Genomic DNA, 128,785 nt, shown 5'->3' with positions numbered 1-128,785 from the left:
ATGAATTGTTTAGGACTAGTTTAAACTATTTGTTGTCACATTAAAAAATATTGCTAGCATAACATTTCTCACTCAGATAAGTAAGTTAGAAGCACGAGCTATCATATTATTGCATAGATAATAGAGTAATAAAATAATTTAGAAGTCTTCCAGTCATCCTATAAGAGGGTTATATGTATTGTGTGATATCTTTTTTGATAAGATACATTGTTATATGTAGATTATTATTAGGAGATAAACTAGTTAACTTGCTAATGAATAAGTATGAATGGATTGTTAATAATGGTGACTGAGGCGCCCTGGTTATGTATGTCAGGTCGACATCCACATGGTATCCCCTGGAAACTATCCTGGTTGATTCCTGAATTCGCCAGGATGGGCCAACTGGTCTGAGTTCCAACTATATTATATGACACATACTTCAGCGTTGGTAGTTTTTGATTCTTAGTTTAATATGGATTGGTATATCCACTATTACATACTAGCTGACCCTCGCGACTTTGTCTGCGTCACATTTATCATTATATTTCGCCTAATTTATATATCTTTTAAAATTATAGTCTGTGTATTATTCTGGTGTATAGGCTGTATTGCTGTGTAGTTTAATTAAAATCCGTTCCGCAGTTTTGTCGTGAAAGAGTAACAAATATTCATTACTATTTACAAACTTTTACGATTTTATTATTAAAATTAAGATTTTTAATAAAATGAAGGTTCGAAATTATTTTTGATATGTCCTTACATACATCTAATGAAATAAAAAAATAATTTATTCATGTAGGAGATTTTAACCGCTTTTGAATGTAACATTTTTGTTTGTGTTATATATTTTTTTTCCTACCGTTTCCTATATATATATATATAAATAATAATAATAATACATATATAAACTGTATTTTATAGACCACAAACATAATTTATTATCTACTAGCTATTCACCCCGGCTTCGCACGGGTATGCATGTATTATACATATACATTCATCCCTTCGTCTTGAATCACTCTATCTATTAAAAGAAAACAGCTTCAAAATCGGTTGCTTAGTTTTAAAGATTTAAGCATAAATAGGCACGGACAGACAGCGACAGTGACTTTGTTTTATACTATGTAATGATACTATTGACGTATGAATTCCATATTTGGTGTTGATAAATAATTTTAATGTAATAATTCTTTATATCGAATTATTACAATAAAAATTATTGTGTTTCAACAAGTACAAACATTGTTTAGATTGGATCCAATATTGGAGCCAATATAGGCTTCTGAACAAGTAGCGACTCTGTATCAGTCTGTTGCTTTCTAATACACCATTGTTACTCTGTACTCATGTTTTTTTTGAGGGTTGATAATGAAATTGTACCATGAGGGTTGATAACAGGAATAAGAATATAATACTATGTTAATAAATATATAAATATAAACTGCATAAAGATTTCGTTACTGCTATTATATGAGGTATGTAATTATGTCATGAAATGGTTATAACTCGCTGATAACATTTAAAAAACAAGCTAAAAATAATTATGATGTATTTTAATAAGTAAATACTATTGAAAAACAATTTTAAAATCTAAAATGAAACGTTATACGTTGTTTTGTACGGACGTTGCTTCACGAAAATATGTGCTACGATTCGATTCCTGGTCGAATAATAAAAATTGTCGTTATTTGAGCCTTGTTAAGAAATATAACTCTGTTATGGTAAGAATTAATATTAATAATAGTAAATAACATGTTACGATAGATAGTTACGTTTTAAATAGATGTACGGTGTCAGTAAATAAAAAAAAACGATAAATCTAGATGTCATACAAAAAAATAAATATATTCTGCTTAAAAGAGCTTTAAACTTTTATTAACAAAAAAATAACTGAAGTAATCTCTAACCGCAAAAATAAAATAGACCCACAAAAAAAATCCGTGTAAATTTAAACCATAAAACTTTTATGTTAAAACTTAAAACTATTATTAAATAAAAATAATATATTACAATCGAAATAATTGTTGTATAGGAACTTCCCATTGCTATACTATATTTTTTTTATTTGTAATGCTATGTACGTGTGAATATACATACATATAATCAGAGAAAATTAATATATTTATAACAAATAAAAATAGGATTTTCAAATTTCCCCTTAATCCCATAAATAGATGCTCAATAAAATGTACTCATCTGTTGTTTGATACACACGATCAGTCGCCTGTCTTGTGATTTTAAATTACACCTTTTAATGAAATATTTAATTGTACATTATACTTGAAAATCATGTTTTAGTTCCTTTAATTTAAAATTAAAGGAACTAAAACAATTAAAATTAAAGGAACTAAAATTAAAATTTTTCGTTATTTGAGTTTTGTCTTTTTTTATAATTACTATTCTTCTGTGACCCACTCACCACCTCCTGTGTGGCGAGGGTCACAAGTGCTGCATATAATAATTATAAAAAAAGACAAAAGTCAAATAACGAATTAATAACCTTTTAATGAAAAATTTAATATATGACGAGGTATGTAATATTAATATTATACAGAATGAAAATAACAAATAACAATTAAGTGTAACAACTTCCCAAATTAATAATTAGTAAGCGAATAAATTTGACGTTTTGACAATATACTTTTCAGTTAATGTATTTGTTATATGGAGGCTGTGATTGTAAGGTTAGTATATATATTACTCCCCCTTGTGCATTAAAGTTAAATAAATAAAAGTTAATAAAATTGTGATTTTAAGTTGAAGCTAAAATTATGCGTTTCCCGAAACAAGGTTTTATCTCTCACTCTATCTATTGCTAAAAACAGATTAAAATCTATTGCATAGTTTTAAACGACTTCATTTTACAATATATTAAGAAAAGATAATGTAAAAAATATCGAAGTATGATTTTGATACAAGTTCAATTAAGATATACAGCAAATTTATGTACAGCATATAAAATGGATGGCAACAAGTCCGCTAAATGTACTGTACTATATTTTATATTGTGTGCGTTGAAGTTAAATATATAAATATAAATATGTGTATAATACTCCTAAATAGTGTCTATATACACCTATAACGTCTAATTGACTGTGTAGTTATGTTTAGATATAAAAGTATTGTAAATTCTTTATATACACAATCACTGTATATAAATGATTACATGATGTACAATATAAAATACGTTTGTGTATATATACTTTACTAAATTAAATAAAAGTGTGTTTGTCGTCGAATCTAGTAATTAATCAACGGCGATTGTCCGTATTTGACTATATAATAATTGAGACTAATTTTTTCCCACCTTGATGCCCTATTTGTAGTAGATAAATTGTTTATATGTTTAAATATATTGACTTATTTTTAATATCGCTTATATAAAATATATATATGTGTATAGTGATGCTATGATGATGTTAATTACAACTATAGAAATGTTCATTCGACAAACATATTATGGTAAATACGAATCGTATGGTAAATATGTATTACCACAGGTAAATTGATTAATATAACTGGTGTTGATAAGGTATGATAATAAATAGAGAATCTGTTTTTCGTTATAATGCATTCGGAAAAATTAATTTAGATACTTCAACTGGCGACTTTGCAAGTCCTATTGATATGTCTATAGTGACTGCTACAGAGCAATGTATATATATTACAATAATAAAGACAAAGGAATTCTATATTACAATATTAAATTATTGAAAAAAAAAATCTATAACATATGGAACAGTTATAAAAAAAATTTGGGTATGAAATATTTCAATAATTTAATATTGTAACATAGAATTCCTTTTTTCCATGATTAATAGTTTACACTGTACCGATTGATCACATTAAAATTCAAACGGGGATCGAAATTACGGTCTGAGCCAAGGTTCGGTACCCCTAGCGGTGGCCCAGATAAAAATTCGTATGCGTCAAGCAGGAGTTGGCCTTCAGCAGCTGCATAAGATGGCACTGCAAGATGGCGGCCCTCCGCCACTCTCTCCCTCTCCCTCTCGCATCTACACTTGTTCGCTTTTGTAAAAGCTAGTTGCGGACATGAGAATAGAAAAAACTCCAAAGTTTATCATGATTCATGCACCAACGGAGTTTTACGTAGACAAATAAGCAATGTAATAACTGTTTTTAGTTAATATTAGTTTAGTAATTAAAAATAGTCATTTTACAAATATTACGATTTTTAATTACTAAACTAATACTACGGTGAAAATACTAACCTTAAAAATAGTAGCCGGTATGAAAGTTCCTTCACTGGATGTTAAAACAGCGTTTTATTCAAATGAATACCTTGTTTAAATTTTTTTATAGACGCGCATTTATATTATAAATATTCGATATATTACGAGATGATGCAATTCTTAATTGTAGTGGTCACACGCGTTACGCTTATGATAGCTCTACTGAGACTGTTGAAACACTCCACAGAACGTCGGTTTAACGCACTATATCACAATGTCGAATTTGTCAAAACAAAAATCAGTAGCGCTTCTAATCATTACACTTATTACATTACAAGTCATTTCCTAACATAAGAAAAATCTTAAGGCATTTATTTGAATAGAAAAGTTACGAAAATTTAATTATATATTACAGAAATAAACTGATGTATTCCACTGTAATTATATAATACAGTGGAATACATCCGTTTATTTCGTATCAGCAGATTTTCATACAGAATAGAGCCTGCAACATAACCGTAAAATAAAATGTAAAAAATCTGAAATTTTCATAACTTTTCTATTCAAACAAATGCCTTAAGATTTTTCTTATGTTAGGAAATGACTTGTAATGTAATAGGTGTAATGATTTGAAGCGCTACAGATTTTTGTTTATTATCGAATGTTTGGAATTAATCATAAATATTATTCTGATATGATTATACTGATTACTCTGATATTATACTGCAAATATAAATTATTTTATTAAAGTATACGGAGATAATTAGAAATATAAATTTAATAGTTAAATTACTAAGTTTTTTAAGTCTTATAAAACATAGAAGTTTACTTCGTTTCCACGTTTTATATCAAGACATCAATATTGTAAGTTGCCAAAAATTTCATTACCGATTTTCGCTGGCTATACAAATAGTTGGTTTTAATTTTAGGTGTATTTAACATAACTGTTTGTCAATGGAGATTGTACTATAGTATAACAATGGGAACTTATTATTTAGTTGGTGTGTAAAAATATTAAACTTGACAAATAAAATAAAGTATTACTTTCACATATTTTTTGTTTTTTTACCTTCTCATATCCCTGTCCTGCCTTATAAACAACAAAAAGAACAGCTGTGTAGTAAGGATTATATAATATAAATATAATATTCTAGTAAACAAACTATTCTAAGCTAAGCTATTGTCAACGTAGGTGATAATTCTGTCTTGTCTTCGTTTGATAGACAGGGAGGCAGTGAAAAATACAAAGTAAAATAATTGGTCTCATTTTGAAAGCTTCTTGAAACTCAGAAATAGGAGTACCTATATGTGGGACCGTTAGCAAAATATACAAATAAATAATGATAATAATAACGTGACGAGATATTTTTATAACACTGTGGAATGTCTCTGTCTCGTGTGAGAAGAGGTAATGATGTAAGATGATTATTATACACTTAAAATATACATATCAACTATCACACAAGTTGTTCATATAACGTTATCAACAAGCTTTACTATAGATCTGTTATGCCCGAGCCCAGTACAAAGAAAATGCTGAACCTTGAATAATTCGGATTTACATCGTTATATAAAAACAGTTTAGATAGTTTTTTGTCCGCGTCGATAACTCATTGCACTTGCACCTACATAGTTTGGGATAAGTTTGTTAATATAATAACTTGTGAAACCACATTTTCGAAATAAACTATCTGAAATCGTGACAAATTGTGTTTTTAAAAAGGTTTTTTTTAAAAAACCAAACGGGGTCAGCCGCCTAACAGATCGTTGCGAGTTCGATTCCTCGCACGGTGCAAACTTATTAATGATTAAGTTTGTATCGGTTTGGCAGTTTTCTAAGTATATTATTTATGCATTTACAAAAAATGGTTAAAGCATATATATGAGTTGTCTAGTACCTACCTTATAACATAGGATCTGCTTTTCTTGGGACTAGGTGGCGCTGTGTGAATTATCCTGGAGTATAATAAATATATATATTTAATGGATGATAATGGAATTGTGTGTCCGTCAGTAATGATTGCCGTTGGCGTGGCACCAATGGAGGATGATGTCAGGTCAGTTAGCCAGCAAATTATAAGTTGTAATTCACACAGACAAATTTACCACAATTTATCCTGATGGTTTTTAGGGGAAACTGCGTGGTGGTGAACTTGACATTACATTGCTAGATATGTTGACAGTCGACATTACTAACAATCTCTTACCCCAATCAAAATATTACAGTGTGACATGTTACCCTACAATCGTGGTAATAGCAGTATCAGATTATTGTAGAAATATTTAGTAAAATTATTTATAAAGGGATAAACATTTTAATGCGATAAAAATGCATCCTAGCTACAAAAACGCTAAATCTTTTAAATTGATTTATTTCCTATATTTTTTTATAACATAGGGGACAAACGAGCTTACGGCTCACCTGATGGTAAGTGATTACCGCCGCCCATGAGCACCCGCAACACCAGGGGAATTGCCATTGCGTTGTCGGCCTTTTAAAAAGGAATATGCTCTTTTCTTGAAGGTTTCAATATCGTATCGGTTCGAAAATTGCTGGTGATTCCACAATGTGGTTGTGCGTGGCAAAAAGTTTCTAGAAAACCGCACTGTGGAGGACTGCCATTCATCCAGATGAGTAGGTGATATTTTAGTTTCAGGTGGTACGGTGATGAAACTCAGCAGCTGGTATTAATCCGAGCAATTGTAATATAGTCCGATAGTAAGATATTTGTAGAAAAAACATAAAATTCATAGCGCTGATATTATCTGAGTCACTATCCGTCACTAGGAATGAGTGCATAGCGGTTTCTATGTACATATATAATATATATTTCAGTTCACTGACTCTTCCATTACCATTAAAATATTTATCCCTTTATAAATAAATAAATAATCCATATGCATAAATATATGAATTGAATGAATAAAATTGTAATTTACTAACATAGTTTATAAGTTCTTTACTAATATATATAATATGGATAGGTACATATATGAAATAATAAATATAAATAAATAGTTTCACTATATATTTCTACAATACAGATTCGCGTTAGACAATAAGTAAGTATAAATAATTTGGTGGACTTAATAATAAATATATATAAACACTAGCTGACCCAGTAAATGTTTTGCCATATAAATTAAAAACATTAAAAAATAGGAGTTGGTGATAGAAGGGTGGCAATTCAGAGTTGTCTATAAAAATGTATTCGACTGAAGGACTTGTATCCATGGTTATGAAAAAAGCATTATTAAAAAAAATGTACTTTTAATGTCACATCATTACATAGTATAAAACTTTAGGCAACTTAATATCATTATATTGTATATTACATAGTATAAAACAAAGTCGCTTTCGCTGTCTCTCAATCCCTAAGTATGCTTAAATCTTTAAAACTACGCAACGGATTTTGAAGAGGTTTTTTTTAATAGATAGAGTGATTCAAGAGGAAGTTTTATATATATAATACATGTAAATCATATTTACATAGGTTTTTATGAAAATAAAATGGTTAAGTTTCATTTAAATAAAAAATCTAATTCGTAATGGTAAAGTAATATAAAACCCTATATGTATAGGTGCATATGTACTTATAAAAATAAAATGGTAAATTTCATTTAGGTACATAAGCAGTCGTAAGCGTCGCCCAAGTACATTGGAGGCCATCTTAATTTTAATTGCCGCGCATTATCTGCCTTTACATGTATGCAGTAATCAATAATTACGCGGGAAACAGCGTGCATGTAATAAATAAATGGCCGAAACAGTTTCACCTGACCATAGAGCCGTGTGCAAATGGCAATGGTAAATTTCATTTACATAAAAACCTAATTCTGAATGGTAAGCGTCACGCATGTATATTGGACGCCATCTTAATTTTAATTGTTGCGCAATATTTGCCTTTACTTGAATCGGTACTTAAGTGTGAAACAGCGTACACGAAATGGCAGACGCAATGTAATTCTTTTTTGGCGCAAATGCCTATACAGTTTCGCTGGGCGGTAGAGCCGTGTGCAAATGGCAATCCAATCCGCGAAAGGACTTATGTAGCTGCTGAAGGAACTCCTGCCTTACAGATACGATTTAAGACTGAGATTACCGCATTTTTTTTATTATTTATTTAAAATCTGTATATATATATAAAATTCTCGTGACACAATGTTAGTTACCATACTTCTCTGAAATGGCTTGATCGATTTTTATGAAATTTTATATGTGCATATTCAGAAGGTCTGAGAATCGGCTACTATCTATTTTTCATACCCCTAAGTGATATGGGCTGTCCACCCCTAACAATATTTTTTTATTTTTTGTGCAAAATTTTTTATTTGTATTTTTTTATTGTGTCATTAAAAATACAGATAACCCTAAATTTTCACCCTTCTATCACCAACCTCTATTTTTTTATAGCGTTATTAATTTATATGGCAAAACAACGTTTCCGGGACAGCTATTTTTTGTATAGACTTGTCGTTTAGATTAGAGGTGTGTAAGTATTTATTGTACAATATGCACAATACTCTGTGTTATTATGAAAATATTTTCTTGGTGAACACCCACTTTCATTTATTTTATTAATAATACTAATGATTATTCTTATCTATACATATAAATAAAATTGGAGTGTCTGTTTGTAATATTGAAAGAACCATTTTTTACTACATGCATATGAATATAAATACGGTACATAGACCAAAATAACAATTTTACAATTTTTGTCTGTCTGTCCGTTTGTTCCGGCTAATCTCTGAAATGGTTGAATTGATTTTGACGGGACTTTTTTTGGCAGGTAGCTGATGTAATAAGAAGTAACTTGGCTACTTTTATTTTAGAAAAACCACCACGCCGCCACATATTTGAACTTTATCGCGAGCATGACTGTTTCAAGTTACTCCATTACGTCATTTATATTATTTACAGCATAAACTATAACAATCACATTTTTCATCCATTACAATATTTAATTTACATTATTTAAATTACAAATGTCACTACTAAATTTATAATAAGTTTTTTAATTACATTGTCTATATCAATGGGAAAATTATATACAAAAGTTAAAATTGTAATTAAGTCCTCGGATTGTAGGCATTCGAGTAGTTGTTTATTTTATAATAAGCTTTAGCACAAAGTGTGTAATTTTTACATGTATCTTAAATTTTCCTTCATTTAAATTCAAACCAATATATCTTCTCCTACCTGAGTAGCACGATGAGTCAAGAGCTATCAGCGTTATCAGTTCTATCGAATGCAGCTATGACATAATCCTGAAAACGTTGAGTGAGCCTAAGAGCCGAAATGTTCGTCTATTTTTAATTCTATTTGTGTAATTTTTGTCATCATTTGATTAGCAATAAATCTCGTTTACTCAAATCAAATCAAATCAAATCTTTTATTCGCAGAATACAGTACTTACAGGTGTATATAATATTAAATATAATGTCCAGTGTATTCAGCCTGCATACAGGCGTGCAAATTTTTATATATTATTTTTATACATTTATTACATTTATTTTTATATATTAAATTTTTATACATTTGTCATTCTGATTAGTCAATAATTAAATTAAAATAAACATGTCATTCGAAATATCTATAATATATAAAGACTAAATGACTAAATTTAATAAATTCTTTGACACTATAAAAACAATGTGCCAATAAGTAAATGAGTGTCCTTATTCGCCAAAAAACTGTAAAACAGTTTGGCGATAATTGTAAAAATAAATTGTACATACATATGTTATACTTATACCTAAATAAAAAAAAAAATAGTCATACATTAGTTTAACTAATTATATATTAAACTAACTTTTGCCCGTTAATTTATCCCCTTAGGGGTGGAATTTATCAAAATCCTTTCTTAGGGGATGTCTACGTCATAGTAGATTTATGCATGCAAAGTCTCAGCCCGATCGGTTTAAAATTGACAAAGTTTCATACAAACTTTAACTATCATCCCCTATTTTATCCCCTTGAGAGTAGAATTAATGAAAATCCTTTCTTAGCGGATGCCTACGTCATAACATCTACCTGCATGCCAAATTTCAGCCCGATCCGTATAGTGGTTTGGGCTGCGCGTTGATAGATCACTATGTCAGTCACCTTTGAGTTATATATATTTATATAGATATTAATTATATATTATATATCTAATAATTCGGCTTATGTAACTCAACGTTTTCTTGACTGGGAAAAGGAGGTCTCGCGAACCGTAATTTCGCCGATGTCCAGGCGTGGTACAGCGCTGCCACTGTGTATGAGGATTTCAGCCCATGACCATAGGATGTAAACCATTAAAGTATCGAAACCATCAAAAATAAGAGATTTTTTATGGATGATAATGGAATGGTACACCCGCCTGCGCTAACGGTTTACGCTGGCGGAGCACCAGTGCTGGATGATAAGATGACCATGAGGTCGGTCAGTTTGCCCATCGTGACAAATTCACTAAGAGTTTATCACGATGGTTTCCAGGGAGAACCGCGTGGAGGTCAACCTGACATGGTGCATTGCTAGTAATAGGTTCATTAGTCCATATTACTAATAATTTCCTTCCCCATCTTGTACAACAAACAGTTGTGAAACATCTCCGTTCAAGGTTAGTTCAAGGTATGTAACAACGTCAAACGGATCAAAATTTGAAAGTCTAAATAATAATCCCCGTTTGAATTGGACGGGTGATTGATCGGTGGAAGAGGAGGGGATTACATATTGTGCCCGGAATTCCGCGTACCCTCTATTTATAATACACACCAACCACATAGACACCATATATATAACACCATCCACATAGAATAATCCACAGGAATTATACCAAAAAGTCTGAACAAACACCTAGACATGTTGCATATCCCCTCCTCTACAATAGACCTATTACAAAAAGCCGTCATACAAAACACATGCCGAATAGTCAGAAAATTTCTATCTCCATCACATAACTCATCCATGCTTGGCTAAGGCCCGCGTGTTTGAATATATTACCCCCGTAAAAGGGAGATATAATAAATATTTATATATATATATATATAATAATAATTTATTTGCTCAAAAAACAAAGTATAAAAGATAGTAATTAAAACTTAGTATCATGTGTTTTGCCATAGTAGTGGCATGCAAAATAGTATTGTTTAAAATTATACATAATTAACTATACAGAGAGAAATAATGATAATAATAGTTAAATAGGATCTCTCTAGTGGATATTTATATATTGTCAAAAAAATTCTTTAAACAAACTGTAAAATTCCTTATAATTTTATATATACTCGTATAATATAATAAAATTCCCATATAAATTGAAGTACTAACATCAATATAAGAAAACTGGGGTTAAACGTAAGAGTGTAAATTTTAACTTGTATGTAGCGTTGCCAGATGTCCCGTATTTTAGGCTCAGTTTAAAATGTCCCGGCGGGACTGACTCTGTCCCGTATTCGAATGGTGATCCGTTTTTTTATTATTAAATCGATCGATCTACGCTATGCAATTTGTCTTTTGATAATTTGTCCCGGGAAAAAAACTAAATTCTGTTTTTTTTTTCCTAGTTAAGCGTTTGCCCCTTATAGGCTGAAAAAAAAAACTGGCAACTCTAGTTGTATGTATTTTTTTAATGCTAAACAAACCGTTTCGGAGCAGCTTGGTAACACCGCGACCAGTGACGTAGCTACGTAGGGCCTAGGCGGGTAGAGCCCCGGAGCCCTCAAGCTCAGGGGGCCCTCGAGCCCTTACCAGAAAATCTCGATAGAACTGAACTTTTTAAAATTACTCATTTTAAAAACAAATATAACCCGACTTTAATCATGGCAACTCAGTTGAGAGAATTCGAAAGTTATACCTTCGGAATTCCCTTAAATTCTTTCTGTGGGTTGGCAGTGTTGTACCACCGTACCACCCGCCAGAAACTGAATTACCATCCTGATCATCTGGATGAATGGCGGTCTTCCACAGTGAGGTTTTCTAGAAACTTTTTGCCACGCACATTGTGGAATCACCTTCCAGCAATGGTATTTCCGAACTAATACGATATTGAAACCTTCAAGAAAAGAGCTTATTCCTTTTTAAAAGGCCGACAACGTACTTGCAATTCCCCTGGTGTTGCGGGTGCTCATGGGCGGCGGTATTCACCTACCATCAGGTGAGCCGCATGCACTTTTGTCCCGTATTATAAAAAAAAATTGGCAGATAGCGATATGTGCGTTTTAATAAAACTATATATATATAATATAATAATATTTAATATATTTTTTGACACCAAGTTCCATTTTTTTATTTGCCCCAGGGCCTTTGGGCCTTACTTTACTACGTTATACTCGTGAACGAGTGCTGCTTGTAGGAACTGGTCTGCTCTCATCACTACGACTGATTTAATCTTATTGTGTTTTTATATTTGAGCCTAAATAAATTAGTGCTGGTTGGTAGTTTGTATTCACACGTTTCGACTTATAAATGTGAACTTACAAGGATTGTTTAAAAGAGCAACACACAAGTTTCTTGCTTATTCTTCTTGTGATGAGACAGCTTTCCGAATAAGCGGTAGATTTAAAAAAATGTTGACTATTCAAAAGTGCTTACATTAAGTTTATTTGAATAAATGATTTTCTATTCTATTCTACTGACCGCGACAAAATAATTGTATATATTACGTTATCGCGATATATATTTAAAACATTTCATATGGATGCTGTCTCTGTTCTTATCTTTGTGTATAATTTGTAAATGTGACAAAGTTAATGTCAATGTCAATGTGTAATTTTGGTTAATCTGTAAATGTAGTTTATTATCTTGTTAAGTATCTGTCATAAGTTTATAAATTTCATAATAAATCTTTACATATAAATAAAACTAGCTGTACCCGCGACTTCGTCCGCGTAAATAATGAAAAAATATTTAACTCAATTAACACAATATAAGTCAAATAAATAAGTTTCATCATTTTAGCTTAAAAAATGATAATAAATAAAAATAAATATTTAATCAATAGGCTAAAAAATAAATTTCAAGATTCTAGCTTTAAACATGACGACACATCTATATGACCTTGGATCTACCCTTTCAATCCTCTTGTAGCCCTTTTTAACATTAAAAAGTAACCTATGTCCTTTCTCAGCATCTAGTCTATCTATGTCTGTTTCAAATTTCAAAAGTACTGAACCGATTTAAATTGAAATTTTATATTATCAGTAAGGCATTTAAAACTAACTCTAAAAAAACAAAGAAAAAGTTTAATCGTTCTAGCTTCCACAACCACACAAACAGCAAATTTCCACAATAACTTTCATTCCCTATTTTATTTTACTAACCCCCCTAAGAGTAAAAATTTTACAAACATTGAATGTCATATTTATTGATATTTAAACAACAGCCTAAAAATGAGTCTCAAACTTCTAGTTTTAAAAAATGACGATTCTTCCATACAGCGTACCATTGCAACCCTCTTACAATCCTTTTCTCACATTCAAAAGTACCCTATATTCTTTATCCGGGTGTAAACTAACTGTGTACCAAATTTCATTAAAATTTTTGTTTTGTTTTGGAGCGTAAGACTGACAGAAACACAGAGTTACTTTCACAGTTATAACATTAGTGGCGTATTTAAAAATCTACCCCAAAAGAACCAATGAAAATGGTTTCGTCGTTCTAGTTTCAAAAATTACGAATTTACATAATAACTATCATCCCCTATTTTATTTTACCCCCTTAAGGGTAATTTTTTTTACAAACAATGAATGTCATATTTATTTATATTTAATCAACAGCCTCAAAAATAAGTTTCAAGCTTCTAGCTTCAAAAATGACGATTTTACATAAAAACTTGCATCCCCTATTTTATTTTGCCCCCTTAAGGGTAATTTTTTTACAAACAATGAATGTCATATTTATTTATATTTAATCAACAGCCTCAAAAATAAGTTTCAAGCTTCTAGCTTCAATAATGACGATTCTTCCATACAATCTTTCATCCCCCCTTTTAACCCCTTACAACCCTTTTTTCGCATTAAAAAGTAGCCTATGTCCGTTCTCAGGGTCAGACAGACAGACAGACAGACAGAGTTACTTTCGCATTTATAATATTAGTAAGGAGTAAGGATTTGAGAGTCTGTTTATATACATATACCAAAATAACATTTTTTATAATTTTTGTCTGTCTGTCTGTCGGTTTGTTTGTTCCGGTTAATCTCTCAAAAGGCTGAACCGATTTTGACGGGACTTTTTTTGGCAGGTAGCTAATGTAATAAGGAGTAACTTAGGCTACTTTTATTTTATTTATAGCAGTAAAAAACGGTTAATTCAATATTACAAGTAGACACTCCAATTTTATTTATATGTAAGTACAGATTCTGTTTTTATAGTGCGCCACCTACCTTTCTCTTTCTCAAAACTTCTATCTCCCAGGTTGTCTGTAAGAGATTGCTTTGAGCGATGAGGCCGCCTTTTGTTAGCAAATTTCTGTATTAAGTTCTTTTTTGTAAATGTTTTAATTATGCACAACAAAGAATAATATTATTATTATTTACCCCGACATCAACTCCGGGGAGTAATACCCCTGGAGAACGGGGCTTGAACCCTTATTTGCAGGTATTATACATCTAAAAGAAGAACAAGGACACGAATAATCATGAAACAATCATGAACAATCAAAACTTTGTTTGTTTTCATATTATCTACAAGCACGTGGTCAGCTGCGATTAGGGTTGACAGGCGTCCGTATAGAGCAGCACATATAGTCTGTGTTTTAATACCGGTAACTAAATTGACTGGTGTAAATGTCAAATTTTAAAATAATGTTACCGCCTATATCGGAGTAGTGGTGTACCTGCGATACCGATTTGTTTAATCGGAAACTTTTATTTTAACATATGAGTTTTAAAGATTTTATTGACGTTTCCATAGAATTTTTAAATTTACGTATTTAATTAACACTAATATATATATATATATTACTGTCGTCGTATCCTACAGCATAAAAATTATTTTTTGTTGTTTCCGTACAAATAGTAATTTTTACCGTATTAAGCTAAAATCCAACATATTTTTCTTTCAAACAGCTAAATATTTTAATTAGGTGTTTGTTTTATAATATATAACACTATAAAAAGGTAATTTGTTTCATAAAAAGGCAGTTAGTCTTTATTTTAGTGAAAAAAAAAATTGATACAAAAACCATATATTTATTAATACCTATACTTTTTTAATTTTTGTTAATGCATTTTAAATAAACATCCACACATCATTTCTAAATAACTTATAAAAATAGGTAATTAATACTAACTTCCGAAAATGTCACAACCCTATTTAAAAAAAAGCAAACCTAGCAACGCTGGAAATGTTAAATTTGTCTCCAGTTAAAGAACAGACTTTAGTTAGGCTTTTTGATTGACTGTCCGACTAAATAAATGAAATTGAAGGATATTCTTAGGAGCGATGGTTTTTATCTCCTCAGGATATAGCGAATACATTCCAAGGCACAGGTATGTATGATTATAGAAATATACCAGTTAAATCTTGTAGATTAAAAGAAAATACGAAAAAAAACAAACAGGATTTAAAAAAAATAAGAAACAAATAGAACAATTATTTAAAAAAATATATAAGGAATGGCAAGATAACATAGAGAAAGTACCGGACAGTTCAACAGATTATTGAACATTCGAAGAATATTATTTTTTTATATCATTATTTAACTATTAAAAATAATTATGTATTACATAATTATTTTTAATAGTTAAATAATATAGTACGTATATAGTTGATGATCCTTCTATTACTACCTCTCCAGATCAGGCCACGGTACGTCATATGTATTAATAATGCGTGACTAATAAGCCATCCAGCCCACTATTGAATAAACTTAATCTACGAAAGATAGTACAATTATTTCACCTGTATACCTTCTTAACACTATTAGCAAATAAATTATGACGCATAATCAGATCGCGCATTATCTTAATATAATATTTGGGAGATTGTCGATTAGAAAACCATTAAGTCATTAAGTAATTTTAATGAAATTATCACATACAATAAACAAAGACATTAATTATTACTTGTTGCTTATGTTATTTTGTTACTTTTTGCACAGACTAATTTACAATTTATAGAACAACTAGCTTCAAAAATTCTAATCAGTGTTCGCGACCTGAACAGACCAGTCCCTACAAGCAGCACCCGTTCACGAGTATGACGGATGAGCCAGCCATCATTGAGAATTAGAGGGAGCAAATCGACCCGGCCTACCACGCCGCCACAAGTAGGAAGGACATAAAAATAAGATAGAGATACGGTAATCTCGTTCATAACCACAAAGCATGTGATACTGGGAATAAAATGACTCGTGCGTGACGCAATGTTTGTTTTAATACAAACATTTGTTTGTCGGTGAGGCGCACCAATACCTAAAATAGAAGGATAGTACTCTGCATACTAAGAGTACTATCCTGTTTATACTTAAGTTTGATCGCTAACCTGCTTGTAATGAGGTTTACCTCGCTGCCGTAATCCAAGAGGGCTCGAGCAGTGTGCCACTGTCCTGTCGTATCTTGATGCTTATGATAGCTGTAGATAACAGTACATGTATGTTACTGTTAGTACTCGAATGAGCTGTGTGAACAACAGGTCTGTTGCGAACGTGGTCATTGTATGTCGGCGTCAGTTGAGGTGTTAAGTTACACTTGAGGGCAGGCACAGTGGGCACGGAGGCCGCGGCGCTGTGATCGTGGGTGTTGCAGATGCAGGTGGTGAAATTGCTACAAGTGCAGGCTTAGATTCTTGTTCAAAATTATTAGATTGAGAAATTAATGAGTTAACTAATATCGGACGGATTTGCCTGTGCAACATAGTACGATGTCGGCCACGACAAGTAATAATAATGATAATAATACACCCCGCAGATAGTACTCGACTCTCCCGGTTGTAGGTTGTATTGGGACAGGACTATAATAACAGACAATACTGTACATCACAACAGACCAGATATAACACTACATGATAAGGAAAATAAAATAGTTTACCTTATAGATATTGCAATACAAATACACATAATCTTCTATCAACACATACAGAAAAATTACTAAGTATACTGATCTAGCAATAGAATTAAAACTGCAATGGCAGGTAGAAACAGTAAAATCTCTCCCAATTATTATATCGTCTACAGGTGTCATCCCAACATCCCTACACTGTAGCCTTAATATATTACAGCTTCCCCCACTTACTTTCATACTTCTCCAAAAAGCTGTAATTCTAAACATCTGTAGAATAGTCCGCAAATTTTTGTCATCATAATAATTTCTTTTATAATTGTCATTGTTTGGTGATATTCACCCGCAATGACAAGTTTAACACCCCATCAAAGGGAGATATATAATATATGTATATATAAAAAAACAATAATAATAATCTCAGGACAATTCACACAGCGCCATCTAGACTCAAGTTAAGCTGGCTAAAGCTTATAGGTACTAGATAACTGATACAAATACATAGATCATTTTGTTCGTAAATACATAAATATATACCTACATAGAAAAGAGCCAGACCGATACAAACAACCATACTCATGAATACAAATGTTTGTGCCGTGCGAGGAATCGAACTCGTGACCATCGGACGTAACGCGGTATGCTAAACCGCTAGACCACCGAGGTCGTCAAAGTAAGACATTTATGTTTTTAATATATATGATTAGACTTGTAAGGCTTTAAACAATTGAAGCAATGAATATTAGTTGACATGGATTTTCATGTTAAACGAACAACTTTTTTTCGACAGAGTGCGAATGGCGTCCAAACCTAAGGAAGGACTTATGGAGCGGCTGAAGGCCAACTCCTGCCTGACGGATACGACTTTAGTCTGAGGGCACCGCTAGGGGTTCGAACCTCGGCTCGGGCCGTCGTAATATCGATCCTAGTTTGAATTGGACGGGGGATCGATCGGATGAGCGACGGCACCCGGGCGCCGAACTGATATCTGTATGCATTATTAATGAGATTTTAAAACTTTATATTGTAGAAGTCCTTAACCTGTTAACTGGGGGATTTTTTTTAATGACGCAGCATATAATAATAATAATAAGTGCCGCTTCCTGGGGGCGATCGCCTGGGCACGTCTGGAGCTGACGCTGGACATCACAGCATGCGAGCCGTCAGCGGCGAAGAGTTGAACAGGCGGGCTCTCATCACACAAACACTACAGCCGAGGAAATACAAACACAAGAACTCAATACACCAACAATGAATGTTACGCATATAACAAATTTTACCAGCGTCCACGGTTTGGAAAACCCCGATTACGCATGAGATGACGAATAACACATTCATAATGCGTACTTATTTTAGTATCACTAATTTAGAAACTGACATGACAACATATCGTAAACAATTCCACGAACTCTTCACGACAATATCCAAAAGGTTCACAATATATATACACAAACGCACAAACACGCGCGCATGCGCATACATGCACACATACACACACACACTGCACTTGGTGTGTGGTTCGTAAAAAAGAAAAAGTAAAAAGCTGTCTCAATCAGAATCATATAACAAATATGGGGACATTGATTCTTTTATTCCCAATAAAAATGGTGATGAATAATATTTTTAGTCGTATAATAATAATCTTAGGACAATTCACAGAGCCATGTAGACCCAGTTCAAAAAAGCTTGTTTGATTAAACATAATAACATAAATATATATTCTTTCGTAAATACATAATCATCATCCACCACCACAAACCATTGATAATATTGTTTAATTTCTTCGTTGTTGGTTTGTTAAACTTATTTTCGTTTAATATATTTATTAACCAACATGTAATTTTATTTTTCGATTTCTGTCATCTGTCCTTTTATTTTGTATTGTCTATCTTCGTTGTCTTGTTTTTTTTGACCTTTTTATATATTTCAAAATAAGTAAATAATCTTATTTTGTTAATATAAATATAAAAGTCACGGTTTTGCGGGCACAGATCTGTGTCAAAACGTTCGAAGGGTTAAAATAACCTGAAGAATATTCGAAGAAAACCTGAAGAAATCTGTTCTCTACTTCGCCCGAGGTCTAGGATTCCTTTCGCGGCAGTTCTGAAGACGCTGCCACCCGGGAGCCAGGTTCCAGCGGTTACTGTCCTTCATCCTGTCGCTTTATGCTACGTTTACATTCAGCCGCTTCCCCTGCCACTCGCGCTGCCGGAAATATTGCCGGGCGACAACTGAGCGAGAGGGCTGAATGTAAAAACACGCTGCCAGTCCTTTGACTCCGCACGAAAAACCGACAATCGAGGCAGCGCGAGTGGCAGCGCCAATGGCATGGGAAGTGTTTCCATTCTCGCGCTGTTCACTTCCCTGCCCACTCGGACTGAGTGTAAATTGGGCATTACACAACTTTGCGGACTGGTAAATCGGTTTTCGCTTACACCTTTGGAGCCCCATCTTCAGAATCCTACCCTGTAGGTACTGCATTGTGGTCTACCGAGCGGACCTTTCACAGCTACGGGGTCCCGAGCCTCGCATCCTCATCATTCCGGACTTCTTTTTTTTCGGACTACTCTAATGCTGTTGGCTGGCCTTTACAGCTTCACCGGACGTTAGGGGGCGAGTGCAGATGGCATTACATTATCCCGCAGAAAAAATGGAGCGGCTGAACAATATATAACGGATACGACTATATAAGGACACCGCTAAATTCGAACCTCCTTTCAATATAATATATCCTAGTTTGAATTGGATTATATTTTTCAAAGGGGCGCTCGATTCTTGTATGATGCCACAAAATCTTCAATTAATATATTGCAGTACCTATATATTAAATAAATTATATACATTATATTATTTATGTATTATTATATACATTATAGGATAGCTTATATCTCAATTTATAGTCGCAATATTATTTTATTCAAGAACTTTAGTGACAACAAGGCGTGGCCGGGTCTGCTAGTAGGTATATGTTTGTTTGATTACAATGTTTCTTTGTACAAATACGTCACATTTGTTAGTAAATACGTCAATAAGAAGCAATCCCGTCGAGGGTTACCAGATAGCCAAAGCTAAAACGAATATCGCATATAACAAATCTTTCCTCAAACGGTTTGGGATTACCTCGGATGACGAATATGCCTACAACGATGATGGATGAATATCCCTGCAAAATATGGAGCATCTCGTTAAGGAGTGCCCAAGGTTTAGTCCCACGATACTCGACCGGGAGACTGCCTGACGTATGGTTCGGGTCTCGGAACCAATCTTCGATCAGTCATCCAAAACACCTTCACAGCGCGCATTAAATACCTCATTCACATACTAAAAATTTTAATTAAACAATAATTATCATCACCATCCTCAAGATCATCATTATCATCAGCACCACCAAGACCATCGATAATATTGTTGAATTTCTTCGTTGTCTGTTTGTTCTTATTTTCGTTTAGTTTTATTATGTTTCGTGTAATTTTATTTTTTATTTATTTCTTGCCTTTTGTTTTGTATTGTCTATCTTCGTTGTCTTGTTTTGATTTGACATCTTTCTATACATTTCACTTGTGTAAATCCACACCAGTTAATATAAATATAAATCATATTCTTCACTAAATTCACCATTCAACCTGAAGCTAAAAAATGCACCAACCAACTTAACTCAAATAAAAAAGCTTCAAGTATAAATTAAACCCCAACATTCATTGTACAAGCAAGCGTATACCGTAAGCGTAGGAAGCATATAATAAGCAGCAGAAATATCTATTTTATTTAAAAAAAAAATCATGGCGGTTCATTGGATAAGATGAGCGGTGAGTTTTTACGTCATATAAAAAATGGTGATCAGTAATAGAGTCACTAGACCCTTGTCCAATGGCGTTGTATACATTGTTCTACATCTCGCTATTAAGATTTATTTTTGAGTAGGTATAAGTATTAATATAATAATACAACAGCCAGTGTGGAAAGATTTTTGTAGTTTCATTCATTAGCTACCGCAATCAAAGATTGAAACTTCTTGTGATGAGACAGCTTTCCGAACGAGTGGTAAATAAAAAACAAATTGTTATGACTATTCAAAAGTGTTTAAATTAAGTTTATTTGCATAAATGATTTTCTATTCTATTCTAAATCATACCCTTGGGGATCTGCGGTTAAGCGTATTCAACAACAATACCACTAAAACCCCGCCACACGTATCTCATCATTGCCTTGCCTTTATCCCATTAATTGTGGTCGGCGCAGTATGTCATTCTCTTCCACTGCTCTCTATCGGTCGTCATATCTGAACATACTCTTCTTTTAATGAATAAAATAATTATATTGAATAAAAGAAGAGTATATTCAGATATGACATTCATATTATACACTTTCCATAAGACATGATCCTCGCTCCTCCACATAACATGCCATACCAGCTCAATCTGTTACCTCGCAACTTTTCTATAACCGGCGCAACTTTCAAACTTCCTCGTATATACACATTCCTTATTCTGTCATTCCTGGTAACCCCACACATCCATCTTAACATTCGCATTTCTGCCACATGCACACGTATCTACACACTACAACTACACTACAGCAAGCACATCGTGATCCAGTGTTATCTGCTTTAAATTAAATTAACAAGGGCATAATTCCATACCAATAGCTTGATATCATTGTTTTTATTTATAGATAACGTTCTATTACCTACTTACGTCAAGGGTGAACGACCCACAATCAACATGCAAGGGGGGAAAGTTGTTTGAAATTGTTAGTAATGTGGACACCATTGCTACCAATGTACCGTGTCAGGTTGACCCCACGCGGTACCACCTGGAAACCATCGTGATAAATTCTTGGAGAATTTGTCATGTTGGGCTAACTGACGTGACCTCATGTTCATCTTATCATCCTCCACTGGTGCCACGCCAGTGTAAACCGTTAGCGCAGGCGGGTGCACCATTCCATTATCATCCATAAAAAAAACAGATCAACAATATATAAGTGTACACTGTACACTATATACCTTGCTTAAAGGGACTCCTTTCAATATAATATATTGTCAGTAACCTATATATTAAATCAATTATATACATTAATATAATATATATGTAATTATGAAAATATGTATAATATATATATATATATATATATATATATATATATATATATATATATTATACATATTTTACATATATATTATATGTATATCCTACAGGGAAAACTTTTGTTAAAAACTGCCGCTATATCAAATCGCAGTGGGAACCTAAGAATTTGTAACTCCTAATGAATACATATACAATGAATCAAATAAAAGACAAAAAAGAATCGTCAATAAAAAAAATTACACTAGAGCAAACATGCTACAAACTAGTGTACATTAAATTAAATGAAAAAGTGTATAAATCCATACCAAATAGCTTGATATAATTGTATCATTTATAGATAGATAGATAGATAGATAGATAGATATGTGGAGTCCCATAAAAGGAGGAAAACGAGAGTTAGTAATGTGGACTAATAACCATAGCAAGCAATGTACCATGTCAGGTTGACCCGACGCGGTACCACCTGGAAACCATCGTGATAGATTCTTGGAGAATCTGTCATGATGGGCTAACTGACGTGACCTCATGTTCATCTTATTATTTTCCACTGGTGCCCCGGCAGTGTGAACCGTTAGCGCAGGCAAGAGTACCATTCCCTTATCATCCACTAAAAAAAAGAACAACCTATCACCCATTAAAAAAACAGTTATATCACCACTAGTTATAGAACGTGGCTTCACTGTTGATTCTAAATACATTTACGAAAATATGTATGCCAGAAGACGCATGCACTATTCCATTATCTAAACAGTTTTTTACTACATGCATATGAATATAAATAAGGTACATACACTAAAATATCATTTTTTACAATTTTTGTATGTTTATTCCGGCTTATCTCTGAAATGGCTGGACCGATTTCGACGGGACTTTTTTTGGCAGGTAGCTGATGAAATAAGGAGTAACTTAAGCTACTTTTATTTTAGATAAATAAAGTGAAATTCCACGCGGACGAAGCCGCGGGTACAGCTAGTCATCCATAAAAAACTAAATGCTACAAACTAGTCTACGTTAAATTAAATTAAAAAGTGTATAAATCCATAACAAATAGCTTGATATAATTGTATCATTTACAGATAAGACCATTTTACCACCTACTTACGTCATGGCCAACGCGACTCGCCATGCAACTTCGGCCATTTTGGAGATGAGTAATCCAATGGCGTGATGCTCACACCATTACCTCTCTCATTCTCCCTCAAATCAAAGGTTTGCTGGATTATTTTAGTATGTATTAGGGTTGCCAACCATACTTTATAATAATATATCCTACTTTATTTTGCATATCTTATACTTTTACATACGAATAAAGTATGCAAAAATACTTTAATTTCATTCAACCTTTACAGTGATCCGTAAAACAAAATACTCATTATGGGTACTTAACGATTTATAATTACTGAAACTGAAAATGTTAGACGTCAATTGTGGGACAGACAATATCACAGAAGACCGAAGAGCTGGCAGCTACCTTGGACAAAGAATTAGTCTAGCCATTCAAAGAGGGAACGCTGACAGTATCTTCGGAACGTTGCCTAAAGGGACCCCTTTTAATAATATATTTTAGTCATTATATTATATTCTTTAAGCTTTTTAATTTTAGGTTCTTAGTTGTACAATTAGGTTATGTAAATAAATTGATAATACATTCTATTTCATTGATAAATAATTTAGTTCATTGTGAATTGTGATATTTGTCACAGGTCTAGTGTTAAATGCACACAAAAATATGTTTTTAAAGCAATAAAAACATGATATTTGAAAAACATTTTTATTTTCTTATCATTTTTTTTCCAATCCAAACCAGTTTATTCACATTTTTTTGTCAAAAAAAGATTGCAACCCTATATGTATCTCACACTACTATATCTCTCTCTCATTCGCTGTACATTATTCTGTTCTAATCACATTGTTGTATTATACAATAATATAATTTAAAAGTAATGAAGGAGACAAAACGGTCTATAACTCAGTGGGGGCAGTGAGTCCACCCTCTCTGCTATTCTGTTATAGCCTTTATCAGTAAATTAATACAATAAGACAACGATAGCACTTTAAGTTCTAAACTATTACTAACAAAGTAATCATTAAAATTAACAATAAGTTAACAAGATTACAAACTAATAAAATTACAAAGTTATATAAATATATATACATTTAAACATTTTGACAGCCTCGGTGGTCCGCTTCACAATCCGATGGTCGTGGGTTCGATTCCTCGCAAACAAACATTTGTATTCATGAGTACGATTGTTTGTATCGGTCTGGGTGTTTTCTATGTATTTAAAAAAAAAATGCATCTATGTATTTATATCAGTTGTCTAGTACCCACAACACAAGCTCTGCTTATCTTGGGACTAGATGGCGCTGTGTATTGTCTAGGGTCATTATTATTATTATATTATTCAGGATTAGTTACAAATGTATGTATGTATGTGTATCTCACATTATTATATCTCTCTCATTGGGAGGAAGGGGATTGTTAGTAATGCGATGTCAGATCGACCTCCACGCGGTTCCCCCTGGAAACCATCGTGATACATTCCTGGTGTATTTGTCACGTTGTGCTAACTGACCTGACCTCATGTTCATCCTATCATCCTCCACTGGTGCCCCGCCAGCGTTAACCATTAGCGCAGGCAGGTGCACCATTCCATTAACATCCTTTAAAAAAAAAAATCTCTCTCATTCTCTCATCATCTGCTTCTTCCTTATCCCATTTATTCGTGGTCGTCGTAATATGTTTTTCGCTTCCATTCATCCCTGTTCCCAGTCATCTCGTTATTTACTTCCTTTCTTGCCATATCATCTTTCACACAGTCCATCCATCTCTTTTTCGGCCTTCCTCTGCCCTTATAACCATCCACATTCATATGTAACACCTTTCTTAAAATATTTTCTCTCTACAATCAAACTGTTTGATGGATTATTGTATGTACTTTGATTATTGTAGTTTGACTTATTACGTTACTAGCTGATCCGTATTTCGTCTGCATCACACTTACTTGACTTTTATCATTATATTTAGCACAATTTATATGTCTTTTAAAACTATAACCTATGTGCCATTCTGATGTAGAAACTTTCATCCACTATTTTATTTTACCCTTAAGGGTAAGAATTTTACAAACTTTGAATGTCATATTTAATCAACAGCCTCAAAAATAAGTTTTTAGCTGCATATTATTCTATTCTTCCATACAATCTTTCATCCCCACTTTCAACCTCTTACAACCCTTTTTTCGCATCCAAGAGCCTATATCCTTTCTCAGGGTCTAAACTATATGTGTACCAAATTTCATTTAAATCTGTTCAGTAGTTTTGACGTGAAAGCGAGACAGACAGACAGTTACTTTCGCATTTATAACAGTAGTAAGGAAGTAAGGATAATAATGTTTTTTCTTTTTTCGTATATGTAGGTATATATTGTTTATGTAGTGACCACATTATCTTGTAACATGTTCTAGGTTGGCTGGAAGAAATCTTTTTGTAGAGATAAGATCGACCTTGTACAGTATATGTATATTTACTTTATTACTGTCATTATGTATATTTTTTCCTATATGTTTGTTCAATAAAGAAAGAATATATATACTTTACGACGGGTTAATTTGAACTTTAATTGGTTTACAATAAGGTTAAAGTCGAAAAAAAGTTTTTTTGTTTAGATTTGATGACCATCTATACATATAAATAAAATTGGAGTGTCTGTTTCTAATACTGATATAATAGTTTTTTACTACATGCATATGAATATAAATACGGTACATATACCAAAATAAGATTTTTTACAATTTTTGTCTGTCTGTCTGCCTGTTTGTTCCGGCTAATCTCTGAAATGTTTAATTGAAAAGTTAAAAAAGTTCTGAAAAGTTATATTCCAGCGGAAGATGTCGCGGGAACAGCTAGTAGCTAATATAAACGTGAAGTTTCTGAAAATGAACGAATGGATGGATGTTTTGTTGAATTGTTGTATGAAACTATTGTATGTATTTTAATATCACTACAATAATATAGCTAATTATAACACATCCTTGATAATCTTATAAATGCGAAAGTAAATATATCTACCTGTCTGTCTGAACTGATTTAAAAACTCGGCAACTTTGTATGCGAAGAAAGGGTTGTAATAGGTTGAAAGGGGAGTTAAACAAGATGGGGCCTGCCCTATAACACCTACAGGGCGGGCCGTCGCCGTCCGAGCTGGGGTCGAAATGCACATGCGACTCCCCTGGCTCTGGCATAGGCGCTCGTAGGTACACCGTGTGGTTTTTCGTGAGTATAAATCTCACACCATCCCGCCCTGCCTTCGGCAGGTGACTGTCTTTTGAAAATTTTCCACACGTTAAAAAAACGTTGAAAGTAGAGACGAAAGGTTGTATCGAAGTATAGTCATTTTTAAAGCTAGAAACTTGAAACTTATTTTTTTCTGTTGAGTAAATATGTCAATCAAAGTTTGGACATTTACCCATGAGGGGGTAAAATAAAATGGGGGAAATAGAATAAACATTTATTGTACATAATAATATATAATATTTCAGAACAATTCACACAGCGCCAAGCTAAGCAGAGCTTGTGTTATGGGTACTATACAACTGATATAAATACATGGATACATTTTTTTTTTGTAAATAAATACATATTATACATAAAAACACCCAGACCGATACAAACAATCATACTCATGAATACAAATGTTTGTACCTTGCGAGGAATCGAACCCACGACCATCGGATAGTAAAGCGGTGTGCTAAACCACTAGACCACCGAGGCTGTCATAACATATGTTATAGTACATAATGTTGTACATGTACATGTGGGATGAAAGTTTGTATGGAAATTGAAACACTGCAAATAGCTCATTCATGCATTTGTACGTTTCGTAATTGTTGTCAAAACTGCTTTGCCCTGTACCGACCTCACCCAAGCAAGCTGCTTGACGTTGCCGACAACGATAATAGATGGCGCTATTCTAGTGGAAGTTCATCAATTGAGCCTCTTTATTGATTCTGCGACATATATTTCAATTTAGTAAAAATAAAAACTCATATAGTACAGTCGTACATGCACATATATATATGTGTATGTGTAGTGCATATACACGGCTGAAGGTCACCTAATTATTATATACATTACTAGCTGTCCTGGCAAACGTTGTTTTGCCTTAAAATAAAAAAAAAATTTAGGGGTGGACTACACCTAACATTTAGGGGGATGAAAAAGAGATGTTGGCCGATTCTCAGACCTACTCAATACGCTCACAAAATTTCATGAGAATCGGTCAAGCCGTTTTGGAGGAGTATGGGAACGAAGACTGACACGAGAATTTTATATATAGGTAAGATAAAAAAGAGTTTAGATGTCCCACGTTATTTACAGTATTACTGATCCGATTATGAAAATACTTCTACTGTTGAATAGTCCCAAATATATCTATGTCCACTATAAGGCTGTATAACATCACGCTATATCAAATCGGCTTCTATCCTATGCAATGAAAAATGTGACGTTGAACGTTGATGTTGCGCGGAAAAAGTTGCTGAGCTGATGCAAATATTGATGGTTAGAAATGTAAATTTTTCTCAACAATTACAAACAATTCGGAGCTAACATTTATATATTTCATTTTTCATAACTTTGACATCGTTTTAGTAATTCCCGTTACACGATTGATTAACTTTGTGACAGAGAAACGAATCTCAAAGAATGGTCTTATAAAACATAGATTTACATTGTATAAGACAACTGGACTGATTTGAAACTCAAAATTTTCAGTATACAATATACTACGTATACACTTTAAAAGAGCAATTCAGATGTACTAAATACAATATTTTGTAATTGTTATATATATACACTGATGGGACATTTAGTATGTTTTATGTAAGTGAAATATGAATCTGGTATTTTTAATTCTATTTTTATTATCTACGTATTAGTGTGATACTTTTATGGTAGAGAAGTAAAATTGCATAAAACCTCAACAAAATTATGACAAACTTAAAAGCAAAATAAATGACTACGTAATTTATATACGTACCTTGTCATCCACGTGCAGCTTCGATTAGTCAAAACAAACATAAATACTCGATGAAAATATGACAAAAGGCGAAAGATTTATTCTATTCTACACTTTGAACTACCACTAAATACTACATATAAACATATTTTGTATTAGATATATCTTTAATGAAATTACTATGCCCCAGGAATTATATGCCCTTTTATATTAGTAGTTACTTCTAATCTAACTACATGCAATAAATATAATTAGGTTATCACTACATATGTAGAAACTACATTACGGTCACTCACATGTATGTATATTAATGTAATTAAACTACACAAAAAAATATAATTTACCATAACAGTACATTAACATAAAGTTTGTGATTGCAGACTGATATATATTTATAAACGACCGATCGTCTGGCGATACAATGCAGTATGCCGTTTTACTTTATGGTAGGTGTTTCCACATGAAATTTTTATTTTCCTTATAAATTTTTGCCTAAAAGTCCCACATTAAGTTTATAATGAATATTAAAATTGTTAAAATGTGTTACTTACTAATATTACAAATATTAGTATCACATTTCATTTAATAATCATGATGTTATTTACAACATAAGGACTTTCCAAAATACTGTATTAGTTGCTGTTTTCTATTTTAGCTTGCATTTCTCTGTTGTGATCGCATTTTTTTAATTTACATACTCATGTCAAAAATTCTTACCTTTTCCCAACGTCAATTGTCATCCAATTAAATCTGTCTATTTATATTTTGTACTGTAATTTTATTCATAACCACAAAATGTTTCCCAATTTTGAAGGAGAACAGAAGTGGCATTCATGAGTGGGAGTGAGAAAACGATAATTCATGACTTGCATATTTCCAGTGTTGCCAATTATTTATATTACAATTTAATATTAATTATTTAGTGACTGACTAATGACTTTTGGTTACATTAGTTGACAGTTTAGAATAAATATATCAGGATATAGCGATATAACGTGGTAATGTAAAAATAAATGATGGTGTCTAGGCGAAAAGGTTTTATTTAGATTGGTAAACTATATTTTGATAAGTAAATTGCTTTATAATGCCATCTCGTATAATTATGATGTACTAATAAGCACAGGCAATCTGTGCTTATTAGTACATCATTTCAAGTACCTGAAACAATTTAGGTTATATTTTGTTGAGCATTTTTTTTTCAATAATACTAACATTTTTTCAGATAACACAAATCTAAACAACTTGATTTTGGAAAATACAATTAAATATTTTGTTTTTAGTATATATAATATATACATATGTATACGTATTACGTACATAGACTAAATAATATATAAAATGGTATTGCTGTATTGTAAGATTGATTTAATTTAAAATATAAATGTGGATTACTGATTCCAATAGATTTTTTTATTTTTATGTTCTATTACATATATATATTTTATGAATAAATATCGCTTTTAAATTAAAGATTTTTAAATGTTAGCAACAGAGCTAACATTTAAAAATCTTAAAAGTAGATATTGTTTCTTTGTCTATATAATATCTATGAAGCGTGCACTGTTCAGAAAGACATATGTCTATGAATATTATATTACTACTTATTATTAGTCTGAAATAACTGTTATTAAAACTCGTGAAATACGATTGAAAAATAATGAAATTATTTCTTAATCTTCTTTATTTCAAGTGTACATCTTAACAATACTTATTTTTAAACTTTCGCGTTTAGTACACATCTATAATATATAATCTATACATTTAAATAAAATTAGAGTGTCTGTTTGTAATATTGAAATAACCGTGTATATAATGAAGCAGACGAAGTTGCAGGAAACAGCTAGTTATTAATATAATTAAACACGAATAATTTTATGGCAAATAAAAGTATTTACATCTCTCTACGTGTCGACTAGCTTGCACTAGCCGTGGTACTGAGCTGACTGGAGTAATAGCGAATGCCAATGTTTAGCTGGCCGGCATGCGGCAGTTTGTTCAAAGTACTCACACTATCCGAACACTTATTGGCCGATGCTACCGACCTTTTTTGAATTTATTAATCACTGTATTCCACGCAGATAATAAGTTTAAACGATCTTCCCGGTTAAAACAGGGCTGTATCTTTATTTATATGGCCTTCCGTACCATTACATTACCGTGGATAATAGTGACGATCAGTAGAGAAAGGACTTCAGGCACATGCAGTTCTATCTAGTGATTAGTTCCCGCATTCAGCAGGTAATCGGCAATTGCAATCTAATGTGGTAGTCGATTTTTGACAGCTGTGATGTGCTCTTTGACCCTTTTAGCTATTGAGTGTTTCGTTTGACAAAGGCAATAAGATGATCTTCAGAAGAGTCTAAAAAAAGATTTAGCATTTTTCGAAGCTTGATAAAGACAAAAAAAATCTCGTCCCGCTGTATCATGTTCAACCATACCAGATGTACCATCTGTTATGTCTGGATGTTTTGTATAGAAATTTTTCGATTTTTTTAGTACATATAGTGAAATGACCTCTTTCCTTTTTAGGTGATACTACTACTATTTGCATTTATGTATTCTATAAATGAAGAAATCCATTTCCCGACGTTAAACAAACTGCTTATCAGGTTTGAACTACGGCTCGTTCTAACAGTGATATTGGCGTATTCAATGCGAAGCGGAATCTAAATTCTGCATCCAGGTTTGGTAAGAGGGTAATTGCGAGACCCAAATTCGACTTCGTCAGCAAAATTGGAGAGCGATTAGCACGACATCCTTCAGGAAGTCGTGCCTTCTGGTCGCTTGTCAAATCTGCTGAAGGTAACTTTAGTCAGTCGTCCTTACGACTATTACGGAAGCCGGATAATAACTTGGCACTCAATGCAAAAGAGAAGGCTGATTTGTTTTGCGCCCTTTTTGCCTCAAATTCGACTCTAGACGCTAGGGACACCTACTACCATCCCATGGTGTGGTAGCTCTATGCCGGAGATATCCGTAACACAACGGAGATTTCAGCGATAGCTACTGTCTCTTGATGTCAACAAGTCGAATGGGCCAGACGGCATACCGGCATTATAGTTAAAGAAGTGTGCTCCTGAGTTGTGTTCTGTATTCACCCGCCTCTTTGCGTTTTCATACTCCTCTGGGCAATTTCCGTCGCCATGAAAGACCACCCTTGTGCATCCTGTGCCAAAAAAGGGCGACTGATCAAACCCATCGAGGCCTATCGCTATCGCATCTCTACTCTCCAAGGTGATGGAGCGTGTAATTAATACACAGCTACTTTGATACCTAGAGGATCACGATTGTCAATATGACTTTCGCCATGATCGCTCATCTGATGATCTTTTAGCGTATTTCACACCGCTGGGATCTTGCCATCGAGTAACAGGATGGCATTGGCAATCAGCGTTGACATAGCGAAGGCATTCGATCGGGTTTGGCATCAAGGTCTTCTATCGAAATTACCTTTATATGGAATACTAGAGGGATTGTCAATGGGCAAAGCAAATGGGTTGTTTTTGTCTGGCAGATGCATCAAGACCGTGGTCGACGGTAGTTGCTTCGATAGCATGGACATTAACACTGGCGTCCCGTAAGGCTCCGTTCTCTCCCGAACACTGTTTATGCTGCATATCAATGATCTGTTAACCACAGTTAACATTCATTGTTATGCGGATGACAGTACTGGGGACGCATTTTACACGGGCTGTGCTAATATTCGTCTTTCCATTGTGGAGGCAAACCGAACAGCTTGTATCTGAAATCGAGAGTACTCTTTCCAGAGTCTCCGATTGGGGGTGCCTGAACTTTCAACGACAATTCAATCCTACTAAGACACAAGCCTTTTGCTGTGGCTCTGCAATTCCAGATCACGTCCGTTACCATTTCTAAGCGTATTGGGATTCTCGGTGTCGACATCTCTAGTACAGTCGAGTTCCGAAGTCACCTGGAAGAAAAGAAGCTGGCGTCCAAAAAACTTGGTATGCTCAATAGAGCGAGGCAGTATTTCACTGCGGACCAGAGACTTCTCTTATATAAGTCACAGGTTCTGCCGCACATGAAGTACTGCTCTCATCTTTGGGTAGGAGCACCTGGATACCAGCTCGGTCCTTTTAACTCGGTTCAGAGACGTGCTATGAGAATTGTCGATGATCCCAATCTCTCTGGCGGTATCGAACTACTTAGCTTCAGGCAAGAGTTCCCTTCGCTTTGTGTATTCAACCGATTATACAACGGACTGTGTTCTGAGGAATTGTTCGACATAAAGTCAGTAATTCGTTTTATGGAAATTGCATAAGGTTTTACAACAAACTCCCAGTCTGTAGTCAATTTGCCAGAAAAAAAATCAAATGTGTCATAAAATATTTTCGTTGTAAAAAAGCTTATTATAAAATTGAAGAATTTATAATGATAATAATGTTTTTGTAGAAAATATCTAACTTAAAATTCATAGCGCTGACAATGTTATCTGATTGAACAGAGATTAAGTGCGTAGCGGTTTCTATGTTGATTGTCGCATGCCTAATCCTTGTTGTTAATTAAATATAAGTAAATCAATATTTATTTAAAAGAGCAACACACAATTTTCATTATTTTTCTTATTATTTTTCTTATTTATTCTTCTTGTGATGAATCTGTATTCCGAATAAGCGGTAGAATAAAAAAACTTGACTATTCAAAAGTGCTTATATTAAGTTTATTTGAATAAAGATTATGTCTATTTCTATTTCTATATCTACATGATGCCTACGGTCACCTTTTGCTATCGCACCGCTCGCTATCGACAGGGAATTAATCCCCACACGCTGGAACCCAAGTAGTCTCGGACAGTGCGGTGTCAGATGAGCTTCCTCCCGCGTACACTTAGATTGTGGAATGAACTTCCTGCCGAGGTTTTCTCACGAGACTACAGCATGGGGTTTTTCAAGAAGGATATATTAAGTGTCGGCAACGCGCATGTGATACCCCTGGTGTTTCAGGCGTCCATAAGCTACGGTAACCATTTACCATCAGATGGGCCATCTGAACATCTGAACAAATCATAACTTAAGAAAAAATATGTAACTACACTTGTAATATTTCTGTCGACACTTGACACCCTTCTATTAATTTACGTCTCCACTCACATAGATTTAAGTCAAGTTTTACACTTGACTTAAATCTACGTCCCGACTTCGTGTCGACTACCAATAAACTTACTAATGTACAATCAATTCGTACAATTATTTTACCGGTATACTCACTACCTAGATACTACAATAAATAATATATTATAGATATAGCGCGACCTCATCACATCATACCTCACAATACTGTGGTGAGGTGATAACAACCGCGCAACAAATATAATGTCACTCTTTACAGTAATATAATGAAAGAATAATAAAAAAATTATAATGATACTTTTTTAAAATAGAACGTACAATAAAAAGCGAAACCTCTTTATTGTACGTTTTATTTTTAAAATATATATATTATCATAAATTCATTTAAACAATTCTACGCAGATTTATCCTGATATCCATAACTTGGGGCTGTAAATAGTTGCGAAGACAAACTTTACCTGGATATATTACTATCATCCAAATGTTTATGCTAATTCATTTAATTTCAAATCATTCATATCGACAAAGCTCTAATTCCATTCAGCCCTGGGCATACATGTATATTTCTATAGTCATTTGAATAATTTTTGTTACAATTTGGGAAACATTGTTGTAGCTGTGAACACTGCGGGGCATTCTAGAATTTATGTTGCCAGAGAACAAAATATGCGCGAAATCGAAAAAGCTTCAATTAAGTAAACAATTGAAATCCTTGCTTAATTTACATTTTAAGTAAACTTTAATAAAATTTATAACAAAGAAATTAGTACCTAATAATGAATAAAGAAATTCTATTTCATATTTCGTTTATTAGCTAATGTGTATAACCTCTAAATACTCTACATCTCTACTCTGACGTCACTGAATTTGCAATACGCAATACTAGATGGCGTTGATGTATGCCACAAAATGGCTGCCAGACATGCTTCTGACATTTGACTATATGGCCGAATTAAGAAGTTACCTAGTTACCTATTTTAATCGGTGGTATTATAATTTACGAAGTGCTATGTATTAATATGGATGTGTCTGTTTAACTTTTCACTCTGTAAATTACTGTAAATTACATTTTTGTTGCAATAAATAGTTATTAAATCTATTTTATAATTAAGTCACTAGATTGTTTAACGAAAGTTCGCGACATTAATTTAAATAATGTATATTAAACACGAAAGTTTAAAATTAACTATTACATTTTTGTTGCAATAAATAGTTATTTTATTGCAATAAATAGTTAATCTATTTTATAATTAAGTCCTGAGTTACATTCAAAACTTAATTTTATTTCTATTTATTTCCTCTATTTCTATACCTGTGTCATCTACCTATAGGCAAAACAGTTATATGTAGCGAGCAAGTAATAACTTCAACAGATTAAGTTGGGTATTAGATATTGATTTGTTTTCCGATAGAATATCTTTAGCGAGGGTCATAACGAGCAGGCAATTCTTTGATTTATAAATATCGAATTTAATGTTACTTATATGCATTTTCTTTTTTTTTAAAAATGTTTGTTTTTTATGGTTTCAGTATGTGTTTTAATTTAGTAGATTGTTATTTTTTGATATATGATTTTATGAGTACTTATGACACATACACGCCTCTCGAGTTAGTACTGTATTTTTTTTATATTACGTTTGTATCCGTGATGGATCCGTGGATGGAGACCGAGACGACGAGCAAAGAAAACGGCACCGTTATAGTTGTAGAATATTTGTGTATGACTTATGTCATATAAAAACAATATATTATTTAAAAAAATATAGACAATAAAAAAGGTATACAAAATAGTTTCCAACACTGTAAGTGGCCGTTCTGATTTATTTATGTTTATAACTATGTTTGCAAATTTCCTTGGTATTCCAAAAAAAAAAAATAACTAGTATACATTTTTTTCCCGGGACAATTAACACAGCGTTATCTAGTACCACGGTAAGCAGAAGTTGTATTATGGGTACTAGACAACTGATATAGGTACTTACTTATAGGTAAGTCCTGACATGACAACTGAAAATATAAAAAGTGATATTGCTATTGTAAAAGTTATAGTTTATATGGTCTGTGACAATATAGTAAAATAAATAATCTGTGACCATTGTCAATACATTCTCTGTGTTATTCGATATGCAAATTGTCTCTGAAATAAATGTAAAATTTAATAAAAGTTACGTGATAATAAAAAGTATTTACAAAACATCAGTAAAATTTTGTGTTACTGTTTTACAGAAGCTCGAATCTATTAATATTTTCGGCATAATCGCACCGACTTTTATTATTTATTATATATTAATATTGACTTTTATTATTTGAATTATTTGTTTATTGTTTTAGACTTGATAACGAGAACTTGGGTGTATATCACAAATTCACACTGTTTAATAAGTTTGTTCTGCTTAGTTTGTACTAGATGGCGTTGTGTGTTCTCTCCATTTTATATTACTAGCTGACCTGGCAAACTTTTGTTTGGCTTATTATTTCTGGATAGATAGGTAGGTATCACCTTTATATCTTGGTGTATTGGTCCTAGAAACTGTCGTAATAAATTCTTGGTGAATTTACCACAATGAGCTAACTGACCTGACATTATACTCATCTTATCATCCTCCACTGGTGCCCCACCAGCGTATACCTTTGCGCAGGAGGGTGCAACATTCCATTATCATCCCTTAAAAAAAATCCTGGTGAGGATAGGCAAGAGTATTGTTAGTAATGTGGACAGATGATTATTGCTAGCAAAGTACCATGTCAGTTTGACCTCAACGCGGTTCCCCAATGGTTTCCATTGTGATAAATTCTTGGCGAATTTGTCACGATGGGCTAACCTGACCTCATGTTCATCTTATCATCCTCCACTCGTGCCCCGTCAGCGCATACCGTTAGAGCAGATGGGTGCATCATTCCAAAAAAAAAGTCCTGGTGAATTTGTTACAATGGGCTAACTAACTTGACCTCAAACACAATCTGCCATCCTCCATTAGTGTCCTGCCAGCGTAAACCGTTAGCATAGGCGGGTAAACCTATAGCGGAGTTGAGTATTGCATGTGCATTTCACCCCAGCTCCGACGGCAACCCCTATTAATTTAACCCTTATTATTATTATTATTAGTGAGTGAACCTAGGCTTTGCTCAGTATGTTTGTATAAAAATATCAGATATATAAAAATATATATCTATGGATATTTTTAACGATGTATATAAAATTCTTGATGTTACTGGCAGGTTGTATACTATTCTTTTTATAAACTTTGTATTTTTTATTTTTTTTAAGTTCCCTGTGTCCCTTTTCAGGGAAAGGCCAAAGGACTCAGCCCATACAGCCAATCTTGTATTTTTGATATATGTTTTTTATATGTCACTTTTGACGTTACTTCTTGGCTGTGAGCCCTTATGGGAAATATATATAAATTTATTAAAATTATTCTAATTTTTAATAAAATAGTAGAGTACCCGCTCCAGTTACACTTGTGTCACAGTGTTTGTAACAAAACAACTCTGAAACTGAAAATTGTGTACATAGATCTGAGAACTGACTGGTTCTAGACTATTCCTATCCTAAGTGATAAGGGTGATCCACCCCAAAAATTTATTTTCTAGACTATTTTTTTATTTTAATTTCTTTATGCTTCAGAATTACATGCAGCAATACATGCAATGCTATTTACCCTTCTACCATCAACCCCTATCTTATAATAGCGGTAATTTATATGGCTGTACACCGTTTGCGAAGTCAGCTAGGCTGTCTTATATAATTTATCTTATAAAATTTAATGCACTCCCATAAACTTTTACAGTATTACGAGCATTACAAGATGAGATTACTCGGTTCTCATTCGTTTCCATTACAGATGCGTACAGTATTATGTATCCACGGTTATTTCACCGCCATATTATTACACTTTCATCCGGAATACAGCTCGTTTGGTGGCAGTAAGGCTGGTAACATACATTCGGTTTTTTAAGTATGATAATGGAATGATGCACCCGTTTACGCTAACGGTATACGCTGACGGGGCACCAGTGGAGGATGATAAGATATTTATGTCGTCAAGTCAGTTAGACCATCGTGGCAAATTCACCAGGAATTTCACATAACCATCATGTGAAATTCCTGGTGAATTCAGGGGTTCCAAACCTAACGGTTTACGCTTGCAATCTCCTGGGGAATGGGATTGTCAGCGTTCAGCGAGCTGCACAGCGAGGATGGGGATTGTTAGTAATTTGAACTGTTGATCCATTGCTGGCAATGTACCATGACAGTATGGCGGTTCCCCTGGAAACCATCATATGAAATTCCTGGTGAATTTGTCACGATAGGCTAACTGACCTGACCTCATGTTCATCTTATCGTCCTCCACCAGTATCTTGCCAGCGTAAACTGTTAACGCAGGCGGGTGCACCATTCCATTATCATCCATAAAAAAACCTATAATCCCAACCAATCAATAATTTAATAAGAATGTTAGCAGTGTACAAATTTGTGTATTTTTTATGGACTATGCACATACCATGGTAAGAACGAAATAAAAAAAATGTAATGTGTTTCAAGTGGACGTCAATTCGCGCGTTTCGTTGCTATTCCCCCGTCTTTTTATACCATGGTAGGGGTTTCTCTGCGTGGTCGAAATGAGGAGATCCGCAGAAGAACCAGAGTGACCGATATAGCCCGAAGAATTGCGACTCTGAAGTGGCAATGGGCAGGGCACATAGCTCGTAGGACAGATGGCCGTTGGGGCAGTAAAGTCCTCGAGTGGCGACCACGGTACGGAAGACGCAGCGTGGGAAGGCCTCCAGCAAGGTGGACCAATGATCTGGTCAAGATCGCTGGAAGGCATTGGATGCGAGCAGCGCAGGACCGATCGTCGTGGAGATCTTTGGGGGAGGCCTATGTACAGCAGTGGACGTCTGCCGGGCTGCGATGATGATGATGATGATGATGGTGGCAAACAGCCCGTCTTATTTAAAGATGAGTGGAGTAGAATGTATGTTACCAGCCTAATAGGGTAAGATTGAGGTATCAACATGAAAAGTTCCATTAAAAATTAACCTTCAAGTATGGTTCCCATTTGAGTATCGGATGGCGAAATGGTTTTCCTATAATAATCAACTACACCGGTTGTTTAGCAGTTTAATACATCGTCTTCGATGGTTGTGGGTTCGATTCGGTTTTTGTATTGGTACGTATTTTATATATATTATGTATAGTTTGGAATAGATGGCGTGTGTGAATTGCCATGTGTTATCTATATATATATATATATGTAAAAAAAGTGAATGAAATTTCCACACTTATAGTTTAGAAACAAGTAGTGCAAAAAACTAATGTTTTTTAAAAAAATATGTAATTTGGTGTACATATTATTAATTGTAATTGTTAATAGTAATTGTTATTTTCTTTCCGTGATAGAAACAATCAAGAGTTTTTCATTACATTTAATTAAATAAAAAGAAAGTATTACATACACTACCATATATTTACGCTTTTGTTTATTGTTAAACTCTGTAGTCCAATTAAGGATGGATTAATATTCTTTATCTATAATCTTACTGAATATTAAATTAATTACGGTCGAATTTCGACCACTAGTCGACTTAAAATTACGTCATTATTGATCAATAGCATATTTCCTGTTTCTTTTAACAAAGCGATACACTTATGATTCATCGACTGCGAAAATGAAAATATTATTAAATGGCGGAACGGTGCACTGCCAGAGCCCGAACACAGCTGCGAATGCCCCCCGCACTTCTGCCACCCCCAATCTAAGCTCGCAACTCTCTTCACACCACTGCCTTTTGATTCCACACAAACCCGCTTCCTCGCTCAGTCGCGTTTTGATAGTGCTACATCGTCTACGTTACATTTCATCTTCCACATTTTAACTTGGTAAGTATATTTATATTATTTAATTTATTGTAATAAATCTATAAAATTGTCTCTGAACGTTCTAAATTGGAAATACAAAATGTCGGCGGACATTATCGAACGGTTTTCGCTTCCCGTTCGCTCCCACAGGAACCGGCGATCGAATGCACTTGTCACAGGGGTAAAGGACGCCAGTTGGTTTAATATTCTCATCAAATAAATGTACGCAGAATTCCAATTGGAGATTCATTTTAACGGAACTCGACAGTCGTTATTGGGAACGATGCGCTGGCATGACTTCACGCTAAGATTTTTCTTGAGCCGGCGTTTTCATTGTTTTAATAAACAAGCACACATATACATTAACCCGCCCCAGTTGTCACGGATGCAATTACCGTAGAGTAATTAGTGTATCTTTATTTCTTTTTAATTCAGCTCATGAGCTGACGAGCATAGGCCACCTGTAATTTAAAAAATACAACAGTTATTGGTAATGTTGTTGTCTATAGGTGAAAGAATTATTAAAATCGTTTAAGTACTTTATTAGTTAGTATATTATAAATAAAAATTTAAAATATTTCCTCTATATACAGAGTATGAATAAAACTACTCGTAAGTTTTTAGTATTTCCCATTTTTGTACACGTGTTTTTAATTGTAGTCCTATATATTTCACACCATCATCGATCGTCCATATAGTAACACTCGATACATATGAACTATAAAACTAACTTCAAAATGGCTACAGCTGAGTTTATTGCGTATTTTTCTCAGCAGAATATTAATTACGAATGAGGAGGTAGAATGACAATTAAAAGACCAGGTAATAAAGTTTATTTAAACAAAGAAGTTCTTAAATCTCATTTCTACATTTTTGGTATTGTTTTAATGTATTTAACTATTATTTCTGCCGTCGTCGCGGAAGCAGAAGTCTCAGGTCATACAGATATAAAAATTTCTGTAATTGATGTTAAAGAAATTCATAAATAAGGTTTCTACATTTTCTTATGATTACATACAGAAAGAATGTTTTTTTTCTTTAATACAGGTACATGTATGTTTCTTTGTTCTCAATTTCTTTTGTCTGTTAACATGGTTTCATTAAATTACTATCTATTACTTTTTTTTATTGCGAATTGATCTAATTCTGTTTGCATATTAAATAAAAAAACAAATAACATTCAAACCCACAGATCAAGTAATGTCTGTATAATTTGAGAAGACGTCATCTTTGGTTATTTTAGGGTGGGTGACTTAAAATGGAGGTCGTAATGACAAATAATTGCTTATCTTCTTTTTATTGTGCTTCCGATGTCATTGTGTTTACACAGAGATATTGAAAAGAAGGATTGGCTTAATTACACCTTTAATCAGTTATTTCCTTTACAAATCAAATAGGTCGATTATAGGCACATATTATTACACTGTATACAGACTAACTTTTGTATCCAGAGCCGTAAAACATATTTATAATAAATAAAATAAAAGTTAATACGCGTTTTACGATGCGATTCCAAATTCAAATTATAAAATCTGCCACAGGACGTATTTTAACCAGAAATAAAATCGAATAAAAGAAAATTAAATGTATTTTATCGCAATGCGCGTTGATATTTTAATTATGTTTTTTATTCAAAATATTCACAATTTGCTTTGATTGTGAAATACTATTTTTAAAGTATATTAACTTAATTGCTAAAATTGTACAAAACGTCAAATAGTTTTAAGGTAAATCTTACCATATTTATGATTAATTTATTATATACGGTTTTATAAAATATAAATGTAAGTTTTCGCTATAGATTTAGAGAATGTTATGTCCCCAATGTCACTTAAACAAATTTAAGGGTGGGTTGATTCGAGGGGGAGATATGATGACTCAGTGAAACGACGTTCTAATTGACGTAGTATCTGTTCGCAGCTTTGAATCTGTTACATAGAATTAAATAGGATTTATTTAATTAACCATGAATCATAGATGCAACGTTTAAATGGAGGAATTTCAAAATTTTCACGAAACGGTAATATAAAAAACGAATTAACCGTTTGGCTATGGCTCGTTTGGCGTCACGCGATATATTATGTTAATAAATACAATTAGGTGCTGCGTTGCTCACGGTCCAGTGTCGTTCAACTTGAAATGAGCTTTACGAATCTCGGCGTCTTGCGAGTACGATTTTGAGTGGGTGCACACTCGCAGCCGAAATAATTATTAAAAAGAAAAAAAAAAAAAAAAAAAAAAAAAAGAAAGAAAAAATAAATGAAGTAAAACAATCTTATGTGTTTTTATGTATGTATATTTGTATATATGTATGTGTGTATTTATATTTAGTTGTATATTAATAGTTTATTTCAGTGTAGATTACTATTTAAACCTATTCCGGTGTACACCTGTACACTTAATTTTAAGTTATTTACATAAGTGTAAATAATTGTTTTTAATTTTATTTTATTATCTTATTTCCACTCATCAGAATTTTGATTAATTCTACCCCCAAAGGGATAAAATAGGGGATGAAAGTTTGTATGAAACTTTGTCAATTTTAAACCGATCGGTCTGAGACTTTGCATGCATAAAGCTACTATGACGTAGGCATCCCATAAGAAAGGATTTTGGTAATTCCCACCCCTAAGGGGATAAATTAACGCGAGCGAAGCCGCGGGCAAAAGCTAGTCTATACATATAAATAAAATTGGAGTGTCTGTTTGTAATATCGAAATAACCGTTCTTTACTACGTGCACATGAATATAAATACGGTACCTATATACACCAAAAACCACTTTTACCAATTTTTGTCTGTCTGTCTGACGGTCTGTTTGTTCCGGCTAATCTCTGAAATGGCTGGACCGATTTTGACGGGACCTTTTTTGGCAGGTAGCTGATATAATAAGGAGTAACTTAGGCTACTTTTATTTCAGTAAAATAAAGTTAAATTTCAGGCGCATAATCGCTGGAAGAGCTAGTTATAAACAAAATTATAAAAATCTTTTCTTTCGCATTGTGCTTAGAGGACTTCGTTCCCACATTAACAAAGCTGAAGTTTACTTGGGCGACTATAAATAGAAGCCTGACTAACACATGGGTGACACAGCCAATAACAGTTCGTTGTTATTTTGAATTATAAACACTCTACATTGGGGCGTATGTTATAAATTAAGCACGGATTTACATTGTTTTATGTATTTTTATGTATTTATGTTTTATTTTATGTATGTTTATTGTATTTATTTTTGACGACCTCGGTGGTCTAGCGGTCAAGCACACCGCTTTACGGCCGATGGTCGCGGGTTCGATTCCTCGCACGGCACAAACATTTGTATTCATGAGTATGATTGTTTGTATCGGTCTGGGTGTTTTCTATGTATAATATGTATGTATTTACAAAAAAAAATATATCTATGTATATGTATCAGTTATCTAGTACCCATAACACAAGCTCTAGATAGCTTAACTTGGGTATAGATGGCTCTGTGTGAATTGTCCTGAGATTATTATTATTATTACATATATATATATATATATATATATATTTATTATATCTCCCTTTTTACGGGGGTAATATATTCAAACACGCGGGCCTTAGTCAAGCTTGGATGAGTTATGTGATGAAGATAGAAATTTTCTGACTATTCGGCATGTGTTTAGTATGACGGCTTTTTGTAATAGGTCTATTGTAGAGGAGGGGATGTGCAACGTGTCTAGGTGTTTGTTCAGACTTTTTGGTATAACTCCTGTGGATGACAAAACTATGGGTACTATGTGGATGGTGTGTGCTTTCCATTGTTTTTTATTATTATTTAATATAATTTATGTACGTGTCGTAGATTTTAGTCGATGATAACGTAAGAATTATAGTCGTAACTGATATTAACGCGAAAGATTGTGAGAATGGATGGACGGATACTCTTTCACGCAAAAATTATTGAACGGTTATTGAAACTTTACAGTAATATAGCTTACTAGCTGCCCACCCCGACTTTGCACGGGTGTACATGTATTATATATATAAACCTTCCTCTTGAATCACTCTATCTACTAAAAAAACCGCTTCAAAATCCGTTACGTAGTTTTAAAGATTTAAGCATACATAGGGACGGACAGCGACAGCGACTTTGTTTTATACTATGTAATGGTACATCAGAATTACTGATTTTATTACTATTTGTAGCTCCTTACGTAGGTCGAATCACAAAATGAACAATAATTTATTAAATTAAAGACAGACAGAATTATTGCCGTTTCCGAGTTGCAAACATAAATGCAAGCAGAACGTGTACCTATTACCGTAGTGTAGGACTTAGGAGAATATCTGTACGAGAAGACTAATAAAATAATAATAATAATCTCAGGACAATTCACACAGCGCCATCTAGACCCAAGTTAAGCTAGCTGAAGCTTGTGTTATGGATACTAGATAACTGATACAAATAGATATGTTTTTTTTTTCGTAAAAACATACATATTATATATAGAAAACACCCAGACCGATACAAACGATCATACTCATGAATACAAATGTTTGTGCCGTGCGAGGATTCGAACCCGAGACCATCGGATGTAAAGCGGTGTGCTAGACCGCTAGACCATCGAGGTCGTAGTCTTACTAATATTATAAACGCAAAAGTTTGTGAGAGTATGGATGGATGTTTGTTACTCTTTCACGCAAAAACTACTGAACGGATTTTAATGAAACTTTACAGTAATATAGCTTATACATCAGAATAACACCTAGGCTATAATTTAAAAAGATATTATGTAAATTGGTCGAAATATAATGATAAATGTCAAGTAAATGTAATGCAAACGAATTTAGCTAGTATAAGTTGAAGTTATCACTAAGAGTTAAATTTATTATTTTTCCATCAACTGTATGATTCAACATCATCAGGTGATAACTGATAATGTATAGCGCGATAAGTAGTGAAATATTACAAAATTAAACTTATTACTCGTAATAAATTTATTTATTTATTTTTTATTTGCATTGTTTATGACTTATTATCAAATATTTACGTATTTAATACACGTATTTATGGAAATTTAAAATTCTACATCTTGTAAGTAATAATCATACAAAATTCAGATTTTTTTTCATCTATATATCTGTACATATAATTAAAATTGGAGTGTCTGTTTGTAATATTGAAATAACCGTTTTTTACTACATGCATATGAATATAAATACGGTACATATACGAAAATATTTTTTTTTACGATTTCTGTCTATCTGTTTGTTCCGGATAATTTCTGAAATGACTGGACAGATTTTGACGGGATTTTTTTTGGCTGGTAACTAATGTAATAAGGAGTAACTTAGGCTAATTTTAAATTAGAAAATATCTATTATTTTAGAATTATAAAGTTATATTCCACGCGAGCGAAGCCGCGGGCAAAATCTAGTCTAGGATAAAAGTCTATAGTAGTACTGGATTTTTCTGGTTACAATGAGGATCGTCAGTTATTGTGACATCGTGCACACGCATAAATCTTTAAGGAATTACAAAAGAGTTACATATAAACCGGTTCATCCGACTTTCGCCACTTTCGCGGCCGATTGTAATGGCCATACACGAAATCTATAATTAGATTTACGAGAATAGACTTCAATTACAGTTTTTCTAGTCTCAGTTTTTATGGTGATGGATTGGTGATCCGTCTGTGTTAACGGTATACGCTGACGGGGCATTTTTTTTATATTATGATGTTGGGAAACAAACATAAGGCCGGCTGATGGTAAATAACGGTAGCCTATTAATATACCCTTGAAAAACCCCATGCTGTAGTCTGGAATGAAGCCAGTTTAGTTAATCTATACTTACATATAAATAAAATTGGAGTGTCTGTTTGTAATATTGAAATAACCGTTTTTTACTACATGCATATGGGATACAAATATGGTGCATACACCAAAATATATGATCAATGACTCCAACTTGTTCTTTAACTTGCTTGATATAGCTGTGTCTTGGTCTTCTGCTTCTTCTCTTTCCATCTATTTTTCCTTCAATAATGTTGTTAATTAGTTCGTCGTGTCGTATCAAGTGCCCCAACATTTTCCCGTCTATTCACAATAATATCTATGATCTGTATATTTCTTTAACCATTCTCTTAAACGCAAGTTTCTTGCTCATTCTTCCTTCAATGAGACAGCTTTCCGAATGAGCGGTAGATTAAAAAAATGTAATGACTATTCAAAAGTGCTTCAATGTAAGTTTATTTGAATAAATTATTTTCTATTCTATTCTTTCAAGAACTTCATCATCATAAATATGTGGATTAAATCATATGACCACAATAAAATATGTTTATATGTGCATAAAATTTTCCTGATGGATGAATTGAAATTTATATGTAGTTCAGTGGTTTGAACAGGAAAAATTATTATTGTTTATTATTATTTATAATAGATGTTAAGGAACTAGGTACGCAAAACTACGTCGCTACCCGTGGAATTAAACGTTATTTTTCTAAAATAAAAGTAACCTAAATTACTCCTTATTACATCAGTTACCTGCCAATAAAAGTCTCGTCAAATTCGGTCCAGTAATTTTAGAGATTAACCGGAACAAACAGACAGACAGACGAAAATTGTAAAAAAATATATTTCAATGTATGTACCGAATTTATTTTCATATGCATACGGTAGATTAAAAAAATGTAATGACTATTCAAAAGTGCTTCAATGTAAGTTTATTTGAATAAATGATTTTCTATTCTATTCTATGTATGTAGTAAAAACGGTTATTTAAATATTAGAAACAGTCACTGTAATTTTATTTATACGTATGGATATATTCGTCCGTATTCAAATATAACAAGTGAAAATATTATCTTCAGCAGACATATAAATTCGATGTGCCTACAGGACACAATGAAATCTGCTAGACAGACAGATCGTAGCAGTGTTGGTGTGTCGGAGAGAGACGGTACCAACCCAGACGCACTTGTTAGAAAGAGATACGTATTATGTACTTGCCAAATACTCCAATCGATTGCGAGAGCAGCCCACCCCTGATACCTAACCGTTAGGGCTACCTGAGGACTGAGGATATCAAAAGCCAAGTTAACAAACGAATGTAAGTTTGTTAATTAGCTAACGAGTCTCTGGAAATTCCCAATAGATCGGATGAACGTTTCACAAGTAGATAAATATAAACATTATACCTTACTAGCTGTGCCCGCGATTTTACCCGTGAAATTTATAACCTATAAGTTATTCTGATGTCTAAACTATACTACTGTAAAGTTTCATGAAAATCCGTTCCGTAGTTTTTGCGTGAAAGAGTAACAAACACTCATACTCACAAACTTTCGGTTTACAATATTAAATAATAAAAATATAGTAGAAATAGAAATAATCTTTATTCAAATAAACTCATTACAAGCACTTTTGAATAGTCATATTTTGATTCTACCACTCATTCGGAATGCAGATTCATCACAAGAAGAATGAGCAAGAAACTTGTGTGTTGCTCTTTTTAATAGATGTTTTTTTATATAAATAATTACAGTATAATAAGTAAGAGGCATGTGACAATCAACATAGAAATCGCTAGTCTATATGTAGTAGTCTATATGTTATTCTGATATATAAGCTATATTAGTGTAAAGTTTCATCAAAAACCGTTGTGTAGTTTTTGCGTGAAAGTGTGACAAACATCCATACTTACAAACTTACGCGTTTATAATATTAAGATGGGATTGCAATTTCTAGATGTAGTGTGACAATGAAGTAGTATATTTCTTTAGACATTTTCTATTAAAACAATTGAAAGATATTATATCTTCTTGTACTATAACTTGGAAGTTTTATTACTATCTAATAATATTAATAATTCACACATAATAATCTTAATAAAAACGCGAAAGTTTGCTAATACGGATGTTCGTTACTCTTTCACGCAAAAACTACTTAACGGATTTTGATGAAACTTTACACTAATATAGCTTATGCATCACAATAATATATAGACTATATTTTACATTGAAATTTAATGCGAGTGAAACCGCGAGCACAGGTATTATTATATATATGTATTTAGCTGGTCCCGCGACTTCGTTCGCGTGGAATTTAAGTTTATATTTCTAAAATTAAAGTAGCCTAAGTTACTCCTTATAACATCAGCCACCTGCCAATAAAAGTCCCTTCAAAATCGGTCTAGCCATTTCAGAGATTAGCCGGAACAAACAGACTGACAGACAGACAGACAGACAGACAAAAATTGTGAAGTGTTATTTTGGTGTATGTACCGTATTTATATTCATATATATGCATGTAGTAAAAAACTGTTATTTCAGCATTACAAACAGACACTCCAATTTTATTTATATGTACATTTTATTTGCTTTTTTTTCGTTTGTTGTTTATATTGTATTTTTTACATTGCACTGAATAAAATATTTTTCTTTCTATCTTTCTTCTTTCTATATGTATAGATTATAGTTTTAGCTGATAAACTGAGATCATAGTTAATATATAGTTCTAAAATTGTATCTGCAATTAGGTTCGGTATAAGCACTAGGATCCGTGTGCGGTGAATTTTAGTAGATCGATAAATGGAGACAAGGGGAGACGCATCCCAACAAGTGCCACTGTGTACTCGCACGTAATAATGTTAAAAATGGCCGATCTGGATTTTGCCCTGTTTGGTAGCTATTCACACAACATTTTTAATGTTTTAAAACTTACGTTTGGGAAAACATCAGCTGAGTTTCTTGTACATTCCTGTCGGCTAAATCTAAATTATTGATTTGTTGTATAACTTACGTTTGAGAAAAACATCAGCTGAGTTTCTTGTATATTAAACTCGGCTACATTTAAATTATTGATTTGTTGTATAACTTACGTTTGAGAAAAACATCAGCTGAGTTTCTTGTATATTAAACTCGGCTACATTTAAATGATTGATTTGTTGTATAACTTACGTTTGAGAAAAACATCAGCTGAGTTTCTTGTATATTAAACTCGGCTACATTTAAATTATTGATTTGTTGTATAACTTACGTTTGAGAAAAACATCAGCTGAGTTTCTTGTATATTAAACTCGGCTACATCTAAATTATTGATTTGTTATAAAACAAATCAATAACTTAGATGTAAAATTCATTTCGTAATTAAAATATTTCGGTTTTGTATTACAATTATAATGTATTTGTCATACAACCAGTTTTCGGATATCGTAAAAACGCTGAATTTATATGAACAGATAGGTAGTGTAGGTTGCAATATAAAAATTTTGTTTTTCTTTCTTGTTTGTTTTTTTATTAATGGTAAATAAATATAATAATTATAAGTGCATACAGATATACAGATTATAAACCGGTGTAATATATATTTTTTTTAATTCTGTCCTAGTTAACTTTATTTTCCTGATATAACGCCATCTAGTGGTGTAAAATGATTTTGTCTAACTGAGACATCTTATCGTAGTCCTCACTAATATTATAAATATGAAAGTAGGGATGTTTGTTAGGCTGTCACGCAAAAACTACTGAACCAAACATCATGGAATTTTGTACACATGTTCTTGGAGGTATTAGAAAGAAAATGGGGGACAAATTATTAAAAAAAAAATATGGAACGCTAGCGAAGCCGCGGTTAAGTACAGATGGATGTTTGATACTCTTTCACGCAAAAGCTACTGAACGGATTTTGATGAAACTTTACAGTGATATAGTTTATACATGAGAATAACATATAGGCTATAAATTTCAGGCAGATGAATCCTCTGCCTCTAGTAAATTAATAAAAATTTCAGACTTTATACATATAAAATTTATACGTTCAACGAACTGGCGTTAACATGTATGTAATAATTAATTTAATGCACACGAAATGAATTGCCGCGCATAAACACAAGCTGAGCTAGTCAGCACCCATCCGTGAGACGGCACTTGAATCTTTTTAATTGCCTAAGCCTGACTTGACGCTCCATAAAATTTTGAGTTGCATCTTTATACTTAATAATTTACGTTCTATCGTCGAAAGGTCATCGACACGGGGCTGTCATGGCGCTACCGTTCCGTTTTACGTTTATTATTGATTCAATGCACAATTAATAAAACAATAAAAGCTAGTGATCGATCAATGGTCGAAATTCGACCATAATTACAAATTGTCAATATGACATGTCAATATAAATAAAAGTTTCCAAGTTTATCTTGGACATAATGAATATGTGATTGTTGATATGTAAAAAAAAAAATTGTAAAACATCTATGTTAATGAAATAAATTATTATTATTATTATCTTGGACATTATTAAGGTAAAAGATTAAAAAAGTCCAAAAGATATAATTAAAAAATAAACAATTTTTTTTGGAAATTGTCTGTTACTCTTTCACGCAAAAACTACTGTACGGATTTTTATTAATCTTTATGGCTATGGCTCATACATCAGAAGAATCCATTGGCTATAATTTAAAAAGACATATAAGTTGAGTGGTATATAACGACAAATGTCAAGTAAGTGTGATACAGACGAAGTAATACGTTTCACTTAGAAGTAAAAATATAATTTTCACCTGAACGGCGCGGTTATTTTGACCGAAGGGAATTTGATTTAATTATTTTAATTAATTGATGATAGCTTACCGTTATATATCTCATACATATCAGTATAACATAACTATAAATTTCCCGGGTGAAACGCGGGCACAGCTACTACAATAATATATCGTTTAATGCAACGTTATTTTCACTTAAGTACACCTGTTTTGAAAACTCGTACACCTTGGAACGCGGGGAGTGTTATCGTAACTCATACAATACATTCTGACTCACACTGTATTGAATGCGATCAGTTAGAATGTGGACGGGACGCATTCTTGTCAGGTGATCATGTTTTATGTTCACAATACACTTATTGAGTAGTGAAATGGACTTCCGAGTAATAACACTTGTTCAAAATCTACCCTGTATCATCGTAAGCACAGATATTATATTATATTAGAGTCCGTTAGTTTTCTGTTCCCGCGCGTTCCCTTCCCCTCCCTAACTAGTAACAAACGGACTGTACAGCGGCCTTGAACTGTGAAACTGGAAAGCTAGCGAAGATATCTTCGAGACCCTGAAGCAAAAGAAATCCGCAGAACCATACAGGTATGTGACAGACATAGTAAATTCCCTAACATTTTGGTAGCAGAGAGTAGTTTCCCAAACACTTATCAATACATCAGAATAATACATAGGCTATAAATTTCAAGCGGTTAAAACCGTAGGCACGACTAGTACAATAATATAGTTAATAAATCGTTGGTACATGGTGAGTGTTATTGTAACTCACTTCTGACTCACTATATTGAATGCAATCAGTCAGAATGCGACGACAGGAAGAATGTGGTGATCATGTTTTATGTTCACAATACAATTATCAATACATCAGAATAGGTTATGAATTTCACACAGGTGAAACTGGCGGACATAGCTACTACAATAATATATCGTAAAATGCAACGTTATTTTTACTTAAGTACACCTGTTTTGAAAACTCGTACACCTTGGAACGCGACGAGTGTTATCGTAACTTCTGACTCATTGTATTTTTTTTTTATGGATGATAATGGAATGTTGCCTCAGCCTGCGCTAACGGTTTACACTGGCGAGGCACCCGTGGAAGATGATAACATGAGAATGAGGTCAGGGTAGTTAGCCCAGGTGAGAAATTCACCAAGAATTTATCACGATGGTTTCCAGGGGGAACCGCGTGGAGGTCAACCTGACATTGCTAGCATCAGTCATCAGTCCACGTTACTAACAAACCCCCTTCCCCCCGCGGCGAGTGTTATCGTAACTCACTTCTGAATACAGTGAGTATTGAATGCAGTCAGTCAGAGTTAGAATGGGACGCATTCTTGTCACTAGCTGTGACCAGGAACTTTGTTGCACTTTAACCCCATCATACACCACTCCTAGATTAGCTTTTAAGGTAATATATAACCTACTAGCTGACCTATGCAACATCTCTGCATTACACTTACTTGACTTTTATCATTATATATTTAGCCCAATATACATAATATCTTTTTAAATTATAGTCTGTGTAACTACTACTACTGTGTGTACTATATTACTGTACCTTAAGTTACATCAAAATCCGTTTAGTACTTTTTGCGTGAATAAGTAACAAACATACATCTATACTCACAAACTTTAGCATTTAAAATATTAGTAAGATCGGCAGGTGAACGAGCATCAGGACAAGGTGACCAATTTCCTTACGGTCCAAAACTTCTTTATTTCACATACATTTTTTTATATAGTAGTAGTAGGTACCTGGAGCTATGGGATAAACCAAACAGCATCACGGATATCACAAAATACATTCTGATTTTATCTCTGATGCCCTACCATTCTTAACAAGTTGAAGACCGCATTTGAAAATTTTATTTACATAGAGACTGTCGTTTTTTTTTTATTAGTTACGTATATTATTTTTTAATTAATTCTCTCGTAATGCAACTGAAATGAGACTGTTGAGGTGGATGTGTGGTGTGACAAGAATGGATAAGATAAAGAATGAATACATTAGAGGAAGTATGAAAGTGGCGCCGGTGTCAGAGAGGTTGAAGAGTAATCGTCTATCATGGTATGGACATGTAATGCATAGGAATGAGGATAATATTTTAAGAAAGGTGTTACATATGAATGTGGATGGTTATAAGGGTAGAGGAAGGCCGAAAAAGAGATGGATGGACTGCGTGAAAGATGATATGGTAAGAAAGGAAGTAAATAACGCGATGACTGCGAACAGGGATGAATGGAAGCGAAAAACATATTACGACGACCACAAATAAATGGGATAAGGAAGAAGCAGATGATGATGATTATTTTTTAAATATGTATTTAGTGTACAATAATTTGAGATAGATATTATTTAACACCTAGATTTATTTATAGCGCCCACGGCTGATCACCAGGTCCTAGCGTGTAAATTTACTTTCGTTACGGAGTGACCCACCGGTGGGCATGCAGTCATTAACGTGAGTCAAGTTATTTCTCAAGACCCACAATTTCACTACCAAATCTTATCTTTCGAAGCAGAACACAGCTTAAGTAAACTGCTGACAGAATTAGTTGAGTACCAATTTAGTTATTTCATTACTAAATTGACACATGATGTGATATCATACTGTTATATGACAGGTGTAAAAGATCGTTTAATCATAAAACAGTCTGGCAAACTTAATCAGACTAAAGGCTATTTAGATTAATTAGAAATAGAAATAATCTTTATTCATATAAACTTGATATACTTTTGAATAGTCATATTTTTTTTATTCTACCACTCATTCGGAACGCAGACTTATCTCTAAAAGAATAAGAGAGAAACTTGCGTGTTGCTCTTTTAAATAAATTACATTTTTAAGAATTTTCTGCGTCACAGTTGACATAAGTAAATAAATAGTTAATTGAGTGACAAAATAAATAAGTCATAATTAACAGAGCAGACCAGTCCCTAGAAGCAGCACCCGTTCACGAGGATAACGGGTGAGGCATCAATCACTTCGCTCAACCACATTTTAGGGACGCCAATGACCCGTCCCACCACGCCACCGCCTGCCTGGATTTAAGTGCACATGAATGACTCATCGACCATGTCAAACCAAATTATACTAATATTAAATACAATCTTATTAATATTAGAATTTAATTTAGAAATGAATCTGTATTACTGTAATCATATACAATATTTGAAGAGAATACGAGCTGAGTTTCTTGTCAGTTCTTCACATTCCGAACTGACGGTAGATTTGACATATCATAAGAGTCTGTAATAGATCTATATGAATAAAGATATTTTGAATTGAATTGATTATATTACCATACTATGTGGAAAATGTGGTAACAATACACATTAACAAAAAGGAGGCATGCGAAAATCAACATAGAAACTATATTTTAGGGATTTCATGCAAGTGGAACTAATATTAATAACCTTCCAAATGTCTAGCCAAATTCCAGGCAAAATGCGTCTAGATTGAAAATAGATTTTAACTGGAACAAATCCAAATTTAATATGCCCTGTACCGATTCAGTCAGTTCTGAAATTATGAGCACATATGCAACAGTTCGACCTATTCAATATTGTATATAGATATTAAACAAAATGTTAAGGTTGCGAACACAGATTAGATTTTTTGTTTTTTGCAATAGCATATGCTGGTGGTCACTCTATTCTCTCAAATTTGAATTTAAATGACTGTGTATTATTGTAAACATTTATTAAAAAAAAAACGAGCTGAGTTTCTTGTCAGTTCTTCTCATCTCGATATCATTAGAACTGGCGGTAGATTTGACATAAGAGTCTGTAATAGATCTACATGAATAAAGATTTTGAATTTGAATTTTAAACACTAAGAACTTCCTGCCGATGTTTTCCCACGTACGACTACAGCATGCTGTTTTTCAAGGGTATATTAAGGTTTCTTAAGGGCCGGCAACACGCATGTGATACCTCTGGTGTTTCAGGCGTTCATAGGCTACGGTAATCATTTACCACCAGATGGGCCGTATGCTTGATATATATATAAAAAAACTAAGGTTTATTGGAGACGATGGGGATGGTTAGTAATGTGGACTAATGAGCTCATTGCTAGCAATGTACCATGTCAGATTAATCACACGGTTTCCCTTGAAACTACTGTGATATACTCCTGGTGAATTTGTCACGAAGGGCTAACTAACCTGACCTCATGTTCATCTTATCATCCTCCACTGGACAAAGTAAACCAGTAGCGCATGTGGGTGCACCATTCCATTATCTTCTACTAAAAAAACTCTGCTTATCAGCGTGTTATTTGTTGATAAAATGCGAGTACATTTTTAAAATTTTAAAACGATTATTTTAGAGTTTCAACTTGAAATATTTTTATTCATGTAGGTCTATTACAGAGTGTGATGTCAAATCTACCATCAGTTCGGAGTGCTGTCGAGCTAATAAGAATTGTCAGGAAACTCAGCTTATTCATTTCAAATGATATGATTACAAAAATAATGATTTTTCTAAATTCAATTAATTCATGAAAATTAGTTATAAATAAAATTGGAGTGTCTGTTTGTGATATTGAAATAACCGTTTTTTACTACATGCATATGAATATAAATACGGTACATACACCAAAATATATTTTTTTACAATTTTCTTCTGTACATTAGAAGATAAATATAGATAGATATATCTATACATATAAATAAAATTTCAGTGTCTGTTTGTAGTATTGAAATAACCGTTTTTTATTACATGGATATGAATATATATACGGTACATATACCAAAATAAGATGTTTATAATTTTTGTCGGTCTGTTTGTTCCGGCTAATCTCTTAAATGGCTGGACCTATTTTGACGGGACTTTTTTTGGAAGGTAGCTAATGTAACAAGGAGTTACTTAGGCTACTTTTATTTTGGAAAAATAAAGATGAATTCAACGCGGACGTAGTCGCGGATACAGCTAGTCATATATTATATATAAAATACTTAAAATTGCATAAAATAAAGATCTATCTTTGGAGTTTAAAACTAACTTTGACATAACAATCGTTCAATCACTGATAACTAAAATGTTGAAATGTATTTGTATGTTTATCTGTATTCATGATTCACTTGAAGCACTCAAGTAAAATAAATGTTTATCTACAATTGGATGAATATGTTATCTTCATAAACTTAGTTTCCAAAGATTCCAAGGTTACGCAGATAATCTGAAAATATTTTATTTTTCATATTGTCTTACTTTAGTATACCTATTTACCTCATATGGTCGCGGGTTCGATTCGCACGGTACAAACATTTGTATTCATGTGTATGATTGTTTGTATCGGTCTGGATGGTTTCTATTTTCTATGTATATTATGCATGCATAAAATATATAATATTCTTATATTATTTAAAAATATATATAATAATATTATTTACAAAAAACTGTATATAAATACATATATCACTTGCCAAGTAACCATAACACAAGCTCTGCTTACCTTGGGACTAGATGGCGCTGTGTGAATTGTTTACTTGTTGTCGTCATTTATACATATAAATAAAATTGCAGTGTGTGTTTGTAATATTGAAATAACCGTTTTTTACTACATGCATATGAATATAAATACACCAAAATAATATTTTTGTCTGTCTGTCTGACTGTTTGTTCCGGCTAATCACTGAAATGGCTGGACCGATTTTGACGGGAGTTTTTTTTGGCAGGTAGCTGATGTAATAAGGAGTAACTTAGGCTACTTTTATTAAAAAAAAAATAGAAAAATAAAGTTAAATTCCACGCGGACGAATTTCAATAGATAGAGTGATTCAACAGTAAGGTTTATATATGTAATATATAAACCCCCGTGCGAAGCCGGGGGAGTAGCTAGTTGAAATATAAGTAAATTACAGACGTAAGTAGTATAAAATAATAATGCAGAGCACATAAATCAGTTTGTGTGCAGAAGAGGCCATTTTTGTTTTTTATTTTCCCGCGCAAACGTAATGCGCCATAGATGCACAATATTGCACGGCGCGCAGCCGCAGTAGGACGACGAGCTGGTTATAGCTATATAGCGATGTTAATACTATAAGTATGTAATATTATATTATCTGTGCTATAAGTATTAACATATAATCTATTTTTTTTTATATGTTAACTGTGGTCACTAGTGCAAAGTATGTTTTATCGCAACGTAACGTACCAGCGACCCTGTTCTCATCTTGAGAACGTCCATATAAGGTACAGATCTATCTGCGTCTACGGCAATGATCTGCCAAGGTCCGGGCCTTAGATAGCGAGTGTCGTATAGCCAGGAACATTCCTTACATTATAAATAAAACAAGGTCAGTTCGCGGTCGTGATCTGATCCAAGTGGATAATTTGATCTGTGAGGGTGGAGATACGTTCATATATGTACATTGTATATAGAATATTATGTATAATATATAATTATTTATTCAAATGAACTTAAATTTAAGCACTTTTGAATAATCATACTTATAGAGATATCTCTCTTCACAATAAAAAAGAGAATGAAACTTACGTGTTGCTCTTTTAAATAATTGTTTTATTTTTTTATATCGCCTGCGCTAACGGTTTACGCTGGCGGGCACTAGTAGAGGTTGATAAGATGAGCATGAGATCATCAGGTCAGTTTGCCCATTATAATAAATTCATCAGGAATTTGTAGTCATGATTTAGAGGAGGAAGGGGTTCCTGACATGGGACACCGCTAGCAATGAGTTCATCAGTCCACATTACTAACAATATTATACGATACATTTTTAAGTTAAAATGTGTGAATATATATGTTATGATAAGTGTGTAAATTGATTATGCAAGGCCGTTAGAGGTTAGGAAAATTGTTTAATCAAAATTTGAGAAGTTTTGTCGCAAATAATATGACAAATATTCGAGAATGTTATTCTGATCGAATAATGAGATATTTGTTCACGTCGTCAGCGAGAATAGACTTGAGAAATTCCTTACAAAGGCAGGAAGGAATATGTTTAATATAATATTTATTTCATAAAAACTTGACAACTTGCCTCACGAAGTGGTCTATTTAATAATTAGATTGAGAATATTTATCTGATCAATATTTGAGAATATTTTTGTTACCGTAATTCGTAAATGCATTAATGTACTTCACGAGGGGGTGCTGAGGATGTTTTAGACAGGGATGTAGAAATTAGCGTATGTGCTTTTAGCATTCTATATATAATTAGTTTGATTGAGAATATTTATCTGACTAAAAATTGAGAATATTTTAGTTACCGAAATTTGTAAATTCGTTAATGTACTTCACGAAGAGGTTTGGAAACAATTTTCAATTTGGTCAACTTTACATCATAAAACATGCAGGTGCTGTCTAAGAGATTTTTATATAAGAATTAGAATATTCTTACAAAAAAATCTCGATAAACGATAATTATGATGTATAAGAGATAGTGAATTTATGTGAGACATGAATTGATGATGATTTTATACAGATGTGGAAATATGTAAGCTTTTAGCATACTATGTATGTTTTAGTTTGATTGAGAATATTTATCTGATCAAAATTTGAGAATATTTTTGTTACCGTAATTCGATAATGCATATCACGAAGGGTTGTGGAAAACAGGATGTTGTAGACAGGGGTGTGGAAATCAGCGTGTGTGCCTAGCATTCTATATACAGGTCTCGCAACCCTTTTTGTGTACACGAAACTTGATTATGTACCTAACAATGTTGAATATATGCTTTATTATTTGAAACAGATTCAAATTAAACACTCGTTATGCATGTATGTTTAAAAATATTACGAATCGTATAATTTTTTTGTTATGGCTAATGCCTGTACAGAATGAGAAGGATCATTACATAGTATAAAACAAAGTCGCTGTCTGTCCGTCCCTATTTATGCTTATATCTTTAAAACTACGCAACGGATTTTGAAGCGGTTTTTTTAATAGATAGAGTGATTCTAGAGCAAGGTGTATATATAATACATGTACACGCGGGCGAAGCCGGGGCAATACAGAATAAGAAGGATACGAAAACTCTTTTATCTGCAACTATCAAATTGTTCAAATATTTATTTTGTTCCTACATAATAAATTCATTGTTCATACATAAATAGAAGAATCAAATGAAACATATAAATAATTATATAATTAAATATTTTGAATTTTAAAATAAAAAAAAAACTGACGTGGTTATTGTACATTTAGCAATTTTTCTAAACACATAACTGTGTACTGGCATTAAATAACCTCTTTTTTTAACTAAAGTAGTTCAACTATAAGCCAACAAGCCCAAACGTCAGTGAGCTCTTGTAACTCGTATAACAATTGCATGTCTAATGAGCAGGCATCATAATTCAGCAAAAACGGTACGCGTCGGGGCCGGTGATCTGCTTACGGTGAAATTTTTAATAAGTTTAAACTTTCTACGGCGCCGGCATCCATGTTGTGAATTGAGTGACTCATTCGGCTCGGTAGGTTCACTGTACGCGGGCCTTTGCCCCGTCTGCTATCGATTATATTAAAAAAAAAACATTTTCCCGCCTTTCGATGTAAGTTGTCAGACGACCATTGTTGACACATAATCAGGTTTTGGGTATTTGTATTGTATAATAATTAAATGTGTTTAAATTATAACAATGTAACTTAATATTCATCTATACATATAAATAAAATTGGAGTGTCTGTTTGTAATATTGAAATAAGCGTTTTTTACTACATGCATATGAATACGGTACATGCATCAAAATAACATTTTTTCTCTGTCGATCTGTTTGTTCCGGCTAATCTGAAATGGTTGGACCGATTTAGACAGAACTTTTTTGGCAGGTAGCTGATGTAACTTAGGCTACTTTTATTTTAGAAAAAATGAAGTTAAATTCCACGTTAACGAAGTCGCGAGTAGCGTAGTCAGCTAAATGTAAATAAAGTCAATATCTAATTAAAGAGTTAAAATTGAATTATCTATCTGTCTAACACATGATTTTGTCTTTCAATCAGTCTTCGAGTGTACTCTCCCTACATGAACTTCAAATACAATCGCTGTGAAGCGTAAAATTATGCTAAAAAAGGTTATGTTTACAAACATAAATGGAGAAAGTCAATTTCCAATATAGATTAATTCACTTATCTCCCATTTGCTTCATTACAAATTTTATTTATGTGTATATATATCAACAGACACAAACGTATATATTATATATACATATTTTTTCTGTATTAATCTATTTAATACTTGTAAAATTGCACCGCTATACTATCTCTGATCAACGCGTCGGTTGACTGGTAGAGAATGCCATCAGGCATTAAGTCCGCCATGTATACAATTTTGTGTGCAAAACAATAAATAAATAAATAAATAAATATATGTAAATATATATAACTCAAAGGTGACTGACATAGTGATCTATCAACGCACAGCCCAAACCACTGGACGGATCGGGCTGAAATATGACATGCAGGTAGATGTTATGACGTAGGCATCCCCTAAGAAAGGATTTTGATCAATTCTACCCCCAAAGAGATAAAATAGGGGTTGAAAGTTTGTATGAAACTTTGTCAATTTTAAACCAATCGGGCTGAGACTTTGCATGCATAAAGCTACTATGACGTAGGCATCCCCTAAGAAAGGATGTTGATAAATTTGACCCCTAAGGGGATAAATTAACGCGGCCGAAGCCGGCAAAAGCTAGTGCAAATATAATACAATATAATAATAATTAAGGAAACATTACTTTGAGTTGTGTTTGGAGTTAATTCGATTTATTAAATCGCTAGATCGTCGCTATTTTTTTTTATAGAATGACTGAATTCAAGATTGTAATTGAACATCATTACATAGTATAAAACAAAGTCGCTGTCGCTGTCTGTCGGTCCGTATGTATGCTTAAATCTTTAAAATTACGTAACGGATTTTGAAGCGGTTTGTTTTAGTAGATAGAGTGATTCAAGAGGAAGGTTTATATGTATAATACATGTACACCCGGGCGAAGCCGGGGCGAGTAGCTAGTATAATATAAATAAATAGAAATAATCTTTATTCAAATAAACTCATTACAAGCACTTTTGAATAGTCATATTTTTATTCTACCACTCATTCGGAACGCAGACTCATCACAAGAAGAACGAGCAAGAAACTTGTGATAAACAAATAAATAAAACACCCAGACCGATACAAACAATCGTACTCAAGAATACAAATGTTTGCACCGTGCGAGAATCAAACCCGCGTACATCGAAAATGGTGTGCTAAACCACTAGACCATCGAGGCCGTCTATCAATATAAATATATATATAATAATAACATTACGAAGTCGTTTTCTTTTAGGGTCAATTTTGACATGACCATATGGCGTTTGTCCCGCGCGCTGGCCCATAACTTTTAAGGCGCTGCGCCGCAAATTAAGAGTCGTTTTATCTACTTACCGTTCTGTTCTTTGCCTTATAAGGTTTTGGAAAGCCACAAGTCCATGACATAATGTGTTATCTATACATATAAATAAAATTGGAGTGTCTGTTTGTAATATTGAAATAACCATTTTTTATTACATGCATATGAATATAAATACGGTACATACACCAAAATAACATTTTTTACTATTTTTGTCTGTCTGCCTGTTTGTTCCGGCTAATCTCAGAAATGGCTAGACCGATTTTGACGAGACTTTTTATTGGCAGGTAGCTCATGAAATAAGGAGTAAATACGGTACATACACCAAAATAACATATTTTACTATTTTTGTCTGTCTGCCTGTTTGTTCCGGCTAATCTCTATAATGGCTTGACCGATTTTCACGGGACTTTTATTGGCAGGTAGCTCATGAAATAATAATTTATTTATTTTCGAAAAGTAAAGTTTAATTTCACGCGGTCGAAGTTGTGTGTACAGCTAGTATATTATATATGTATGTAACTACTATTATACTATACGAACAATGTATAGTTAATTTGGTTTAGAGTCGACAGATGGTCAACGAATGCGTCACGGCTTTTCGTTTTGGATACAGATGACTCTTATGTTATGTTAGTATAATATACAAAAAAATATATGAAAACCTTATATACATATATATCTTATATATAAAATTCTCGTATCACAGTTTTCGTTCCCATACTCCTCCGAAACGGCTTGACCGATTCTCATGAAATTTTGTGAGCGTATTGAATAGGTCTGAGAATCGTCCAACATCTATTTTTCATCCCCTTAAATGTTAGGGGTAGTCCAACCCTAATTTTTTTTTTATTTTAAGGCATAACAACGTTTGCCGTGACAGCTAGTAACATATAAAATGATCGTGTCGCGGTATTTGTTGCCAAACTCCTCCGAAACGGCTTTACCGATTTTTATGAAATTTTGCATATCGGGTAAAATAGAAAATACATCTATTTTACATACCCCTCAATTACCCATCCTTAAACATTTTTTAATTTTTCGTTTATATTTTCGCCTAATAATGGGTAAATCTAGTTTTAATTAATAATGTAACACTATTAGAAAATAGGTACCACTCGATTAATTTACGAAACAAATCGATTCATTTATCGATTGTTTACTTGTGTTGCGATTATATTACAATTATCTTAAAGTTAATAGTTATTTTGACGGACTTTTTTGTGCCAGCGACATCCGATCTCGTAACTTTAAGATTCTAAATCCGAGTAGTCAACCACTAAGCTATGAGTCTACCATTACCTACTTGTAACTATAACTGCATTTATTTTCCTCTTCGTTACTACTAACATATGACTCATTAGTGAACTGATTAATGAACAAACAAACAAGGTAACTTAATGTGTTATTTATCGACAGACTGCATTCCATTGCAGTACATGCGATATGAGTTTCTTTTGTATTGTCTATGATAACGGAGTGCACAGGCTGCGCTGCCAGTGTACAGTTTTTAGATACCACAGGCACATCGTCGGTTAAATAGAAATATGACAGTATTCAAAATGTGCATTTTCAAAATTTAAAATTTTAAAATTTATTTATATTATTTTTTCTTTTAAAGTTTTAAATGTAGACAAAAGTATTATATATCAGTTTAAAAGTGTTTAGATAATGATTAAGATGGCGTGGTTGATTTAATTGACTTATATAAAAGGAGGCGATTCGTGATTCTAATTTTGAAAAATGTAATTTTTCTATTTAATCGACGACATATATATATATTTATTGGCATCGGTGGTCTAGCGGTTTAGCACATAGCTTTACTTCAGATGGTCGCAGGTTCGATTACTCGCACGGTGCAAACATTTGTAGTCATGAGCATTCAAACACCCAAAACAAAACATTGTTTATATTGAATCGTAACCATAATTGAATATTTTTGGAAGGGGCCACTTAGGGTTATAAATAATCTACAAAAACCTATTCTCAGATCTACCGAGTATACATATAATATTTCATCAAAACCTGTTAAGCCGTTTCGGAGAAGTATGTGAATAACAAAACATAAAAAAATATTGATTTCGAGTCGACAAGATATATCCGCAAAATTCGGATTATTGAGCATTTCGATAAATTCTAATGACACTGACAAACAAACCGCAGTCGCCATCTTTTCATTTCACTAGCTAACAACCAATCAACACATCGCGTACGTTCGCGCCAAAAAGGTATCCATCACTAAGAACTGTCTTCAGGAGACTGTGTAAAACGAAACGTCTTGCCGGGACCATTGAGTAAATCGTAACAAAATTAAATACTTTTATTAAGTTGTTGATGTTTTTTATTCCTTGATAACCAATGACTACAGAAATATCTACCCACATTTCACCCGAGCGAAGCCGGGTTTTCATCTAGTAAGATTATAATTACAAACAAACTAATCGACACGCGGTAATTGTAAAACAAAATGAGTTTGTTGAAAAAAAATCTAATTATACGTAATTGTTGGAACGGAAAGTGTTGTGTGAATTCGTTCCGCCATAAAAACTGGCAACATTGGGAAAATATACTCAATTTTCACTACAAGTTCGTTTGTATAACAGTTTTGTGTTCTTTATACAACTACTCGCCCCGATTTCTCACGGGTGTACATAGAAAGAAAGATATAAAATATTTTTTTTAAATTTTTAATTATATACTATTTTATATAAATGTATTATTTTGGAGGACTTACAACTCACTACCTTTGAAATCTATAAATAGGGGTAGTAAATATCTACACCATGACGTTCTCAAATTAAATCATAATAATTATCGTACAACATATCCTGATTCAATAATAATCGTACAGTACTTATTGATCCGCCGTCCGCCATCTTGAATCCCGGCAGCCATTGTTATTGGATCCATCAAACGTTATCCCCATGGAATTAATTTATTGCGTCCCAATTTGAGGAGCATTGCATGGCAAATTGGGGAGTTTTTAATTGAATTTATCCCATATTGATTATGTATATTAAAATAAAATGCTTACAATTTTTTATTCAAATTGGTGATTGGATTATGTATGATTTTGCACGCGATTGTCTTTGGAAACCTTAATAAACCTGAATTTGCCACAATAAGCTAATTGCTGTGTGTAACTTTATATTAAACAAATGTTATGTAAAAAAGCCTATTATAGGATAGATGGATTTATAGATGATAGCAATATATAGCAAGTATAAGTTTATTTGCGGACAACGTTATAATTTATTTTTCATACTGCTTTCTTGATATATGATAGCGTAGCGGCTTTTGTATTGATTGCCGCATGCATCCTCATATAAAGTGCGAATACTGTAACTACCATATAGTAATTTTTGTAGCTGTGACGTGGTCGAGTGGAATGAGTAGTCATGCTCACTAAAATGTCCAGACATGTGGCGGCGTGGTGGGCCGGGTCATTGGGCTCCCTAAAATATGGTCGAGCGCAGTGATGGCTGGCTCATCCGTCATACTCGTGAACGAGTGCTGCTTGTAGGGACTGGTCTGCTCTTATCACTACGACTGATTTAATCTTATTGTGTTTTTATATTTGAGCCTAAATAAATTAGTGCTGGTTAGTAGTTTGTATTCACACGTTTCGACTTGTAAAATGTGAACTTACAAGGATTGTTTAAAAGAGCAACACACAAGTTTCTTGCTTATTCTTCTTGTGATGAGACAGCTTTCCGAATAAGCAGTAGATTTAAAAAAATGTTGACTATTCAAATGTGCTCAAATTAAGTTTATTTGAATAAATGATTTTCTATTCTATTCCTCTAACGGTGCCCCTCCCACTATACCATTACGCAATTCATACACAATTCCATAAACGACGTTATTGATGGGATCTGTCATTGTTTTTAATATTAGATACTGTATAAGATTTCTCTCTCTTTCTCTTCTTTCTCTCTAAGAAGACTCTTTACTACATATTGAGACCGAATCGCTTTCTTGTATATACATATATCAATTGTAAGTACTTCATCAATATATATATAGCTAGCCACCACTGGACTCATCATTTCACTTCCTCATTTCCTGCTGCTTGTACTAAACGAACACTGGATAAGAAATAATAGCGGCTCCATTGTAGTCGCTAAACGCCTAAATATTTTGTTAGTAAACGCCTAAGTTTGTCTATTAAAAACAAATACTTTATGGTGTCAACGTGCAATTTTTTTTTTTATACTATGATTGTGGCAATCAAGCATAGAGCATAGGCCCTGAATGAATCTGAATCTGATGGTAAACGGTTACCATAGCCTATGAACGCCTGAAACACCAGGAGTATCACGTGCGCGTTGCCGACCCTTAAGAAACCTTAATATACCTCTTGAAAACCCCATGCTGTAGTCTCGTGAGAAAACCTCGGCAGGAAGTTCATTCCACAATCTAAGTGTACGCGGCATAACAAGCATTTATTCAGATAAAGCAGTGAAATTATAGGATACATCTTAGTCACGTGGTGAAGGGATTTTTTTTTTTTAAGGATGATAATGGAATGATTATCTCCCCGCCTGCGCTAGCGGTTTACGCTGGCGGGGCACCAGTGGAGGATGATAGGATGAACATGAGGTCAGGTCAGTTAGCCCATCGTGACAAATTCACCAAGAATTTATCACGATGGTTTCCAGGGGGAACCGCGTGGAGGTCAACCTGACATGGTACATTGCTAGCAATGAGATCATAAGTCTACATTACTAACAATCCCCTTTCCACCCTGATGAAGGGGTTTGTTAGTGATGTGGATATCAGTCTGACCTCATCTGGCCTGGAAATCATCGTGATAAATTTCTAGTGAGTCCGCCACGATGGGCTATTTGACTTGACTTGTTTGGCATCTTATGATCCTTCACTGGTGCTCCGCCAGCTTATACCGTTAGCGTAGACGAGTGTACCATTCCATTCAAATTCAAAACCTTTATTAATTGACACATTGCCTTGTATGTATATACTTGATATCTGCACGTTTGTGAAACAACATCCAAACTTGTTTAACACACATGATCAGATAAAAGACTGTCTCAGATCACAGAGAAGAAATAAAATATTGGTACCAAAGAGCAATTTGACGCTTTACCAAAGGAATGTATCATTTATGGCACAAAAATTTTTTAATAAATTACCACCGGTATAACGAATCGGTGGACTGTATGGGTGTCTAAATGATGAAAACACGTAGTTTGGAATAATAATATATTAATATGTACAATTGCGAACTATATGAAAGACAATGATGGAATAATAAAATAAATTGAAGTATATCAAATAACATGACATATAAAAAGAACTCTTCAAAAATATAAATATAAAAACAATAAAAATATCAAAAGAGTTCGGCGGTCGGTCGCCAACATACCGGGCCCCCAGTGGAACACTAACTACCGGTGGTGACCGGCCGCGCTTCTATTGTAATTAAAATTAACCTAGCTATAAGCACCACATCGCCCTCTATTGCAGTCGACGACGTCACTTTGTGTAGTCCTCTTGGGCGAGATATAGGAAAGTATTTGTGCGGCTACCGTGCCCAGAAGTCAGCTAAGTCAGCCAGCCGGGCGCAACAGCCTTGTTTGATCGTGTACCAGCCAGTCGCAACAACCTCCTCTGGTCTCGTACTGAGGTAATGTTGATGTACGGTGATAGCAATAGCATCAACGTAACTGAGTTATACGTGTGTTGCCTTTTGCTGTGATCAAGTTGTAGGGCTAGGTCGCCGGTCTTTGGCTTGATAAACCCGCCTTTCCATCGTCGGCGCTGTATAATTGTGTCACACGTTGACACTGGTTACTGCGTAGACTAAGGGCAGTGCAGTGTGAGTAATGGTGTATTTGTAATAATTTACTTGTGATAGCCCGCTTTCCTCCAGTACTGGTGCGTGTTGCAATGTGACCGTTGCTGGGCACGGGCTGTTTGGCTTTCCGCTCTATAGGGAAGCTGTCTATTTCAGCTTGTTGTGGCAGCGTCTTCTGGGTTTCTGGGCTTCTGTGACGTCTCTTGCACAAAGTCGTGAGGGAAATGTGGTGCCATCTAAAAACAATTTAGAATTTGAGACTATTGGCCGAGACAGTTTAAGCCGAAATAGACCTACACCTTGGAGAACGCGGAGCCATGGAGGATCGGGTAAGGGGACGCAGGAGTGCAACCCCACTAGTTCCGGTTTTAAATCTAGCGCGGTATCCCCTGCGTCGCTGGCGTTTTCAGTCAACCCAAAAAGTGATGGTACTAAAAAGAATAGTGCGCCAGCCAACCATCTATATAACGATGTCCGATCAAAATTTGATTTGGTGGCGTCATCAGCCACGTTGAGAGAAACTGGCCTCTGATTGTACGGAATTATGGGTTCCAGTATCTCTCCCAACTTGTGAGCAACGAAGAGTATACATCCCCGAGTGTCACTCCGGATCCACTTGAGGGCGGTGGTTGAGTCCGCCCAATGAGTGGTTGTGGAGGGGTCGAACTGATGTGCGCGAAGCACGAATTGCGAGGAAGTAAGTGTCGCCTGTAGCTCCAATCGAGGTATGGAGAGCGCTTTCAGTAATGCAATGCATACTTTGCTACAGACAAAACTGTGGTTGTACATAAAGCGCAAATTAGCTACGCGGACGAAAGCTTGCCTAATAAGTAGCTGAGGAATTTTAGCCACAGGTTGATAATTACATAATTCAGGAGAACTTAACTTAGGGGGATTGCGTAGCTTCATGATCTCGTGGGCGGCGAGATTTTCCGGTTGGACGTATGTCTGCTCCAGTGCTCTCATGACGACCCAAGGGTCGCAGGAGGTCCGCAGGAGTGCCGGTACGATCTGGTACGCTGGTCCCCAAATAGCGTTGTTTAAGCATGTTAGGTTCTCTACTGCGGAAAATTTTGAATTAGTCCTCTCAAAACTCTTAAAAATGAATTTGTCTGAAAATGTGACAAGGTCGGCCTTTTTTGTATAGTTTGACCAACTGTTGATAGTATGAGTAAGCTGTGGTTCCTGGTTCGCTAGTGGATGCTCAACTGCCGGAAGTCGCACTAAGGTTGCGCAGTTATCATCTTCAATGATACGTGTAGGTTTCAGTTCGTTTGCATGGTTGACATGTGGTACATGTGACGGGACCGTGTTGGAAAGGATGGCCGGCTGTAGTCGGGTGCCTTGGAAATCATCCAAGGTGACAGTCGGTTCCTTACCAGGTATGTTCACATGCGTTACCATGGTCATGGTTGCATTGTGTTCCGAAACCCATGTCGCGGTACGTTTTTTAGTATCGCGAATAGAAGGACGAGAACTACGATGTGCAGACTTATCTTTGGCATCCAGTGCGGCGAGCTTCGCTTCCAACTCCCTCTGCTCAGCCTCGAACTCCAAACGAGCTAGTTTCTGCTCGCGTTCTGCCTGTAGACGTACGAGTTCACGTTGCCGTGCCACTCTGCATCGCAGGAGTTCTGCTTCAACGGCGAGCTTCTGAGCGCGGACAGTCGCGGACGACCGCGAAGATCGCGATCGCTCGTTTCTGTAACAGCTTTTTGTCTTATGAGAGAGATATATATCGGCATCGACTCGACATGAGCTAGTGGTGTCGCTAGAACGCTTGGTACAGCAAGAAGATGCTTGTACCGAAATGGAGGCGTCCGCCGTATGTGCAACTGTTCTAGCCAATGATGCCGAAACATCCTCAACTGTGGTTGTAAAAGCCGGCCATACGCGGCGCGATTGTTCGGAACGATCGTAATACGGCCGTCCGACTTCTACAGCCATTAGGTTCGCAACTGAATTGGTTTTGCTACGTGTTTCCACCATGTTAAACAATGAAAAATTATAACGGAAAATAGAAATGATAGAAGATAGAATGTAATGCAATATGAAAATGAAAATTTGGAAAATAATTTAGGTCGATAAATTTCAACTTACGGTAGCGAAAACAACCAAAAGTATGAAATTTCAGTATTACGGCGACGAAAGGACCAAAATGTAACGAATCGGTGGACTGTATGGGTGTCTAAATGATGAAAACACGTAGTTTGGAATAATAATATATTAATATGTACAATTGCGAACTATATGAAAGACAATGATGGAATAATAAAATAAATTGAAGTATATCAAATAACATGACATATAAAAAGAACTCTTCAAAAATATAAATATAAAAACAATAAAAATATCAAAAGAGTTCGGCGGTCGGTCGCCAACAACCGGACTTGAGGAAAATGCCCTTAAATAAATTAAAAAATCGATTATATTACTGGTTACTGGACAAGTGTTTTTATGACATCAAAGAATATTTATCTGATGATTGTTGACTTTTTTTTTTATTACTATATAATTAGAATGGTACATAAGACATTAATTTTAAATTATAATATTATAGATTATTCCATTTTAATATACCCAAAATTTGCATGCCCGTAAATTGGGGCAATTAAACAGTTGCCAATAATATTATTACCTGGACATATTACCGAATATCTAACTGAAATATAAAAAATCTATCATAATTGAAATATTTACTTAAAAGTATAAATAGATACAATATATATTATATAACTGTTATATGTTATTTGTAATGTGATGGCTAGCTCATCAGTCATACTCGTGAACGGTTGAATTGGCTTACAATAAATAATAGTTATATAATGTGTTATTTGTAATGTGATGGCTAGCTCATCAGTCATACTCGTGAACGGTTGAATTGGCTTACAATAAATAATACTTATATAATGTGTTATTTGCAATGTGATGGGTAGCTCATCAGTCATACTCGTGAACGGCTGAATTTGCTTACAATAAATAATAGTTATATAATGTGTTATTTGTAATGTGATGGCTAGCTCATCAGTCATACTCGTGAATGGTTGAATTGGCTTACAATAAATAATAGTTAAATAATGTGCTATTTGTAATGTGATGGGTAGCTCATCAGTCATACTCGTGAACGGCTGGTAGCTCATCAGTCATACTCGTGAACGGCTGCTGTTTGTGTTGACTGGTCTGTTCGGATTACGAACACTGATTAGACTATTTGCTTTTGGCAACATTGCAATAGCATATCCAGTACAATATGAAATATAATTTTTATTAGATAAAATAACTTTTTCCAAACTAAACTGTGTGAAGGCACTAGTACTGTGCTTTCATCTGTCGCAGAATCTATTTTACTTGTAATTAACAGTCGTTAAGTGTTTGAGTGGTAATGTAATGTGTGATAGGTGTGGTGGAGTATGTGTCACGCGTATATCGCTCCCTATTGTTTTCCCTTTACAGCTTCACCGGACGTTAGGGGGCGAGTGCAGATGGCACTCCAAACCTAGCAAGGACTTATGGAGCGGCTGAAGGCCAACTCCTGCCTGACAGATACGACGGATAGTCTGAGGGCACCACTAGGGGTGGGAAATAATTAATACAATTCCAGTACATAGGTTGGGACAAAAGTCAAACCTTAGCGCGTTTCAATTTTTCCACTAGTTCCATCTAGTATCATAGATGAGAAACGAACTTAGTAATTTAAACAAGCTGGATGCCAGACGCGACGAGCTGAAAGCCAGACCACCTGCGGCTATCAGAGATAATTATGTGAACGGTGTGTTCTCATGCCCATACATAAGCCACATGCGAGCACATCAACGGCAAAATCGGAATTGAAGACAGTCGCCGTGGACGAAATCGGCCGGGTTTTTTTTTTTCGTGTATGATAATGGAATGGTGCACTCGCCTGCGACAACGGTTTACGCTGGCTGGGCACCAGTGGAAATCGGCCGGGATTACATCATCATAATACCTTCGAGCTGAAGAATTGACGCTCGGTATTTGAACCCAACATACACCTAGTATAATGCTGGTTTAAAGACAATTTTTTTAATTGAAAACTTTAGACTAATAATGTATAATAAATTGCCAAAAGAAGTAACCGATTTACTTATATTAATATTTAGAAGAACTATGAAGTCATTTTTTGGAAATAATCCATTATATAATAATAATAATCTCAGGACAATTAGCACAGCGCCATCTAGACCCAAGTTAAGCTAGCTAAAGCTTGTGTTATGTTCGTAAATACATACATATTATACATAGAAAACACCCAGACCGATACAATCATACTCATGAATATAAATGTTTGTGCCGTGCGAGGAGTCGAACTCGCGACCATCGGACGTGACCATCGGTGTGCCAGACCGCTAGACCACCGAGGTCGTCAAATTTATTTCGTTATTATAAAAGTTCATTGTAATTCCAACTACAAATCAGATAAACATAATAACTCTAATATAAACTCGTTTAAAAAAATCTGACTAATGTGAAACAATGTTGAAATTTGTTACCTTATCCTAAGGAAAAATTTCATCAATTTTTATCAGTTATTGTAGAAATTTTCGTAATAAATAATTCACTTATTCGAAAAAAATAAACAATATTACTTTTCGTTTTTAGCCTTTATGATCGTAGTTTTTTTTTCCATATTCGTCCATCTCCTTTTCAATTATGGAACAGGCAAAGATCCTTACATCGTACAGCCTAGTCTACGTTTAAACTTTTTAATATTTGTATAAGTCTTGAGGCCAAAGGCCAATTCTTTTAAAAAACAAATGCAACTAACATTTATTATTAGTAGTTAATAATAAATGTTAGTTACAATGTTGTTGATTTCTTTATTTAAAAATTCGGTGTAGTAGGTATTAATCATAGATAAGATAGGAGTTTGAGTAAATAACAATACAAATAGAACCGTACTGAATTGAATATTGAGGTTACAATAATATGTCTCATAATAAATTGATGAGCAATTGTACACATAATGGACAGGAAAATAATAGTGTGCTATTTTAATCTATATAAACGCTAACAAACCACTTGAATGTTTATTGGAAATTTGTTACACATATAATTATAGGAATAACGAATACGCGGCTGTATGAGTACGTTGATTCTATTAATGAATTATATACAGGACTAGCTGTGCCCGCGACTTCGTCCGCGTGAAATTTAACTTTTTTTTTTAATAAAAGTAGCCTAAGTAACTCCTTATTACATCAGCTACCTGCCAAAAAAAGTCCCGTCAAAATCGGTACAGCCATTTCAGAGATTAGCCGGAACAAGCAGACAGACCGACAGACAAATATCGTAAAAAAAATATTTTGGTATATGTACCGTATTTATATTCATATGCATGTAGTAAAAACGGTTATTTCAATATTACAAACAGACACTCCAATTTTATTTATATGTATAGATGAAATACAAAGATGTTTGTATCGGTTCTCTTTGCCTACCAGCCTGATATAGAGTGAATAAACAACAGTATGAGTGAACAAGAAATGGATAATAGGTAAGTGTCATCATTAACGTGCCAGGAATAACAATAGACGCGAGTCATACGAGTCATTGTTGTCGGGATACCAAGTACGAACATCCTGCCTCAAAGGAAATACACAAATGAAAATATATTTATTCATGTAAACTTTTTTTTTTATACTAATAAGTAACTTTTGCTTTAGTTTATAATATTAGTCATCTAATGTCTTAGATAATCTAAAAAAAACACACATGACATATTTTTATTATTATTGTTTATACTAATAAGTAACTTGCCTTAGTTTATAATATTAATTATCTAATGTCTGAAATAATTAAAAAAAAAACACATGACAATGTACATGGAAGAGCTGGATTTACCTGACTCAGGCATTTAGGTCATCCCAACACTATGTTATTGTAACCGAATTGTTTTTTAAAGAAAGAAACTTTTTTCATTGTCATGCAGGTCTATTATAGAGCCTTATGATATGTCAATGTCAAATCTGCCGTCGTATGTTCATGTAGGTCTATTATCTATTATAGAGCCTTATGATATGTCAATGTCAAATCTGCCGTCGTAAGTCTATTACTCTTATGATAATCTTATTTTTACTTTCTCTATACACCCAAAGGTAGTCTGGAAGAGATTGCTTAGCGATAAGACGGTTTTTGTATCAGTAAATGCATATATTATTTTTTCATTCAATATTTTTTCTATTTGATTATTTAATTGGATTAGTGCTAATCGGTCGTTTGTATTCACACACTTAAAATTAAATTGTAAAGTAAGAATAAAATTATTTAAAAGAGCAACACACAAGTTTCTTGCTCGATCATCTTGTGATGAGACAGCTTTCCGAATGAGCGGTAGATTAAAAAAAATGTAATGACTATTCAAAAGTGCTTCAATGTAAGTTTATTTGAATAAATGATTTTCTATTCTATTCTTTCATTTATACTTTTTATAGCACCAATTACAGAACAATAATAATAATAATGAAACTCTTTATTGTGTATAAAAGAAACAAATAATTTCAAAAAGAAATAAAAAGAAAAATATGCTAAGAAAAGGCGGCCTCATCGCTCAAAGCAATCTCTTACAGACAACCTGGAAGATAGAAGTTTTGAGAAAGAGAAAGGTAGATGGCGCACTATAAAAAGTTAGGTATTATATGAATATTAAACACATATACGTACAAATACTATTTATATACATATAAATAAAATACACATACATATACATAAATAAAATGTATGTCTAACAAAACAGAACATTACAGAAAGATGTATGTAGGGGGTCAAAAGTGGTTCCAAATGGTTCGTGTAATATACACACGGTGCTGCTCGCCAGTTCTCTTACTTGAAACTCGGCTTGTCGACTTGTCTAGATAATGTTTATCTCTTAGAATAGGTTTATAACTAATTTTTATACCTGTGGTAATGCTGGCTCACCCCAATTTTTTTTTTTAATATTTCGAATTTTCTTATTTTTATTTTTTTTATTATGTGGCATTAAGAAAATACATACAGCTTAAATTTTCGCCCTTCAACAACCCCTATTTGTCTGTTTGTTAATGGACTTCACAGTAACGGTTTGGCTGATTTTTATGAAATTGATGTTATATATTTGATAGATCTTATAATAGGTTAAAAGGCCCTATCCAGAAATAATTTATATGGCAAAACAACGTTTTTCAAAAGTGCTTCAATGAAAGTTTATTTGAATAAATGATTTTCTATTCTATTCTATTCTATTCTTTGCCAGATAGTTACAACAATGTACATACAGATGTTGACTGACTGCCGAGTGAACTAACAAACGCCATTTCGGTCTCGCTAACTAACTGTAATTGTACATCGCCCACATCACTTCTGTCTGTCTGTGTACGGTTAACATGTAAACATAGTCGTTTGTAAGGAGTGTGTTCACACAATGAAATTACGATGTATGGGGAAAGTAATGTGGACTTTTTTTTATTATTGACTAGCTGTTCCGCGGCTTCGTCCGCGTGAAATTTTTTTTTATTTTTCTAAAATAAAAGTAGCCTAGGTTACTCCTTATTACATCAGCTACCCGCCAATAAAAGTCCCGTTAAAATCGGTTCAGCCATTTCAGAGATTAGCCGGAACAAACAGATCGACCACATTACTAACAATCCCCTACCCTCTAGTAATGAGGACTGATGATCTATAGCTAGCAATGTACCATGTCAGCTATCAATGTGACGTCCACGCGGTTCTAGAAACCATCATGATAAATTACTGATGAATTTGTCACGATGGGCTAACTGGCCTGACCTCATCTTATCATCTTCCACTGGTTCCCTGCCAGCGTAAACCGTTGATGATGAAATGGTGAAACAACAGGCTTATTCTTAGCTAGATTCCCGCCATAATTTAAATTAATTCGTGAACATGTTTTATTTTTAAATAGGTCGTTTTTATACTCTGTGGGCCGTAGGTCATAAAGCCAAAATATGGTACGCGGAATATTTAATATCTAAAACTATTGTTATGCATCCATATAAGCTCACTATATGCTCATCCTATCATCCTACACAGGTGTCTCACCAACATATATCCATTAAGCAATTAATCACTATGTTTTTTATGTATACCATTCGACGGATGTTGATTGCACTACGATGTTTTCATCCAATAAAAAAAAAACTTCTTATGCATTACTTGTTTAAAATTCGAACGTCAGTATCTGAGGGAAGACAAAATGTTCCCAATTAAAACATGAATCGACGCTTTTTTTTTAGGTTAGAAAATTTTATTTTTAAAACCAGTTACCCGCCCCGGCTTCGCGCATAGGTGTACATGTATTATACATATGAATCTTCCTCTTGAATCACTGTATCTATTACCAAAAACTGCACTAAAATCCATTGCGTAATTTAAAAAATATAAGCGAACAGACAACGGAATTTTATTCGAAATTTTATACCATGTAAAAAAGATTATGATCCTACCTACGTATAAAGAAATTAATTTGACTGAAAAGAAAGTAGGGAATCACTGTTTCAAACAACGGATTTGAATTGAATGAATTGTTATGGGGCTTGTTTAGAACGATGGGCGATTAATATGTTTACGGTCGGTTTAGCAGAGTTATGCATTGTGTCGCAGGAAATACATTCACTGTCCGGATGACTCATGCATTTCTTCGGAAATTGTTTATTGGAAAATAAAGGTACCTACGTGATTGAATCCGCAAGGAATAGAGAATACATGTTAATTTGAGTATTCATTGAAAAATCGTGACGTATATTTTAGTCTATGATAAGACTGCTTGTAGGGACTGGTCTGCTCTAATCACTATGACTGATTTCCTCTTATTAATTGTTTAAGCAGTTGGTTATATATTCAATATTTTTTCTATTTGAGTATTTAATTGCATTAGTGCTAATTGGTGGTTTATATTCACACACTTAAACTTAAAAATGTAAAGTAATAGTAAAATTATTTAAAAGAGCAACACGCAAGTAAATGAAATATATAATGTAAAAACTTGACTAAATCCTACATGAATAAATTATTTATGAATTTGAATTATGATTTTGTTCAAAATATTTGCCGCGTCCGGTAGTTCGCAGAATGATTATAGGTACTTTTACTAGTAGTTTAAATATCTAACTAATTATACAATTACTATATCCAGTTGAAAATAAAAGATATATGTAACTGTTTCAAATCTTTTGTTTTACATACAGAACCACTAAGCAAATTTTTTTTTATATTAAAATTTGAGCGCTTTCAACCGCAATCTCACCTGATGTTAAGTGATGATGTGGTCTAAGTTACACGCAAGCTCAAATAATCACTTTGAAAGTTTTTATTTATTTTAATTATTTATTTATATACACACTATCATCACATGCATATGGCCAATACAACAGTGCATTCAATATTACAACACCGATTTGCTGACATAGCATAACAATCCTTGGCATAGCGGTCCTTGTAAATTCACACAGATTACATACAAATAAATCCGTTCCTTTTGCTACTTGATTGAAGTGGCCAGTACTTGCATCAGTAGTACTTCCTTTAATAAATTAGTCGTGCCGCGAGGTACTTATTACCAGCAGCTGGGTCCTTCGTCGGCGTCAGTTACTTTTGTCTAACAACACTACTATCTAGTACACTACTAGTAACACTACTATAAAGTACCTATCTTTAATTCCAGATCTAAAATGGCCTGCTCAGTGAGTGATTCACCCTCCCTGAAAGACCTACCCAAGGTAGCCACAGATCTCAAGAGCCAGCTGGAGGGCTTCAACACCAGCTGCTTGCGCGATGTCGACACAAATGAGAAGATCGTACTTCCCTCTGCTGAAGGTTTGTTTACGACTTTTTTTTTCATTCGTTGAGGACTAAGAAAAGTAATTAACGTAGTTCGAATTATGCTGATACTGGCAGGCAATATTTATTTAAGATGTTCAAATAATTTAAAAAAAAGTAGCACTTTAGCACAGATTAGGAAAAAGATTCTAGAACAATTTAATATTAGAAATATTAAATTGTTCTAGAATCTTTTTTTTTCATTGGCATGTATCTCATTACGCACTTGATTGAAAATTATATAATTATTTATATGCAGAAATTATTCTATGTAATAGTTTAAAAAAAAAACTGGGTTATTTAGGTAAAACTATTCCAACATGAATATATAACAATAAAACATTTCGATTTCACAACAGACTTAGCAAAAGAAAAGCAACATACAGCGCTACTGCAAGGCGTAGAGCAATTTCAAACTTCCTCGTTGCGACGGACGGAAACCGTCGAAAAGATTGTACTCCCTAATGCCCTAGGTATTCTTAGAGGGTGGTGACCATAACGCCTACCTATGGCAAATAGACTACACTGCATCTACGCTCGGCCCTAGAATCGGTGACAATCTAGAAAGATCCCTACGACTCGTCAGATGTAGTCACTATTCGGCAGAGCATTGCCAGTGGATAATATAAAATAAACTTGTATTCAACTGCAATTGTTTTATTACTTTCATAATAGGAATTAAATATTCATATTACGAAGAAAAAACGCGGGAACATTACATTGACACTTAACAGAGAGAGTGACGTTTGACATACTTAAGACAAGACATTGACAGATACATGAGATTGAGGAATAGAGTAGACAATGGCTGTATAGGCTGAGTCCTTTTGCCATTCGCTGAAATGATAAAAACCGAACCAAAATAAAAAAATAATTGAGTAATAGAGCGTGATTACATTATATAGTTAACAGTCACCAATTTTAGGGCTGTATGTATGATATAGCCGTAACGGCCGTGTAGATGCTAAAAACAAACCTCGTATTCAAAACGTGGTCGCTTTCTCATCATGCTGGTATAATATAAGCTGGTCTGGTTTTAATTTAACACTAATTTCACTGATGGGAAATACACTATACTACATGTTGTTTTCGGTTTCGCTAATGGAAATTAATTTACAAGTGTTCCATTTTGGAAATTGATGCTAACTTTTTAAAACAATATGTTAATTAGCTAATTCTAACGAATTATTAACGAGCATGTGTATTTTGAGCAGTTTTTGTTATTTATACCTTTAATAATAATGATTAGTGTATACAATTAACGTAGTGAATTGACTTAAAATTGCTTGTCTATGGTTTTCAGATGTTGCCACAGAGAAAAATCAAAAGTCCTTATTCGACGGCATCGAAAAATTCGATGCTACCAGGCTGAAGCACACGGAAACTCAGGAGAAGAATCCTCTCCCCGACAAAGATGGTAAGTTTAAAGTATAATTTTATGTTTTTTTATAGCACAATTTCTGCACAGCTCACGTGCATATATATAGTTATGTGCTATTTTGCAAACTTGCACGGATTTGCACCCTTGCATGTCATTTATTTATAATAAAGCACAATATTTATATTAATATCATCTAAAAAGTCACAACCAAATGGTAAAAAACTTTAGTATCGTGCTTCATTGTCCTAAAATTGTTATAATTGAATTTAACAGATATTGCACCATCAGTAGTAATAGTAGTATATCTGTACTGTAATTGGAATCCTACTCAGTCCGGATAACTAACAAAGGGACAGGTTCGAGTCCTGTCAAAGAATTACTTCGAAGCCCAAATTATAATGTATATGAAATAAAGGTTACATTTAACACCAGTATTCTGTTATTAATAAAACAACATGTTATTCAACACATTTTTTTTAAAACTGTTAATAAAACTAAACAAAATACGTGGAGTTTTTAGTTATACCGTTTTTAAGGATGAACTAAATGTAAATTTCTTCACAATATATATAATGTATTTTTTCTAAAAATATACTCTTTATTTTGTGCTATAAATTATACAACAGAATTATATATTAATATTAATATGGCAACGAATATGTAGATTGTATCCAGAGTCATAAAACATTAATAAAATAAAAAAGAAGAAACTGATAGTGTAATGAAATATTGTTGCCAGATTTTAAAAAGTTCTATCCTGATTATTTCCCTTACAACTATTCGTAGAATTTTATTTTTAAAGTAATACATAAATTGATTAATGCTTTTGATGTTCAATAGTAGATTTCTAATATGAATGTCTGGTGTTGCATGTTAAAGATTGTTATGTTTTACCCCGTGTTATATAGCAAGCAAACTTTTTTAATTGGTGTTTTTGTTTAAATTTGCTTTGTATTTATTTACCTTTGCTGCACGATTCTGCTTTACGCCAGTTGTAGCAGCCGAGAAGGCACACCAGAACCTCCTTGACGGCGTGGAACATTTTGACAAGACACAGATGAAACATGCGACAACAGAAGAAAAGAATCCCTTGCCGCCAATTGAAGGTTTATTTTTATCGCTTTATTACTCTGCAGTCCTATAGCTAATTTGAATGGTGTTCTATTTTTAAATGTTAGAATATATTAATCTCTATATTTAAAGTAACTTACTCTGTACAACTTTTGTGTTCTCTGTTATTTTTTATTATCTATGATTCTCTCACCTTGACCCACTTCCGGTTTTTTGTTAAGACAATAAAAGATGTCGTCTTTTTGTTAAAATAAATTATTAAACAAGTACATAAGCATCTAATCATTTCATAATTATCAACATTAAACGATGCCACAGATAATAAATATTACTGATACATTTATAAATACGTATATTTTTAAGTAACGTCATAGTCAGCAGGACTCCGTTTCTGTACAAATCAAGAAGATTTAAATTAAAATCTCTAAAATTCATAAGCGTATGTATAAGGTGGAAAATATACATTCCGCGATACACCAAGTAATACCGTTGGTACACACTATGCGGGATGACTGGCTCAGATCATTAACTCTAAAATAAAAATGATATTTCACTTCATTGAAATCCAACGGAGTTCAATGTATTACGGTAAAACACATTTTCATACCTGCGATTAATTAATTTCCTTTTAATATTTTTGATTTTTTCTTACCTAAAATTTACGAATTATAATAATTGGTCAGGTGTTTCAAGACAACTCATTCTTTACTTGACTAAGGCATACATATTTTTAATTCGAATGTTTCTAATACATGTTTCATTCAACAGCTATCGAGGCTGAAAAGGAAAAGAACAAATTCCTGAACGGCATCGAGAACTTCGATCCCAGCAAGCTGAAGCCAACAGAGACATGCGAGAAGAACCCGCTACCCACCAAGGACGTGATCGAGCAGGAGAAGACTGCTTGAACTTCCATATATATTACTCGCAACTATATCTCGCTAATATCGCCGTATTTTAAACTAGATATAAGTTAATGGCCGCGTTTGCGATGCCCACTGGTATACTGTTTAAAGCGTTATTCACACATCCTCGGATTGTTGCTTTGGGGCTGTTCAAGTATCACGTAAGCAGATTTATTACAATTATTTACCCCCCATCCCCCTTGTCAGCAAAAGTAAGCAAAGCTCTTACCCCTCCCCCCATGCTTACGTAAACATTTCTCAATTAATGTATTGTTTTTTTAACAAAGACAATGTGAGGGTTGCCATTCGTGTAAAAAAGTAAATTACGACCGATGACGTAATCATCATACAGACTCCCCCACCCCCATGTCATCCAAAATAAGCAAAGAAAAGACCCCCCGCCCCCTATAGTGCCTACGTAATACTTGAACGGCCCCTTTCGAGCTGTTGGCGGATCAGAATTACCCGTCAGGGAAGTGCCATCTGCCATCCATGTGCATCATGCATTTCAGCGGAAAATTGATTGATACCAATTTTAATAATGACTTTATCGTACAGACGTTGCTCTCTCCGTAAAACATAAACCTAATGAAGAAGACATCAGCGAGGTTGTCTTCTCTCTCACTGTACGCCTTTCTATAAATGTTATGAAAAAGTTAAATAAATAGTTGTTTCGGTGGCATGTAACTTCTGGAGTATCATTAAGATTCAGTAAAACCACGTGACATGTTCAGAATGTATGCGAGTAATTTTTCTCGTTTCTTACCTGACGAATACTGACTGGGTTTGATGTGAAGATGTGTGGATGCCGCTCAATACCCAACTGGCCTACGTCACCTGCAAAGCATCGCAAACTGGTTCTTATCATTAGTATATAGGAACCGAAATTTCTATGTCACTGTAACGTATATATTTTAGTAAGTGTATTTTATGAGCATTTTATAATTTAATTTATATTGAGACGTATAATTAAGTATTAATAAAGTCCAGTACTGATTTGTGTAAGTTATAAACACTCCATTTTGATTATTCAGTTTGTGATTGTTTTATATTTAGTTGAGGTATTTTAAGTGTTTATGCGATTGCAACTGTTGGTATGTATGTGATGCCTCTGGTCAAATAAATTAGGAGTGTAGTTACCAAGACTCATTTGGTTCTAAATTATTATACCACAATTTTTATTTTATTAATTTCTTCTGCAAATGTCGACAGAGATATAAATAAAACTACCATCAAAGTATAATAATACTCGCTCAACTCTGTCAGACATAGCATTCGGCCTGTTTCTAAAGCAATAGTATGTATCGTTTGATAAAATAGTGTGTAAACAATAATATTTTATAATGTCGTATATAAATGAATAATTTTTCAATTTTATAATTACTTATAACGCTAAAGATGCCAATATTTGAACCGTTTTTACCGGAATTTTGTATGTTTTACAGACGGTGCTTTTTTATAAATATAGATTGGAAAATAAAACGCTTTTATTTATTTCATAATAATTCTCTTTGATTTCCTAGCATGGTATACAAGAAATAAAGGAAAATTAACTTTATTTCATAGTAGATAGGTTTGTTTCTGAGCAGCACAAAACCACTGACCATCCTATTTGTATGTCAAATACTGTGCATAATAACATACCAAAACTTGATACGAACAAACAAAATCCACTTTAGTACTTTACGAATATAATGACTGTGACTGGGGTTGGAACACAACTACTATTTTAATTAAAAATCAGGTAAGGTATGTAGGTACAGATGAGGTAAGACCAAGCGCAATCCCATTATTAATAAAAAAAAAGAAGTAATAGTAAAAATGTGTATTTTTCCCAAAAGGCCTCACAGAGAACAAACAATTAGTCAAAAGTAATATTATATTATCTGTGGTCAAAAGTGACATCTAAAAAAAGTTGTCAAAAATATAAAGAATTATTATATATTTATAAAAAGAATGGTAGACAAGCTGCCAGCAACAATGACTATTTCTAATTCCACTGCAAATTTAATTAAAACTCGTTTTTTTTTTAAGAATAGTATTATGTCCTGGATAAACACGAAATAAATAACAATTGTAACTGGAAGTGGTGTGATAAATCTTTACATCAAATTGTACGAATGATGTGTTGATTTTGTGAAGAGTCATCAGAGTGGATACCTCAGTTCCATCTATTTTAATCACCAAGCAGCTTGGTTTGAAAGATCATTTTAAGGGTGTGTAGATAAGGCAGTAAAATTATAGGATATTAGGCATAACATCTTAGTGTCTCTCTCGAATAGTATCATAAGCATCATATGATAGCGTCATGTCGGTAGTGCTGTATGTTCCTGCAGAGCCAACGTCACCCTTACCACTCGCCATCACGTGAGCCGTAAGTTTGATTTTAATTCTATTGACAAAAAATACATATAACAATTGTAAAATAAATAAATATTTTTTTAAGTTAATTAGCGCTGTCTTTACATAGTATAAAATTAAATCGCTTCGCTGTCTGTTCGCTCAGAACATTTAAACCACGCAACGGATTTTAATGTAGTCGATACAGTGATTCAAGATGAAGGTTTATATGTACGTACAATACCCGTGCGAAGCCGGGGTAGGTAGCTAGTATAATTTATAGTAAAACTGTCTAAGGATGTACACAACTTTACTTGAATTATCTACCTACGTACAATATAAGCCATTTCCATATTAACAATAATTATTTGAATGATTTTAATAGATTTAAAATCATAACAAGTTCCTACCCCGTGATTACAAAATTAATCAACAAGTCCAGTATTGCTAAAAATATCGATCGACAAAATACAATGGAACAGACACAAGAGTAAACTATGTCAATAGAATATATAGACAATAAAATACACTTGAAATCACCGAAAATATAATTGACAATAAGTGACCACTGTTCTCAGTAGAACAGAGAAATATTATATAATACTACGCTTGTTAACCTACGGAGAAATGGAGATAATGGTTACTATCACTCAATTATATCATGGACTATAGAACTAACGGTGGACAATTTCAAGAAAACAAAATAGTTTTGCGTTTAATATAATTTATTTTGTGTTGTATAGCTACCTACATTACGTATGTAGTCAATATTAAATGGAAAACTAAAAAATTAAAACTCAAAATCTAAAATGATCAAATCAACTAACTTTTTTGATAAAGCTCGCTAGTTTTGGATGTAATGAAATAAATTGGCAGCACCCTGATGCATTCTCAACCCTTTTTCACACGAGCGACATTTCCCATAAACATTTATGGGCGGTGGTGCATCATATAATAATCGATTTATAACATAAACATACTTGATATGTTTAGGGAGCTGTTACATTATATTAATGCTACATTTCCGATGTATGACGCTATTTCAGGCATATTATGTGAAAAAAGATAAAAAGTATATTAGTTACGTTTTTATTTTTGATCTACTGTTTTAATAATAAATTATTAAAAGATAATAATAATTAACTTCTTTGCATGCTTCATAATATGGTGGCGCCATCTTAGCGATTTACATGCAGCGTACAACATAATCAAAACTTTTTAATCTGTATTCTTTGAACATGGCAACATTCTTTGCAAAATGCTATCTATTTTCTTAAATTCAATTTTCCTTCCCGCCGGCTTGACGGTTTGCATTTGGCACGTGCAATTTTCATATATTTTAGTGAAATACAGCTTCCATTTCTATATACAGTTCATCACTAATGCTGACTGTTGGGATATAATATTTAGGTGAGTGTTTAGTTATTATTTTAATGAAATACATGCAATTTATTATTTGCACGTGTTGTATACCGTAGACAGCAAAACAACCATTTGCATTCGCCAGACGTTGTAGCTACGATATGGTCTTATGGACATTATTATTGCGTTTTATTTTTATGTATGATGAATATTATGAGCGTAGGATATCGATTTTCGTCTATTATGAACATTTATGCAGTAGCGTCATTTGTTTTTGTTTACCTACAGATATTTAGCCGTTGTGTGGACAATGTCTTCGTCTTCGATCCGCTGTCGCGGACCTTGGAAAATACATAAGCGTTGTTCTGAACCGGATAGATGGCTCGATGAGATGGGTTTCTATAGGAAACACACGGCTAGGGACTCCAGCTGCCTGTTTAGGGCCGTTTCCGAGAACATCTATAACACGCAGAAGTATTATCACAAAGTACGAATGGAGTGTGTTAAATTCATGGCCACTAGGAGAGAACTGTTTGAAGGGGTAGGATTAATTTTTGTTTATGGTCAGTAGAATGGTTTAATCTCAGCATATTGTTAATACATAACTTGTATATTTTATTTTGTAGTCATTGGATTGTCCATTTGAAAATTATCTCAAAGAGATGGCAAATCCATCAGAATGGGGTGGACTTGTTGAAATTTCAGCAATGAGTCAATTGTATAGGTAAGGATCATTGCTTAAGTAAGCTTAAATACTAACATTATATGACAAAATCACAATTTTTTTTTTCAAGAATTGTGAAAATACTATATAATTTTACAGAAATACCATTATTACAATATCAGTTAATAATAAATTTATAAAATATAGAATCATTTGTTAGTATATAAAATTGTAATTATGTTTTCTCTCTCGTAACATTTCATCATCACAAAGTATAAAAAAAATTAAATCAGGATACACATTTTGGTTCAAGTTATTTTTTTTTTATTTGTATTAACATCTGTGATATAAAGTATTTGGAATTATATTCCAGCCATGATTTTGTTATATTTGAAGCGAACAAAGGTCCACAAACCAAAATATCAAATGGTTATGAAAAGACTATTTATTTGTTTCGCTCCACTGAGACCAAACACTATGATGCTGTGTACACAAAAGAATTCATAAATGCATCATCATTTTGTCAGTGTAAGTTTATTTTGGGTTATTTAACATGTCATTATAATTATGATAATTAATGAAATGCCATCATTGGGTCATTTAACATGTCAATATAATGAAGTTATGATAATTAATGAAATGCCATCAATAATGAGTGTCATTAATGATAATTATGGCTAATATTAATGTTAAAAAGGAATTTATTCATGTAGCACATTTTAGCCGCTTATGAATATCAAATTTTTTACATTATAATTTTTTCCCTACCATCCAGTTCAGTATATAGATCTAATTGAGAAGAACTGGCAAGAAACTCAATTGAATTACTTTTTTTTAAAAGCCTGTTTATTTACAATGTATTTTTATATAGGTGTCTATGTCTAACATTAAATGAAAATCCCGTGCATGAACAACTATTGCCATGCACATTCGTCATTTAAATAATTGTTTAGTGAGTAATAGGCTTTGCTCATCATAATATTATAAGTTGATATTTGTGGATACATCTTTATTTTTTCATATACATTCTTTTCTATTTTATATTTAAAGTAATTTATCCATTTTTTTTATAGTCTTTTGAGGGTATTTCTAAAATTTAAATTTAATATTTGTCACATCCAATTATAGCTTTGGTATACGAAATTCTTTACGAAGGTGTTTACCAGCTCAAAGAGTTGCCTTATGCCGTTGATAAAATGCTACATGATAAAATAGCTACAAACCATATTGAATACTTCATGGCCGAGAATGTAGAACGGCGTAAGAGACAGAAAGAGAGAGCTAAGATCTTCATAGATGCTCCAAATAGTGATGACAAGGATAGAAACAATAATGCAGTTGCCCTCAAATGTAAACACCACACTGAAGACTTAGAAAGGGCTAGCCTTCTCAAGGAATCTCTCAGTATTTTCGTGTTCAATCGTAGTCTGATACAACTAGAAAATGTATGTATGAATTGCTTGAATGTGAACAGCGCTAAAGATTTAATTGACAACGGTATTACACCGTTCCCATACAAAGTGGCTAAAGCACTAGATCCAGATATATATCGGAATATAGAATTTGATGTGTGGAGCGAACTGCGGAAAGGTAGTCACCAATTGGATTAAATTAATTACATACTTGTCCCTTATTTTTTCACAATGGGTTATGTGGTTTTGCAGAGATGCGTTTCGGGATTAGATACTCGGATGGCACAACTTTGCAAGTAGGAGTCAAATGTTTGTGTAAACTACCCGAACAAACGGTGGCCTATCATTGTCACATACAGGAGATGCGGCCAGACGGGGGCCCCTGTCTGGTCTTTATTGAGGACTTGGGGGAGAAGCGTGTGGTCAATTACGACCAGCTGGAGCCCCTGCCGCAGGAGGAGGTCAGGCCTTGGGCACCTCCGTACAGATACTCTCGAACGAACTCTCAGTTCCTGACGCTTACTCAAATGTTGCAGCAGATAGGTGTGATGTTGTTTTCATTAGTTCTGAGTGCAGGAGTTCAGTGCATTACCTACATATATTAATTTATTATTGGATATACTTATAACGGATTGTTTTGTCTATCTGTTTGAGCTTCTATTAAGCACTTTATCAGGGCTGTCACAAACTTGAAAAAGATTTCTCTACACTTCAATTCTTGAAGTATTTATTCCGTTCTTTGAAGGAAATACACTTTTTTTTTAGTAATAATTATCTCATATTGTTACTTTAATTCTTATTTTTGACGACCTCGGTGGTCTAGTACACCGCTTTACGACCGATGGTCGCTGGTTCGATTCCTCGCACGGCACAAACAGTTGTATTCATGAGTATGATTGTTTGTATCGGTCTGGGTGTTTTCTATGTATAATATGTATGTATTTACAAAAAAAAATATCTATGTATATATGTATCAGTTGTCTAGTATCCATAACACAAGCTTTAGTTAGCTTAACTTGGGTCTAGATGGCGCTGTGTGAATTGTCCTGAGATTATTATTATTATTATATATTTTGATTCCTTTGTTTCCTATTTTATCTATATTACATATTTGAGTATTTAATAAAAGTTAATATAGAAAGAAAAGAAAAAGAAAGAAAAACATTTAATATAATGTAATTATTGTATTAAGAGTAAATATTTGTTCTATATAGTAATAGAAATATCCGAAAGGACATATGACTAAACTATCTATATATATAAAAATGAATTGCTGTTCGTTAGTCTCGCTAAAAGTCGACAACGGCTGAACCGATTTGGCAAATTTTTATCTTGAAATATTCGGGAAGTCCAGGGAAGGATAAAACGTTGATAAAATATTAAGAAATTGCATCTAGTAAGAGGAACTATTATATTTTCCCATACAAACTGCTGATACCTGTCAGACAGGGTGCGTTCAGAAATTTATTGCGTATGTAAACTTCAAGCGACATTTCACATATTTAATTTTAAGGCGGAACGGAGTCCGCAGGGTTAGCTATTTTATAAATATTATATATATATTATGAATTTATTATGTTCTTAAACATTTTTGTTTGTTTAGTAATTTACATACATTATCAGATATACATATAAAATAACATTAACTTCTACAACAAAAGCCAAATTGCATTATATTAAAACACTCAATAATTGTCTGGTTTCTATAAAATAATAGAATACTTTATTCTATTATTGAAAACTTGTGTCTTGTGGCAACCCTAATTGTTTATCCGTACCTACACGACTGGACTTTCAACTGAGTTGCAACTTTTATACACACAATGCACTTAACTCATGCACGTAATTAACGATAAAAAACTCTCACATTTCATTCTAATAACATTCAGGCAGCGTCACTCGAAAACAAGGATTGAAGGTACAAAAAAAGAAGGAAGAGGCAAAAACACTAGAGAAAGCAATAAAACTGGACAATAAAGAGTCGTGGAGAGAGGAGAATGGTTCAGAAGGGCTTCCAATGGCGTTTAAGACTGATGAGATTCACTTCCCAACATATCAACATTTGGATTACGTTAACTTTGAACCAATGCCTGTTAGTTAACTTTTAGTTTAGTAGTATTGTAATGAAGCTTTCATTCCTAAGCTTATTTAGATGGTTTAAAATATGTTATAAGCAATATCTACGACTCAACTGGTATTTAGTAATATTATTTATACGCTATAACGCGAAAGTTTGTGAGTATGGATGGATTTTACTCTTTCACGCAAAAACTACTGAACGGATTTTGATAAAACTTTACAGTAATATAGCTTATACATCAGAATAACATATAGGCTATAATTTTAAAATATATAATGTAAATTGAGTAAGATCCCGACGAAGTCATACTGGTCCGGTAGTAATAATAATAATCTTAGGTCAATTCACGCAGCGCCATCTATACCCAAGTTAAGCTAGCTAAAGATTGTGTTATGGGTACTAGACAACTGTTACAAATACATAGATATTATTTTGTCGTAAATAACTCATGAGACATATAATCATACTGGTGAATACAAATGTTTGTGCTGTGCGAGGAATCGAACCCGCGACCATCGGATGTAAGGCGATGTGCTCAACCGGTAATCCACCGTGGCCGTCAATATAATGACACCGCAGATGGGTTGACTGGCTGATAAGCTAAATCGTGGAACAAAGTAAACAAAAATGTTGTAATTATTAAATAACACTTGAGGGTAGATATTTCTTATACGTATCAAGATGATTTCTGCGAATTTGTTTTTCTAGAATATTCGATAAAACTTAAAAATCTTAATACTCAGCCTGAGCCGAGGTTCGAACCTCTAGCGGTCTAACCCTCAGATTAAATTCGTAACCGTCAGTCGGGAGTTCCTTCAGCCGCTCCATAACTCCTTCCCTGGGTTCGGAGGGCCATCTGCACTCGCCCCCTATCGTCAGGCGGGAGCTGGCCTTCAGCCGCTCCATAAGTCCTTCCGCGGGTTTGGAGTCTGTCCTTTCATCTGCACTCGCCCCCTAACGTCCGGTGAAGCTGTAAAGGCCAGCTGCAACTGCATTAGAGTAGTCTGAAAAAAAAGGTAGAATCCGGTACGGTTTAATACAAGTCGAGCAGAGCTTGTGTTATGGGTACTAGACAACTGATACTACTTAGATACATTTTTTTTATAAATACATCTGTATTAATATTATAAAGAGCTAAAGTTTGTACGTTTGTTTGTTCGGAGTGTTCTCTGGGCTGCTGATACGATTTTAAAAATTCTTTCATTCTTAGAAAGGTATGTTATCTACAATTGCTATAGGATACTTAGATACATTTTTTTTGTAAATACGTCTGTACTAATATTATAAAGAGGTAAAGTTTGTACGTTTGTTCTGAGTGATCTCCGGGCTGCTGATCCGATTTTTAATATTTTTTCACTCTTAGAAAGAGGTATATTGGTATAGGATAGATAACATCACGCTACAACCAATAGGAGCGGGGTAGCAATGAAAAATGTATAAAAAAAAAATTATTTTCGTGCGCTGCGTAAACAGTTAGTTACGCAAAAAATATGTATGACAGAATTGTTCTTCTTTAAAAGTTCTAAAAAATAGTTCGCGACAACGTATGTATAACTTTTTAGGGTTTTTTTTAATTGATGATAATGGTGCTTTCTAAAAAAAAGTCCGCGAACTTTTTAGGGAGTTTTTTTTAATTGATGATAATGGAATGGTAGTTCTACCTGCGCTAACGGTTTACGCTGGCGATCCTATCTGCCCTCATCTGATCTGATTCATCTTATCATCCACATTGGTGCCCACCATTATGGATTATAAGATGAACATGAGTTAGCCCATCGTGACAAATTCATCAGGAATTTATCACGATGGTTTCCAGGGTACCGTGTGAGGTCAACCTGACACGGTGCTTGTGATATGTTATTTGTTACCCCACACTTAGTTTTAAATAAACAAATTCTCAATCTCGAGACCACTCGAGTTGTTTTACCACTTGTAATTTTACTATTAATTGTTTTTTTAACCACTAACATAAAGTAAGGTGATTAGGAACGAGAGGGTGTTGAAATGTACCATATCGTAGCTATATTACCAGTACAGTACTGTAGTTTGGGCCAGGGATGTTAGGGATCTTCGTAACCGAATCCGAAATAAAATTTTCTGATAATATCGGGTAGGGCCGGAGCCTAATTGAGACGCGTTATGTAACCGTTTTATTAGCTGTTTGTATTTTACTTTTGAAATTCCTTAAAAAAATAATATCAGAACTGAAGTTATCGGAAACTGACGGATAATCCGAAATAATTTCATATCCGTATTCGGTATAGTAATCTTTACTATATCCGAAACATATCCGTATCCGAAATTTCATATCCATAACATACCTGGTTTAGCCGTTCCTTTGTTTTAAAAATTATATTGTGCAGTTTTCGTTAATTTACCAAGTAGATATATAATTTAGTATTTTTTTTTATTATGTAACATATTTATAATTGTTTCTTGTCTAAGTACAAATTTAAAATGATTTTTGCTATCTATACATATAAATAAAATTGGAGTGTCTGTCTGATTGAAATAACCGTTTTTTACTACATGCATATATGAATATAAATACGGTACCTACACCAAAATAACCTTTTTTACAATTTTTATCTGTCTGTCTGTTTGTCTGTTTGTTCCGGATAATCTCTGAAATGGCTGGACCAATTTTGACCGGACTTTTTTTTGGCAGGTAGCTGATGTAATAAGGAGTATCTTAGGCTAATTTTATTTTAGAAAAATAAAGTTATATTACAGGCGATCGAAGTCGCGGGACAGCTAATTATGTATATTAAGAATTGTTTTATCAATCTTGCTATTTGGCAGTCTGTATTCACAGACAGTGTTAAATATGTAATCATCATCATCATCAGCCTGTGTATATCCACTGTTGGATATAGGCCTTTCCCAAAGACTTCCACCATGTGCGCTCTTCCGCCATCCGCATCCACCCAAATATGAAATACTGAAAACTTATTTAATAGAGTGACCAGCAAGGAACTTGTGTAGTTTCTTGCTGGTTCTTCTTGTGATGAGTCAGCTTTTCAAATGAGCGATAAAAAATACCATATGACTATTCAAAAGAAAAATATACATATATGTTTTATTGATGATAATGTAATGGTGCACCCGCCTGCGCTAACGGTTTACGCTGGCGGGGCACCAGTGGAGGATGATAAGATGAGCATGAGGTCAGGTCAGATAACCCATCCTGGAAATTGTCAATTTATCACGATGGTTACCAGGGGGAACCGCGTGGAGGTCAGTCTGACATTGTTAGCAATAGGGTTTCATAATGGTTAAATAAAATTTAATTGTAATATGTAATTTATAGTTATTTGTAGTTGCTTTACATAGTTTTTTAGTTTGATAAGCAAGTAGTACTTTTAGTATTAGTGTAGAAGTAACTATGTACATACTGACAGGCATAATTTGAATATATATATATAATAATTTACCTCAATAGTAGTGTAGGACTAGAAAAAAATAATTAAAATTTTTAACCGATTGTTCTTCAATTTTCAAATTCCTATAGATCTAGTTTTGAACTTGCAATTTTGTTATTTTTATTGAATGGTTTTAAAATGATACTAGTTTTTTTATAACTCATTAATTTCCTTAAAATCAAAAGCAGCATTTTTAATCTATACCATTACATAAAATTGGAGTGTTTGTTTGTAATATTGAAATAACCTTTTTTTACTAGATGCATATGAATATAAATACGGTACATACACTAAATTAACATTTTTTACAATTTTTGTCTGTCTGTTTGTTCCGGCTAATCTCTAAAATGGCTGGACCGATTTTGACGGGACTTTTTTTGGCAGGTAGCTGATGTAGTGAGGAGTAACTTAGGCTACATTTATTTTAGAAAATTAAAGTTAAATTCCACGCGGACGAAGTCGCGGGTACAGCTAGTAATTTATATAATTAATGTATGTTATAAAGGTAAACATAATTTGAGCAAAATTAAAAATACATTTGTTTTAATAATTGGGAATCTTGGCAATTACTGAAGCTGTCACGAAATATACATTCAATGTAATTTTAAAATTGTAGTCTAATTGATTATTTATCTCATTAAATGTTGGTGTTAATTCTTAATTGAATATACTTATGTATACTTGTATAAAATTAAAAAAACATCAAACTATATGTACCTGTCAGTTATGTCATTAGTCTAGCTAGTACATCGCTTATAATACTTAAATATACTTAAAAACAGGATCGAATCGAAATTTAATTATAATATACTTTAATATACATATCGTCGATTAATTAGAAAAATTATATTTTTCAAAGATAGAAGCTATTTGCCTCCTTTTATATTAGTCAATTAAATTAACCACGCCGTCTTGATTGATTGATAAAAGGATCCAATTCTAGATTCTAATTTTGAAAATTGTCATTTTTCTAAGTAATCGACGATATAAGTTCTCTAACTTTATGGGACAAAATGTAAAATCAACAAAATGCATTTAAACAGCATTTCAAAGAAAAAAAACTAAATGTCATAGGAAACTAAATAAAATATTTGAATACAGGTACAAGTCATTCAAGAACAAATAACTTGATACATCGAAATTTTTATATATAAAATTATTTGTTCTGATGCTATTGGTAGTTTAGTAGACGGTTGCATTGGTCGTCCATTCGAAGCGGTTTCGATTCGATCCCGAGTGATATTGTATACTGGTGACTAAGCTGAAGGTGTATTGCAGGTTGAAGTACAAGCACTGCCCCTGATGGTGGACTGCCGGCCGGCGGGCGCTGCCGCCCACGAGATCGCCAACGGGGCGCCTTCTGAAGGTCACCACGCGCAGCCAGCGCAGGTACTGTCATTGTTTTTTTTATGGATGATTATTGAATGGTAGATCTGACAAAAACCACTTTTTTTACCATATAAACAGCCTATTAAAAACAGGTGTATTAAAAATGGTATATAACGGATCGGTGGACTGTATGGGTGTCTAAATGATGAAAACACGTAGTTTGCAATAATATAATATATTAATATGTGCAATTGCGAACTATACGAAAGACAATGATAGAATAATAAAATAAATTGAAGTATATCAAATAACATGACATAAAAAAGAACTCTTCAAAAATAATAAAAATATCAAAAGAGTTCAGCGGTCGGTCGCCAACATGGTATGTATTGTATGAATGGTGTTTTTATGGTAAAATCACATTTTTTACCATAAAAATATATCGTATATTAAAAACAATTTGCACAACGCCATCTAGTCCCAAGTTAAATCGTGTGTTATTGTTAACAATGTTTGAAAAGTATACGAGCTGAGTTTCTTGTCAGTTCTTCTCGTCATTCAGAACTGATGGACGGTAAGTCTGTAATAGACTTACCTTCCTAAAGATATTTAGATTTGATATAGGTATTAGATAACTGATATATACGCTTAAATATTATTTTTTTAATCTATACATAGGAATAAAATTGGAGTGTCTGTTTGTAATATTGAAATAACCGTTTTTTACTACATGCATATGAATATAATCACAGTGTATACACCATAATATTTATTACAATTTTTGTCTGTCTGTCTGTTTGTTTCGGCTAATCTCTGAAACGGCTGGACCGATTTTGACGGGACTTTTATTGGCAGGTAGCTGATGAAATAAGGAGTAACTTAGGCTACTTTTTATTTTAGAAAAATAAAGTTAAATTCCACGCGGACGAAGTCGCGGGAACAGCTAGTAAATGGCTAAATACCTACACCGATACAAACATACTCATGAAATACCTAGACCTTGTATCGGTCAATAATACAAATTGCGAAGAGTCGTGGTCAGTTTAAAATGTACTTTTTTTTAACAGTCGTCTACGAGTGGCGAAATGGCTGGCCACGGAGTGACTTCCCAAGCGGCGCGCGCCTCCACCCCAGCTACCACTACCACCACGTTTGCAGGTAACCATAGATAATAAATTAAAAGTAATATGTAGGCAATGGTCTGTAATCACTACGACTGTTTTAATCTTATTGTGTACTTAATATCTGACTCTAATAAATTAGTGCTAGGGGGCCGTTCAAGTATTACGTAAGCACTATAGGGGGGCGGGGGGTCTTTTCTTTGCTTATTTTGGATGACATAGGGGTGGGGGAGTCTGTATGATGATTACGTCATCGGTCGTAATTTAATTTTTTTACCCGAATGGCAACCCTCACATTGTCTTTGCTAAAAAAACAATACATTAATTGAGAAATGTTTACGTAAGCATGGGGGGAGGGGGTAAGAGCTTTGCTTACTTTTGCTGACAAGGGGGATGGGGGGTAAATAATTGTGATAAATCTGCTTACGTAATACTTGAACAGCCCCTAGTTGGTGGTTTGTATTCGTAGGTTTCTAATTGGAATGCAAAGTTACAAGGATTAAAAGAGCAACACGCAAGTTTCTTGCTCGTTTTTCTTGTGGTGAGACAGATTTCCGAACGAGCGGTAGATTTAAAAAAAAATTGTTATGACTATTCAAGAGTGCTTAAATTAAGTTTATTTGAATAAACGATTTTCTATTCTAGTATGAGTCAGCCATCGCTGCGCTCGACTATATTTCAATGTTAGATTACTTCCGGTCCGTACCTAGTCGACGTCCTGCTTCTTATTGAGTACTAGTTACTCGCCCCGGCTTCGCACTGGAGTACATGTATTATCTATACATATAAATAAAATTGCAGTGTCAGTTTGTAATATTGAAATAACCATTTCTTACTACATGGTTATGAATATAAATACGGTATACGAATATATTCCGGCTAATCTCTGAAATGTTTGGACCTATATTGGCAGGTACCTGATGTAATAAGAGGTAATGCAGGTTATTTTTATTTTAGAAAAATAAAATTCAATGCAACGCAGACAAAGTCGCGGGTACAGCTAGTTATATAAATAACCCTTCCTCTAGAATCACTCTATTTAAAAAAACCGGTTCAAAATCCGTTGCGTAGTGTTGCGGGTGAATTATACGATGTTGTTGGTCGAGACGATGTATATTACAGATGATGATAAACTGACAATATGTACATAGAAATAATGATCCTATATACTAAATAACAATAGCAAAATGTTGTGTGTAGAAAAAGGTGGGGTGACACAGTTTAGACACAGCAGTGCTTAGTAGACAATATTGAATTTGTCTTACTAGACATTATTAAATGCAATTATTAATCTGATGTATCTAGGTGACTGTGTCCCATACGTAGTTTTAAAGATTTAAGCATACATAGGGATAAACAGCGGCTGCGAATTATTTTATACTATGTAATGATTAAAAACAGGTAACGCTGGCAACGGTGCGGCGTATGGCCCCGCATGCGGGCCGTACGCGTGCGGCGTCAAGTCCGTGGTGTGGTGCGGGCCGCACTCGCCGCCGCCGCACGCGCACGTGGGCCCCGCGGGCCCCGGGGGCCCCGGCGGGCCGGCCGGGCCCGGCGCCCCGGGGCTGGGCCCGCACGCCCACGCTGCCATGCACGCGCCGCTGCTGGCGCCGCCCGTGCCTCCGCTGCCGCCCCACGTGCCTCCCCCCCCGCCCGGCATCAGCCCCCACGTGCACAAGAGTATACTCGCCAACGGCGCTGACCTGCCCATGAACGGTAAGCGACACGCTCATAATACCTATAACATAGAAACTTAATATAAAATAAGTTTCCCTAATTTAATAGTAACAATTTATTTATTAGGTCACCAACAAGGTACACCAACACAATTACATTATATATAATACATTATTATTAAAATTTATTAGAATGAAATTATTAGATTTTGTATTTCTTGATATAAATAAAATTAATTATCTTGACTAGAACGTATATTTCCTTTTTTACAATAATATTTCTTGGCGAGATATAAAGAATGTTACTTCACTTAAGTCACAGAGAATATGATAAAAAAATTTATGACGGTTGCAATAAAAAAAAATATATAAGAAAATATTACTGAAGACAATGGCTGTATGGGCTGAGTCCTTTTGCCTTTCCCTATAAAGGGAAAAACCGAACCAAAAAAAAAGTAGCTACTGTCTGCTACGAATAATATGAGTATTGCCTTTAACAAACATGCAGGCGTTAACAGTAGTTATTATACTAAGCGCAACCTTAATTATAGGCAACTACGACATTTATATAACAAAATTTGTGCTTACAATTAAGAAAACATATCATACGACTTAGAATAATTACCTTTTAAAAAAAATACAGTAACTAAATACATAAATATTGTAAAACGGAATACTGTATTTTATGTGTACGTTAAAATACTATCTAAAATAATATATATAAACATGTACCTATTAAGGAAGTGGATAAGAGAACTGTATGCCTGCAGACAAACCCCAACAAGAGTTTTGCAGGATAGTATTATAAATAATGTAAAATTTTGAAAAAAATAAAGCTTTATATATATCTATCTATATATATCTATGTCAAATTTACTATATTAACTATACTAATATTATACTAATTGTAGCGGAATTAAACAAAATAGCATAAATCCATTAAGTAGTGAAATGAACTTCAGCAAATTAACACCTAATTCTATTAAATATAAACAAATGTATGTATTAATATCAGTTGTCTAATACTCATAACACAAGTTCTGCTTAGCTCGAGACTAGATGGCGCTGTATTATCCTTTTTTTTACTTTTTTTTTACAGATATAGCAACTCTGCGGTACTATTTCAACCTGGGCGTGGACTGCATGTGGTCGCTGTACGGGCCACCTCCTCCACCGCACATCATGCACCAATACTCACCGCGTGATATTGCACAGGTATTTACAAATAGAAATGTTTATTCAAATACAGTTTCCTCACAAAATCACCGTTCACCACATATTTTCTATCCTTTTCATCATCTGCTTCTTCCTTATTCCATATTATTGCCCTTCCATATTCCATATTATTCCTTGCTCTAATTTTTTTATAAATATGTTTTTTATTATATATATAAGTGGAATAAATCAGAGGAAGTATGAAAGTGGCACCGATGTCAGAGAGGTTAAAGAGTAATCGTCTATCGTGGTATGGGCATGTAATGCGTAGGAATGAAGATCATATCCTAAGGACGGTGTTACATATGAATGTGGATGGTTATAAGGGTAGAGGAAGACCGAAAAAGAGATGGATGGACTGTGTGAAAGATGATATGGTGAGAAAGGGAGTAAATAACGGAATGACTGCGAACAGAGATGAATGGAAGAGAAAAACATATTACGCCGACCCCAAATAAATGGGATAAGGAAGAAGCAGATGATGATATAAGTGGAATAAAGAATATATTATTATTTTCACATAATGAAACTACATTTTCACATAGGGAATGTATCTGGATGTCTTTCATAATGGCCTAGTAAGGACAGCAGTGTCATAATGAGATCATTAGTCCATATTACTGAAAATCTCCAATCCCCCCAGTTATATTCTGATATTGCTATATGCAGGATATGCAGCAGATGTCGTTACACGACCGCGCCAACCATAATGGCAACGAGCATAATCAGAAGCACAAGCCGAATAGCAATGACAAGCCGCAGGTGAACAACCAGGGCAAGGGGAATGGACAACGGCCTCTGCTCGGACCCAGGTATACTTTTATTTTTTATAGCATTACATAGCATAAAAAAGTCGCTGTTGCTGTCTGTCCGTCCCTATTTATGTTTAAATCTTTAAAACTACACAACGGTTTTAATAAATAAATAAAGGTATCCAAGAGGTAGGTATATATATGATACATGTACACCCGGGCGAAGCCGGGGCGAGTAGCTAGTAGGAGCGACGAAACGAGCACATGGTAAGTAATTACTATGACGACCTCGGTGGTCCAGCGGTTTAGCTTTGCTGCAAAGCTGTGTGCTGGATCGATTCCTCGCTCGGTACAAACATTTTGTATTCACGAGTACGATTGTTTGTATCCGTGTGGGTGTTTTCTATGTATATTAAGTTTGTATTAAAAAAAAGTACTTGTCTAGTAACCATAAAATAGCTTAGCTTGGGACTAGATGGCGCTGTGTGAATTGTCCTGTAATATTATTATTACCGCCGCCCCATGAGCACCCGCAACACCAAGAGAATTGCAAGTACGTTATGGGCTTTTTAAGAAGGAATAAACTCTTCTTAAAGGTATCGCTTCGGAAATACTATCGCTGGAAGATGATTCCACTATGTGGTTATATGGCAAAGTTTCTGAACGCACGGTGGAGATGATCAGTACTAAAATACCATCTATTTTAGTTTCTGGCGTGTAGCAGAAAGAACGGATTTCGGATTTCGGATTCGGTACGGAGAAAAGTGTAGTGTGCCCGACAAAAATGTGTGAGAAAAATTGTCAGTCCTTCATTGTCAGGGCCCTGGGCACGGGCCCCGTTTATGGTAGACGGTATTGAGTATAAGCACTGTTGAATAGTCATATTTTTTTTTCTTTCTTCATTCGGAATGTAGACTCATCTCAACAACAATGAGATAGACACTTGCGTGTTGCTCTTTTCAATGAATGTTGTAATAAAGTAAATACACATTAACAAGTTGGAGGCATGCGACAATCAACATCGAAACCGTTACCTAATCTTTGTGCAATCAGACAATATTGACAGCGCTATGAATATCAAGCTATAATTTTACTCTTTGGTTTTCAATTTGTTGTAAAACCATACGCAATTTCCATGAAATAAATTATTAACTTTCGTCAAACAATCCGCAGCCCCGACCTAAGCAAATCTGACCAATCTAAGTCGGGGTGAAGCGGAGTCAGTTGTGGACTAATAACCCCATCGCTAACAATGTACCGTGTCAGGTTGACTTCCACGTGGTTTCCTCTGGAAACCATGGTGATTGGTGGTCGGCATCGTAGAAAACATGGGGAATATGCCATGGGCTCACTGACCTAACCGCATGCTTATCTTATCATCCTCCAATAGTGCACCCGCCTGCGTAATCCGTTAGCGCAGGCGGGTGCACCATTCCATTAATTGACGGCCTCGATGGTCTAGTGGTTAAGTACACCGCTTTATTTTCGAGGGTCGCGAGTTCGATTCCTCGCACGGTACAAAAATTTGTATTCATGGGTATGATTGTTTGTATCGGTCTGGGTGTTTATTATGTATTTATAAATTAAAAAAAATCGATGTATATATATCAGTTGTCTAGTACATAACACAAGCTCTGCTTATCATGGGACTAGATGGCGCTGTGTTAATTGTCCAAGGTTTTAAATTAAAATAAAGAAAAAACAATTCAAGCGAAGTGAAAATATTGCTGTTTTCTTGCACAGATTCAAACGTGGTGGGAACAATCCAGACGGCAGCCAGACCACCAACCACAATCCCAATAAAGGCCACAACAACAATATGGGCAATAAAGGGCCTAACAATCGGTGAGTAAACATTTATACCACACTATTACCACGCACGGCGGTCGTAATGACTGATGCTAGCTGTGCACCGCGACTTTGTCCGCGTGGAATACTGAGCCTGGCCAAATAAAGGGCCTAACAATCGGTGAGTAAACATTTATACTACACTATTACCACGCTCGGCGGTCTTAATGACTGATGCTAGCTGTGCACCGCGACTTTGTCCGTGTGGAATACTGAGCCTGGCCAAATAAAGGGCCTAACAATCGGTGAGTAAACATTTATACTACACTATTACCACGCTCGACGGTCTTAATGACTGATGCTAGCTGTGCACCGCGACTTTGTCCGTGTGGAATACTGAGCTTGACCAAATAAAGAAAATAATTTAAAAATCTGACCCCAAAACCTATAGAAAAAAGTGTAATCGTTCTTACCACAACTGTATTCATGGCGTCGGATTTTTTATACTACGACTAGATGTGCCCGTGACTTAGTCCGCGTGGAATCTTGACCAAATAAAGAAAAAAATTTAATAATGTAACCCAAAAAAGCCAAAGAAAAAAGTTTCATCGAGAAATCATCAAGAAAAAAGTTTGAATACTTTCATTCCCTATATTTTTTTTTATACCTTTAAGGGTATATTTTTAAAAACTTTAAATTAAAAATATTTAAAAACTCTAAAAAAAATTGTATATTGTCATATTTATTTATATTTATTAAATAACTTTATTGTATACTCACTACAACATAAATCACATTGGCTAGATAGATATCCATAGACTACTGTTTCATAAATTACCCACTTTAGTACATAACAAACCTAAACCTAAAAATATAAAATGTATGTAGGTCTAATATTAAATGAAAATCCCATGCTTGAACTATTATTGCCATGCATGTTCGTCGTTTAAGTAGAGGTGTAGTAAGCTTCATCATTACATAGTATAAAACAAAGTCGCTGTCTATCCGTCCCTATGTATGCTTAAATCTTTAAAACTACGCAAACTAATTTTGAAGCAGTTTTTTTAATAGATAGAGTGATTCTAGAGGAAGGTTTATAACTATATAATACATGTACACTGGTGCAAAGCCGGGGCGAGTAGCTAGTGCTCAATAAATATTATTTAACAGACATTTTGATTTTATTTAAAGGCAATTCCAGTATATCTATTGGTATCTTGTTATAAATGTTTATAGCCATTCCCATAAAAAACCCATTGATATTTTCTAAATGCTACTTAGGAACAGCATGTTTGAGTGGTAGTATAAAAAAATATGACTATTCAAAAGTGCTTATATTAAGTTTATTTGAATAAAGATTATTTCTAGTTTTATTTCATGGGTACAAATTAGTTCTTATAATATTCATGAATTATAATTTAACTAGTTCTACCCGTGATTACACCCGCGTGAAATTTATATATGTTTTATTCTAATGTATAAACCATGTTATTGTAAAGTTTCATTAAAATCCGTTCAGTAGTTTTTGCGTGAAAGAGTAACAAAGATCTGTACCAAACTTTGGCATTTATAATTTTAGTAAGATTTTTCGCCACTTATGTTCCTCGAAATTTTTCTTTGAGATAAACTTGTTCTATATTGTCATTCTGATGTATGAGCTATATTATTGTGAAGTTTCATCTACATCCGTTTAGTAGTTTCCGTGAAAGAAGTTTTAAGGAGTAACAAACATCAATCGATGCACATTCAAACTTCCAGGTATATAATGTTAACTAGCGTAAAATACATTCCAATCCTGATATTCCCGCTGAAGGAGACTAATTCCAGGGGGGTAGGGGGGGGGGAGCCTGGGCCTAGATGCAACTATCCCACTCGAGTTCCCGCCCATGGGCGCAGAAGAAAGATCAGGAAATGTCTGTTTAATTGAACAAAACAATTCAAATGAGTCATATACATGAAAATAAGATGGTTATTTGTCTGTCCCCAGGCGTAACTCGCACGTGGACGTCCGCGGCGTGGGCGTGACCGGAGGTGTGGGAGCATACGGCGAGCCCCCTGAGTGCGTTGTGGAGGGCGGCATGGTGTCGCTGCCGTACATCCCCTACCCGCCGCCGATCTACCCCATCCCTTACTACCCCGTCGACTCCGACCCATGTAAGTCTCGATTGCCACTAGAACTAGTTTTTTTTTATGTTAAGAGGTATTTACCATAAAATTCATAATGCCAATAGGCATAGATTAGTGTATCAGTTAGATAAAGAAATACTATATGGCGTGGTGGGCCGGGTCATTGGGCTTTTTTAAAATATGGTCGAGCGCAGTGATGGCTGGCTCATCCGTCATACTCGTGAACGAGTGCTGCTTGTAGGAACTAGTCTGCTCTTATCACTACGACTGATTTAATCTTATTGCATATTTATATTTGACCCAAAAAATTAGTGCTTGTTGGTAGTTTGTATTCACACGTTTCGACTTGTAAATGTAAACTTGCAAGGAATATTTAAAAGAGCAACACACAAGTTTCTTGCTCGTTCTTCTTGTGCTGAGACAGCTTTCCGAACGAGTGGTAGAAATTCAAAAGGACTATTCAAAGGTGCTTAAATTAAGTTTATTTGAATAAATGATTTTCTATTCTATTTGTGTGTTGTGATATTTTTTTTTATCTATCTAGAATGCAATACTTATTTTGAAGTTTTCTTTTACGTCGAGAGAGGTAAATACCTTTATTTACAATAAAATTCGTGTTGAGATCCAATTAACAATATAAATAATGACACTAGCACGTACAGATTACTAAATCAGATAAAAAAATACCTAAAATTGAAAGTAAATACCATAATTTTTCCTAATTGTACGTAAATAAAATCTTTCCACAGCAATGATGGGAATGATGGGCGGCATCGGCTACGTCGGATACGAGGAGGGTATGGAGTACGGTGCTTCACTCCAGTCACTTCAGTACTACGGGCCACCACCGCCTCACTACCCACCGCCGCATCAGCACCACCAGCACCATCAGGAGCACAAGTAAGCTGCCATCTTGAACTCGGGCCCTACAGGTCCCGCCCACGTGCGTGTCCGTGCCGTAATCACAAGTCTTTTCATGGAAACTAATTGAGAAATTATTATTATTAACTATTACTTTTAATTGAAAGACAGTGCGACAGCTTAATTCGATTTTTAATATATTTCTTATGAATAATACAATAGTCAAATGAATATTACGAAATTATGCTCATTTTGTGTAACTAAAGGCTACACGTAAAATAATTATTATCTATATGATTGGATTGAACTTACGGAGATTTGCCAATGCGTCTGTCTGTCTGACGTTAAATACCAGGATATGTGGATTATTTATTGACGTGTAGCTTTTAGCCCAGTTTAACCTTTTGAATGTCCGTCGTGTATCGCAGCGATCAAAAATCAAGAGGTCCGGTCATCCGGTACGCTCGTGCCAGCTGTATTTTTTTAATTGCGTTTCAATCTTATTTTGTTTTAAATAAGGATGAAATTGGTTAGAAAGAAGTCACGGTTTTGCGGGCACAGACGGTTTAAGAGTAAAACATTCGAAGGGTTAATAAAATTTTTCATTATGTGATAGCAAAATTCTTTTATTACAATATGGCACGACACGCATATACCAAGAAGGTTATAAGTAAATGATTAATACAGAATTGATTTTGCCAAACAACAATCTGGAAATTGCCTCATCAGTGATGATGGGAATGAAATCATTTCATTATAAACTTCTTGCTATGGATGTTTACTTGTTTATGTAACTTCGAAGCGTGAATATTTGAGCACATTTCAGTTCCTAAATAATTACATTTTAATACAGTATCTATGTCCATAGACTAAGTATATTCTTTTTAATACGATTACGATTAAAAACTGATCTGAAATATATATTAGAAATTTATTTTATAAAAATTATTTAATATAAAAGAATGTGCCAACTTCATGACTATTTTAAAATTAGACTTTTTCGAGCTGTTATTATATTACCAAAATATAATTATATTAGTGCCAGGTGCGCAAATATTCACAGCTTTTTTTGTAGGAGACTGCAAACTGTTCTACATGAATCAAAATGAATACATAGAAATAGAAGATTCACGTTTAAAATGTGAATAATTATGGTTTGAAACACTATAACACTTACCTATTTATAATAATATTATTTCTGATACAGTACAAATTAAGCGCGAAAACATTGGTACATCGTATTTTTTTTTATAATTAAAGTTGGTATTGTTTAAATACAATATATAGATAGAAATGTAAAGAGAAAATAGCAGTTTTTTTTATTGACAGAACAATGTCACAGTGCCAAAGTTTTCACAAACATTAAACTTGAAAATTAAGTATTATTTGTTCACTTATAGTCTATAAAAATATTTTAATACTCTATGGTAAATGGTCTCGTCAGCAAGATTAGTTTATTTTAATAATTACTGGTGCTAATACATTTTAGGCCCATATTTTCCATAGATAAAACCAATATTCTTTACTGTCCATTCTCTCAAAATTCAGTATGAATTATTATATATTGGTAAGTGTTGTATGAGAAATTGGTTGAGAATGCTTTTGAATTTAAATACAATTACAACCTAAATGTTTTCTAATTAAAAAAGTTGAGAGGAGTCTCATAGACTATTCCATATAAGTTTAAATAAAGGATCTATAATATCTATTTAATACAGTATAAATATTGGAATAACCATTGTAACTAGAAACATGTTAATTCACTGCCTTTTTTGTATTAATAATTTAGTTGTATACATATAACAAAGCAAAATCAAGCAAAGTGGAAAGTCAAGAAAATAACCAAGCAATGAAGTGGTAATTTAGAACTTTCCTACAAAATTGACTTTACAATTTGTACGAAAGTTTAAAAAACTATAGTTTCCATTTCATTTCTTGGGGAAAGAATTTTATTTTCATGAGCATTAACATAAGCTATCGTTTTGGTACACCATTTGCAATCATAAGCACTAGCTTTGGTCTTGTTACACCCTCTTATTCTCATAAATATTTGATTCTCATTCACAAAACATGTATAAAATTTCGCAATAACAAAAGCAATTTTGTAACCAAACAAAGTAAAGTTAGTAGAATGTTATGGAATTGATTCGTTTAATTCAATATCATTCTCGACCAATATTTTAAATGTTTAAACACATGGTGACACGACTATACAATGTTACAACAACGACGGAGCATCGAAAACTGTATACGATTGTAAAAAAATCACACCGAATTAAAACTGGCCCCACTGTTAAATGGGTTATTACAATATCATACATATTATTTTATAACAATTCAATTTTAATATCAGAAAGACATTTTGTATCGTTTAGGAATATTGAATGTTTACTTGTTGTCTATCTACTTATAGTGTATTACACTATCATATTTATGTAATAATGTGATTGAAAATAAAATTTATGATGGAAAACGAAATTGTACCTTCATATCTAAGCTATACAGTATATAGTTAATGTTTATTGATATTGTATGACAATGTAGATGTGATCATATATATTCATATATATATACATACATATATATATATATTATAATGTAATAACCCGTATGATTGCAACCTGTCAAATTTTATATCTTCATTATAATTTATTAAGGGCCGTTCAAGTATTGCGTAAGCACTATTTCTTTGCTTTACTTATTTTGGATGACATGAGGGGTGGGGGAGTCTCGATGTTGATTACATTTTTTACACGAATGGCAATCCTCACATTGTCTTTGCTAAAAAAACAATACATTAATTTAAAAATGTTTACGTAAGCATTAGGGGAGGGGGTAAAAGCTTTGCTTACTTTTGCTGACCAGGGGGATAGGGGGGGGGGGGGGGGGGGGGGGGGTTAATAATTGTAATAAATCTATCTTCTTACGCAATACTTGAACGGCTCCGTTGTAATAAAAACTATTTTATTATATGTCTAAATTCTGTATCATATAATATTAGAAATAGGTAAACTTCAATTGCAGCGGTGTATGGTTGAACTTTAACCTCTGCATATTTTCAGTTTCCTATTTATAGTACAGATACATAATTTTGACATTACTATAGTAGATCTTTGGTGACTATTACTTCGTAATGAAAACCACAGTCTGCAAGATCTCGCGAAGTTAAGACATGTAGCAATGATGGCCTTTTAAATATAATTATAGCATGTGCCTCGTATATGTGACGTTGTACTATCATATAGCATATACTGTGTGTAATATATGTCAATTATTTAGCAATAATTCGTATATATATATTAAAAATATATATGTGAAAACTATAATGTGTAATTGTTTGACAATATCGTATAGTTATATGTATCATTACATATAAACCTCTTGAATAACTTATTGCTAAAAACAGCATTAAAATCCGTCGCGTAGGTTAAAAGATTAAACGGACAAACAGAGAGAGCGACTTCATTTTATACTATGTAAAGATTTAGCAATCATTAAATTGTTTTTTAAATAATTAGACCTATAAAACGTCCACTGGAATTGATATATTGTTTTATATTCATAATTAAAAATGTTCAAAACATTAAATGTATTGTCTATGGTGTACCATAAGAAAAAGTAATGAGGGTCTAATTATATATTTGTTTATTATATATAAGCTAAGCACACAGTATAGGGTACAACTATGAGATGCCTACACTACAACGTCTTTGTATTCGAGGTCACTATTGTTCTTGTAAATTTTAGTTGTAATATGTACTTAAATTGTAGAGAATATCGGTGTAATTCTGTAAGGTTGGAGGGTTTAAACGTAATGTTATACTCAAAGTGACAGCCGAGTCTATGGTCACCTCCATTTGACTAATTCTCGTAAACATATAATTATATTAAACATTAATTCTCAAAATGAGAATTCTACAATTCATAAATGGCAAATTCTCACGACTAATTAATGATTTATGAAAATTTAAATAAAAATAAATATATACTTTTATTTTATACATCCAATTCAGAATAGCATTTATTTACATTTATATTTACAAATTTATTACAAATAAATAATCATTAATTAATTCTTTGAGAATTTGCCATTTACGAAATGTTATAGAATTTTCGAGAATTTGCCATTTACAGAATTAGTCATTTAGAGAATCGGTACCGGATTGGTATTGGACTGTCGTTTTGAGAGATGGGTATTGTGCGTGTGATTTGATTGGAGTGCTAGAATGGTGCACATTCTGTGACTGATATCGACTGAGAAACAGTGCCCCGTAATGAGATACATCAATTCTTTTTCCAAATTTTTAATATTCAAGTGTTCATTGGTGCTCCAAAATTGTCGAGGGTGACAGGGTTTCGAAGTATTTTTGTATGCATTGGTATTATACATACATTTTTAGTAGGTGATAGGCGCTGTATCATTCCTTAATGTTAGGTGGAAATGTAAATTGTAAGCCAGTAATGTAGGTTGTACGTCGCAAATTTAAGTATACATTCGTGTATGGTCCGATTTACAATTGCTACGACCGCTCAGGGGCGTGATTACGGAACGTTGTTGCTAAAAATTGAAACAGAAGACAAGTTCAAAGTAATCAAAAGAAATAACATTAAAATTAAAAAACGATTTATTTTTTGTTTATTGATAAGTTTAATATTGATTTTGATGGTTTTTAAATAAACGTTTTTTTTATATTGTACACATTACATAAACGAGATATTTACCGCAATAATATAATTTCGATTTCCCGATATTCCGATGCTATCTCGACTCGTGATTTACCGAGGCGATGCAGGACTTAGAACAGCGACAAATATGTCTTTCTCAAAATGCCAGCCAAGTCTATAGTCATTTCTAAGTGACAAATTCGCGTAAATAAATTTATTAAAGCTTAATTCTCAAATAGTAAATATCATTTATATAATGTGTGATTATGATTTTGATTGAGTGATTATTACATAAATGATAGTTAATATAATACTTACAAATGTAACTATATATGTCTATACAGTAAGACGCTTAACGCTGTTAATTTAGCGCTCCTTTATTTCAACCCGGGTATTCGGAACATACGGAAACATGGCGAGGAAATAGTTCAAGAAACAGTAGCTAGTCTTGCTAATGAGCGCAGTATTCGGAATATACGGAAACATGGCGAGGAAATAGTTCAAGAAACAGTAGCTAGTCTTGCTAATGAGCGCAGTATTCGGAATATACGGAAACATGGCGAGGAAATAGTTCAAGAAACAGTAGCTAGTCTTGCTAATGAGCGCAGTATTCGGAACATACGGAAACATGGCGAGGAAATAGTTCAAGAAACAGTAGCTAGTCTTGCTAATGAGCGCAAGGAATTAATTGAGCGAGAAGAAATCAAAAATGTTGATGGTAGTAGTTCCGAAGAAACGAAAGAACGCTGTTCCGCTTACCAATGTAATTTATTGGAACTTATTACCCGCTATAAGCAGGATCTTACTATACTGACATACTTTCAGGGGCGGATCTACCTAAGGACTTTTTATACCCGAGGATACAGGGCCCAAGTCCCCACTGAGACGATATTCAGGATATAAAAAATATCTATGATGTTAAAAACTTATAAGGTTGGCAACACTGAGATCAATCAACCCATGCAAGTGCGCGTCTATAGAAAGGAACGGGGAATTTCTGGTCGCTTGTTTTTGGTCGGTGTATTTTTTAGTTGAGTGATTAGGTAGGACCCTAACTAGATTAGTCCAGGGCCCCATATATTTACAATCCGCCCCTGCATACTTTTCAATTTGAGAGTGGTGATATTCATTATTGTAGTATATAGTTACATTTGTAAATAACTATATAGTAATTTGATCCTATTTGGACCGGAAATCAATAGTATATTTCGACCAATTGAGTCCACTTGTGTGGTTTAAGTTAAATAGCCGAGTCCCTGAGTGGTCATCCACAGTTTAGTATTTATTATATTAGTTTTTAAGTGTGTATACACTCAGGCACGCTCCATAAGAGTAGGTTAACTATAAAATCGAGATCTCAACCGTTCAGTTATTATTACCGTATAAAAGAATCTCTCGGTAGTGGCCGGTGGCTGCGTGAAGCACATGCTATGATCTCATTACAGTCGACAATGGTGCTTGGGTAGTTATATGTACTATAAATATTACGATATCGAATTTACACGTTCACAACACTGGGTGTTTATATCGCTAACGAAATGCTAAATTTTCAGTAACATTTTCATGTAACTACGGTCCCGGACATGGATACTAGGATTAACAATATATATATATATATGTTTGAGATATATATACTTACTAGACCCGCCCAGGCGTGGCTGTGGCTAAGGCATAAAATAATATTGCGACTATAAATTGAGATGCAAGCTATCCTATCTTTCAAGTTGGATCAAATTGCACGCAATGTACAAATAAAGATTTGCAATCGATTCAGTAGTTTAGAAGTCCATCGCAGATGAACAACGGGACACGTAATTTTTATATATAAAGATATGCTAGGTTAGTCGTAAGTAGAGTATGAAACTAAACCATGTTTAAAGAGAAATAAAGTGGATATTATTAAAATCAATTTTTGTATTTTGCTTGCTACATAGGTCATGCAAAATTGCAGTCTGTATAGTTTTATAAACTATATTCTAAATCATATATAATATTCAAAGGGTAATAAAGTGGAAATATGTCAGTTAATTTTCAATTTGGCATACATTTAGGTCACGCAAAATGTAGCTTATATGAAGGTTTTAAAGATTATTTTTGAATTTTCGCTTTGTTTCTTTAGGAAGGTTATTGATTTTCGTTTTATCACTCCTTTTACGACTAGCTTCATAAACAAAATAATTTTTTTTTTAATAAAGTAATGATACAATTTACCGTGCGCCAATTGGGCATAAAAATTTATGATAAATTAAAAGTGGCAACTCCACACCTTTTATGTTCTCATGTTTGCCATTGAGTTTACTCACCGTCTGTCCATTGTAACATGTCTGGGACCGCCATAAACTAGTCTATGCATTTACTATATTAAGTACATCGTGGCTGTAAAAAAGACGGGGAACGTTGTAGTCAAATAATTCGAAATTACCGTTAGTCTATGGTCACTTAATTATTTAAAGTAGTTGCTAACAATTCTCGTTTAAATCGCTATATGCGATTTTGTATCGTTAGTGTTACAGGGTAAGGAAATGGTATATATACACCACGGGAGAGTATGGTTTCAGTCGAGGATTGTTAGCAACCGCTTTACATAATTAAGAGTCGGCGTTATGAATAGTTTTGCTTGTCAATCGAGCGCGGCTGATCGTTACAAGTGTAACCGGTAGCTGTGACTAGTGCGGGAGACAATAATGTTTAGGCGTACATATATACTGAAATTACAACTCTATGTGTATTGCGATACATGATAATTTGGTATGTTTTTTAAAAATTATTTGGCTGTGATTCAGTGTAAACTCTGAGAGTTGGACGGATTGTAATGTGGACAGATTACTTTGTAATATAACGTACATATATTAGTGTTTAGGCCGTATTTATATTGGTAAACGTCTTACACCCAAATTCTTCGAACTATTGTATTTTTTTTACATTGTATCGTTGCGATTTCTACTCGTGAACTTTTCGATCCGCCCACGGTTTTATAACCTACTTTAATGTACCTATATATATATATGACATATAAGTATCTATATATTGTAACGTAAGTACTACGTATTCCTTATTGTTTGTACAGACCGTTGTTGAAAAAAAATTAATAAAAAAAAATGTAAAAAAAAAATTAAGTGTACTCTTAATGTAAGTATATGTTGTGTGATTCAATGTGAAGTCATTTTTGATGTTTCAGTATTAGTTTTAAATCATTAGGGGTTAGAATTTATGTTAGTCGTTAATTAATGTTTACGTAATCATAGACTAGTTGTCATAAGTGTCAGTTACTTTTACGGTCCGGGGAGCCGGCAGTTCCGCCGTTTCCCTAGTAGTGTTGTAATGTGCCAATCGTATTTTTTGCCTCGTGTCGGAAGTTGGCAGTAACCATTAGTGATTCTAATCATGTGACTGCCAAAGAAAAAATTGTTGTCATATCATACGTTTAATTACTTACAATAAATGTGTTGTGAATATACTGTACTGTGGTTAAATGTAACGTATAACTGTATGTGTGGGTCGTATTGAGCACAGCTCGACTTTATGTAACGTAACTGTAAAGCCTTTGAGATGATATTTGTATTTTTTTTCCAAATTCCATCAATTAAAGTAAACTGATTTTTCAAATTTGATGTTTTATTTATTTTTCTGTTCTTTGTTAATTTTTTTTTTTATTTATGCTGGACAATTAACACAGTGCCATCTAGTCCCACTGTAAGCAAAGCTTGTGTTATGTTATGTCTATTAGACGACTGATATAAATTTTTTTTTTTTGAAAAACAATATAGATAGAAAGCACTAGGGTTCATTCAGAATTCTCCGAGACAAATCGTTGGGTTTTGTTCCCGGGAAATCAAGCTCGAGAAAAGTCGAGAACTCGACCTATATAGAAATTAAATTTTTGTTGTATTGCGTGGCGGCGCAATAATACAAGATATTAAGGTTTTCTTTCATGTATTTTTTTTTTTTGTTTTACAGAAACTATTTTTGTTTACAAGTTTAATGATTTTTCTAAATAACCAGCCAAAAATAGTGCTGTCATTATAAATATAAGTCTGAATAATATTAGGTCCAACATATGAAAGCGGTGTTTTGTAAGGGAGTAACCTGTTTTTTTTTTTTTTCAAAATATTTTTTATTTATTCAAACTATGTACCATTGTTAATTTTAAACTTTCGTGTTTAATATACTTTATTTAAATTATTAACCGGGTCTTAGTTATATATATAATGACGCGGAATCACTGAGACAGGTACGTGTAAATATAAGATATTTGCTACGTATATATAACAGCCGAAGAACGATATGCACATATATGAAGGAGAATATCCTTACTCAAAAAAAACGCTCATTATTCAAGAACATTCTTTATGATAGTAAATACGTGTTCTATTATCAGATACTGTCAAACGTTGTTTTTCCAACGGCTAATTTACACGTCGAAACGGTTATTCAAGAACACCGTGACATTTATTACAGTCTTTATAGATTTTTATTTTATCAAAATACACAAAAAGATGTTTCTTAAATATTTAATTGGCTAAACATTCTTGGCCATAAAGTCATCCAATTTTGTGAAAAATTCTCACCATTTCATGGACATACTAAAAAGCAAAATATATATTAGATAATGGTGAGTTTTGACGTTGAATGTATTCATGTTCCAGTGAATGATATGGAGGTGAAAATATTAAAACATTTTTTTCTTTATTAGATGCAGGCTATTTTCTGTACCAAGGTGAATACTACCTTCAAATAGATGGCTTTGCAATGGGGAGCCCAGTGGCACCATTAGTAGCTAATATTTGGATGGACACATTCAAAGTGTTTCTCAGTCCATTAGAAATTAGCCTGTGGAAAAGATAATGATGATGTTTTTGCATATTTAAGACACAATGATATTACGTAAAATACCTAAATTCCATACATTCTAAAACCAAATTTACAATGGAATTGGAGAAAGATAGGCCTTGGACATCTGATGGTGAAATGGTTACACACACAGATAATACCTATGGATGCCTGAAATCATCACCCACGACATTTACAATCAGTCGTCACTATCTCACAAACAGAGCGTAAGATCTCTGTGCTTTTGTGGAACAAGAACTATCCTATTCAAGAAGTCGGAAGAGAAACTATCATAGAGAAGGCAAAATAATTGTATAAAAAACCGAAGTGAACAGACAGCCATATATAATAATAATTTACAAAATTCAGCACTAAATAATACTCCATTAAAACTACCGCAGTAACGAATATATAAATAAGCTTAAAAGTGTCTACAAAATTGACTGTAGTTGTGGTAGCTACTGAAACAAAACGATCAATAGAAGAGAGTCAAAGAGCACATTTTAAAAATCGACAACCACACAAATCAGCGATTGCCGATCATCTACGAACGCTGGAACACATCACTGGATTGAACTACATGCGCCTAAGGTCGCTGTTTTACCCACGAATGGTCAGGCGATTGAAATTAAAAAACATCCCAATTTCAACAGAGAGAAAAAATGTAATAGCATTTGATGATTGATATTGACTGTGTGTCATGTTAAACAGTAACGGTAGATGAAGAAAAAACTGCTGAGTTAAATGGATGAAAGTACCACGTGTAATCAAACGTGAGAGAGAAAAACCATAAAATTATTCGTGTTAAGAATTAATTAAATAAGTATATTATTTATGCCCTTTTGCCATCTCGATATGAGGTACAATTAAATACAATACAAATAACGAGAACATTTGGACATATCAATAAAATTCACAAGAATCATCATCATTGCCTTTAATCTGTTGGACATCTAGGAGCAATTGTAAAGTCTTAAAAATCAATCTTTTTTGTTCATGAAGGACCCTCCTTTTAAGCTTTTTCACCCTCCCAATTTGTTACAACTGGATTAATACAGTTTTGTCACTAACACCGCAACCTGAAACTAACTCTGACGTGGATTGCGATGGATCTGCTATCATAATTACCAACCTTGGACGTTGTTTTGCAGGGGAACGAAAACGTGCAGATTGTGTTTTCATTTGCCAAATCCATCATTAATCCTTCGAAGGACTAGTATGGAGCACGTACTGTAAATGACGCGATATTTTAAGTTTTCCATTTTGTAAGCTGAAAAAGAAAAAACGCACATATATTCAAAAACAAATGCATGGGTGAATAGCCGTATAAATTTGAAATTGAAATTTCTAACCAAAGAGGAGATATTTAGATCAAAGTGGCCATTCGACAAAACGCTAATTTCATATGTAAGAACCTAATATATTTCAGATTTAAAAAAAAATGGCTTATTCATAATATGTATAATGTTTTTAAATATACAGTAATCAAAAGTTTTATAATTAATTTTATAGTTAAATTTTATATTTAATATTTAACAAAAATGCATCGTAAATGAAACCACTGAGTTTTTTGACAGAGAAAACGTCAAATGTAAATTTCTCGACAACCCGAGAAGACCCGAGAATGAATCGGCCTTGAGTTGGTATCATGAACTCTGTCAAACAATCATACTCATGAATACAAATATTTGAACCCTGCGAGGAATCGAACCCGCGGCCATCGGATGTAAAACGGTGTTCTTAACCGCCAGACCACCGAGGCCGTCAATTTTTTATTACAAATGTTTAATACCCAGCTATATCGTGTATCGTTAGTTATATATGTAACTCAGGTAGGTACGTGTAATATGGCTAGTTATATATGTACATTATGTACCTATATGAAGGAAATTATTTAAATAATCATTATTCAAGCTCATTCTTTATTATCTAAATAGGTCTTTATTTAGTTACTGTCAGTTGTTTTTAAAGGCTAATTTACACGAAACAGATTGCATTTATTACATAGATTTTTATTTTATCAGATGTTTCTTAAATATTTAATTGCATTTCTTGGTATAAACGCCTCATTATGAGAAAATATATATTATGTAAATGTATGTCATACACTGATAATGAAAATATTAAAACATTTTTTCTTTATTACTAACCAAAATGTAGACTGTCAGGTACACGTCAACCAACGTCGTGCTTCCTCAGCTTTAGCGACCAACCAATGATGATGACCCAAATAATGATATAAAAACAAAAGAATGATATTTTCTATAGTACGTAGGTGGCAAGCATACGGCCCATCTGATGGTAAACGGTTACCGTAACCTATGGATGCCTGAAACACCTCGGGTTATCGGCCCTGTCGGGTCCTTCCGGGCCCTATCGGACCCTATCGGGTCGGATAGACTATCATAGAACTAAAATTGTATAAAGATTGTACTGTATATAATAATAATAATTTATTCAGCATGTAATAAATCACAGTAAAATATAAATCTTAAAAGTTAATATCGCGCTATGAGCTGAAAGGAACCTCCACTCAGCAGCTGCAGTGAATACGCTGCACCGTGTTCACTGCAGCGCTGATTTTCAATGGAGCCGAAAAAATGTAATAGCATTTGCATTTATTAAGTTTATTGTGCAAAAAAAAAAAAAAACAGTTACAAAAATGGACTTAGCTAAGGTTCTATATCTACTATATATACATATAACTTCACTTTTTATACTAATTTAAAATTTTTATGTAGACAAATCGATTGTATATTAAAAAGTATATATAAAAAAAGAAGAAACAGATACAATATTTAAGTCTCAATATAACATTATGTCACTGCTGTCCTTACTAGGTCATTATAATGACCTGTATGAAGGAATTTGATAATGATATTATTGACTTTACATGTATAAAACGAAGAGTTAAATGGATGAATTAGAAGTATGTGTAATCAATGGACGAAAAACATAAGGATAAAATTATTAAATAAGTATATTAATATGATATAACTTAAATACAATACAAATAAAGACTTTCTCTTTACAAGAATCATCATCATTGCTTTTACCACATGCTAAAATCGAGGTGGTCTTAAAAATATCACGTTTTTTTCGGACTACTCTAATGCTGTTGGCCGCAGCTGGCCTATTTCAATATGGCACTCCAAACCAAGGAAGGACTTATGGAGCGGCTGAAGGCCAACTCCAGCCTGAAAATGTGACATATAATATTAGATTGTATAAATTTATTTATAGCGCCATCTAGTGTAGAGTAGATAAACTAGATAGTTTCTAATAATAGCAAGAACAGTAGTGCTATTCTGTAAATGCAAGTTCGATATCTATGCTCACTCAGTTGACAGAACTCACTTGGAAACATGAATCGGCCTTGAGTTGGTATTCTGTAAACAAGTGAAACGCAAGACAAAGTGAAGGGAATTAAAAAATGAACGATCGTCATTAGAGACAGGCACTCTGCGCCATGTTGTTTAGTCATTATATTGACTAATTTATTTACGATTTAAATATTATATTTCTTTTTGCTGCAATCGTACATTAATAAATTGTAAAATGCACTGCGTTCGAATTGTACTTATTGTTGTTTGGTTAGTTCAAGGAACATAATAAAAGAGGTTATGTTTGTTTGTATGATGTTATTGTATGAACATATAGTGTTTGAGTGCTTAAAATTTCGATTAACATTTAGTTCAGTGAACATTTGTGTTTTGTAAAAAGTAGAAGTTAAAATGAAGTGAGTATTGAAATGTATTACGGAGTTTTATCGTAGTTCTAGATGTTACATTTGTAAGTGTGTATTTTTTTTATGAATGACTAGCGGTTCCCGCGACTTCGTCCGCGTGGAAGTTGACTTTATTTTTCTAAAATAAAAGTAACCTAAGTTACTCCTTATTACAACAGCTACCTGTCAAAATCCAGCCATTTCAGAGATTATCCAGAGCAAACAGACAGACAGACAAAACTTGTAAAAAATGTTATTTTGGTGTATGTACCGTATTTATATTCATATGCATGTAGTAAGAAACGATTATTTCAATATTACAAACAGACACTCCAATTTTGTTTATATGTATAGATGTATAATGGACTGAAGCATCCGCCTGCGCTAACGGATTACGCTGGCGGGGCACCGGTGTAATATGATAAGATGAGCATAAAGTCAGATCAGTTAGCCCATCGTGACCTATTCGCCAAGAATTTATCACGATGGTTTCCAGGGGAACTGCGTGGAGGTCAACCTGATATGGTGCATTGCTAGCAATGGGGTCATGAGTCCACATGCTCCTTCCCCGTGTATTCTTTTTAGTTCTACCGAACGAGCTGCACACCCATCTCGGGCGCAAATTGATGCGCTCTTGCTCTTTCTGGAGCAAAACCGCAGTCTGGCTAAAGGATTTCCAAAAGTGCCTAGTGCTCGAGATAAGGCAAGAAAGAAATGGCAGGAAGTGTCACCGAGCTTAAATAACTTAGGAGGAAGTATGAAAACGTGGAAGCAGTGGACTAAGGTTGGTAGTTTGAATTAATATTATCTAACGTATCATTACATAGTATAAAACAAAGTCGCTGTCGCTGTCTGTCCGTCCCTATGTATGCTTAAATCTTTAAAACTACGCAACGGATTTTGAAGCGGTTTATATAATAACTAGCTCGCTCCAGCTTCGCCCGGGTGTACGTATTATACATATAAACCTTCCGCTTAAATCACTCTATCGATTAAAAAAACCGCTTCAAAATCTGTAGTATGCGTAGTTTTAAAGATTTAAGCATACATAGGGACAGACAGACCGCGACAGCGACTTTGTTTTATACTATGTAATGATACTGACTTAAATAATTTATTATATACTAGCTGTGCCCGCGATTTCACCCACGTTAAATTTAAAAAAAATATATATAGACTGCGTTTTTCTGATGCATAAGCTATATTACTGTAAAGTTTCATCGATATCCGTTCAGTAGTTTTTGTTCTCGCAAAAACTACTGAAAGAGTAACAAACATCGATACTCACAAAATTTCGCGTTTATAATATTATTAAGTTAAGATATAAATGTTTTTATCAATCTGCGTGTTTTACACAAATATCCTTTATTTATTAGGAAATTAAACTGACAATTTGTAAACAATAGCAATTTGTTGTAGTATTGGGCCGATAAAAAGAGTGCAGTTAAAAAAAAGGCCATACTGCGCTCTGAGGAGCGGCGCAACTCTGAAGCTGGAACTGAGGAGGTGGTGGAACTTACGGATGTAGAAGAGCGGATTATATCATTAATGGGTGGTGAGAGCTTCACAGAAGGCAACAAACCTAGTGCAAATAACACTTTTGCAGTGAGTAACATCCTGTTAATATTATTTTACATTCATTCATTGTTTGCCTTATTTTTTCACATTGACTATAATTTAAGATTCCTATAGGTTGAACCCGTAGATAACATGGTTTTGTCCAGACGCCTAAGAGGTGGATTTCTCAGAGCTCGTCAAATTAATAGATTTTAACATTTTATCATTTTTTCAACAAAAGATGCAATTTACAATATACAGATATGTATAAAGAAAAAGAATTATTAAAACAACATGATTTGCTGAGTGCTAAGTTATAGAAGTAATTATTTATTTCAGACTCTTGTCACAATATGTTTATAAAATATGTTTTCTCATTAATTTTGCAGAGTTTTGTACCTGCAGCACAACACCGGCAACCCTCTCCAACACAAGATTTCAAAATGGTTATTGATATTACAATGAGTATATGAACAATAAAATGTTAATAATAATAATAATATGTATATTTATGTAGTTTTTAAAATATTTTTAAACATGATTTCAGGAAAACTCTACGAGCGATCCTTTGGATGAAATAACTAGTATGACAAATGCTGACAGTCCCATATCAATGGTTAGATACTATCTTTTTTTATTTGTAAGATCATATACAGAAAATATACTATAAAAAAATATATTAAGTGAGAGACCATGCTTTGTATTGTATGTAAGTAACTTGGAAACTACTACTCTCCCACTATACAATCATGTACCTGACTGCTAGAAATAACTAATTTATTATTTCATTTGAACACAGATGGCTGAAGAATTAGAAAGTAATACTAATGCAGGCTCCCCGCAAGCTCAATGTTACCAAACTGCGTCTCCACATCAGTATAATTCGCCAACTCGCAGCACGCAATCACCTCGTCATAATACAAGTAATTGTCTTTTTTTAATATGTAGAGATAACATTTTTTTTATCAGACATTAATTTTATTTATATTTGCACCGCCAACAAATATTCTCAGCACAATCCATGACTAATAGAGAATACCTCATATTGTTAAGTATGCCTGTAAATGTTGTATTGGGTGCATTGAAGTTAAAAAAATAAATGGAATAACTACCCAAAAGCCAGATATATAGCCTAAAGTATACTCGATGATATTTGATTTGATTTCTGAAACTGAACCGGTTTTGTTAAAATAAATCAAAATATTCATGTAGGTCTATTATAGACTCTTATGATAAATTAAATTTATCCTAAGTTCGGAATGTAGTTTGATAAAAAAGAAAACACAGGAAACACTCTTTCCAAAGGCTATTTTATTATACTTCATTATAATAATCAGGTGTCCAGTACCCACACCCCAAACTCACTTCAGCTTGGGACTAGATGGCGCTGTGTGAATTGTTCATGGTTTATATAAAAATCTACTTTGTTTCTTTAGGAATGTCTATCTGTTAGTACACACATACGCGGGGCAGATATTTGTATCCGTTCCGGGGATTGCCATTTATAAGCGTATTGCCACTTATAAGGTACTAGAACTCGTTCCACCATTGCCGTTTAAAAACGGGGAAGATATTAATAACCGTTTAAAATAAGTGACACAAGGGAAAATACAATACAATATAATTAATTCGAATACAAATGCCTGCCCCGCTCATAATGTGTTAATGATTTTTTTCTTTAAATGTCATATTTGGTATTGTTTATATGATACAATATTTTATTACAGTTCCACACCGCAGGCGAAGGTTATTACCCTTACCTTCACAACGTCGATCACAATTTTTAAACATCACTCATCGCTTCCTGAGGGTGGAGGAGCAGCGGTTGGAGTTGGATCGCAGAATCGTTACAGTGATGGAGGACATGTCGAGTGTGATGAGGGAACTGTTGCAGCGAGACCGTGATAGAAACCATCACATTGGTCAGGGATTGTTGGCTATCGGCGAGGGTTTAAAATTATTAGCAAGAAATTCAAACCAATAAAGTGCTAAAAATAAATATGTTATGTTATTGTTAAATTTTTATGTTCACTTTATTAGTAGAGAACTTAAATGTTTTTATGTCGTCGTTGATTTTTTATTGTATTCATTTACTAATGAAGGCTATAAAAGAATAGCTTTGAGGCTGGACTCATTGCCCCCTCTTGCAGTGATCGAAGGAGAAGGGAAATAAAGAACTCACCCAAATTGCACAAAATTATAGTATATAGATGAACTGCATCGACGACTTGAAGCACTTGAGTTTGAGTTGTAGACCGTTTTGTCTAGATTATTCATTCTAAATTTTATTATAAGCATCGATTGTAATAGTTTAATATTTGAGACAAATAAATATCCTTTACTCTTATAACACTATAAAATCAAAAGATTGTTATACAAAAATGTGAGCAAGGGTGGGCTTATCTCTGAAAGAGATCTCTTCCAGCCAACTATGTAATGCTGTAACATAGGTGGTAGTTAAGTTACTGTCGGACAACGATAGTGCTCAAGTTTGAGTAATTACAATATTATAATGTATATTTTACAAAATTATAAAAACATACAAATAAAGATTATTAATATTATAAATCTTTTTATTTTTATCTCTTTATTTTTTATGTTTATCTTTTATCTCTTTATTTTTTATGATTAAAACCTATATACGAATAGTGTTTTACATTCTCTGTGATATTTTAACACACAGCATATGTTTGTCAATATTAGGATGTTGGATCTCGATCTTCCTTTAAGCTACCAATGGCCTTTTCAATAATATTATAAGTGATAATAGTATGTTGGTGAAATCAATGGTCTGTTTATAAATTTGGCATTATAAAATTGAAGAATTTATAAACGATTGTAGAAAATATCTAACTTAAAATTCATAGACATTGTTAATAAAAAAAATGATGACTATCCAAAAATCTTAAAATAATACATTTAAAAGTTTTCTTTAATAAACGATTTGAATAAAGATTATTTATATTTGATTTATATTTCATTTAAGATATACAGAATACCAATATTGTCCTTTAGATGCAACAAATGTCAAAAAATCACTGGTGACTGTTTTACGTCTATCCCGCTCTGGACCGTGTGGCGCTACAGTCGCTTCCAAAATAGAATCTCACTGCGGAATCCGCTTACGAATTCTTAAGTGATGTTTACAGAATAGCTATATATATATCTTATATATAAAATTCTCGTGTCACAGTTGTCGTTCCCATACTCCTCCGAAACGGCTTGACCGATTCTCAAGAAATTTTGTGAGCATATTGAGTAGGTCTGAGAATCGGCCAACATCTATTTTTCATCACCCTAAATGTTAGGGGTAGTCTACTCCTAATTTTTATTTTTTAGACAAAATTTTTAGTTTCTATTTTTTTATGATACAACATACAAAAATACATACAATCCTAAATTTTCACCCTTCTATCATCAAACCCTATTTTTTTATAGCGTTATTAATTTATATGGGAAAACAACGTTTGCCGGGACAGCTAGTATATATATATAGATATACATTTTGCATCTATTACTATGTTGTAATATGCTTACACTGTCTGTAATCACTTTTTCATTGTCAGATTATTGGTCATGTATTTATATGTGTATGGTATTTTTTTGTATATATATATATATATATATATATATATATTTATTCATGTATATTCTATAAAATGATTATATTTATTTGTATATCTATACTCATGGTTGTATATATTTATTCATGTACTCTTTACTTAGGTATTCTATTAAATTTAAATAAAATAAATGAATAAATAGCTCTACAGAAATCCTGAATTATTATGCTAATTTTTTTTATGGATGATAATGAAATGGTGCACCCGCCAGCGCTAACGGTTTACGCTGGCTGGGCATCAGTGGAGGATAATAAGATGAGCATGAGGTCAGGTCAGTTAGCCCAGAAATTGAACATGATGGTTTCCGGGGGGAACCGCGTGGAGGCAACCTGACATGGTACATTGCAATGCGGTTATTAATTCACATTACTAACAATTCCCGTCCCCATCAATCATCAATCAAAAGTATTAATGTTATTTGAGGAAATAAATGTTAATTTATTCATATACCTGCAAATCATTATGATGATACAGCAATAGTATCATCTGGTAAGTGCCCATAAATTACGTGAGATGTTAATGGGGGGGGGGGGGGGGTCAAGTCAAATCTCATTTAATCTTACGTTGGAGAGGGGGGGGGGGGGGTCTCGACAAATATCACGCAATTTTTTCTGATTGTTACAAAAAAATATATACTATTTTGGTTCATTTAATCCAGATTGTACATGCTTATTACACTTATAACTCTCAGCAACATTGATTACTAGTCTTAATTAGTCGTAAATAAAGCATTTTTTTTCCTTTTACAATAACAATCCAACGCAAGAAAGCCAAATTTTGATAAATTTCACGTGAGATTGAGGGATGGGGGAGAGGGTAGAATAAAATCTCACGACATCTCACCAGGCGGGAAGGGGGGAGAGGGACAGAAAATTAAAAAAAACACCACGTAATTTATGGACGCCCCCTAAATAACTATGTCATAGTAAGAACCCCATTTCTGCTCCTCCGATCGGTCCCCCGTCCAATTCAAACGGGGACCGATATTACGACGGCCTGAGCCGGGGTTCGTTTGGCAGGTAGCTGATGAAATAAGGAGTAACTTAGGCTACTTTTATTCTAGAAAAATAAAGTTAAATTCCACGCGGATGAAGTCACGGGAACAGTTAGCAAATAAAATAAATACTCTTGTAACAGTCGCACAAGTAAAACCACACGGCAAAATTGTATGTGAATAGGTATTAAGGAAATATACTTTTTAGAATTCTTTTCATTACAGTACTCCATTGTACTTAGTATCTGTCACAATGATCTGATTATGTCTTACAAATAACAGGGAACTCTTTATGTAATACTTAATTGGTTTTTATAATAACATATTTACTGGAAAAATGGACTAAATTACAGACAGGTCATCGGGTGATGCTTCGCTAACCCACTGAACGATATCGTATCAAAACGATTATTGTTCTGGTCGGTAGGTACAACAACACTACTTTATTACCTATACATATATATACTATAGTCCGCTCAATTACGTTGCCATAACTCTCTACAGTTTATTTAAATCGTCGGATAACGGACGAGTCAACGTACGCCGGTCCTGCGTGATCATTCGACAGTACACTTCAGATAAACAAGGTGAGTTCACTTGTAAAATATCTTGTCATACATTTTGAGGTTATGTTGTTTACTTTTTTTATATTTAAAATATTTATTAATCTAATAAAATTCTACTGTTATCTATAATATAAATATACAAATTAGAACCTTATTGTGTAGTATATATAGTAAAAAATCCTTTACTTTACGAATTACGTTTATTAGGAGTTACAATGTATAATCCGCCGAATTTAATAGGCATCTTGCGTTGAGAGCGTAATATTCGAGATGGTTAATTTTCATTGGCGGGTTATGCAAATTAAAGGTTATTATGATTGTCAAATGTGACGTTTTCAACCCTTACACAATAGTAGTTTATGGCATTAGCTTGTTTTGTAGCTGTCAATTAAACAAACATTTTTTGCGCTGTACGCCTACATTAATCTCAACAATTCAAGACATTTAAAAATATATATAAGAATATAAAAAATATGAAGACATGGCTGTATGGGTGCAGTTCCCTTTGCCTTTCCTATAAAGGATAAACAGAACCAAAAAAAAGACTGACAAAGTTGTTAATTACATCCGTCTTTGTTTACTTATAAGTATATTTTACATATAACTTGAACTCAGTTGTAAGAAGTTACAATAATTAAAAAAAAACATTGGGATGCTTTTTTTTAATTACTAGTAATGCTTCTCATTCGTTGTCATGTTTGAGACCTTTATTGCTATGTTTTCGCACCCTATAAGGCGTTATTAGATAATTAAATGATGTAAACAATATTCTTAACCCGTAGGGGGTTAAGAATTGGTGATAAAGTATCGTTTAGAAAAAGTCAATAGATCTTTTATGGGAATAGGTATAAAAATGTACAAATAAATACCAAAGGATATATTGAAATTACCCTTAAATAAATTCAAAACATCTGTTAAATCATATTTACTGAGCGAAGCCTATTATTACTCACTAAACGATTACTTGAATGACGAGCGTGCATGGCAATAGTTGTTCATACACGGGATTTTCATTTAATGTTAGACATAGACACCTATATAAATATACATTGTAAATAAACTGGCTTTAAAAAAAAAGTAGGTAATTCCATTGAGTTTCTTGCCAGTTTTTCTCAATTGGATCTATATACCGAACTGGACGGTATGGAAAGAAATTAAATTATAATGTAAAAAACTTGACGTTCATAAGCGGCTAAAATGTCCTACATGAATAAATGATTTTTGAATTTGAATGGGGAGAATTTCTCCTCGCCTACCTTCAAAAAAGTGTATTTAGCGTACCGCTTTATTTTGTATCAAATTATATCCATAAAATGAGTAGATATCGTATTGAGAGGAGTTGATACACATTAAGATGTCATGATTTTATCACAACAAGATGACAATACAAGATAAATAAGCTAGATATGATAACAACAGAACAAATACAAAAAATAGATACAAGTGGTTATACAACTAAGAATATTAAAATTTCATTTATTAATTTACATGTATGTGGTGTAGTGGTTTAGTACACCATCTTATTTCCTATGGTCGCGGGTTCGATTCCTTGCATGGTACATACATTTGTATTCATAAGTATGATTGTATCGGTCTGGGTGTTTTCTATGTATATTACGTATGTATTTACAAATATATAGATAAATAATAATAATAATAATCTCAGGACAATTCACACAGCGCCATCTAGACCCAAGTTAAGCTAGCTAAAGCTTGTGTGATGGGTACTAGATAACTGATACATATACATAGTTTTTTTTGTAAATACATACATATTATACATAGAAAACACCCAGACCGATACAAACAATCATGCAAATGTTTGTGCCGTGCGAGGAATCGAACCCGCGACCATCAGTCGTAAAGCGGTGTGCTAGACCGCTAGACCATCAAGGTCGTCAAAAATGATGAACTTCAACCTCTCTTCTACCATAGATGTCAGTGACGGTTGAGAAGATTGTGGATCCTGTAGTGCTGGGCGAGGGTCCACACTGGGACGAGAAGCAGCAGGCGCTGTTCTTTGTCAGCATCCACGACCGTACCATCCACAAATACGTGCTAAGCACCAAGGAGCATACCAAGACTAAACTCGGTGAGGATTTTGTTTCCTTTTGTGGCATTTACCGGGATTTTATCTATTTCAATCTTAAAATTGTTTTTACCTTATTCAAATAAACTTAATAGAGGTTACTTTTGAATGGTCAAATCTTTTTTCTTTCTACCACTCATTTGGAACGCAGACTCATCACAAGAAGCAAGGGCGATAAACTTGTGTGTTACTCTTTTGAATAAATGTTATTTTTTACTAGCTGTACCCGCGACTTCGTCCGCGTGAAATTTAACTTACTCTACTCAACTACTAACTACTTACTTAACAAAAAAAGATTTTTTCTAAAATAAAATTAGCCTAAGTTACTCCTTATTACATCAGCTACCTGCCAAAAAAAATCCCGGCAAAATCGGTCCGGCCATTTCAGAGATTAACCGGAACAAACAGACAGACAGACAGACAAAAATTGTAAAAAAATGTTATTTCGGTGTGTGTACCGTATTTATATTCATATGCATGTAGTAAAAAAAGGTTATTTCAATATTACAAACAAACACTCCAATTTTATTTATATGTAAATATAAATAAATACATGGAGGCATAACAAGTAGAGAGGCATACGATAATCAGAATGACCGCTATGTACCCATTCCTAGTGCAATGAGATAATATCAGCGCTATGAATTTTAATTATTTTCTACAGAAATATTACTATAATTAGCAAACTCTTTTAATAAGCAAATTTTATAATAAGCTTTTATAAATAAAGTGTTTGACCAGACATTGGAATCTTTTCTTTCGGGGAGATATAGAACAAAAAACTACCTATATTACCAACTTCCTGGGTATAAATACTGCCCCTACTATTTTTTTTATTGGATTGTTTGGGCTATTAATAATAATAATAATAATCATCTAAGGACAATTCACACAGCGCCATCTTGTCCCAAGTTAAGCTAGCTAAAGCTTGTGTTATGGGTACTAGATAACTGATACAAGTACATAGATAATTTATTTTTTCGTAAATACATACATATTATACATAGAAAACACCCAGACCGACGCAAACAATCATACTCATGAAAACAAATGTTTGTGCCGTGCGAGGAATCGAACCCGCGACCATCAGTCGTAAAGCGGTGTGCTAGACCGCTAGACCACCGAGGTCGTCATTGTTAGGATGAGCATGTTTGTAGCACTGCGACCGTAGCGACTGTAGCACTGCGACCTACATAGATCTATTGTGCTCGCCCTTTTCAGAGTTCGCTACCTAGACCCGTCAGGGACAAGAATTGAAGGATATTCTTAGGAGCGATGGTTTTTATCTCCTCGGGAAAGAGTGTAAACTTTCCAAAGGAGATATTTCGTTTATGCATGAGTGGGCTACAACCACATTGGATGTGTAATGGAATTTCCTCTTCAGTTTGACAGAATCTGCAGATTTTTGTCGTGCATAGGCCTAGTTAGTGCCCCTACTAACAAAGTTATATATATAAGTGTTTATATGCAGCCCAATAACTCATTTAAAAGGCAGATATCAGGTATCTAGAGGTATAGTGATTTATTATGGTAAATATATACTGTTAGCGCAGGTGGGTGCGTGGTAGCGCATTTTTTTTCGGACTACTCTAATGCTGTTGGCCGCAGCTGGCCTTTACAGCTTCACCGGACGATAGGGGGCGAGTGCAGATGGCACTCCAAACCAAAGGAAGGACTTGTGGAGCGGCTGAAGGCCAACTCCCGCCTGACGGATACGACTTTAGTCTAAGGGCACTACTAGGGGTTCGAACCTCGGCTCGGCTCAGGGCGACGTAATTTCGATCCCCATTGAATTGGACGAGGGAACGGTGGGGGGGGGGGGGGAAGAGGATTGTTAGTAATGTGGACTCATGACCCCATTGCTATCAATGTACCATGTCAGGTTCCACACCTCCACGCGGTTCCCCCTGGAAACCATCGTGATAAATTCCCGGTGAATTTATCACGATGGGCTAACTGACCTGACCTCATGTTCATCTTATCATCCTCCACTGGTGCCCCGCCAGCGTACACCGTTAGCGCAGGCGGGTGCATCATTCCATTATCATCCATAAAAAAAACGGTGGGAGGGGCGACCGGGGTACTGGTGTAAAGCGCCGGGTTGAATGCGTGGCATTGTGTGGTTGAGGTCGTCGTCTTCGTCGGCGAGGACGGTGTCGTGTGTGTGTGTGTGAAAGTATGATCTGGACGCTGATTGTAAGCGTATACCTATGTAAATTTCCATTCCTTATGTTACAGATGGTCCAGTGGGTTTCATTGTCCCAGTGGAAGGCACAAGTGACCAGTTCGTGGTTGGAGTGGGACGTAAGTTCCAGGTGGTGCGGTGGGACGGTAGAAACAACAGCCCTGCTACCGTAGTTAAGGAGATTGGAGAAGTAGACCAACATACAAATCCCACTACGAGACTCAACGACGGGAAAGCAGACCCGAGGGGCAGACTCTATGCAGGTGTGCATAACTTACATTTTTTTTAATTCGTAGTTTATTTATTTACTTTAGGCAACTTACTATCATTATTACATAGTATAAAACAAAGTCGCTGTCGCTGTCTGTCCGTCCCTATGTATGCTTAAATCTTTAAAACTACGCAACGGATTTTGAAGCGGTTTTTTTAATAGATAGAGTGATTCAAGAGGAAGGTATATATACATGTACACCCGTGCGAAGCCGGGGTGAGTAGCTAGTTATTTATAAATCAATACTGGCCCGTATTATATACTCTTAAGGACTAATATATATAGAAAATAATATAATATAATCTTAAATATAAAAATATATATTCTCGTGTCACAATGTTAGTTATCATACGTTTTCGAAACGATTAGACCGATTTTTTTGAAATTTTATATTCACATTCCGTAGGTCTGAGAATCGGCTACTATTTTTCATACCCCTAAGTGTCCATGCTTAGATTTTGCGTTATGTAATGTATTTCCAAATCAAAATTTTCACCCTGCCCGCACGCCTGCTTGATATTTTTGGCCTATGTGTTATTCTGATGCATAAACTATATTACTGTAAAGTTACGTCAAAATCCTTTCAATACCGCTAAAAAGATTCCATTTATCGTATCTCCTCAGTTTCAAGACACTCTCCTTGATGTGAAGCCAAATCTCGAGGTCCTTGGCGTTGATATATCAAGTGACGTTCAGTTTTGCGGTCATTTGGAGGACAAGGCTAAAATAGCCTCAAAAAAGCTTGGTGTGCTCAGTAGAGTGAGACGGTATTTCACGGCGGCCCATCGCTTGCAATTATATAAGGCGCAGATCCGGCCGCATATGGAATACTGTTCTCACCTCTGGGCGGGAGCACCACAATACCAACTACTTCCATTTGACCGCATTCAGAACCGAGCAGTCAGAATCACTGGTAATCAATGTCTATGTGACAGATTCGACCCATTGGCTTTGCGGCGAGATATTGCATCTCTGTGCATTTTCTACCGCATATATCACGGGGAGTGTTCTGAGGAATTGTTCGGATTAATACCAGCTGCTGAGTTTCAACACCGTACCACCCGCCAGAAACTGAAATACCATCCTGATCATCTGGATGAATGGCGGTCTTCCACAGTACAGTTTTCTAGAAACTTTTTGCCCCGCACAACCACATTGTGGAATCACCTTCCCGCAATGGTATTTCCGAACCGATACGATATTGAAACCTTCAAGAAAAGAGCTTATTTCTTTTTAAAAGGCCGACAACGTACTTGAAATTCCCCTGGTGTTGCGGGTGCTCATGGGCGGCGGTAATCACTTACCATCAGGTGAGCCGCATGCTCGTTTGTCCCCTGTGTTATAAAAAAAAAAAAGTAATTTTTGCGTGAAAGAGTAACAAACATCCATCCATACTCACAAACTGTCGCGTTTGTAATATTAATAAGATTATTATATTTCTAGGCACGATGGGCCACGAGGAGCCTCTAGGCGTCTTCATACCAGAGCAGGGCGCTTTCTTCCGTTTGGACGGTAGCAGAATCATAAAGCTGAGCGACAAGATTGGGATATCCAACGGTCTAACTTGGGATCTAAAGGAGAAGGCTATGTACTACATAGACTCGCCTGAGTTGAATATCAGGCGATATGACTATAATGTTGAAACAGGAGAAATTTGTAAGTACAACCATGAACCATTTTCACCCCTTTTTCGTCACCCATTTCACCATTACAGTGCCTTGTGTGTGTGCCTTTAACGTGAATAAACATTTTATCTATCAATCCAGATCCACTAATAAATTTATAAAAAAAAAATTTTTTTCCAGCAAACATGAAACGCATCTTCGACTTCAAGAAAAAAGGAGTGAACGGCACCCCTGATGGTATGACCATCGATACGGATGGTAACCTCTGGGTAGCAGTGTTCGACGGATCTAGCATCCTCCAGATAGACCCGAGAGAAGGTAAATTGCTCAGACAGATATCAATACCGGCTAAGCAGGTGACCTCTGTTACATTTGGCGGGCCGAACTACGACATCTTATTTGTTACAACTGCAAAACTGAAAATTAACAATGTGGAACAGGAGCCCCCGTGTGGAGCCACCTTCAAGGTAACTGGTTTGGGAGTCAAGGGATTCCGTAATAATAATTTTAAGTTGTAAATTTTATATAACCTCAAACTTATTCTTGTCCCAGCATATTTGGATAAAAACCTTAATAATATAATTAGTTTCTTGTCACAGCATGTTTGTATAAAAACCGTGATACATCTAATAAACCTTATTAATATGGTATAGCATACCTATTTGTATAAAAACCTTCAAACAATATAAAACTTATTAATATAGCTAAATTCTTGTCCCAGCATGTTTGTATAAAAACCGTGAAACATCTAATAAACTTTATTAATATGATATAGCATACCTATTTGTATAAAAACCTTCAAACAATATAAACCTTAATAATATAATTATATTCTTGTCCCAGCGTGTTTGTATAAATACCGTGAAACATCTAATAAACTTTATTAATATGATATAGCATACCTATTTGTATAAAAACCTTCAAACAATATAAACCTTAATAATATAATTATATTCTTGTCCCAGCGTGTTTGTATAAATACCGTGAAACATCTAATAAACCTTATTAATATGGTATAGCATACCTATTTGTATAAAAACCTTCAAACAATATAAAACTTATTAATATAGCTAAATTCTTGTCCCAGCATGTTTGTATAAAAACCGTGAAACATCTAATAAACTTTATTAATATGATATAGCATACCTATTTGTATAAAAACCTTCAAACAATATAAACCTTAATAATATAATTATATTCTTGTCCCAGCGTGTTTGTATAAATACCGTGAAACATCTAATAAACTTTATTAATATGATATAGCATACCTATTTGTATAAAAACCTTCAAACAATATAAACCTTAATAATATAATTATATTCTTGTCCCAGCATGTTTGTATAAATACCGTGAAACATCTAATAAACTTTATTAATATGATATAGCATACCTATTTGTATAA

General features: G+C 33.9%; 3 protein-coding genes across 6 annotated transcripts; all 3 read left to right on the top strand.

Annotated features, from left to right (window-relative positions):
- Window positions 1–39,130: 39,130 nt before the first annotated feature.
- LOC131841324 (thymosin beta) lies at window positions 39,131–80,584 on the top strand. Of its 4 annotated transcripts, XM_059189647.1 has the most exons (6): window positions 39,131–39,239; window positions 75,591–75,742; window positions 76,105–76,218; window positions 77,049–77,162; window positions 78,119–78,232; window positions 78,966–80,584. In XM_059189647.1, the coding sequence occupies exons 2-6, from the start codon at window positions 75,598–75,600 to the stop codon at window positions 79,103–79,105; spliced, it is 627 nt and encodes a 208-aa protein (XP_059045630.1). In that variant the 5' UTR covers window positions 39,131–39,239; window positions 75,591–75,597; the 3' UTR covers window positions 79,106–80,584. The 4 variants fall into 4 exon arrangements, with proteins under 4 accessions (XP_059045630.1, XP_059045631.1, XP_059045632.1 ...); XM_059189648.1 differs by lacking the exon at window positions 76,105–76,218; XM_059189649.1 differs by lacking the exon at window positions 78,119–78,232.
- A 2,530-nt stretch (window positions 80,585–83,114) lies between these two features.
- On the top strand, window positions 83,115–118,378 carry LOC131841341 (protein ovarian tumor locus-like). The gene is made up of 20 exons (XM_059189664.1): window positions 83,115–83,345; window positions 83,431–83,528; window positions 83,842–83,996; window positions 84,597–85,058; window positions 85,133–85,423; window positions 86,770–86,972; window positions 91,661–91,771; window positions 92,779–92,869; window positions 94,234–94,548; window positions 95,608–95,723; window positions 96,393–96,535; window positions 98,219–98,320; window positions 100,251–100,417; window positions 101,140–101,290; window positions 115,059–115,257; window positions 115,893–116,078; window positions 116,420–116,476; window positions 116,578–116,646; window positions 116,830–116,953; window positions 117,758–118,378. The coding sequence occupies exons 1-20, from the start codon at window positions 83,115–83,117 to the stop codon at window positions 118,012–118,014; spliced, it is 3,528 nt and encodes a 1,175-aa protein (XP_059045647.1). The 3' UTR covers window positions 118,015–118,378.
- Window positions 118,379–121,124: 2,746 nt separating this feature from the next.
- Window positions 121,125–127,949, top strand: LOC131841321 (regucalcin-like). The gene is made up of 5 exons (XM_059189644.1): window positions 121,125–121,234; window positions 123,149–123,305; window positions 125,541–125,750; window positions 127,202–127,414; window positions 127,564–127,949. The coding sequence occupies exons 2-5, from the start codon at window positions 123,149–123,151 to the stop codon at window positions 127,899–127,901; spliced, it is 918 nt and encodes a 305-aa protein (XP_059045627.1). The 5' UTR covers window positions 121,125–121,234; the 3' UTR covers window positions 127,902–127,949.
- Window positions 127,950–128,785: the final 836 nt, after the last annotated feature.

This window comes from Achroia grisella, unplaced genomic scaffold (genome assembly GCF_030625045.1).
Source record: "Achroia grisella isolate CSIRO2021 unplaced genomic scaffold, CSIRO_AGI_Agris_v1 utg1581, whole genome shotgun sequence".
Classification (NCBI taxonomy): Eukaryota; Metazoa; Arthropoda; class Insecta; order Lepidoptera; family Pyralidae; genus Achroia; species Achroia grisella.
The sequence above is the reverse complement of the archived record's forward strand: the minus strand, read 5'-3'. Positions and strand labels throughout refer to the sequence as shown.

Coding starts and splice junctions, on each gene's coding strand:
- LOC131841324 (XM_059189647.1), top strand. CDS start 75,598: ATGGCCTGCTCAGTGAGTGATTCACCCTCCCTGAAAGACCTACCCAAG. Junction 75,743..76,104: donor CGTACTTCCCTCTGCTGAAG/GTTTGTTTACGA, acceptor ATTTCACAACAG/ACTTAGCAAAAGAAAAGCAA. Junction 76,219..77,048: donor TGTACTCCCTAATGCCCTAG/GTATTCTTAGAG, acceptor TATGGTTTTCAG/ATGTTGCCACAGAGAAAAAT.
- LOC131841341 (XM_059189664.1), top strand. CDS start 83,115: ATGTCTTCGTCTTCGATCCGCTGTCGCGGACCTTGGAAAATACATAAG. Junction 86,973..91,660: donor TTAACTTTGAACCAATGCCT/GTTAGTTAACTT, acceptor GGTGTATTGCAG/GTTGAAGTACAAGCACTGCC. Junction 95,724..96,392: donor CACCGCGTGATATTGCACAG/GTATTTACAAAT, acceptor TGCTATATGCAG/GATATGCAGCAGATGTCGTT.
- LOC131841321 (XM_059189644.1), top strand. CDS start 123,149: ATGTCAGTGACGGTTGAGAAGATTGTGGATCCTGTAGTGCTGGGCGAG. Junction 123,306..125,540: donor GCATACCAAGACTAAACTCG/GTGAGGATTTTG, acceptor CTTATGTTACAG/ATGGTCCAGTGGGTTTCATT. Junction 125,751..127,201: donor GAGGGGCAGACTCTATGCAG/GTGTGCATAACT, acceptor TTATATTTCTAG/GCACGATGGGCCACGAGGAG.